The 143,460-nt window shown below is 46.8% G+C and overlaps 3 protein-coding genes across 6 annotated transcripts; all 3 read right to left on the reverse strand.

Annotated features, from left to right (window-relative positions):
• Positions 1-20,773: 20,773 nt before the first annotated feature.
• On the reverse strand, positions 20,774-37,514 carry MXD1 (MAX dimerization protein 1). 2 transcript variants are annotated; one of them, XM_065398034.1, is made up of 6 exons: positions 37,430-37,514; positions 36,152-36,251; positions 30,206-30,235; positions 23,460-23,574; positions 21,107-21,266; positions 20,774-21,010 (listed from the first exon to the last, which is right to left on the reverse strand). In XM_065398034.1, exons 1-6 carry the CDS (start codon positions 37,512-37,514, stop codon positions 20,823-20,825), a joined length of 678 nt encoding a protein of 225 aa, XP_065254106.1. In that variant the 3' UTR covers positions 20,774-20,822. The 2 variants fall into 2 exon arrangements, with proteins under 2 accessions (XP_065254106.1, XP_065254107.1); XM_065398035.1 differs by lacking the exon at positions 30,206-30,235.
• Positions 37,515-41,401: 3,887 nt separating this feature from the next.
• Positions 41,402-49,493, reverse strand: SNRNP27 (small nuclear ribonucleoprotein U4/U6.U5 subunit 27). The gene is made up of 6 exons (XM_065398944.1): positions 49,432-49,493; positions 48,279-48,399; positions 47,575-47,687; positions 45,922-46,001; positions 44,278-44,342; positions 41,402-43,014 (listed from the first exon to the last, which is right to left on the reverse strand). The coding sequence occupies exons 1-6, from the start codon at positions 49,466-49,468 to the stop codon at positions 42,960-42,962; spliced, it is 471 nt and encodes a 156-aa protein (XP_065255016.1). The 5' UTR covers positions 49,469-49,493; the 3' UTR covers positions 41,402-42,959.
• Positions 49,494-61,431: 11,938 nt separating this feature from the next.
• ADD2 (adducin 2) lies at positions 61,432-89,731 on the reverse strand. Of its 3 annotated transcripts, none has more exons than XM_065397792.1 (15): positions 89,534-89,731; positions 88,711-88,846; positions 87,049-87,200; positions 84,652-84,732; positions 83,645-83,794; positions 80,938-81,081; positions 80,158-80,256; positions 75,855-76,031; positions 74,498-74,755; positions 73,072-73,191; positions 72,236-72,325; positions 70,745-70,871; positions 62,369-62,397; positions 61,955-61,976; positions 61,432-61,676 (listed from the first exon to the last, which is right to left on the reverse strand). In XM_065397792.1, exons 1-15 carry the CDS (start codon positions 89,729-89,731, stop codon positions 61,432-61,434), a joined length of 2,028 nt encoding a protein of 675 aa, XP_065253864.1. The 3 variants fall into 3 exon arrangements, with proteins under 3 accessions (XP_065253864.1, XP_065253862.1, XP_065253863.1); XM_065397790.1 differs by lacking the exons at positions 61,955-61,976; positions 62,369-62,397 and adding exons at positions 67,484-67,486; positions 70,241-70,369 and having other exon boundaries at positions 61,432-61,748; positions 70,745-70,910; XM_065397791.1 differs by lacking the exons at positions 61,955-61,976; positions 62,369-62,397 and adding an exon at positions 70,241-70,369 and having other exon boundaries at positions 61,432-61,748; positions 70,745-70,910.
• Positions 89,732-143,460: the final 53,729 nt, after the last annotated feature.

The following is a 143,460-nucleotide window of genomic DNA, read 5'->3' on the forward strand; positions in this document are numbered from 1 at the left end:
CCCAGAAGGACCCATTTGGATCCTTTGTTCTGGCCTCCTGCACAATGCAGGCCAGAGCTTCACCCAGTGATTCCTGAATTAACCTTAATAACTTGCAGTTCCCTGTTCTAATCATACAGGAATGGCTTAAATCACAAAGCTCTGTGTGTTGAATGTTCCAATGCCCTCTCCCCATGCACACTTTCCTGTCAGAAGGAGCATGACATTTGAACAAATGAACATAAGAACGGACAAACTGCATCAGAACAATGGTCTATCTAGCCTAGTATCCTGTCTCTGACAGTGGCCAGTGCCAGAGCTTCTGGGGGAATGTCCAGAACAGGGCAGTTGGCGTGATTCACCCAGTCTTCCCCTCCTGGCTTCTGACAATCTGAGGTTTAGGGTGGCAGAGAGCATGGTGTTGCGTCCCTGACCATCTTGGCTAATAGCCATTGATGGAGCTATCCATGAATTGACCCAGTTCTTTTATGAACCTAGTTATACTTTTGGTCATCACAACATCCCCTGGCAGTGAGTTCCACAGGTTAATTGTGTGTAAAAGTACTTCCTCTTGTTTGTATTAAACCTGCTGCCTATTAATTTCATTGGGTGACCCTTGGTTTTTGTATTGCGAGAAAGGGTAAACAACATTTCTCTCTTCACATTTCCCACATCATTCATGATTTTGGAGACCTCTCTCATCTCCCCTGTTAGTCATCTCTTTGCTAGGCCTCCTCTTTTTAGCCTCTCCTTATCTGGAAGCTGTTCCATACCCTTGTTCATCTCTGTTGCCCTTCTCTGACCCTTCCCAGTTCCACTGTATCCTTTCTGAGATGGGGTGACCAGAACTGGACACTGCATTCAGGGGTAGGTGACGATACAAACACACCCCGGATTTATATAGTGGCATTATGCTATTTTCTGTCTTCTTTTCTATCCCTTTCCTAATAGTTCCTAACATTGTTAGCCTTTTTGACCACTGCTGTGCAATGAGCTGCAGTTTTTCAGAGAACTAGCCACAGTGACTCCAAGATCTCTGTCTTGTTTAGATCCCATCATTATACATACGGAGTTGGGATTGTTTTTTCCATTGTGCATTCCTTTGCACTGTGGATTTGTTAAATGCCATTGAAGTTTATTTATTTCTTAAAGAGGAGGGGAAGATAGCCCTGATGCTAAAGACAGAGCTGAATGAGAAGCCGCCATGTTGTCTTAACATCCAGCTATTTGTTCCTTTATTACTTATCATCGTTAGTTATTTGGATAGCACCCCGGAGCCCCAGGCACAGACCAGGACCCCTTTGTGCTAGGTGCTGTACAAACACAGAACAAAGACACAATCCCTCACACAATGCACATCTGCTCCCTAGCACCAGGCAGGGCCGTGCACGGAGGAACACGTTGGTTCTAGGACAGAGTGCCATTTTCCCACTGGAACAAGTTTTCGTCCAGTTTCTGGTGAGTTTGGGATTCCTGCTCTCCTTTCAGAGGCAAGAAAAGGAGGAGGAAAACACAGAGGGGAAAACTCAAAAGCCCGATGAGAATGCTGGATAAGAGCATTTTAAAACTCCCCAGGGTTTTCACAAAGAGCTTTTCACCATTGCTCAGGCAGCTCCATTTCACTTTACCATGCCCACCTGCAACCCAGCCCACCACCTAATAGACCTTGAGAGAACCCTGGAAAGATGTTATACTTTGCTGAGCAAGAGCAACACTGAACCTGACCTGCCTAGCTGCTGGCTTTTAAGGGACTCTTTATCCCTCAGGACTTTTAGGAGCTCTTGGGCTGGGGTGCTCCAGGTGCTATGACCACTAGTGGTGCAACAGTGATGTTGACTAGATTGGGGGGGGGGGGGGGAAACAGGTTCTCTCAACAGGCAGCAAGGAGCTCTTGAACCGCCAATCAAATTTGCTGACTAGGTGAGCTCATTCCTTGGTTTCATATAGTTCACCCAAGAGCCATCAGATGGCAACAGTTTTTTGGGAACTTCCAGTCACTGAAAGCACCAATGTAAGTCTGGAAAGAACTGGACTTTTACTGGGTAGGGGGAAGATCCATATGTCCCCCCAGCAATCAAGTTTAGGTGGAAGTTCCAACAATCCCACCAGCATTGTCTCTCCTGTACAAAGACCTTAGTGTCTGAACCCGTGCTTTTTGCGGGAGGGGGATGCAACGATACCCCAGAAGAGATCCCACATACTTTGTCTTGCCTTGCCCACTCTCCTGGTTCATCCTCATGCTCAGAGCAACCCAGTCCTAGAGTGCCACACATCCCCTTAAGAATCCCCTTCCCTCCCCTCCCACCACATCCTTTCCCCCCTGCGCTCCCAGACTCCGACAGCACTTCCCTCGTTAGTGGCATCTCCTCATGGAGATGTTATTCGATGTATCAACAGCTGGCTACATCAAAACTTGTGCCTGCTCCCCCGACTTCAAGGGAGGGGGACAGGCTCAGACTCTAAGCATAGTAAGGACAATGCAGGGCCGGCCTTATGGGTGGGTGATGTGGGTGACTGCCCAGGACGCAGTGCAAGAAGCGGGTTGTGCCTAGGGTGTGAGGCCATGGAAGAGAGCTCAGAGCAGTGGGTTGGTGGAGGCAGCAGGGGGATAGGTGGGAGGCTGGAGAAGGCAGCAGGGATGTTGGGAGGAACCCGGGGAAGACAGCAGAGCCTGGGGGCATGGGTGGGGAGGCCAGGGACGTAGCAGGGGATGGGGGGGGGGGGTGAGTGGGGAGGCAGTGGCCAGGGGTGCCAAAATACAAGTTCACCCAGGGTGCCATTTTCCTTAAGGCCAGCCTTGGGAGAGTGCCTACCCCAGAGAGCTTTCAATCTAAGTACACAAGACAACAACAGGTGAGAGGGGAAACTGAGGCACTGAGCGGGGAAAATTACTTGCCCCAAGCACGGCAGGTCAGTGGCAGAGCTGGGAATAGGCCCCAGGCCTGACTCCCAGTCCAGTGCCCATATCCACTAGCTCTCCCCATCACACGCTGCCTTCCTTAGGCATCAGCGTAGGTTCTCAAAGAAGGTTTTCCACACGCAGCGACCGGGTCACAGAGAACGAAGGGGACATGCCGCATGCTAAAGGCAGCAAGGCCGACCTCAGCCAGTCTGTGGCACTACGCAAGGGCATTAAACTGAAGAATAAAAAAACAGGCTCAACCATGAATGAAACAGCAATTCATAAAGTTGGACATGCCTTCGGTTACTTACAGTCAGCAGGAAGCAGCCACCGCTGTGGTCCTCAGTAGCGCAGCAAGGGAGAGATGATGACGGGATACCTCTTACTGCATCCACAGGGTCATAGACCCTGGGTTTGCCGCTCCTAGAGGAGGGGGACAGCAGTGGGGGGTCAGCGTCTTTGGAAAGCATGCATGGGGAGGAGAGGGGCATAGCCAGGAGGGACAGCCCAGTCAATGCCTTTGTTCGTCCAGAATGCCAGGAAAAGCTCTGGCCAAACCAAACCGGGATCCTCTAAATACCAAGACCAAGGCAGCTCATGTGGTGGGACACAGTTCTGGACACACACCCAGGCAGCTCCCATCCCAGAGCTGCCACCTCCACTACTGAGATTTCCCAGAAGCAACTTGTGTAGCTAAGTGGCCATGATAGGCTTACCTGGGTGACCCAGAGTATTATGGGCTGGAACTAGGCTCCCCTCCCTTACTTCCCTCCCCCTCATTCCAGCTGTTGTCATGCATTTAAACATAGCAGCAAGGGCCCAGCCTGCAGATGCTGTGAGTAGATTTATTTTTGTTGCCCAGAGCAGCCCCGATAGGAAAGCTAGGGACTTTGGGTGCCCTCTTTGAAACACTGCAAAGGGACCTTGTTTTCAGAGAGGCGGAAGCTCTGTGCGCCCTAAAAATCAGGCCTTTGTCAGGTGTCGCAAGATACCCAAAAATAAACCAACTCCCAGGGTTCTGAAAAAGAAAAAAAATCACTGGCCACTTTAATAGGCTTAGCCTGTGTGCACTAAATATCCAGAGACACCATCTTTGGAGAGTCAGGGCTGGAGGCAGCTGTCGCAAAGAAATGCATTTCCTCCTGTCCCAGCAATTTCTCTCTAGTTGCTCCTTCTTACTGGCTTGGCAGGCTGGGCAGGTTTTTCGCCCTGCCGAACTGCTGAGTCTGGGATCAGTGTGGGTATCCTGTGGCTCTTACAGAAGATGTTGGCAAAAGAACAATTAGTGGCCCTCCTGTTTAGGTGTCATGTTTACTAAGCAACGAAGTTGGAACTAAAAACATACGGCGGCGAGCTAATTGCGGAGCAGCTTCTGTGACGAAGTGGGAATGTTCTTAATGTTCTCTCTGAATACTGTGTAGGTGCCTCAGTTTCCCCTGTGCATTTCTTAAGTATCTAGGTGGTGGGATAAAAGGGTGTGATTGTTGCAGAGCCTTAGAGGGCCAGTATGATGCTGTCTGCACAGAGAATGGCCGACGCCCTCTCTCCTGGCAACTGATGGCCTGGGCCCCTCCCCTGCAAAGGTGCCAACTGAAGGTGTTGGAGAACAAAGAGATCAGGTGGCCTCCTGCTTCACGTCCTTGGAGCGCATTGCTAGTACGGGCAAAAGCCCTTTATTAGCAAGGCCCCACTGGGCCGGTGTGTGCACGCCCTCCCCCTGGAGATGTTGCCAGGCTCCATTAGGCCCATTTAAAGACAGAGATGCCGATCGCATGGTTCTGAGCCAGCCAGCTCAGTTGTTCCTTGGGGATGTTTTGGATCGAGCTCTCCCCTGAAGCAGTGACCTCAACCCAGGTCTTCCACCCCTAGGGGAGCACCCTAACCACCGGTTTATAGGGTCCTTCTCACCCTCTCTGGATCTTTAATGTTACAGAAAGTGGAACAGCTTCAGCAGGAGAGAGCCTGACCCAGAAGGTTGGCTGTTTTCTGCTCTAGGAATTGTTTTGGGGGCAGTTCTCTGGCCTGTGTTATACAGGGGGTCAAACTAGATGATCACAGTGGTTGCTTCTGGGCTTGGCACCTGTGAATATCCTATAGCCCCAGTAATTAGGTACTGCCTCCTAGGATGTGGGGAAAAGGGGTTCAAATCCCTTCTCTACATCAGGCAGCGGAGAGATCTGAACCCAGGTCTCTCACTACCTGGGTGAGGATGCTAACTATTGGGTGAAGACGGTGGCAGCAGCATATAAACCAGGTCAGTCCTAAGTCCAGGTCGGGGCTCACAGCTTCCCATCCCAGATTGCTCGAGGTGCCTAACTCCCTTTGAGGGGGGCAGTTTAGGCCTCACCCTTCTCCTTGGCATTTCCCATTGGCTATCAAGCTGCTCTCTGTTCAGCATGCCGGCTTTTTTGTGAATCCCATTCTTGGGTGCCTAACTCCCCCCATGCATTCAAGCCTGGGTGCTAACTCAGAGCAGGGGATCCCAGGAGGCAGCGGGGCACCTAGAAGGTAGGCGTTGCAACGCTGAGGCTAAGTCCCCTTAGAAAGCGGCCACCAGCACATCAAGAGACGTTCAGGCCTAGCCCAGGTTTTGACTACAGCTTTTGTGGCTCTCAGTCCATGGTGCCTCTGCTGAGGCTGCCATCACGCCCCTGGGGATTTGGCAGTGACGTGTGCCCTGCGGACACCTCTCGGTTGAGATACAAACTTGCTCCATCCAGGCAGCGATCCTGCAGTGATCACTGCACAGTAAGGCCCCTGCAGCCACACAACGCCCCAGTGGCTTCAGTGGGAGTCTGACCCCGCTCATGGGCCTCTCTAGTTGCTGTCACTACAAAGCGGGACTAGCTTCCTGCAGGTGACGTAGTCCCTTACCAATCTCAGTGCCCTCCAGCCCCTCGCCATTCTGGAGCGATACAGACCAAGGGAGAACAAGCCTGACACTCTGCTAGATAGTCCGTTAACACTTAGCAATGTCCTCCGAGTGTTTGCTAGGTATTTAGGGCCTGAGCCAAAGGCTACTGACCCTTGCCACCCACTTCAGTGGGCTTTGGAGCAGGCTGTTAATTCCAAACACACCTGGGGATTTCATATATACATCTTAGGGCTAAATGGTCCTTTAAGTTTCTAGGCTGGAAAAAAATTAATTTGCTGACACAGGTACTGGGGCAGAACGGCTTTTGAATGGTTTACGGTGACAGTCTCAAGGCGTCTTTAATGTTTTTATGTTAACTGCTTTCGCCCAGCCCCTTACGTGACCGTATTTTATAACACGATGTGTTTTTGTCCAGGTAACAGGGTGCTGCCCATCAGAGGCTGTTTGCCCAGCTGGAAAAGGAGTGGTTCCCGGCTTGGCAAAACACAGCTGGCAGGAAGCAGAAAACAGTGAGTCTTCTAGTAAAGGGAGAGCCTTATGCCAGCATGCCCTGGGAGCGCAGGGTTAGATTTGATCCTCAGTTCCCAGGGAAAAAAACAAAACAAAACAAAACAGTATGTTTCCTTCCAAGTGGCTCCATCTGTAAGAGGAAGCAGATTTCTAGGCAGATTTAGCAATGCTTAGTGCTATGGCTGTGACAGATAGGGCAATTTCCTGCACTAGCCATCGGAGAGCCTATTGCATTACGTTTAAATGTCTTTGAAGTCCATTGTTAAATGAATGGTTTATGTATTACTGTGGGCTGGGATGGTGTGTAACCGCTCAAGGAGGGAGATAGGATATGAACCCTGAGAAGTAATATGAACTTCAGAGGACTGTATTGAACAATGTGCCAGGCAAGAATGTACTTTTGCGACAAATAGTATCAAGTGTTTTGCCTGGGGACGCTCTAGGGGGGAGGTGGCTGCAGATTCCTCCCTTCGGCTATGGCAAACCCCAGCCTCTTGAAGCTATGCCCTGAAGAGAGGACTACTCTCTGCTGATTATGTTCCCGGAGTCTGAAGATCAAAGGGACAAGCTGTTATAAAGGAAAGACTGAACTGTTCCTGGGTGTTCTGGTTCTGAGCTAAGGCTGCTGTGAACTTGTAACCACAGAAAACCCCGTTGGTGGGGTTTGAAGGATTGACTCCAACATGCGCTGGAGTGAGGGGATCATAGAATCATAGAATATTAGGGCTGGAAGGGACCTCAGGAGGTCATCTAGTCCAACCCCCTGCTCAAAGCAGGACCAATTCCCAGCTAAATCATCCCAGCCAGGGCTTTGTCAAGCCTGACCTTAAAAACCTCTAAGGAAGGTGATTTTACCACCTCCCTAGGTAACCCATTCCAGTGCTTCACCACCCTCCTAGTGAAAAAGTTTTTCCTAATATCTAACCTAAACCTCCCCCACTGCAACTTGAGACCATTGCTTCTTGTTCTGTCATCTGCTACCACTGAGAACAGTCTAGATCCAGCCTCTTTGGAACCCCCCTTCAGGTAGTTGAAAGCAGCTATCAAATCCCCCCTCATTCTTCTCTTCTGCAAACTAAACAATCCCAGTCCCCTCAGCCTCTCCTCCTAAGTCATGTGCTCCAGCCCCCTAATCATTTTTGTTGCCCTCTGCTGGACTCTTTCCAATTTTTCCACATACTTCTTGTACTGTGGGGCCCAAAACTGGACACAGTACTCTAGATGAGGCCTCACCAATGTCGAATAGAGGGGAACGATCACGTCCCTCGATCTGCTGGCAATGCCCCTACTTATACAGCCCAAAATGCCGATAGCCTTCTTGGCAACAAGGGCACTCTGCTGACTCATATCCAGCTTCTCGTCCACTGTAATCCCTAGGTCCTTTTCTGCAGAACTGCTTCCTAGCCATTTGGTCCCTAGTCTGTAACAGTGAATGGGATTCTTCCGTCCTAAGTGCAGGACTCTGCACTTGTCCCTGTTGAACCTCATCAGATTTCTTTTGGCCCAATCCTCTAATTTGTCTAGGTCCCTCTGTATCCTATCCCTATCCTCCAGCGTATCTACCACTCCTCCCAGTTTAGTGTCATCTGCAAACTTGCTGAGAGTGCAGTCCACGCCATCCTCCAGATCATTAATGAAGATATTGAACAAAACCGGCCGCAGGACCGACCCTTGGGGCACTCCGCTTGAAACCGGCTGCCAACTAGACATGGAGCCATTGATCACTACCTGTTGAGCCTGACAATCTAGCCAGCTTTTTATCCACCTTATAGTCCATTCATCCAGCCCATACTTCTTTAACTTGCTGGCAAGAATACTGTGGGAGACCGTATCAAAAGCTTTGCTAAAGTCAAGGAATAACACATCCACTGCTTTCCCCTCATCCACAGACCCAGTTATCTCCTCATAGAAGGCAATTAGGTTAGTCAGGCATGACTTGCCCTTGGTGAATCCATGCTGACTGTTCCTGATCACTTTCCTCTCCTCTAAGTGCTTCAGAATTGATTCCTTGAGGACCTGCTCCATAATTTTTCCAGGGACTGAGGTGAGGCTGACTGGCCTGTAGTTCCCCGATCCTCCTTCTTCCCTTTTTTAAAGATGGGCACTACATTAGCCTTTTTCCAGTCATCCGGGACCTCCCCCGATCTCCATGAGTTTTCAAAGATAATGGCCAATGGCTCTGCAATCACATCCGCCAACTCCTTTTGCACCCTCGGATGCAGCGCATCTGGCCCCATGGACTTGTGCTCGTCCAGTTTTTCTAAATAGTCCCGAACCACTTCTTTCTCCACAGAGGGCTGGTCACCTCCTCTCCATACTGTGCTGCCCAGTGCAGCAGTCTGGGAGCTGACCTTGTTCGTGAAGACAGAGGCAAAAAAAGCATTGAGTACATTAGCTTTTTCCACATCCTCTGTCACTAGGTTGCCTCCCTCATTCAGTAAGGGGCCCACACTTTCCTTGACTTTCTTCTTGTTGCTGACATACCTGAAGAAACCCTTCTTGTTACTCTTAACATCTCTTGCTAGCTGCAACTCCAAGTGTGATTTGGCCTTCCTGATTTCACTCCTGCATACCTGAGCAATATTTTTATACTTCTCCCTGGTCATTTGTCCAGTCTTCCACTTCTTGTAAGCTTCTTTTTTGTGTTTAAGATCAGCAAGGATTTCACTGTTAAGCCAAGCTGGTCGCCTGCCATATTTGCTATTCTTTCTACACATCGGGATGGTTTGTTCCAGCAACCGCAATAAGGATTCTTTAAAATACAGCCAGCTCTCCTGGACTCCTTTCCCCCTCATGTTATTCTTCCAGGGGATCCTGCCCATCAGTTCCCTGAGGGAATCAAAGTCTGCTTTTCTGAAGTCCAGGGTCCGTATTCTGCTGCTCTCCTTTCTTCCTTGTGTCAGGATCCTGAACTCGACCATCTCATGGTCACTGCCTCCCAGGTTCCCATCCACTTTTGCTTCCCCTACTAATTCTTCCCGGTTTGTGAGCAGCAGGTCTAGAAGAGCTCTGCCCCTACTTGGTTCCTCCAGCGTTTGCACCAGGAAATTGTCCCCTACACTTTCCAAAAACTTCCTGGATTGTCTGTGCACTGCTGTATTGCTCTCCCAGCAGATATCAGGGTGATTAAAGTCTCCCATGAGAACCAGGGCCTGCGATCTAGTAACTTCTAGGATGATCTCTGGTGACCGTATAGGATCTTTTATTGGTTTTAGTATTTTTTTTTCCTGTAATGCTTTCACCTTAAGAATACATGTGCTTACTTAGAATGGGCCGTTTGGTAACTTATAACTGCAGGCGCTTACAGCTGTTCAGAGCCTTTGAAGAGAAAGTAAAGCACAGGGATATCACCGTGTAGGCAGGGAACTGTGCAGCTTGGAAAAACACCAATCAGGAGGGAGACGTGAGTCTCCGCCCAAGAGAGGTGATGGCTGAGGATCCGTGGGTGGGTGCCATCGAGGGACTACGGAGGGAGATTACAGGTGCAGTTTTCCTGGACTGCAACAGGGTCTTGGTGAGAGAGGGTGGGAAGTCCAATAGCTGGGAAGGTAGGTGGGTTTCCTGCCTACAGTATATAGTCAAGGTCCCATTTCTCAGCTAGCTAGCCCCTGAGTTGGGCTAAAGTTTTGCTAACCCACACAGCATCAGGGCCGGGTTCTTTGGGAGAGCTTGGCAGGGAAGCTATCACACTCACCCCACCCATGTTATCCCTGAGTCACCAACATTAGCAAGTTCTATCAGGGCAGACCCCGCTTCACTCCCAGACACCAAACGACGACATTTCCCAGCCGCTGAATGACTCATAGACCAAAACACAAGAACGGTCCTCAGCCTCACTAGATGCAAACTCAGCATTCCTGGTCCTTCCCCCTCTGGACTCCTCCGTGCATGTGCCTTGTGGTTTTCAGGCTGGAGCAGCCTCCCCCTCCTGCCTCGAGCCCCGATAAGACCGACCGTGATTTTGATCTCTTGCTGGAAGGGTGGCTCAGCCAGTTTTGGCTCTCCATACCCCTTCAAGCCAGGGTAACCAGGGACGGTGAGGCGTTGGTGCTATTCAGTACCATTCGGTCTTGCAGGGTCCCTGGAGGCAGAAAAGAGCCACGACCCAGTTGTAATGATGACTATGCAGATTCTTTAGTAAGGCCACTGGGACCCAGACAGCCACCGTATCTCTCTCCCTAGCTGACTGCTCTCAGGCATAGCTACAAGGCACCCAGATTTGGTCCTGTTAGAATTACTGCACACAAACAGGCGCTCCCAGGCCTGGAGGGTATTATTGTAGATTAAAGAAAACAACCAAGGATACAGAGCCTAGCACCAGGGCCGGCTCCAGGGTTTTGGCCGCCCCAAGCAGCCAAAAAAAAAAAAAAAAGCCGCGATCGCAATCGCGATCTGCGGCGGCAATTCGGCGGGAGGTCCTTCGCTCCAAGCGGGAGTGAGGGACCATCCGCCGAATTGCCGCCGAACAGCTGGACGTGCCGCCCCTCTCCGGAGTGGCCGCCCCAAGCACCTGCTTGGTAAGCTGGTGCCTGGAGCCGGCCCTGCCTAGCACAATGGGGCTGTGAGCTTGGCACTGCTGTAATAAACATGATTCACGCTACGTCTACGGCCTTGCTGCCCCTGGAGATTTCAGCCAGCCAGGCACAGCTGCAGTGGGTCAAAGCCCTAACGTAGGCGGGAACAGCTGCTGTGGTCTGCACTGGTGCCGTCACACTGGTGGACTGAGTGGACTGTCTGCTTTGGAAGCAGCCACCTGGCATCAATTCACAGCACTGCCCCGTGGCAGGGAGTCGCCCCCGCGCTGAACGGAGTGGTGTGCATGCCTGCATCTGTATAAAGAGGATGCTACCTCCCCCTGCCCTCCAGCTGATAGGGGTTACAGGCTATATTCACTAGGGCCTGACACACCCAGCTGTTATATAGCACTTTTCATCTGCAGCTCTCAAGGTGCCTTACAAAGACGGGCACTAGCATTATCCCCATTTTACACATGGGGAAACTGAGGCACGGGGCAGGGGAAGTGACTTGCCAAAGGTTACATAGGACATCAGTAGCCAAGCTGGGACTAGACCTCTGCTCTGCAGTATCCCCATCCACATGTCAAGGTCTTAATTCGGGCTCTTGGGCACCACTATACGTGATGAATAACAATGCAATGGGCTTATTGTAACCGTCTCCAGCCAAGCTGGCTCTGTCCCCACTGCTGTCTGACCCTTGGGGCTTTAATCCCCACCCCCAGCCCAGCTTGACTTCACGCTCCGCCTGTGCTGCTGGCATTGTGAGTGACATGTGCTCTAATTGTTTTCAATGGCAGGATGGATGTGCTCACAGCTCCTGACAGCACACAGCCCGTAGCAGTCACGGGACCCCAGTCTTTTGATGCGTCTGTCCATTAAAGTGCGACATCAAAGTGACAGAGGCTGGGCGACCAGCCACTCCAGAACAAAATGGCCCAGCAGCCTCTGTTAACAGAAAAACATCTTCTGACAGCAGTAATGGGACTGCAAAGCCAGTCTGGGATGAAGAGTGCTGTGATAGACAAAGCCAAGGCAATGGAACCTTCACTGCAAGCTGTTAGCTCAATTGGTCCTTACGGAATTGACGTTTTAAATGCATTAAAGACCCATTTAGAGGTTAAGACCAGATCCTCAAAAGGCATTTAGGGGCCTAACTCTGATTGATTTCAACTGGAGTTAGGTGCCTAAATATCTTTGAGGATCTGGCCCATAGGTCCTGATCCTGCAGTGAGGGAGACCATGCATCTCCGTTGACCTCTGACCACCAGCCTGCTGCTGCTAGCAATACTGGGATGCAGCTTTTTAAAGCTAGACAATGAACTGTAAGAACCAATCCCGTCATAGCAGAGATATGAACCCACTGACCTAATGAGTCTATTCCCATTCCAGCATCCAGAAGTCTACAGCCTTTAATTAGGAGGTGAAAGTATAATCAAGAGCAACCAACTTGCTTACATATGTCTAAGCAAACAAGTCATGAACAGGGACAAAGTTCAACGGTTGCCAATAAGCTTCCAGTTTGTGGGCTATGTACAATATCATAGGGGAATTCCAATCACTTTGCTACATCTTGCCCTCTGAAAACAGGCCAAGGTTGCAGGGAGAAGAAATGTTAAAGGAAAAAGTTGGGAATTTTAGGTACCAAACCAATACTGGGTGGATTACACACACATTTCATCAGAAAATAGAAATGTTCATGGATTTGATTCTATTAAACACCTTCAACCGGATTCTTAATTTCATTTTACATCAATGTAACTACATCTGTGGCACAGCAGTTTCTTCTGATTTGCACCATGGGGAAAGGAATCAGATCAAGCATTTCCACAAAAAACAACGGGTCAGATTTAAGAGATTTCTAGTGTAGATTGCAACCCAAATGCTACTTCTTTGTGGTAGTACCTGACAGTGAGAGAAGTGGTCTGTATTTATCCTTGGAGCCCACTGCGAATTATGGGGGTGGGGGAAGTAAAATCTAAACTACTGTGATCTGCCTTTATAACAGAAATCAGTTCTACTGGTCATATTGCCAGTGCTCTGGTTATTGTAAAATCAGTAGCCTTGCAGAGTTATTTGGGCACAGCACTGAAAAGCATTATTGAAATGCTTGGCAATTTGTGTTGATAAGGCCTAGAACTGGGACTCAGAAGACCTACAGTAGATCCTCAAAAAGTTACGAACACCTCAGGATTGGAGGTTGTTCATAATTCTGAAATGTTTGTAACTCTGAACAAAGAGTTAGGGTGGTTCTTTCAAAAGTTTACAACTGAACATTGACTTAATACAGTTTTGAAACTTTACTGGGCAGAAGAAAAATACTGCTTTTAGCCATCTTAATTTAAATGAAACAAGCACAGAAAGTTTCCTTATCTTGTCAAATCTTATTTTTTTTAAACTTCCCCCTTTTTTTTGTTTACATTTAACACAGTACTGTATTTATTCCCCCCCCCCCCCCCGTTGCTGCCTGATTGCATACTTCCAGTTCCAAATGAGTTGCATGGTTGACCAGTCAGTTCATAACTGGTGTTCATAACTCAGATTCTATTATAGGTTCATTTCTCACCTCTACCACAGGCTCCCTGTGTGCTGCCAGGCTGTTATAATAAATAATTGTGTAGTTCTCCAATACCAGGCAGATGGGGGCCATATAACTACATAGATCCCACTAAAGATGGCCCTGCCAAATCAGAAGGACCTTCAACTGCTTCGATAATGTGGTCTGCTGGTATATTGTTACATCCTAGAGGAAATAGATTCTTGAAAAGATGCTGTAGCATCAATAAAGCCTTGCCTTGCCTACTCACTTCACAATTCTTTGCTTTTATACTTAAAAAAAAATAAAAAAATAAAAAAAAAAAGTATTTTTTGCAATACTGAAACTCATGCAGCAGCTCTGCATTTCAGCAGACTTGGGAGTGATGCGTGCTGTGTAGTCCAGGCACAAATGCACAGCCCAGCATAGAGCCAGATGTCAAGCTGGGGACATCTTTGAAATTGACAGCAGCAGCTGGCTACTCTCAAGGACTTCCACATCCTAAAGAACTGCCGTAGGGTGTGTCTCATGTCAGTGCTATCGAGAACATTTCTGGGCTACCCCGTCTTTCTGACAGTCATAACCCTGGTTTGAAAAAGTCCAAGAGGCGGTGATAAATAAGGTCCCATTAAATTAAAATTAAATTAATGGAGATATCCCATCTCCTAGAACTGGAAGGGACCTTGAAAGGTCATCGAGTCCAGCCCCCTGCCTTCACTAGCAGGACCAAGTACTGATTTTGCCCCAGATCCCCAAGTGGCCCCCTCAAGGATTGAACTCACAACCCTGGGTTTAGTAGGCCAATGCTCAAACCACTGAGCTATCCCTCCCCCCATTCATAGATCCGAAACACTTGTACAAAGATCCACTGGAAAAGTTGTGCTTTACTTTTGTTTCACAATTATCTCCATCTTTTAAAGTTAATGCCAACCCTCTAACAATGAATCTGTGCTTTGACTGCACGAAGCTTTTGTACATCAGGGTCCCCACTGTCTGCCTGTCATTAGTGCCTGCATTATGCCAGGTTTGCCCACAAAACACCATCTCTGCCCTAGAGTTTGTAATCTGCGAACACAAGCAGATAAAGAGATGCATAAAACCATTCTGTTTTTAAAAGTAATTTGTATCACCCCTCCCCAGGCAATCCTCTACATAGCTTGAATTAATTGGCCAATTTCTTTTCAATACACACTTCAGCTCTGACAACAACAAGTTAGAATGCTGTGTCTGATCTAGTCTGTAATGCTGCTAACTGTTGTCTCGAGTCTAGACTGTGAGCTCTTTGAGGCCGGGATGTTGTCATACTCCCTGTTTCTGAAGCATCCTGCAGTTGGTGTGCTACACAAATAGGAATAGCTTCCCCATTAAAAGCCATTCTTAATCATGCATTAGTAACCCTTTCCTCTCAGCATGCTTTTTCGTGATTCATATTTCTCTGGAGTGTAGTCATTGCTAAAGGCCGACTACGGTCTGAATCTGCAAGCAAGGTTAACCTACTAGAGAAACAGGTGTGGTTTTAGGGTGGGAAGGGATTTCACAATTGGGTCTGAGATTGTACATTTGCTAGTGTGACATGCAGCACCCAAGACTAACAGGAGAAGAAAAAATAATTTTCAGTTCACTTTAGTCCAAGTGCTGGCAAATGCACAATTAGTTCCTCTTGGTTGTGTAGGTCCTGAATATAGAAATAGGGGAGAGAAAGAAGGGAGTGATTGTAAAACCACAAAAACTGCATGGAGACTTGAGGGAAGGAACAAAACCTGACACTACCTTTTAAAATATAAGCGTTATGATTAGGTTCCAAGTTGAGTCTCTAGACAAGTAAGGATCTGCATTGCTTCGAGATGACCAAAAAGAGTTTCCAGTCCAAGAACTGGATCTTATCAAAACTTGTCTAACTCACAATGCGGGTTCTAAGCAGCAAGGGCGGTATCTTCTCCTTTTGTAGTCAGACAAGGTGGGAAAAGTAACATCTTTTGTTGGATCAGCTTCTGTTGGTGCAAGAGAAAAGCTTTCGAGCTCCAGAGTGCTCTTTTGTAGAGTGCCAAGCCCACCAGCGTTGGACGCTACCTAGTTGGGACTTTCCAATGAAGTCACACTCCTGCACAACTATCCAATATGCACAGTTGCGACCCCATCGCAGAGATGAAGCCACGCCCCCTTCACACTGTATGGCTGGAAAACGTTAATGCATACAGCCACAGCGTGTGTAGGCCTGAACAGAAGGGGAGAAAGTTCTAAACAACCCCTCCCCTTCAGCAGTTGTTTGTGGCCCTCTCAAGCACTTAGCTCACTTCTTTCTGAGGAATCTCAAATGAGGATGCTCAGTATTCAAAATTGAGGTTTAGTACAAAAAACTGGAAGCAGCTCTTGGGGGACAAACTACTGCTGAAAGGGAAGCCGAAAGAGTTAGTCCAGGCAACATTTAAAGGTTATTCTTCCCCTTACTGTCATTAAAATGGGAAGGGAAGGGAATAACTTTAAGCCATTTCCACCTACTAATTTCTTGCCTCCTAGAAACTGTTTTCAAAAGTGAATAATGTGATTCCAGGTGACAATTTTTGGGTTCCCAAGAGGCCATAATGAGTTTCATCACTAGATTGCTAGTAACATTTTGACTGCCATTTACTGAAAGGTACCTGACAAATCAGTGAAATTGTTCACGCCACAAGGCATTTTCTAGTCAAACCAGAAGAACACTGGGAGGACATGGTTTCTCTTTAGTAATGAAATAATTTATTATCTAACAGTTGAACAATACAGAAGTATACATATACACAGCAAGGTCTTCTAAAACATGTAGTTTCTAAAAATGCATGTGCTAACTGTAATAAAAAGCACCATTATATGGTCTTGACACAGGATTCATAATGATGTGGTATTTACATTAGGAACTTAACATCTGGAAACAGAATTCATATTCTCCCATCTGCTTGCTCCCCTGTTTAGTCCGTTTACTATTTGGAAGACTGCCAAAAATAAAACTGATGGTTCAACAGCAGTGTTGCTAAGAGCACCAACTTGAGAAAGGGAGATAGGCAAGTTAGGTTCTTTTATCAATTTGGAAGGAAAAACAGCACAAATATAACTGGTCAAAACCCCAGGTCGCTTAAGGTTTGGGCACTTTAGAAGATATAGGTACTTGGAATTTTTTTTTTTTTTTTTTGCAGTCATACAACAGCTATTCAGCAAACAGCAACTGGGTAGAGCTGCCTCAGAGTTTATTCTTTCACCTGAACAACATGGTACAAAAAACTTTCTTCCAAATAAAAAAAAAAAAAAAAAAATGAGGGATCAAGTTTATTACACCCCAGATTTAAAGAAAACAAAAAACAAACTGGCTATAGCATAGAGACGTTTGAACGCTAGATGACTATTTGGGGCTGGAATTTTTTGGTGATTTCTTCCATACCCCAGAGATGTCTACTCAGCTAGCTATTCACACAGCTGTCGCATGTTTCAGTAATGCTTGGGACCGAGGTACCTGTTTCTACTACTAGACAGTATAAACAACTTGCAGACCAAGCAGCAATAAAAAAGCAACAGAATATACACTTTCAGGGGAGCAGATACATAGCCTGGCAAAAGCAGAATTCTTCCCAATACATTACAGTGTCAAAACCTGAAATTTGTTACAAAAGGGGCAAAAGAACTCAAAGCCCGAACGTATTGCTAGATAATATTTCAGATGCCTGTTTCATCTAGTTCACACACTTTGAATGAGCAAGGAAAAGCCACCATACATTATAACATAGGGCTCTCTCTTGGCTAGGTTGGTAGGCCTAATGCACAGATTTGTAGCTCTGGAGTGACATCAGATATAGGGCTCTCTTTTTGTTTTCAGAGCCGATATAGAGCTATAGTGGGTTTAGGATCGGGGGAGAGAAGTGCCTTATTAGAGAACAAAGTGCTAACGTGGCAACTGGCAAACCATGGCCTGTTAACGTCCAGAGCTCTGAAGTGTTTCAGATCATCTTATAAGATGTTGTGAAGTTAGTGGCACCTACAGGGCTGCTCAAAAAAGTGCTCTTTGATTTTTCATCATAAATTGGTATTAGCAAGGACCCTGGAAATTCACAAGATGTGACTATCAGCACCGTGAAGAGTTGAAAGCTCTGCTTTGTAGAAGAAATTAGATTCTGGGTGCTCAACACTCAGGAAAACAAGCTCAATAGGTACAAACAGTACTTTAAGATGTTTAAGACAGACCATCATTAACACATAAGTTACTGCAAATTTGTTTTCTCTGCTCTGATTATTAAGTGCAAGAGTTTCGGATTTCTCTTCCAATTGAGCGTGTGCTTGGTTTCACCATTTTCACTGAAACTTAGTTACTGATGGCAGTATTTTTTAATCTGCCCTTTTCACAAGAAAAAGTGTGTTTTATATTCACACACATCTGTGCAACTATCAATCATAAACTTGGAATATATGAGTAGTCCCTCACTCCCCTAACAATCTACAAAATTTTTTATTTTCTGCAGCTTTAGTAATAATGCTGGTGGATCAGTGAATTCGAGGAAAAGGCTGGCAAAACAGAGAAAAATGCTACCATTTCAGCAGCCTTGGAAGTAGACTTAGCTGCCTGAGGCTTGGGCTTGTTGACTAGCAAAGAGGACCAGAGAGATTTGAAGCTGCCAAGGATGGTCCTAGCCAATACAAAAGTGGCTTTAGAGCCCACAGTAGCAAAATTTACTGCACCTGCCTAGAGTTTTGGAAAAGACACCACGTATACCCTTGTGTCAGTTTTGACATTAGTGCATCATTTTCAAAGTTCAACATTTTCTATGCCATCAAAATTGAGAGGACCACATCCAAACAGTGCAAAGGTCAAATAATTACTGTTTTATATAGGGACAAAACACTCAATATTTCACCAAAGGAAAAAAAAAAAAATGTAGTTAACTCAAAAGGCACAACAATTAAAAACACAATACGCTGAAGCCTTAAGACTCAGTATTTCTAAATTAAAAAAAAAAAAAAAAAAGTACACAATTTAATATTTCAAATATACCCCTCCAACACTTTCCAAATATCTAAAGTTACTTTGCTAACTTTTTAAAGATAGCAATATCTGCAACTCTAGGTCTGGTTTTGTGAGGCAGTTTATGCAACACTTATTTGAAGGGGGGGAAAGCAAGAGGTTTCAAGGAAAAACCATATTGAGCAAAGGACCTCAAAGTGCAGATATTCAACATTTTTTTTTTTAGTTTACAGGTTTTGAGCTAGCTCTCTGAAGATTCTCTGTTTGTACTCAGGAAGCAGGCTTACAAATGCAAAAGGCATACAAGTTGTAGTTCAGTGCAAATCAGCTGGAATTTTCAGATGTCCAGCAATTTAAAAAATTTCCCTTTTTTTTTTTTTTTTTTTTTTTTTTTTAAGCATAGCACACACAAAAAGAATATACTTTGGAGATTTTTAGCAATCCACTAGCCCCATTTCCCATCTTTTCTTTTTTTAAAGAGTTCAAATTATCCAAAAATAGCTTGAGGATATTTTAAGAAAACAAATCTAAAAATTTTATATAGTTTGCTCATTTGCACTTTACCGAGTGTCTTAGTGGCTTTTGGCAGCTTGACTAGTTCAGTCTCATGAACTGCATTTTTAAAGACTGCAGGCAAGTGTGAAAGCCCACTTTTTGTTGACCATCACTAAATAAGCTACATAGCCCTTTTATATAGTGAAAATTGCTCAGTTGGATATTAGGGCTTCTCTGGTTACCTTGTACCAGCTGGTTGTATTACCAGAATCAAATATTGAATATTCATTGTGAGGAGTTTGCCAAGTGGGCTGAATATAAAGACCTTAAAATGTTTCAAGCAAAGAGGACTGAAGAAATCTGTCTCTCTCTCTCTCTCTATATATATATATATATTTCTCTATCTGTTAGCAGACCTCTACATACAAAGTTTCCAGAACATCTATAAAAGCACAAAGGCATAAGAATGTATCTCCATTACATTAATTTTATATAAAATGAATAAATACTATTTATAGATCATGTGTATTATGTACATTTACATGTGCTCTATTTAGCTTAAATGAAAATGTTGCAAGGTTGAAAACCACATTTTTTGGGGAAAACATTAAGGTTTAGGCTGGCAACAAAATCTTTTATGAGCCAGTTTTAGAGTGCCTTATAATTCAACCCGGTGAGGAAGAGCTTTAATGCGAATAGCACTTCACTGAATAATTGTAGTAAGGTAGTATTAGCAACATCCTGTAAAATGTGCCCAATCACTGACACCCAAAGTTAGCACAGCTAGCTTCATCACTCAGTTATTGCTAAAATTTGAAGTAAAACAGATTTGAGGAGGACCAAGCATTGCTTACAGAAACAAAATGAGGCATAATTATTTTTGTGCTAAAGGGATTGAGATAATCTTTGTTCATCTCTCTGAGGTAGAAAAGAATTGTCCCAGAGATGAGAAGCAAGAACAAACTTCTAGGAAAACTTGCCTAGAACAGTAATATGCAGCTGTAATGCAATGAGGTCACAATAAATTGCACTAGAGAAATAGTACCATTTGGGTTTAGGTATTAAAGAAACTGGGATGTGCAAGGCTGAAGACATCCTATCAAGGTATCTGCAAGAGGTGGAGCAGTATATCTGTGTTGCCAAGGTCTTGCAGCCCAATCCTGCGAGGTGCTGATTACCTACTATCTTCCAAGAGCTACTCAGAACGTCTCAAAATTGGTCCCACTGTCCTGCACTAGTCAAAATTCCCACTGTCATTTGCTGGCTGCTAATCTGAGATAGAGTTCAATGGGGTTACTCTTGAAAGTAAAGGCCGCAAATATACAGCCCTTTGAACTTTAAGTCAATGGGAGCTTTGAATGAGTTAGGTCAACAGGACTGGGTCAGGTGGTAATACAGCCACACTACTAAAAATGCAATACCCATAATATATAGGAGTAAATTTCCAAAGCAACAGTTGTGAGAATTGTGTAGCAAAATCTCAAAGTATCAGAGACAGGACAGCTAAAATGCTCCACACTCTACTTTTGAAAGTTTAGTCCACCCATTTCCAGATCTGTACTATGAGGAAGTTGGGTTCCCCTTTCAGATTGTTGATCAAACAGTTATGTTTAGCCATTAGTTCTGGATATTAGATATATTATGTTGCTAAGCAAAGACAAGGTAGGTCTAGAATACTAGACAATAACATCAAGGCAAAAAAAAAAAAAAAAGGGAGGATTTTTTAGCTCTCTATTGCTGCTAAAATATTCTTGGGTACTTCAAAATTTGGTTGGAATGTACAGTCTCACAGAGATGAGTTTACTGACAGAAAGAGAAGCTAGTGGATGCAATCAGATGTGTGCTCCAGAGAGTAGCTTATAACCCACAACCCTATGCACTGTTTCAGGACTTAGGCAAAGCTGATTTCGCTAATGTTGGTGATACATTAAATTTACGTGCAAGAGAATTGTGGGACGGTCCAATATACTACCTAATAAGATCCAACAGGGAAACTGCAATGGATGGAACAGCTACTGAGTTGCTTCTTATAGACTGAGACAAGGCTTGTGATTGTTCTGCAGCTTTAATCTCTTAATGCCAGAGCTGGAATAGCCCTCATCACTACAGACGCTCTGCATGCTTCCTCTTTCATCCGAATCACTAGGACTGCTGCTGCTCCAGTCTAGGTCTCCCATTAAATAGTCTGTGCTTTCGACATCCACATCAATTTCTTCTGTAAACAAAAGAGAGTAGTGTTGGAACAACCTGATAAAGCATTTTAAGGTTTCAGCTACAAGTATAGATATTCTTAGCCAATTGAGTGACTCACCTCTGTCAGAATCTGAACGCTCTGAAGAAACAGTAGATCCTATACTGTCCATTCTTATTCTTTCTATGCCCAGCTTCTCCAGTTGCCTTTCCAGATGCCGCTGTTCTCGCTGCAATTGATCTATTTGGTGTACTGCTTTTCTATCATAGTCTTCAAGCTTCTGTGGGTTAAAAGGCATTGTTAGTTCTTCTGGACATTATGGACTAAGGCCAACATTTACAAGCTCACACACTTCAGCAAGTGGCCTAATTTTCAGACATGGGTGCTCAGCACCTTTGAAAGACAGGTCACTTAGGCACCTAACTATGGCTTTAGGTGACTGATGACAGGTACTTGCATTTGAATCTAGGTCAGCATGTTCTACACATTTTAAGAGTATGTATTCGAGGTAGTTATGAGCCAAAGAAAATTTTAAAAGGAAAACAATTGAAGCACATAGCTCAAGTGGAAATATATCTGCTTTATTACACCCTTAATTGCACTGTCAGTGTTTCAGACTTGCTAAAGGTTTGAGGTTTGTGTTGCCATCTGTACACAAAGCATCATCCTGTGCTGTCATATGCGCTGTGAGCATCTCCACTCATCTCAACAAGACAAGACTTTGGTCACCAATAAAGGCGACTGCCAGTTAAAGCAGTTTTCAAAACCAGCACCAAAACTGAAGTTATTCCAAATGCCTCACATACCAAATGCACATTTGCTTATCCAGAGCAGGAACTCTTTGAACTCTCAAGACAACTCATCTCTCTCCTCCCCTTAACTCCACCCCATGCATCACAGTACACTGGAAGTAAACAGAGTTCATTAGAATTTACAGAAGCAGACTTTTCCCGTTTACTTGGCCAGTGGGAAAGAAACAAAGTTTGGGTGTTCTCATGGAGTGGCCACAACAGGGGAAGGTTTTTTTCTGCTGGGCTTTGGTGCAAGAGCCAGATCTCACAGAGCACGGTTAGGAATGAGCTATTGCTGCATTAGAATTATCTAATGGCCACATGGGGATGTGTATAAATAATGCTTCCCTCTCAAAATTGTTTTTATGCAATTATCTGGCAGTGTCTCAATCCTATTAATATACATTCCAAGTCTTTGATAGCTAGCTATTTGTAATCAGACGGACGCCAACCAAGTCCTTCAGTGCCACCCCCTTTATCTTCCACTTAACAATACTATGTACTCTAAAAATATTTGGTATTGCTAAGGAAAGATATCAAAACCATTCAACTGAAAGTTAAATATTTGCTTCTTAAAAAAAAAAAAAAAAAAAGCTACTGAACAGTACAAATATTGAAACAAACTCTTTGGGGCACAGATTTTATATTTGTACAATGTCCAACAGTCTGAAGGTCCCAACTCAGGCCTCTGGATGCTACAGTAATATACGCGAGACGTAACATTAAAATCACGTCCACAGATAATTGTGATGAGAAAAAATTTGTATACAAGGACAGAGTCTTGATTCACAATAGCCTGAATCCACAGCTGAGCCGGTCAGCCAGTTTAACCATGTTAGCATGTCCGAAAAATGTTAACCAACTAGCATCTATAAGTTACAGCATCACAATTAGCTTAGAAATCAAAGCCTTTTCTCCCTGTCAGGATGCTATTGTAAAGCTAGTATTGTTATATCTTAACTCTTGGCTAGAAGAGAGATATTTCTTCCTTTAAATAGTAAGGTCTTCAGGTATGCAATTCATATACATTCCATGGTTCAGTGTGTGTCAGTGTTTTCCTCGAGACAAATCATAACATCAGGAGACTGATGTTTCTCAACAAAAATATAAAAAAAACACAACTTGAAACACTTACCATTATAGGGTCAGAATAAAGGCTGATCTTAGTGTCTGAGTCAAGATCAAAGGGTTTCTACTGTCCATAGCGCTGAAGCTTTTTGAACCCACAAAGGTGACCCTCTTGGGAACTTTTTCTCTCATCTCTTCACTGGCAGGAGCACAGAGCTTCATCCTGCTACTTTAAGCACTGACCAGTCCAGCTACAGCTGGAGGTAAGAAGCAGTCCACCCACCTAAAACTTATTTTTAGACCCCCCAGGAGAGACTGAGAAATTAAGTTAAAAACTTTTAGACAGATCTGGTCTCCACTGATTGCGACTAAGAGCATCAGCAGGAAATTATTTTGGGGAACAATCATTGTCACTTTCATCCCTATGCCATTTCAGTCATATGTGTGAAGATTATTTCTCTTGTTTGCAGGAGACAGACTTCAGAAGTGGACATGACTAAGGAACTGGTTCTGAAACAGGATTTTATCCACAATTTGTTGTCAAGCAATAGTTTTTACAGCATTCAGTAATGCTTGGCATGCTCACTTACATGATTAAACTAGCTTGAACTCACCTTTATGTGCAATTTAGCTTTTGTTAGTAAACTCAGTGTAGTATGTCTGTTGGATTCAGGCCCAAGTGGTACCAGCCCTTTCAGCTTCTCCAGACACAACCGCAGATGAGCACGTCTGTAAAATCCAAAGTTCATACATCATGTAAATATTCATTCTGTGGTCAACAGCAACTAGGTAGGATTAGGCAACATTCAAGAGGACCTCACATCTGCAAGCAGCTATGGCAAATATAACAACAGTAAATAATACAATTGGTGACAACAGCAGTTGGTGTTAGAAGAATAAGGATATCCATTCCTTTCTATTTTTGGAAGATGAATAGTGCATCCTGACATAATTTCAGATGCATTTTCTCCCTTAGAGCTGTACTATGAAGCACTAGCATTCCAGAAACAGAGGTACAATGGCTTGGAAGAAAGCAAGTTTCAATTACACTGAAAATGTTAAGCGGCAGGGGGACAAGCTAGAGAAAAATTTCAACATACACTCGTTATACCCATGACCATCTTCATGCATATTAAAATTCAAGAACTACATCAGTCATTAAGGTGGTATAATTAAAAATGAAAACAGGAAGAGCAACATCACATTGCACATCATGTAAAGCCCAATACATGCCAATAATGTTTTTCCCAATCAGCGCTCAAGCAGTATATAGTTTCCCTACCCTACTGTAGAGTAACTACTGTGACCACCTACTGCAGGTGCTACCATGTGAACTAGAGCAGGTACACATCACCTTATTCAACACAATCTCTTCCTTGAGCATTTCTAGCCACATCCACTGCTGGTTACGAACACCTTGTCTACAAGAGAAAGGATTTGCCAGTATAGTTATACTGGCAAATCGTCCTAGATTTGACACAGCTTATACCGGTAAAAGCGGGCTTTTCCTTCTATAGCTTATCCTAGTTCCCTGAATAAGATTAGTTATTGACAAAAGGACTTTTGCCAATATAAGCTGCATCTACACTAGTGTTTTTGCTGGCATAGGTATGTCAATTAGAGGTATGATTCCCCTCTCCTCCCCCCCCCCTCCCCCATGTAGCTATGCTGGCAAAACTTCTAAGTTTAGACCTGATCAAACATTTCTCATGACAATCTATAATTCTGCTTTTGTAGACTTTTCCCTTTCTGCACCATTTACTACAACAGGTTGTTTATGTCCCCAGGTTTTATGTCAGGGAACAGATTAATTCCACAAACAATAATAATGATCCTACAGGATAAGACAGGTTTTAATGTTAAGGGGAATAGTCTTTTTATCAGAAATGGCTACTCTCAGCTACAAGACATGTCTTCACAGTATCCACTTGCTGTACCCAGTATGCAGTACTTTGAAATAAGTTTTAAGAAAAGCAACAGTTTTGAAAGACTGGTTTGAGGTATTTGTTGAGCTAATAGTCGATTAAGATAGTTATGCTTTCCCATCTTATTAGAAAAGCCTTTCAATTCTGAAATGTTCAACAGTGCAAAAAGAGTCCACCAGACTGACAGAGCCCCATTTTTAGTTACTGTATAGGGAATACTAATACATAAGAACGTTCATGCTGGGTCAGACCAAAGGTCCATCTAGCCCAATATCCTGTCTTCCAACAGTGGCCAATGCCAGATGCAACAGAAGGAACGAATAGAACAGTTAATCATCAAGTAAGATACTCTGTCACCCATTCCCAGCTTCGGGCAAACAAAGGCTAGGGACACCATCCCTGCCCATCCTGGCTAATAGCCATTGATGGATCTATTCTCCATGAATTTATCTAGTTCTTTTTTGAACCCTGTTATAGTCTTGGCCCTCAACATCCTCTGGCAAAGAGTTTCACAGGTTGACTGTGCGTTGCGTGAAGAAATACTTCTTTTTGTTTGTTTTAAACCTGCTGCCTATTAATTTCATTTGGTAACCCCTAGTTCTTGTGTTATGAGAAGGAGTAAATAAAACTTCCTTATTTACTTTCTCCACACCCATCATGATTTTATAGACCTCTATCACATTCCCCCCTAGTCGTCTCTTTTCCAAGCTGAAAAGTCCCAGTCTTATTAATCTCTCCTCATATGGAAGCTGTTCCATACCCCTAATCATTTTTGTTGCCCTTTTCTGAACTTTTCCCAATATATCTTTTTTGAGTTGGGGCAACCACATCTGCATGCAGTATTCAAGATGTGGGCATACCATGGATTTATATAGAAGCAATATGATATTTTCTGTCTTATTATCTATGCCATTCTTAATGATTCCAAACATTGTTAGCTTTTTTGACTGCCACTGCACCTTGAGTGGCTGTTTTCAGAGCACTATCCACAATGACTCCAAGATCTCTTTCTTGAGTGGTAACAGCTAATTTAGACCCCATCGTTTTATATGTAGAGTTGGGATTATGTTGTCCAAAAATGCATTACTTGAAATTCAATGTTGATAAATGCAATCTGCCCTTTTATTGCCCAGTCACCCAATTTTGTGAGATCCCTTTGTAACTCTTCGCAGTCTGCTTTGGAGTTAACTATCTTGAGTAGTTTTGGATCATCTGCAAATTTTGCCACCTCATTGTTTACCCCTTTTTCCAGATCATTTATGAATATGATGACTAGTACTGGTCCGAGTACAGATCCCCTGGGGGCACCACTATTTACATCTCTTCATTCTGTAAAGTGTTTTACATTGGCTCTCTGGTGGTACTATGTAGATCAGCCTTTTACTGTGTTGTGCAGGAGGCAGTGTAAGTATATTCTTAAAACCAAAGGTGTCTTAAAAATAATCTGTGAATAGCCAGGAGAAAGAGACTGAACAAGAAACAGCACTATGAGGTGTGGTCTTCTGAATTACAATCTACGGTTTGTAAGTCAACAAAGTATTAAGAGCACTTCAAATACAGACCTGACCATTAAGTATTAACCTTACATTTAAGGTAAAAAGCATTGACTGATGAGTGTTTTGGTCACAATGCTTTAGAGAAACAAGACATTTCACACAACATTCATTTTGTTGGAATGTTGTCCTGGCTCCAGTCTTTTCCTCTAATCAGTAGACATCTAAGTTCTAGTCACAGTGCAGCTCTGCCACGCATGCATAGGACCTTGAGCCAGTGACTTAGGCCTGGTTTTCAGCAGTGTTAAGCACCCACAGCTCCCACTGTTTTTCATAGGAGTTATGGGTACTCAGCATCTCGGGGGGGGGGGGGGGGGAAGAGGGAGAGCCAAGCCCTTTATTGTCTCGCCACACCTCCAAGGCAGAGTTACCAAAGCGGAGAGCTTTTGAAAATGTCTACACTGCAATAAGACACCTGCAGCGAGCCCTAGTCAGCTGACTAGGTCTCAAAGGGCCAGGCTGCAGGGCTGTAAAATTGCAGTGAGGACATTAGAACTTGGGCTCCAGCCTCATCCCTGGGACACTCCCCCTTTGTGGGGTCCCAGAGCCCAGTCTCCAGCCCACAGAGGTTAAATGATGCCTTATGCATTTGGTCAGAAGGAGATTTGAAACTAGTGTTTTCAAGGGTGACATCAGCTGCAATTGAAGGCTTACCTGACACTGCTTCCTGGGTGCACCAACTATTTTCAAACAACTTCACCCCATCATGTTAATTCCATTGACAACTGTAGCTCCTCTAATGTAGCATGTCAATATTACACAGCTGTAAACTCTGAATGCACCTTTACAAATGTTTTCTCTGCCTACCTTTGTTTATTTCCCATTAGCCAGTTTCAGATCAATTGCTCTGGTGTATGCATCTCCATTCATAAACAATCCATTTAGTTAAGTTGCATCCTCATCAAGGCTATGCTACAGTATTCAACTTCCACTATAGGAGTTCTCTAGCACTTTGACAGTGGCTGGAAGTCCATATATACAGGGTACACTGTTTAGTCTGATCCTTGCACATAGGCAAATGCCCAGTTGCTTTCATACAGCAGGCATGTGGATGACAATATGCAGAGCTAGCTTTTTAGATACTCACGGAAACGGCTTCATTAGGATATTGGGAGTGAGGATAGTTCCAAGACAGGTGAGTTTCAATACTATTCAAATGCTCTTGTTGATCCTGACATGTAGGTCATATTATTTGGCAGTGGTTGCAACATAACCTGTCTTTGAAATGTCTAATTGTCATAAGAAGTTCAAATTGAGATGTTGCAATTATCTGCATATCTTGCTCTAAGCACACTACAAGTTAAACAATCATTTGCACTGTAGTTCTGAAAGCATTTTATGTAAGCAAACAGAGTGGATAATCTTTACTCCTAGGGTAAATCCAATGATGGGGCCCAGTGATGAATCCCTGCTTAACACTGTTTGCAACCCCAAAATAAGGTCTCCTACCTTCAGAACAGACTTATCCAACCTGCCTTAATGGAGTTACACAAGAACTGTCTGTAGTACCTACAGAGGTATTACAACTATGGTCCACAATACTTAAGTGAGAGACTGTAGTGGGCATCAGGTTAATTTCAAAGTCACTTGTTAGATGTCAAACCCTTAACATTACAGAGTTTGTACAACAGCAAGTGAGATTCCTAGAAATCTAGCATGTCACTCTGCATGACCCTTGATTTTCCAGCTCCAACTTCTACTTTACATAAGCAGATTTATGCTTAAAACTTCTTTTAAAGCATATTTCAGCCTAATTTTTACTGAGTGACAATACAACCACAGTTTTTAGATTAGACAAAATTCTCCCATTGGCAAAGCCAAATTCCTCAATTAATAAAGTTTGCTGTCAGAGACAATTGACCTTTCAAGTCCATTGTAATGAAAGTAATCAGATTCCTTACATTAAGGATAATGCTTAACAACGAGCTTAATTTTCATCTTAGATGCGATGTGGTATGTATCGAACCAGAATTTGGCCTCAACTATCAAGTTAAACTGGTTCCCACACTATTCAAGTTCCAAACAGATAACCAATGTTGACTGCAAAATTAGTACACCTCTACCCCCAATATAACACGACCCGATATAACACGAATTCGGATACAACACAGTAAAGCAATGCTCCGGGGACGGGGGGGGGGGGGGGGGGGGGGGGGGGGGGGGGGGGGAAGCGCGGGGCTACACACCCTGGTGGATCAAAGCAAGTTCGATATAACGTGGTTTCACTTATAACGCAGTAAGATTTTTTGGGTCCCGAAGACAGCGTTATATCGAGGTAGAGGTGTACTTTTGAACAACTGCAAAGTCCTAACAGCTTGATATTAACTCTTTGTGTACAGAAACATTGAGGAGCCACTTTAAAGTCTCCATAAGGCATTTAAGTCGTTAACTTTTGAGCCTAGCGGCAGTTCAAGTCTTAGATATCAAAATATTTTGTTTCACTCCTACATGTACAACAATGGGAGAACAACAATTTTATTTAGAAAGAGAATACATTCCAGAGAAATACACTGGCTGTTTTCCTAATCACCTTTTTGATAAGAGCTTAAAATAAATGACACTTGCTGTACTTCATTGTTTGGACAATAATTTAAACAGGATTTCAATACAGCTATGGTGTAGTTGCTACTGCAGAGTAAGTAGGAGAGATGCAATGCATTCAATAGTTTTTAAAAGCATTTTTTCTTTCGTTTCTCAGGTTATCAAGTGAGAATTTTGTGACTCTGGAAAGTAACTACCCAAAAGCTTACACGGAACTCTGACAGAGCTAGCTAATGAGAAATTTGCAATTTACATCTTGTAATAGATCATAAAAGACCCATACAATTATTATGGTAGCCTGGGGTTTCACACTAAGGGGAGTGTCAGCTTGTTATTTTCTTTTCTCAAACTACCAAGTTACTTATCGAAGCACCACAAACACAAGGATACCTCACTTCACAAGTATTCATACATAATAGCTCTTCTCCCAGCCCCCTTCCTCCCTGCAAGAAGTATGCTGACTGAGCCAAAAGAGCTGAAAACAAAGTTTAAGCCCTCTTATGAAGTTCTCCAATTTTAAAGTGTTATAGTCTTAAAAACCATGTTCCTGTGTCTTGACTGCAAAGTACATTTACCAAGATACAGGGTAAAAGGGCAGATTTAATGATGCCACAACCTTGTCAAAACAGCCAACAAAAAACAGTTTAAATTCTGTATAGTGCTAAGGACACAAACAGTGCGATAGCTGATCAGATGAGTGGTCTATCTAGACCTATGTACCCTGACAGAAGGTGACCAGAACCAGTAGCTTCAAGAAAAGGTCCAAGAAATACTGCTGAAGGCAGTTATGGAATAACTGCACATGGGTGTTATGAGGAAATGTTCCCGATCAGCGCTTAGACTCTGAAGGATGAAAAACATATTCCAGGTAAGAGGCCCAGAAGATCTGGGATTGATGAAAACATAATTCCTAGAATCAGTAGTCTCTAGTTGCTGTAATGCACACACCTGAGCTCACACAGAACTGTCCATTCTCCCCCACATTGCAGTTTATGCTTGCTTACTGCAGATAGATGTTGTGGTCAGAAAGCAGGATATATTTCCACACCAATTTTCAGTTTAAAGTGACATTTTAGCTTACCCCTGTCTATATGGGTAAGCTAAAAGGGTACTCAAGGGTACCACCCCCTCCCCCAAAAACAAAACAAAAAACAACTTCAATAAAACTGAACTCTTAGATTTAGAGACTGCTCAGAGAATCAGTCCTGCCTGAAGATGTACCTTGCACGTCCCCCTGGTATTACTGCTCCATTGAAAGGTGGACCTGGACAATCCCAGTGGGGGATGCAGGGGAATGGAATAAAAGTTAGTGCAAATACTTAATGAATCCTACAAACTCACCTGTTCTTTTCCATTTCATTGTGCGTTGACCTGAAAGATAAACAAGGAATTAGTTATTTAATGGTTGTCAGTTGCAGATAACTACATGCACGGTGATTAAGAATATCAATGCAACAGTTTTTGTAACCATTCACTGCAAGAGCTGCAAGCCACTAACGCACTTCAGAGAAAGCTGCTAGCTACCCTGGGGACAGCAAAAAGGTTGGAAGCAACCAAAGTGAAGAAGTGTGGAGCAACACAGTATGGGTTTTCTGCCAGCAAAATGGCAATATAAGCCCAGAAACAGCTGCAAAGCCAAGTGCATGATGGTGGTGCAAAACAAAAAATGTGGTTATCTTAGCATAGGAAGAGAAAGGCAAATTGTCCCACCTTAACACTATTTGACATCTAATCAATTAAGAGTCAAGTGTAGTTTCAGACATGCCCCGAGTGCATTGCCAACTGGTGGTTTGGGGAGGATTTTTAAGTATTTCTCTCCCTATTGCTGTGCAAAAGATTCACATCACGAGAGAAGCCAACTTTGCATTTTATAGGAGTTTACATATAAAGTAAAAAAAAAAAAACCTGAAGAGATTGAGGAAAGTTGCCTGAATTTTGTTACAAATACCACCTAAGAATAACTCTTGCCTGAAAACACTGTTATATGATTTGTGTCTTTAAGAGTTATATTGCAGAATAAAATATGGTTTTAAATAGGACCTTTAACATCAGATATCCCAAAATAATGAGGTAAGTACCATAACACAACAATAATTAAACACTAGCAGACAAGTGCTTAGACAGTCTGGACACCACAACCTAATGTCGAGTAGCCTTAACTTTTATTCAGATGCATCTGAAGAAGTGGGGTGTTTTACCCACAAAAGCTTATGCCCAAATAAATCTGTAAGTCTTTAAGGTGCCACCGGACTCCTCATTAACTTTTATTGAATTCTTAACTTCTGCTTCCAGCTTTTTATAAAGGGTGGCACCTTAAACAGTGCAGCAATGAGCATGACACAGAGATTTGATCCCATGGCCTATGGATACCAATGAGCGATACCAATTGAACCATGTGACTTGTACACTGTATTCAATCACTAAGTCACCAGCTTTGCAGAGAAATAATACCCAATCTTCAGGGTATGTGAACACAGGAGATCTGTAGAAAACTTTTCCAGAAGCGAATGACAGACTATAATGCTTTTCATTTTTACATGGAAGAATGACATATTAAATGTAAGGTTGTAGTCTAGATTGGTATTATATTGGTTTGCAAATAATTCAGAAGTTCTTCCATCTCCCCCTGCAAGGTTTTAGGGAAACGGTAAGAAAACAAAAGAACTATTGCAGGGTTCTCTTATAAAGAAGAGGATCCAGAATAACTAAAGAGATTTAAATAGTTTTCAAGTTACTGTTGACTTAATGTTGAAATGAGGCCTCCTAATATATGCACACATGCTCATAACAGAAATCGGCCACAACTACTCTTTAAAGCTTTAAATGAAGCCTGTTATCGTTCAGGGATAGCATTACTGTGTGACAGAAAACCTGACGGAAAAACCACAACCATGATAAAGGAATGTATATATCTGAAGCCTTCCATCTGACTTATCCTGTGCCTGAGCCAGAGAGTGCCAGTTTTCCCACTGTGTTTTCTAGAGGTTTCAATAAATTAAGCAGATTTTATTGTTAAATAAGCAACACTAGGAACTTATACTTTGAGGTCACTGCAAATTATATTTTTGGTATTTTTACTCGCTTGCAATCCCTCATAGAAACTTCATTCATAATATTTCAAAATAGCTTTATCTTTGTTTGGTAAGTTATTCCCCCCTCCCTCCGGTTTTTTAATGACATTAATTTTAACATGGCTCCATTTGTTTACTTTGATTGCGTTATTTAAAGTGATCTGTTCTGAAATGCAAACATTTAGCTTCGAAACATTTAAAAATCACAAGATATTTTGATTTCCATTGAGAATGAAAGGTCCATATTTCTTAGTAGATCATTTAAATGGAGGCACATTAGTCTGACATGTAATGGAGACACAAGTTCCCCTGCTAGGGCATCTGTAAATGGCTGAAAAGAGGACAGACGTATTTTTGGTTCCACCGGTTTCCCCCACTGACTCTTCTGGATAAAAACCAGAGAAACAAAGAAGTTTGAGCCCTTCCTCACCTCCGAATTATGACTGCCCGAGTCCAAGACATTACAATTAACTTGTAGTTTACTAGTGGTCTGTTGTGTCTTAAATAGGACATATCAATTCAATACTGGTTCCAAAAGTTACAGATGTCTGTTACAAACTAGTTTGTTAATGGAATACATCCTCTCTGGACTCAACCGTGTCCAGGAACACTTTACTAATGGTAAGTTTTGTATCCAAAAATATAGTTCTATTAGCTGGTGAATTCTATTTTTACAACATAAACCCTAAGGTGGATAGTTTGCACATTACCATGTAGACAAGATTCTCAGCTCTTAGTGATAAACATTAGTTTCCTTTACTTGGAACGTATTCAAATAATTTTTATCTGAAGTGGAAAGACTGAGCATAATAACTTCAAGAGATGTTAGTGTTTTGTTTGTCAGTTTCAAAGCAACATTGATAGCAATCAATTTCTGTGTTCAGAACTCCAAACAAACAGAGACCATTTCCAGGAAGTTAATACAGAGAAGGGCATAGTAACCATATCTACACTAGCTAAACGGCTGTCCAGTGTACATAGTACCCATCTTCTTCCCTTTCCAAAAGGGAAAGAGACAGTCTCTCTAATTAGCTACAGAAGCCACTGCCACATTTTTGTGAATAGCAGTGTTGCAGAATTTCCATTCCAAAGACGCAGGCTTAACCACGCTTATGGCACAGTGACAGGTCTGCAGACCTAGCATAAAATGCCAACCTTAAACTCAATATAAAAAAATACCCTCACCTCTGACAAACAGACAGACCATTTTATTGTCCAATATCAGCTAACAATCATACTGGTCACACAGACCTATTTATTACTATACTATAGTTAATATCGATCACATTCTAGAATTTAAATGCAGAATTTGGGCATGCAACTAGGATAACTTCTGAACTTTGACCTTTTAATGAACACCTGTTCCATTACAGATACAGGAAAATGGCTGCACCATTTTCCATATGAACTCAGTATTAACTCATTCCATTGTTATGTAGGCCAGAAATAAATTATTCTTGCTACGCTAAGACACCTCCACAATTGGTGTTAAAGGGAAACTGTCAGCTTGTAATCTAACCATTTTTAAAAAAGAGAATTAGAAGTAGCTTCGGGTATTATACATGCCCTTGGGGCCACTTGCCAAGCTGTGTTTTACAATCAGATGTTCCTATTTAACACATGCCTTTTTCCCCATTTCAGTGAAAGTTTCACACAAACAGGAGATAGAAGACCTAATCTGCCCTCCACTGAAGTCAGGGGGAGTCAGGTAGGCCTAAAAAGGCTACACAGACTGAAATTGACTATATACAGAGCTGTCCAACAGAGTAATTGCCTATCTCTATGCCCCTGCCCAATAATATTTCAGCTATTGTAATATTAGGTATTACTTTAACAAAAGATAGATTTTGTCTTAATTAAAAAGTTTAAAGGGACACTAAAGAATCAAACGGTTTAAAACAAGGAGTCATTTCACATTTCCTAATGAAACAGGAAATATTTAGTCCCTAGACAGAACAGCTAAAAACAGGCCAGGCTCACCCACACGATATTTAGAGATGAATTTGCTCACACTGCTTTCTCTCTATCGTACTATTTCTCCATTAATTATGATTTGATCTTTAGGGCACTTAATGTATACACAAGAAAGAGCTCACTCTCCAATGCCAACATTGCACACCTTTAAATACACTATTCCTGCAGGTCAGTTACAAAGTTGAGCTTTACAATTCATTTTAATAGTTAAGATTGTAATTACAGAATTCTGTGAGACAGGCTGAAAAAGAAAATGCTGATTAAATTTTCACTAGATACATTAAGAAGTAAATCAGCTCTTGTACTGTCAACCTCCATTTCTAAAGGATTTCTAGGGTACTCAGCTGCAAAAATCTCTCCGTCTCACAAAAAGTGACATACAAAATCTTGGCCCAGAAGGTTTAAAAATAAGAGGGGGGGGGGAGGGAAAGCATTTGTAAAATCCTTCAGACATCTTTCTGTACTTCAATAAATCAAACCCCTAAAATTTCTTGAAATTTGAGAGGCCTTCCATCTGCATTGTGAAATATGTCCTTCTTAGTATAGAGATACAAAGAAGTCAGGGGGAGTATTAGACTTTTCTCTACCACTGGTCAATATTCGTTCTGTATTAGACATGCACTGAAATGACAGTCTACAGCCCAAGTAAGATTCTAAACACCGAGGTTGGGACACAAACCCAAGTTCAAAGTTCACACTGAAATTCCATCCTTCTTTTGCTATGTTGTACCAAAATATTGCAGCACATATGGTGCACATCACGTACTGAGCTTAGGCCACTAACCATAGTAAAAACAGGGTGAGTTAAGGACAGAGCTTTAACTGAGAACTTCCTGGCTTTTATTAGTCTCCGTCACAGTACAAGCATTACCTAAAAGTAGCAGTTTGCATTTATACATACTACTACTAAATGGAGAGAGTTGCAAGACAGGAATTTCAGTTTTAACCTGCAAGTCTTTAGGACCCAAAAAACTTCACTAAAAAAGGCTTGCAGAAGTTGCCTATCCAATTTAAAGTTCAACAGCTTGGACTGAAATGAATTTGGATGGATTAAATTCCAGCAAAACATCTCCAGTACTGGGTGATTTAGCATTTTTAGCTGCCCCAAGAACAAGATGTATATTAAATCAAAGATGAATAATCTGTAGCAAATTTCTAGATGGATTTCAAGATGAACAATAAATAAATCAGGCTGTCAAACAAAAGTGGCACTGGAAGCAAGATTTAATCAAAGTGTCAAACTAGAACCATGTCACTTTCTGCAGTCAGTCATATAATTTAGCTTTAGTTAAGAATTCCTGCACACTTAAAGTGAAATAGAAAATGTTAGAAAATTTGAATTTAACATTGCACATAAATCTTGAATGAAAGATAAGACTCCTTCAATTTTCACATTATCTTTAGAAAAAACATATTTCTATCGTCGCATGGCAAAATTCCACATTTTCTGAGAAAAAAAAATCAAATACAGCAAAAAATGAGAGTTTCTGTTCTTTAGAGGTTTCCCTAGAAAGTAACTAGGGTCAAAACGTTTGACTATGTTCATGTATTACTGCAGTTAAACATGCACACAATAGTCTAAATGTATGCACACCTATCTCAGTAAGAAATATTATAAATGTTACCTTTGAGTATCCATGCTCTAGTTGAAATGTTTTATTTCACTGACATAAAAAGATATCTGAATGGGTGTGTTAAAAATACTTCTGTTTTCTTGAAGTGCCAAAACCAAAGTTTGGGCCGAATTTGACTGAGGCATTATATAATTACAATATATTCCCTTTATTATAACCACATCATGCTCATTTTATTTTTTAAATGGTTTGCATTGAAACTAAATAGGGACATACCCCATCAGTATTTGCAATACAAACATTAAACCATTGTGTTAATACAGAAAAGCCTAAACATACAGTTGACTGAAAGCAAAAGTGAAACTGATTAGTACCTTCATTTCCCATGTTAAAGATAGAAGTAAAAAGCCTAAATAAGTTACTAAATGGAATGTTTTAAAAATCTGAGTTGTTAACAAAGACTTTGTCAAGTGAGAAAACACAGAATGAAAAAACAACTCTTTAATTAAAAATACCACTGTATGGTGAGTTATAAGTCGGAAGACACATAGCCAACATTGTCACAGAGCTATAGTCATAGTAGAAATGGCAGAATTTTGCACCACAAGCTTCTGCATAAATCAGATCACACACACACACAGATGCAAGTACCATATATTTGCCATTACCTGCTACTACTGCTGTTTTTCTTGGACTTGCTTCTCCGTTTTAAGGCATCTCTGTCCTTGTTATTGTAGGGTAACATAGAGGCATAGCCATGTTCAGCTTCTAAAAAAAGCCAGGATTTCACTCGATCATTAAGTTAGCCCAAAACATACAGACATCCAGGAGTATTTGGGGGTGGGAGGAGAACATATTTGGAAGTCCAAAGGTGGAAATCAATAAGATTACTTAGTTATCTGCTAATGAATAACACACAGAGCCTTATACAAAACCCTCCAGGTCCAGGCAATCCATTGTTTCCAGCACGGGGATGACAAGCCCACGCCATACATGGGGGGAAACCATGTAGACGGCAAGCAATAGGGATTTTGAAGTGGGGATCTGGAAGATGGGTCCCTTTCTCCCCATTCCATACATGGGAATCTCCAGAACACTTGTTTCTTGGAGGGGACACCCCTCCATGGAAGGATCTACACAAAAAGCCAGGGCGTTTGTGCGTGGTGGGATTATACCCCAGGAGTTGCAATGTGTGCCTGGGGGTAAGGATCTTTCCACACCCCAAGATGGACGATTGGGGGAGCAGAGCAGATGGGGGATGGGGATTAGGGTGGGCCCCGAGGGGCAGGGGTAACAGCAGCCGGGCTAAGGAAGGGGGAGCCGGTGCAGGGCGTTCTCGGGGTGGGCGCGGGAGCCAGCGCCGATGGTCACCGCTCGGGAGAGGGGGCTCCGCGCTCGGGATGGGATCCCGGCTCCTTTCGGTTCCGCTTTTTGCCGAGACGGGTGGGGGAAGCGGCTGCGCAGGCCGCTGGCTCCTTGGGGGGGGGGGGGGGGGGAGAAGCGGTCTTCGGTCAGCACCCCCCGCCGGGGATAGCTCGGCCTCAGGGGAGGCCCTTCTCCCGGGGGCGGGTCCCTGGACCCTCCCCCCGGGCTGGGGGGTGTCGAAACCCCGGTCTCTTCTGTGGGGGGCGAAACCAGGCCCCGGTCTCTCCTGGGGGCAGGGGGGAGAGAAAAGTATCCCGGTCTCTCCTATGGGGGGCGGGCTAGGTGGGGGTCAGGGGAGCACCCCGGTCTCTCCTACGGGGGGCAGGCCCGGCGGGGGGAGGGAGGGGGAGCACCCCGGTCTCTTCTACGGGGGGGCTCTAGGACCTATGAGGGGGGTCGGTACCCCGGTCTCTCCCGCGGCGGGAGGCCCCCCCGCTATCCCCGAGGACGAGGCGGGATCCCGAGCCAGGCCCCAGAGAAGGGGGGCGGGCAGGCTGGCTGCCGTCTCCGGGGGCCGGTACCTCGCTCTCTCCGCTCCAGGTACTCAGCCGCCTCCAGCAGCATCTGGATGTTCACACAGACCCGGGTCGCCGCCGCCGCCGCCATCTTACACCGCTGCCGGGGCCCTGCGCTCGCCCTGCCGCGGAGCCTCACGGAGCAGCAGCTGCAACAGCCGGTCTCCACAGCCCGAATGTTTATCCCCCTCCCTCCTGCTTCGCTCTGACAGACCCCGGGCAACCAACGCCCCCGCAACCCAACCCACTGCCCCCTGCCAGCGCGGTGCTCATTGGATACCCAGAGACAAGCCCCGGCTTCTAATTGGTCGGCTCATATAAAGACCCGCCTCTTTCTATTTTCCTCGCCTGATTGGTCTTTTTGTCCATATTCCCGCCTCCTGGTTATAGGCCCGCCTCTTTTCTTTGATTGGGCCCAGTAGCCTTAGGTCCCGGCCCCATCCCTTAGCTACCTTCTAATTGGCCAATTCTTAGGAAGCACCGCCCTTTGCGTGGTCCAAAAGGACAACTGCTCTAACGGCCCCACCCCTCTCTCGCCTTCGGAAGTTACGATTGGCTAGAACTTTCATGGTTCCGCCCCACCTATTCTTCTCCAATAAGCTTAGCCAACAATGCCCCACCCCTTCCTCCGTTTCTTACCTCTGATTGGTCACGCCTTCCCAAAGGCCCTCCCTCTATTGTGTAAGGCTCCCCCCTTCGCAACTTCAACCGTCCGTCCAGCCGCCCACTGGCTCCTTCCAACGGAACAAACCAATCAGTGAGCAGCAAGGCCAAAGAGGCGGGGACAAGTCCCCTGGGGCCAGGTGTCAGGCTTTGGAGCCTAACAATGCAGGGAGGGTGCAAGGACCAGGAAATTCCAAGGGGCAAGAAGGGGTGCAAGGGTGGGAGAAAAAAGGGGGAATGCAGGGAGGGGGTACAAAGGGCTGGATTCGAGGGGGCAGAGAGGGATGCAAGGTGGAGACAGTATAAGATATAGGGAGTATAGAAGGAAGATGGACGGCCCAGGTGGCTGGATGCAGTGGGGGATGTAGCTGCAGACATGTGCAGTGGAACACTGATGATTAGACAAAACAAAAGGCCACCCAGAAAGAAAAAGGAGCTATCCCCACCCTTTTACAACAGAGCATCACAGGACTCCCGTGGGAGGGCTTTGGCATGATGTTTTGCAAGGCTTTAGTGCATCCCTCCCTTTCTATTATTCTCTAGGTATAGATCAAGAACTCCCATCGGCTTGTGCATCGCTAGCACTAGCCCTTCAGGTTTTTTAGAACTGGTTGTCTAGGCGGCTTCTCCTGGCCCTGTGCTTATATGCCAGTACTACCTGCTTCACGCTCATGGGCACAAAGTCAGACCCGCTCTGGGGAAAGGCTGCTTCAAACACTTCTGCCACCATTGGTGAGAATGCAAAGCTGAACTATGCTGGTAAAGGTGCATACAGTAGAACAGGGCATGATAGGCATGGAGAAGGCTCCAACTTGGTAAATTCATTCAAACAATTAGCACACACTGATATTGTCAGACCAGCCTCCCAAGAAATCACCTGTTACTGGGGGTTTGCAACTTGGCCCTATGGCATGAACCCTGACATATAAATCTAAACAGTAGTTCAACCATTTAACTGACAACATAATAATAAAACATAGATTGCTGTACATGCGTTGTTTCTGTTCTTGTAAATCAAACCATGTCCTATCATATCATGACTTCATGTACAAAGGAAATACACAAACAACTTTTACATGATCAGAAGTGACTGGCAGGTGTTCTCTTGCCTACAGCATTCAGACAAGAAGGCTAACATTTGCCTCACTGACCCTAACCTCCACATGTAAATGAGGGACAACTACATTTCAGATCCATTTTTAAAGCAGCAATCAGTAAATGGAGCCATAAAAAGCAACCACAGAAAATAGCATTCAGTTAAAGCAGCAGAGAAAGGCAGGTTACCTCTGCTCTTTTCAAAGAGTAGGGGGAACCTTCCACAGCCAAAGATTGTCAATTTCCTTCTTCCAAACACCAGGGAAGAGCATGTTTGAGGTTGCTGCAAACAGCTGAACTACCATTAAGTCACAGTTAAACTGTTTAAAGCAAACATGTCTGCACAAAAACTTACTGTGCCTGCCTTTTCTCCTTCTTTCCTGCTTGCTAGCCTCCACTTTTCCTCCTATTTAAGCTTAGTGTCTTGGTCTTTTTCAGTGTCTGTATTGCCTCCAGACTCATTTTGCTATTTTTCATCTATTTCAAATATTTGCTTTCCCCTGAGACTCTTGCTAACCCCACAGAATGGTCATTTCTAATTGTGCCTCTCTCCCCTCACCTATTCTTAGTTTTTTTCCCCCTTTTCCCCTGTGTATCCCAGCCTGTTACCACCTTCTCTTCATTTCTGCTTCTCCAGAGCACTGTCTACCCAACCTCTAAGCAAATGTCAGAATTTGTATGTTTTCTTCCAGCTGATAATGCTACTACACTTTCACTAACTCAGTAGTCTCCAGGATACCTAGTTAGGCAACATCACAGTAGAGGCTCAATATTACTCTGATAGATAGTAGGAATATACATTAGTAAAGGTCCCTAGGAATCTATTAACCATGTTTCTTGAATTGGGGATTTCCTGCTGTGACAGAGGGCATAGCAAGCCATCTTCTCTTATTTTGAAAATAATACCATGGCTTCCAGTCCTTCAGTTTTTCCAAGGACAATGTCAGGATAAGCTACATCTCTAACCATGTGGCTAGCAGTGTTGGGGGAGAAGTACAATGTTAATTGCAGGTGAATTCCTGAAACACCTGGAATTAAGCTATTTTAGATTGTTATGGAAGGACTGCTGGAGTTGCTTTTGTCCTAGCCCACACCCCAGTGAGACATGCAGGACAATGATCTCCCAGAGAAGCGTCACGTGATTCTAATGCACAGAGAAGATAAGTTAGTGCTTGACTAGGAGCATTTGTTTCTGCACTGGTATGGAGGCCCTCAGGCAGCAGTCACCTCCCAGGTTTAGATGAACGGGTGAAGAATTCATCTTAAAACCAGGACATGTTGTTCTAGGACAACCAGACACTTGCTAATGACTGGTTTTTAATCAATCAATCAGTTAAGGATTTAAGGTAGTAATACTCTATTTCACATCCTGCTAACTTGACATGGCTCAGGCAACCAGAGGGAATTTATCGGAGGTCAGCAAAAAAGAAGCCTCTGCCTGGCCTTCCGCTATATTTTGCTAATCAAGACTTATGGTAGGATAAAGCCTTGGAATAAAGACACTGCCCTCACCTCTAGGCTGCTTTAATCTCTGATTGTCATAGGCCCAGTAGAAAACTGGAATCCTGACTGAGATTAAGAATTAGGCATGAGCTTTAACAGAACATCTTCATCTCTACTGCGGTTGTGTTTTGGAGTGGGGGAATATCATCATCCTCATGTAAAACAGAATCTTCCAAATGGAAAAAGATTTCAAAAGCCAGCACAAATTATGTTAGAGATTTATATTTTCTACAGGCTTTAGGCACCTGAAACTTATTTGTGCCTTTGAAAATCTTCTTCCTCCTCATCTAATGACTGGCAGTTCTACACTGCAGGCTGTCAACTTCCCCAGTCTTCTGTCATATGCAGTACGATCTTTACTCACTGTTTTAAACAGGCTCTGGCCTACCTTTATTTATCGGTTTTGCCTGCCCAATTTCAGATGGCAACAGTGTCCATTGCCAGGGTTCAGATTGTGCTTGGCCCGAGTGTTTTCTGCCTGCGTGGCATGTTAGCATCCTGCTAGTGTTGGGTCCCTACATTTATTTGTGTGAGCTGAACAAATCCTAATGCCATTCTAGGTCATTGCAGGGTTGCACATGTGACTTTAATCTGGATTGTTCCCTCTGTCAGATTAGTTGGGGGAAAGGAAAATATAAAATCATGTTTTGCTTGTCAATGGTCATGGAGGCTACAGGAAAAGCTGTGATAAAATGTGAAGGCTGGAGTAGCGGAGCAGCTTTAGGAAAGGATCTCAATTGCCAAGGCATGAATACTGAGCTTGATTAAAAAAGAAAAACAGGTCATCTAAGGCAAAGGCTATTTGCTATCCACGTCTCGGAGGTTAAAAGGTACATGTATGCAAGAGATTTTAACTATTTGCATCACGTGAGAGTTATCAAACTTCTGATCAGACATTCCCAAAACCTCAGTCCACAGGTGCTTTAGGATCAGATGCTGGTGGTTCAGAGACAGCAGACTGGTCCCACAGACAAATTGGAGAGAGGAGATGAAGAATAACAGAGAACATGATTAATATTTTTCAAAGAAGGACAAACACTGCTTATTGAACGAGGAAGAGCTAATATACACACAGCACTTTTCAAATGTTCCTTTGCCATGTAAGTAATGGCGGTATTTGCCACAGGGACGTTATGCAATCATGAATGGGAGAGGTGTACATGATTGTGAATGGGAGCAGAGATGTTCATTAGGCACTTTATGTCAAATGGGCATGGGGTCTACCACTATGAATAAGTTTTAACCCACCTCTTGAAATCAGCCACTGCATGTGCTGCCACCTGCTGGTATGTGTGTGAAATGGAACAGCAAATAAACCATGGCATTTGGAAAAGGTTGTTTATAAAAATAATCTAGATGCATAGTAAGCAAGGAAAGTGGAAGGCGTTAAATGTTTCACCTCTGGGTCTTTAATATAACCCAGATTTACCTCCAAACTTTGCTCAGAGAAGAATCAGCCTCAAGAAGAATTTTAAGTAAGAAATCTGTAAACAAATATGAAAACTAAAGACTATTCCAACACGGTATGTTTTTCCAAGCCAAACAGTAAGTAAACTCACTGCAACCCTTTGCCACTATGCTATACTATCCTATTCGGTAGTTCTGGACAACTTTGATTATTAACTAGTAAGGAAAGGGATAAGTGAAAAGTAAGGAGGGGAGGAGGGAGAGATCTTAAATTAGGAAAACAATTCTCTTTCAACATTAGAGACAGCTTGGCTCCCTGAGATTCTCCCATGAGCACACTTTCAAAATAATCCTGTTTCTGTTTTAAATCCTAAACCAGATTTATCTTCTGAGTGATCAATCCCTCTGTTTGACAGGCAAAAAATTGCCCAGACATATCTCCAACAGCCTCCTCTCTGGTGCTTTATTCCTGAGCAACACCATCATATTTTAATTACGGGGTGGGAGTAAATATATACTGGTTTTTATTGTAACTGACAATATTTAGTTATTTAAAAAAAAAAAAAAAAAAAAAAAACCTCATAGAAGAAATGAAAAATAATACATCTAACAGGAAAGTCCTGACAGGGAACAAAACAGGCCTGAACATATTCAAACCCAACGTTTCTAGAAAGCATCATTTTTACCCTCTCTTCCTAGGAGGCAAAGCAAGTGTTTCTGGACTCTCATAAATAAGCTGATTTCGTTTTACGGTGAGAAGCTGAGTTCCTGTCTCTGAGATCCCAGCACACACAAGTCATAGCGAGACAATAAAATGTTAACCATTCATGCTCCAGAGGTCATTCTTCACAGGTAACAAGACTAGACATCAGGCAATAAAATCCAACGGTCTGTTGAATCCGCCTTTTCTGTTCATGTACTGCCTGTGATGAGGGGAAAGAAATCAGCATAGTTAGAACTTAATTGTCTGTACTTGTGATGAGCTTTAGGGGCTCCAACCTACTCATATGGCATTGGTGTTTTTTTAAAGTGCTGGTGGAAATCCAGCACAGGTTGGCTGGGACAGAACGCTGCTGCCACTCTACGACAGCTTGTCCGTTCCTTGTGTGACATGAGCTGGGTGTTCTCGAGACATACCAAAGAGGATTGGCACTAACTGGCATGTCTGATGGGAGTCTCAGCAAAGAAGTCATGATTGAATGAGCCATGGATAACTCACCCAACCACTGGAGCTAATCACTACGGTCAGGTCTACACCAGCAAACCCTCCAAGTCTAGATTGAGCTTATATTGGCCAAAAAACAAAAACAAAACAAAAACAAAAACAGAGGGAGGGTGGGGGGTGCTTTGCCAGTATAGCTTTTCCTGAAGTAGTGAGCAAAATAAGTTATACCGACAAAGGCACTTTTATGCCAGTATAACTGGATCTGCAGTAGGGCTTTTGCCAGTTTAGAAATATTGACAAAACAGACAGCACACTCCTGTTACATTGGCAAAAGAATCTAGTGCAAACCTGGCTTATGTCAGGCTGAGGCACATTGGTTTGGAAGCTTGCCATGCCGTTGCCAGGCTGTTCGTGTTCAATGGCTAAAGGACTTCAGTCCCCAGGGCCATCAATACAGTACGTTTCACAGGTGCTTAGGTTTAACTTAGAGATGCAGGGTGTACAAAAGAGAAGGTAGGCTACATTTTTAAAGTAGTTACAAGAAGCAGAGGGAGAAGATTCCCAGGGCTGCAGTGACATTCTGTACCACTCGAGCCAAGTATTTACAGTGCGTTTATTGCCGCAGCATCTGAGCGCTGTACAAAGTTACATATATTGAAACAGGGAGCGAGTGCACCTTTGTTCTTTGGTTCACTCCTCTCTCCATTAGCAATGGAGCTTTAGAGAAACTAGAGGCAAGAAACATAACTGTTTTGAGTAGTGTATAGAACCATATCTGTTTTGAGTAGTGTATAACAACTGCTTAGATGTAAAATCAACAAGCACTCCTCAATGCAAATGAGAATGACCTCTCAGTCAATAAACCTAGAGACTGCCACACTTCTCACCAGGACTACAAAGCCTTCTCTGAATCAGATTGTCCTGGAAAAGAAATTACGTCTCCTCCAACATACCCATGCAGACATCAGATATTACAGCCTCCAAATCAAAGCAAGTCTGTCCAAGTGGTAGAAACACAAACCTGTACTTTCTCTTCTGTGACACGTTTATAGCGTAGGCATTTACAGAGCCATCCACTTTCTTCCCCTGAAAGATACAATGGGAAAGAGAGCTCCAAAACTCGGTGTGTTTTACAGAGAACTGTTCAGGAAGAGGCACAGACAAGGGCACAGGTTGTGGAGCTGGGATCAGCACATCTAACCCAGTGTACGTCATTCTTAAGAAAGCCAACTTGAAACCAGAGACAAGGTGGGTGCGGTATTGTCTCTTATTGGACCAACTTCTGTTGGCGAGCGAGACGCGCTTTCAAGCTTACACAGACCTGAAGCCTACAAGAACACTGCATGTAAGTTGAAACCAGTTAGTAGCAACTTTCTAGGTCTTTGCCAGGTTAGTCTTACAATGCAGATGCATGGAACTAAAAGCAAACCCCCTTTTCAGAAGCAATAACTACAGACCTAATCACTTGCCTAGGGTCACATCATATCACAAAGCTCAGTGTTAACTCCCATCTGCTTCCATAAAGAACAGTGGCAGGATACAGCTTTGTCTAACCAAGGCTGTAGCATGGATAGGAGACACTGTTGGAACATGTTTTTATACATTGTAACCAGGCCTTCCCAGGGCTCTGAGTAAAAGGCACCTTAGAATCCATCAGGAATAGGAAGGATGGTTTAGTGGATAGGGCACTTGTCTGTGACTCAGGAGACCCGGGCTCAATTTCTGGTTCAGCTGCAGGCTTCCTGTGTGACCCTGGGCAAGTCACTTAACCTCTGTGTGCCACAGTGCCTCATCTGTAAGATAGGGATGATACCACCCTCCCTCCCAGGGGAGTTCTGAGGGGCAAATAATGATTACAAGGTGCTCAGACTCTATAATGTGAGTGGTGTATAGACAGATACTACAGTTATGATTCAATTAGCGCCAATAGGGTAGTAAATACTATGATCAGTATTAAGTGTTTGCAGGATCACACCCTTAGGGAGAAGTACAGAGTCATGCTAAAGGACTGATCCAAGCTCTGCAACTAATAGCCAGAAGCTAGCTGATTAAAAGCAGCAGAGGCAAGCAACAAGAAAATAAAATCAAGACATACACATTTTTCCACAATAGAAGCCAATATAGGAAGCCCTGCTCCCTAGGAAACCCAAAGGGTTTAACATGTCACCTGAAAGCCAGTACCATTAGAAGCACAGCACCACACTGGGGTATCTGTTCAAGTTCCAGGGCAACACTCCCTCTGTCCCAGCACAGCACTGACTTGGCCCCACCTTACTTGTCTTGTGAGGGCCCAGGGGCTCACAGCCCAAGGGGCAGAGCTGCCAATCATGACCAGTATGTTGACTTCCCATGCTAATTCTGTATTATAAGATGAATACTGGCTCTCTTCTGTAGTTCCTATCGACAATACTCTTCCGACGCAACATTTCAACACACTGATGAGTTATTTCTTGCTACTTACTGACAAATTCAAAAGCTGAGACACAGCCCTGTAGCATCGAGAGATTTAATGTTCCAGCAAAACAGCTAACCTTCCTCCATCCTCTTGTAAAGGATCTTCCTAAACTTACCAAGATAGCTTGGCTATACCCAAGAATGAATTGTAAATATAATCAAGAAAAAGGCCATGACTTTTTACTCAAGTTCTATGGAACAGTCCACTCACTTTTGTTGTGTCAAAGGATGCAAATCCCATTGTTTTCATCATCTCAATTTCCTCCTCTGTTTTGCCTTCCATATCTTCTTCTGAAAAGACAGAAAGATACAAGAGGGATATGAAATACAATACTAGGAAAAATTACCAGGCACTCGATGGAAACTTATTGAACGTGCTGATTAGGAAGGTAAGGAATAAAGATTTGTGCATGTGACAAAAGCATTATGTGTATTGCAAAACTGGCTCTCTGGTCTGCCCAAACACAGCTCTGGAACAGAAAACTGGTCCAGGGGGTAGAGGAACAACACAAGGTCAAATATGGCCCAAAAATGGAGGTTTCGCAGATGTTTGTTTTTTACAGTATATGATAAAAATATTCCCAATTTCATTTGCTTTTAAATGCCAAAGAAAAAAACAAACAAACATTCCCCTACAGTGTTTGAGACCCTTGAGCTAGCGGAGAACTGAGCAAAGAGAACAGCAAGAAGAGCACAAGGAAATTTAGATTTATTTTTAAACTCAGTCTTACTAATGTATTAGTTACCACACATGTGCATGGTGTTTTACAGATGAATAGGCATGCACGATCCCAGCCCTCAGGAGCTGGCAATCTAGCCAGACAGAGATATATAACTAGAAGCATACAATGACGGATGATTAAGGTGGAATATGGGAGGCAACAGAAAATAGAAGGGAAACCTCTAGGGGAGACACTGTGGTTTCAATTTCTTTTTTGGTTTTTACACATACACTTGAGATACTTTATTTTAAAGCAAAACTTAGCAAGTATCTCAGATGACAGAGGAAAGTGAACTGCTTTGTTAGGAATGCAGACAAGAGTCATCGTCGTCGTCGTCCCCCCACCCACAATATGGCACTTTGGATGGGCTGCACAATACCAGGCAAACCACAACTACTACCTCATCCTGTGTGTGTGCTGCCTAATTCATTAACCTTTGTAAAGTGCTTAGAGATCCTCTTAGATTAAAGACACTGTCAGGCCTTAGATCTTGGGATCAGATCTGTAAGGTCTGACTCTTAGGTCTGCATGGAGTCCCTTTGCAGTTAATGGGCCTCCATGAAGCTGCAAATGCCTGCCCCTGAAGAACCAATTGCAGAAATACTGGAGTTGCCAGATTCAATCAGACCCAAGGTGTATCTAGTTCTGTATCCTGTCTTTGACAGTGGCCAGCACCAGATGCTTCAGAGGAAAATACCAGAAATCCTACAGTAGGCATCATGAGATGATCTGCCGCACAAGAAGGTCACAGCCTAACTCCTACTAGTTAGTGACTGAATTGTGCCCTAAAGCATGAGGTTTCATATCTCTTCTAGAACGTTTTTTGTGCATTAACTATGACTAAGCACATGGAGTGGGGCCTAAGAGGGCAAAGTATTATTAAAAAGGGTTGCACGGGTCCAGCACTGGGGTGCACTCACAGATGGGAAAGGAAAATCGAGGTAAAATTTGACTAGCACCTGCCTTTAGTAATCCTGGCTTATGCAGTTGCAGAGGCCCTCATTTTCACGGGCATCTACTCCATTTACCAATTTTATTTAGGTCTACTAGATTTTAACTGGTTCTCCACACATCAAGGTAAGATAAACACAAAGCCCCAATAGCCAGCTTTGCTTCCCAAGATTAGGACTCTGCTCTGTTACCGGTGATCTGATGCTCTTTGCTTTTGGCGTCTTTGTTTTCTTTCTTTTCATCGTCTCGCCTTTCCTTCTGCCGGGACGGGGAAGAAGAGCTGGATCTGTGCCGTCTCGGGGACCTAGAATTTCCACACAAGTACAGATTTCAATCCAACAACACCACTCAACTACAATCCCACCTACAGCTTTTCGTGTGACACCCAGGAAGTAGAATAATGGTTATGTGGTGTTACAATGGCTGGCATTGTCTTAGATACAGGCAGAGGGGGCGCACAAGGAAACACTATCTGTTGACTCATCTTATCCTTAGACTGTAAACTCTTTGGGGCAGGGACCATCTTTTTGTTCTGCGTTTGTACAGCACCTAGCACAACGGAGCCCTGACCCATGACAAGAGACCACAGGTGCTAACGCACTCCAAAACAAACAAACAATCAATACAAGGCAGCAAAATTTCATCACATTTGCCCTAGTTAAGTAAAGGACAACACAGGCTGAATATTAGTAAAGAGCCCCCTAATAGTAAGATCTGTCTGACTCTAGAATGGTTTTTTCTTCCCTTCAGCCTGCCCCATTTCCCACACCAAGGGAAGCTAGTACCCTGTTGATATCACAGTAAGAATGACACCAATAGGAACAGTGGGGGAATGGGGCTGTCAGCTAGAAGCTCTGCTTATTGCCTTCAGAGAATTCAGATATTTTCTCCTCACCTGGATCGCCTCCTGTGCGGGGAACGGGAACGACTCCTCCTCCTGTCCCTCTCCCGGGACCTCGAACGCTCCCGTCGCCTCCTCTCCCTCTCCCGGGATGCAGAACGAGAGCGCCTACGTTCTGAAAGAAGCCATGATTGGGGAAAGAAGTGGGGGTGCCGATTAGTGGTGGCTAGCTGGAACTGTCACCATCCTTGTTATAGTTTCAGTAAACCCCTATGTTTAGCTACGACTAAACTAAAAAAAGGGGGAAGGGATTTCTTCCATCCCCTAAACCTCAAGACTTGCTCAGGGGTAAAGAGGATTGTCCTAAGAGCAACGAGAGCAGAGAAGGAAAGACGACGGACACATGACAGTACTCGTTGCAAAATTCTGAGTTGAACTTTTCAGAGGCAAAGAGAGGAAAAACGGTTACGGCTCTATTACTAAAATAAAAATAGGGACCATCCCTCCTAACAGACAAGATCTTGGTCAGCGATCCACTGCCACAGGTGGATTGGATTCTAGGTCCGGCTTATTTCCATTCCTTTAACAGCGTGCTCCCTTCCTTTGCTTTGTGGTGCATCTCCCCTCCACCCTTGTATCAGGGTAGGGATCAGAGATCCCCTCTACTGGAGGGAGGCAAAGCTCCCCGGTTACCCCCCATATGCAAGTAGGTTTCCCCTTTGCCCCGTTATCTGGCTTCACGGGGTCCCTTCCCTTGCTGCGGAGGGATCTCTGACTCCCCCCACACCCATATCAGGCAGAGATCAGAGGAGTCCTGCCTTTCTTGGTGGGGGTAATACCCCCCCCCCGAACAGAGATCCACTCTCTGGATGATGCGGGTAATATCTCCCATTTACACATACCCTGGGCAAGGATTTGTACACCTGCCCTTCTCTCGGGGAGGGGGGGGGGAGGAGGTTCCATTGACACCCCCCCCCACCGGGATCTGAGTCCCCCGTTTCTCTCTGGGGGGGGGGAAGCTTCCATTGACCCCCAAGGCAAAGATCAAGGGCTCCTTCCCCTACTCCAGAGACGTGTTTACCTCCCATCCCCCCCGCCGTAGACCGCGGACCAGCGGGTCCCTCCCCAGGGCGGACGGTGCATCTGAGACACCCCCCCTATTGCAGGGGGTGCCCCGGTATCTCCGCCCCCCTCCCCAGGCACTCACCCCTCCGCGGGGGGGACCTGGAGCGGCTCCGGACCATCCCGCCGAGCCCGAACCCTGGCGACTCCCTCGGCCTCAGCCGGCAGGCACATCCAGCAGAAGAACCCTCCGCCGGGCACTTCCGGTGGATAGTCCGCTCCCGCTCCGGCTGGGAACTCGCGCCGCCGCACTTTGGTTCCGGGCCGATGGGGTTCCCCTGAGCACCTCTTTGGTTGGGTTTGGGTTTGGGTTTGGGTTTGGTCGGGGGGGGGCCCTCAGGGCACAGCCTTGCCCGTATCCCCCACCTCACATCAACCGGCTGGCAGATCCCAACCACTAGGGTTTGTCTCGAGTTGCACACGTGGGCCCAGCACACGTGGGCTCAGGGCCTGGCCGTGTTGGAGTTAGCCCCCAGCAAACCCCTAGTGTGGGGTTAGCCCCCAGCTTGCCTCGGGGATCGTCTGGACTGCATTGGTGGCCACAGATCCCAGGACAGACAGGATAAGATCCCAGTGTCTCCTCCCCTCCGCGCTGAAGCCCCAGGGCAGCCCCCGCCACCCACGACGTGTTAACACACAAGCATTTGTCTCCATTTTGGGTTCCCTCACAGTGCCAGCTTGCTCCGCCAGCTCAAACCCAGCTCGTGCTCCGTGGCACATGTGTCTTCTCTGTCGCGGCGTGCAAGCTGTTTTCACAACCACAAGTGCTTGTACACAACATTTGACCTGTCTGCGCGCCGGGGGGCTGACTGGTACCCCAGGATATTGCTGATTAGTACAGATCATGCACATGCGTGTGAGTCACAAGTCACACAACTCTGTCTTTCAGACACCGCCACTCATATTTTCATTACTCTCTTGCCCACACCAAACATTGTGACTCGTGTTGTGTGCTCACCGCTACTTCCCTGGCTCAAAGATGGCTTGGGTGATCAAGCCTTGACCCAGTTCGGTGTCAGCCTAGCCATGCAGCCTTTCCATCTAGCAAGGTTCTATGGAATTGATTCATTGGGTGTGTGTTTCTGAGATGAGACTTTAAGAACTGATAATACTTAGTCTTGCCTTGAGTGCAGGGGACTGGACTAGATGACCTCTCAAGGTCCCTTCCAGTTCTATGATTCTCTGAACTGTGGCCTGTTTCCTCTGCCTAGACAGTCATCTCAGGGAACTTTTCATAAGGGACAGGAATTTCATAAGTGTCTTTGGACACAATTCCCTTTCTCCCTGCTGTTTGCAGCATGTTGTGCACCAACTGTTGTCCTCCAGTTGTGAGGTAGTTGCATTTCAGGGGTGTTACATATGGAAGCACTCTGGGATCCTTCAGGCTAAGTGTAATCTTGAAGCATGACAGGTCACAGGCCATGAAATGCTCCATCTGTATATTACAACAAATTAGCTTACTCCCAATGCTCCTTTCTCTTAAATGTGTTGGAGTCTCACTTAATTTTCTACTCAGCTTTGTTTTTTGTGATGCTGCTGATTCCTCTCCTCCCCCACCATAATTGCTTGCAGCCATTCCAACTTATATTTTGATCAGCACATCAGATCTTGTAAGCAATCTAAGTAGCTTTGGGCTGGATCACTGCATTGGTGGGAGACATCCAAGGAGTATCTAAGATGCTGGTGATTCAGTAGGTGGTACTTTTCCCTATGAAAGAGTGGTGAGACAATAATCCAGCATAGCATCAGGAGGTGCCATCTTTCAGCGGAGATATAAAACCCAAGGCTTGAGTAACTGTGGGCATTAAAGAACCCCCATGGCAGGGCCGGCTCCAGGCACCAGCGAAGGAAGCAGGTGCCTGGGGCGGCCAATAGAAAGGGGCGGCAGTCCATCCGTTGTTGGGGTGGCACGTCCGGGTCTGTGGCGGCAATTCGGCAGCGGGTCCTTCAGTGCCTCGCTTCCTCTTCGGCGGCACTTCAGTGGCAGCTCAATTGCTCCGCTTCAATTGGGTCTTTTCTTCTTTTTTTTCTTCGCCGCTTGGGGCGGCAAAAAAGCTGGAGCCAGTCCTGCCTCATGGTCCTTTATACAATCAATTCATGCTACTTTGGGAGTGGTATCATATTCTAGCTGTGTGTTACATGGATTCTCTGAGCTGCTAATTTGGCAGCCTGGCAGAGAAAGACCCATATGAATGCCCACCCTCCTAAAGAAGGACAAACAGGACTACAGGCACTAGAAACTGGGATCTTATGGACTGGTCAGATTGGGCTGGCTTATCTCAGCTCATCAGGCTGGTATTTTCTCCAGGGCTTCTGGCATGTGCTTTAGAATCTCCAGCCCTTAAAATTCCAAAGAGAACTTTCAAATTGTGAACCAGATGTAAATCAGTGCCGTGTTGTCTGCCTGAAATATAGACAGCCTGAAAGAACGGTGTAAACTACCCTTAGTGAACCGCAATGGAGGTGCACTTCAATGATAATAAGGTATGTCAACATTGCTGACTACTTCACTGCTAGGCAAAGCTTTCAAGAAAAAAGAGACACAATTATAAATTGCTGAACAACTTAATCAGAGCAGTGTCTCATTTTGGTGTCGTAAGTGGAGTTTGGGAGAATAATGCCACGTTGAGTGCTGGTACACAGGGCCCATGGAAAAGCTTGTAGCCTGTCTTTGAGGAAATGTTCTAAAGCAGATGGATAGTTCAGAGAACGAGCTAGGTGCACCGGACGTTTGCCTCTATATTGCTGCTTCAGCCCAGCTCACAGCGGTAATGATTAAAAATTATCTAATAACTGTGTGAAATCCGTTTGGGAGGTTTCAGTCATTGAGTAGGAAAGTCGCCAGTAGCATTTTTAATGAGCAGTTTCAGCATAGTAGTGAAAGACAGGAAGACTGAACACCCTTCTTCTGCCTGAAGCTGATCCCTCCAGCCCAGGCCAGCATCATGGAAGTGGCTTCATGGGAGGATTTCACTTACCAAAGCAAAATTCACATGAAAAGAAAATGTGTTGTAAGTGTTATGGTGAACGTTTATTTCATTTGCTGCTGTTCCAGAGCTATCAAAGGGGAATAGCATTTTAACAGCGAGCCTCTGGTCCTTACATCACTCAGGCTGGACCTGCACAGGCCTAAAGAGAGAACCATACCCACACTGAGTGTAGTTGCTTTAATACAGTAATATCCATTCAGAAAAGAAGAGCGTATACAATCATCTGTATGCAGGGACATGCAGTTTTAACAGAACTCTAACCCAATGCAGATAAAGGGCTTGCAAATCACACCACAAAATTCTCTTTAAAACAGCAGGATGACTTGGGCATTGCAAGATTAAAAACCAAAACAGAATATAAAATTGCAAAGGAAACCCCCCCAGGAAACAAACTGCAAATCTGAATGTCCCGCTCACTGGAAAAGTGTATGTCGACATACAGAAAAAAATATAGCTTTCAAGTAATTATGCACAGATACAGGATACCAGGGTCTAAGTAGCAATCAAGTTATTTATACCAGAACCCTAATGTAAAACTTCACAATATTAGCAAAAGGCCAAACACTGGGGCTTATTTACAGACAAGGACATTTCAAGCAACGATTGTCAGACACAGACATTTCACTTTAACAGCCCAACTGATATACAGAACATTGTACCTTACTTAGTTTGGTTATTGTTAATATACCGATCAGGCTACCCTGGGTTACTACACATTTTAGAGTACTGTTACCCTCAGCCAATTTGCTGTGACAGGCAAAGCATAAAGAGCTGGTTTGAAGGATGGAAAACACCTGCTTGTGGATTTGAGGCAGGCTCACCTGTCAATCAGCAAGGGAAATCTGATGTTATTTGGAATTTCCGTTGGTTTGATGTCACCTGTTAGCCATTTCTATTGCTTTAGCAGCCCTGCTACGGCCATATTCTTATTCCCCTCACCACCTAGCACGGAGGGTCTCTCTGCAAAGTTCATCTTCACTAAGATTCATGTTGGTAGGGGGCTGAATTATTGTGATGTCTATTTCTGAAGCATGAGGAGTGCCTAGCCCTTTGCCTTCCCTTCCCTGCAACTGTGGTTCAAATCAGGCCAGCTACTGGTGGTGAACTCAATGCTGGAAAGGAAAGATACACAGGGACTACAGTTCTAGATGAATGTTTCTTTGAAAGACAAGTGTCTTCCACCCTCCCAATCTGTTTGGTGTTTGACAGTTGTCAGGCTAACGCCCAAACACTCCGTTCAGACCAGTGCATATGCACTGGCCTTGGATAGAAAACCCTGATGGAAATAATTGCTCAAGGCACCAGCCCACCTCAGTGGCTTAGCAGAGATGGGACCAAAGGTCTTGTGAGTGACTGCAGTGTTGTGAGGTCAACAGGCCTTATGCTGTTCTCATTGAGGGCCTGATCCAACACTTACAGAAGACAATGGAGTCTTTCCATTGACTTCAATGGGATTAAGACCTTCCTCTGTGTTTACACCTTCATTGGCTTCAATAGCATCACTCCTACTTTACACAAGTATCAGTGAGAGGAGAATCCGGTTCAATGTTCTCAGATACCATGGTGATGGGCACAGTCTATGAACCTAAACAGAAGAGAATGAGGATTTGTTCCTGCTTAATCCAGAGCTGAATTTGGCCCAGGGTCTTTCTTTAAAAAAAGAAAAGAAAAAAAATCTAGCAAACAAATTTGAACTGGAAGCTTTGGGGCTATTTTAAAATACTTGCTTAAGACAAAGACAGTCCCTGTGTGTTATGGTCCACAGTGCAGGCCTTGTTGTATGAAGTTGAAAGTAAGAATGAAGCTCTTCTACTCAGACACAGGATAATGGACAGTCACAACCTCCCTCTAACTCGTATTTCAAGCAGCCTGTTTCTCTGGGTAGGTGCTCAAACCCCAGTGTGTGTGAGACTGCAAGAAAAGGGCGACAGGCTGAGTGTGTATTTGTAAAAAGCCCTCTCCCTCCTCTCCTCCCAATCTCCAAACTGTACAGCTATAACCTTGATCAAGCATCTCCAGGATCAGTCATCAGCCCAGCTGCATATAAGTGTAAGCCTGTGTATTCACCTGGATTGGGTACCTGCAGCCCCAGCCCCTGTACAGCGGGGAAAGCGAAGGCCACACCCCCTCTGATGCAGGTGGGCAGGGAGGGGTGGGCACTGGCTCCTCCCCTAACATGCCAGCCAACGTAACTGAGCCAGCTGGAGGGGGAAGTGAGGTGTGCCAGTAAAAGGGCTGGGGAAGATTATTTCCCCTGTGGAAAAAAGAGGAAGCAGGGATCCAGTTGTGATTCTCACCGTCACGATGGAGACTGCGCGCTTTCCCTGGGGCACTGCAGTTCCAGGCTGCCCCTTAATGAGGCTGGACTGCCAGGGGCCAGTCCAGCCCTCTGTGAACCACAAAACACTTCTGCGTGAAGCCCCTTCTCCAAGAATCCAGCCAAGCACTGGGAGTATTCAGGGAGGGTGGAGAAGACAGAATTAGATCCCGTACATTTCAGCCACTGCTTCACACTGAGCTTTTCCTCTTCTCCCCCCCCCCCTTAGGAACAAATAACCATAAATCAGATCCATAATGGCGGGGATAATTAGGGGGTAATTTCAGAATAATTACACGGTTATTTATGTCTTGCCGATTACATGGCACAAGTGTTACTGTGAACAGATGTAAACTTATAAATGAATAACCAGTAAGTAAATATCATGTAATTACAGAGCTAGTCTATGGTCATTGTTCCTTATTAACTCAAGTGCTTCTCTTCAGAACAGCTCAACAAAAAAAACCCAACAGAAGCCCCGAGATTCCTAAATTATGTGGATCTGGTTATTCTGAGGGAATTGATGCATTAGGCTTTTGCAGTTCTGTGCCTTATGTGTGAAAGCCTCTCCTTGCCTCTCCATGGGCCTGATTCTGAGCACCCCTGATGTCCACAGGCCTGATTTGGCTCTCCTTTACACTGATGAAAAGGCCTGCTCCAAAGCCCCTTCACGTCAATGGAAACACTTCCATAGATTTGAGTGGGCTCTGGATCAGGCCTCAAATCACGACTGACTCCACTAAAGTCAATGGTGCTATGCTGGCGTGAAACCACAGGAAGCGAAATTAGAATCAGGATTTCAGTGGGTATTAACGGAAGCTCAGAATCTCATCCTGAATGGCACCAGCACAACTATTCAATGAACCACTTGTTAGGAATGGGTGTACATATTCAGTAAAGTGAGTAATATTTACCAATATGGTTTCCGTTCCAAGTTAGGGTCAAATCCAAGGGCTATTATAGAGGAGACGGACTTATGCTGCAAGAACTGGATTCAGATCCAAGCTTCACCACAGTTCAGGATTTTGGTTCAGGTCCCTTTCAGGCTATTTTATCTGACGCTTCTAAATCATGTCTGGGGCTTGGGCGGACTCCCAGTCACTTAGGCCAGGCCTTTTTTGGAAGCAGCATGTATGCAGCTCAGGTTCTGGCATTCAGGGCTTGTTTTCCTTTTACATGCAAACTCATATGTAACCACTGTTAGACATTCAGTCTTAAACATAGGAAATCCCTGCATTTCATAGGAATGTGTCCATAACAGATCAATGATCTATCTAGTCCAAGAGTCTGTCTCTCACAGTGGACAGTGCTTCAGAAGAAGGGATCAATACCTTGTAATTATATCTAATAATGCAATACTTCCCCATACAAGGGCAGTTGCACTTTCTTTCTGATCCCAGTTGGTGAATGGCTTTTCCCTTTCTAATTCCTATACTTTAAAAATAATGCTTATAACTTACACTGTTTTAAAGACAGTCTATTAGACCCCAGCCCTGCATGCTTCACACAAGAGAGATTCCCCCTAATTTCAATGGGAGTCCAGATGTGTAAGAGCTGGGAAGAGAGACATTAGAGTCAATATTGAGTGTGACATTTCACCAAAGAACAAAAAGGCAGAAGTAGGAGGAGTGGAGATTTATCTTGATTTCGTGCTGCTTCTCATGGCTCAGAATCTCATCATACTTGATCTTGTATGTTGGGTTTTGGCCTTTGCTGCCTCGTGTGATAAAAGCCATGCAGCCTGCAATTTAGTAGACTGGTAAGATTAAAGATGATCCCCAGTCCCAGACTGCAAAATGTGGGGGTATTTGGGTCAGGGGGTTTGGAATGGTTTCATCTCTGCTAGAGACAGGTCCAGCAAGAACACGGGATCTAAACATCCCTTAACTTTGGTGGTACTGGTGTCTATACCCAAAATACAGCTCTGAATTAGGCGTGTGTCAAGCTGACACCAACCTTACAGCAGAAGGAGTGGGAAGGATGTGGCAATCGGCCCTGGTGCTATCTACAAACGTATCCAAGATGGCAGATAGAAAACAAAAGTGGAGGGAAGCAGGGGAGAACAGAAGGGGTGAGAGGAGACGCAAAAGGGTCAGATTGGAAAGAGGAAAAAGAAGAAAAGTAAAAAGTCTTAGGACCAAGTTGCGAACCTCTTACTCATCTGGGGGAATGGTGGCTTGAGACGTTCCAAGAACTTAGCTTTCAGCCTTTCTTTATTTTCTTCTAAATAAAATGTGAGGAGCCATATTACTTTTGCCTCTGCTCATGATTTTTTCAGACACCTCCTCTTTTTCCTGGTGTTAATCCCATCATATGGGGTCCGCTCTAGGTGTCCTCTCTCTCCAAAGCACTTTGCTCAATGCCTTAGCTTCTATCACACCACAAACTAACATCTTCCCTTATCAGGGGTAGCCATGTTAGTCTGTATTCACAAAAACAACAAGGAGTGCGGTGGCACCTTAAAGACTAACAGATTTATTTGGGCATAAGCTTTTGTGGGTATCTGAAGAAGTAGGTTTTTTACCCACAAAAGCTTATGCCCAAATAAATCTGTTAGTTTTTAAGGTGCCACCGGATTCCTAGTTGTTTTTGTATCTTCCCTTATGACATCCCACCATTTCTTCTTGGGTCAGCCTCGCTGTCTTTTCCCTTCAGTCTTGATCTCTTGGACTCTCTTACCCACATAGTTGTCTAGACTGCGCTTTACATCACCAAACTATCTGAGCCTGCACTCCCTCGTAATTTTGTTTATGGCTGTTTCTTTGAGTAAGTCTCTAACCTACATGTTCCTCACATGGCCCTTCTTGGCTTACCCGGTCACCCATCTCAACATTTGCCTTTGCACGGAGCAGACCGTTGGCTCATGTTTTTCTTCTTTGGTGCCCAACACCCAGCGCCAGACCATAAAACTGGACACACCACAGGGCAAAAATCAGAGCTGGTGTAAACGGATGTAACTCCAGTACAAGTAACAAATAAGGAAGTCAATGGAGCTGATTAGCTATATGAAGTCTGAATTTTGCCCCATGTATTAATTGTACTAAGGGTGGAATTCACCTCAGCATAAGACTCAGGCACCACTCTAGTCCCCAGTCCTGCAGTCTGATTCACATGGTGTGTGCGCATTCATGTGAATATAATAATAATAATAAATAATAATTAATGGAGATATCCCATCTCCTAGAACTGGAAGCGACCTTGAAAGGTCATCAAGTCCAGCCCCCTGCCTTCACTAGCAGGACTAAGTACTGATTTTGCCCCAGATCCCCAAGTGGCCCCCTCAAGGATTGAACTCACAACCCTGGGTTTAGCAGGCCAATGCTCAAACCACTGAGCTATCCCTCCCCCCTGTGAAACCCCACTGGAATTTGTGAGACCCCACATGATCTGACTGCAGGACTGAGGTCTTAGGCCCAGTACTGTGACTGACACCACATAGACGGACCCCTTCACATGGGTCTGTGGCATCTGTTGCAGAAGCAGGACCCAAGATTTCAAGCTCTTTGGAGGCAGGGACCACACTTTCATCTATGTTTATACAGTACTTAGTCCAATGGGGCCCCAATCCGGATCATGGGCCTCTGGGCAGGGTTGTAATTCAGATATTAAATAACAGTAAGACATCATGGTCAATAATAACCATTGACTCCGCGGGATCACTCAGGGGTGAAATTCTCTGGCTTGTGTTATTCAGGAATTCAGACTAGATGGTCATAATGAGCCTATCTGGCCTTAAAATCTAATGTTAATAAGCACAACATCCAACAGTAAATATTTATAGGTTTGGGCCTTTAATTTGTCAAAATCTGCCCATCGTGCATACAATGGATTTAGGCAACAGAAACTTAAGCACAGCTAACCTTAAGGACCTGGATTTAATTTATCTAGCATACATGAACACCAAGAGCACATATCTAAAAGGTCCGGAGTTTTTGCTGTTGAGGTTTTTTTTGTTGATTTTTTTTCCGTGTTCCACATTTGCCAAGCACACCTAGTAACTTGCTCTTTAAAATAAAAATAACTTGTGTTTTCAAAATATCTTCCCCTCCATCCTACCCCCCCCCCCAAAAAAGGTGGCAAAGCAAGATTTTGGTGCTTATTAAAAATTGCGAATCACCCCAAAGTTCTGTATTAAGGCAAATCGTGATGCAAGATTGGGGAGCTGATTCCCTACCCTATGAAGAAAATGCATCAGCTACTTTCTCAGTATGGATCTTGCTGGAATGCACGTTCTTGGATTCCCCACCACAACAGCCTTATTAAAAAAAGATTATTTCAAGGACATTTTGCCTGAACAGATTCTGTTATTGTGAAGGGGAATAATAAATAACCATACCTAGTGTTCACATATAGCACTTTTCAACAGCAGAGCTCAAAGCACATAGGGGAAACTGAGGTGCAGAGACTAACCCAAGGTCAACCACCAGGCCAGAGCTGAGAATAGAACCCTGGTCTCCTAAGATGCAGTCATGTGCTTTAACCACTAGACCCCACAGCCTCATTCCAGCACAAATGAGACTCTGAAAACCACAGGGTTGGAACATAAAAAAAAAAAAAAAAAACCCACAATGAAAGTTGTTGCTTTTTTATCAGAATTTTTCCAACCAGTTTGCTTCATACAGGCAGAGATGGATCCGGCTCACAAATTATGGATCCAGAATCACATCCAAATCCAAACTTCATTGGCGTTCAGCGTCACGGTTTCAAGTCCAGGCCACTACAGAAAGAGGCCTCGCTTCCTGATCTTATAGAACTACTGGTAGACGTTAGCGATGAGCCTGACCCAGAACACTGCGTCAGTATACAGACTACAATATCCTTCTACGTCAGTTGTTCTCAAGCCTTCCATTTCTGTGGACCTGATGACAGAGAAAGATTTCTCCATGGACCACCTCTTTCCCAGTTTCTCAACACCCCCACCCCCCACCCCACTCCCTTACATGGTTCTCCAAGTGCCATTCTGCGGACTAACAATAGCCCATTGTTTGAGAACAGCGACCTTAAGCCTTCGGGGTCTGATCCAGCTCCCATTTAAGTCAATGGAAATCCTGTTTCAATGGGGCAAGATCAAGATCTCATTTGGTTAGCACCTTTAATGCCAGAGTCCTCAAACTGACAGAGGAACATTGGCCTGTTTATCTCCTTTAACTGTGGCATGATAGGTTAGATGTTAGCTCAACCTTTCTAACTATCCGGATGGTTAAGCACTGGAACAGGTTACGGAGGGAGGTTGTGGAATCTACATCATTGGAGGATTCTAAGAACAGGTTGGACAAATACCTGTCAGGGATGGTCTAGGTTTACTTAATCTTACCTTAGCATGGGGGGATGAATCAGATGGTCTCTCAATGACCCTTCTAACCCTATATTTCTATGATTCTCTGATTGTAAATTGTAATAATCCTCATCTGTTGGTAACTTTGTCTTATTTTGAAGAGGGGGTGAAGGTTAGAGATGGGGGGGGGTAGGTTAAGCCAGTTGGCAATAACATGTCACAGGTGTGAACTCGTGTTTCATTTTCACTCTGGAGTCGGGGTTGGTGGGAGGGTGCGGGTGGGGAAGAGGGAATGCACTCACAACCCCTCTTCGCTGCCAGTCCAGAATGGCATGTGCTGAGCCAGCGGAAGCTGAACGCAATGAAAAGTGCTAACAGGTCTCATATCTGCATCACAGCCTCATCTAAGTGTAATTAATTAGTAGCGCAGCAAGTGGGGGTGAAGTCGCATTTTCTATAGGCTTTTCATTCTGGAGTGATTATTACAGGAGTGATATCGTCAGCGTGCATTTATTCCAAACTAACAAAATAGCACTTAGTGACTGAAATTTTCTTGCTTCTTAAACTTAACATAGAGAGTTCCCGGAGGCTTTTTTCCTTCCCCGCTCTTACCACTATATTTATAGTGGGACACGTTATCTTGTGTGTTATTGTGAGGGAGGGATTTGTGTACTTCCCCACCGACTGAGACACAATAGTCATTTCCAAGAGGCTTCACTACTGCAGCAAATGGATCGTTAGATAACTTGGTGTCACCATTCTGGCTAGAAAGGAACTTGAAAATGGCTTGTTGGCCTAGGTGTAAGGTAGTCACCCAGGAAGCAAAAGGTCATGGGTCCACAGCCTGACCCTTCCTTCTAGGAGAGCAATCCTTCACCTTTGGGTTTTGATAAAATTGGATCGTCTCCATTTGAGATTATACAGCGAATTGCAACACTGTAATTAGCCAGGATTCCACTGCAGAACTGGAAAAAGGGAATCAATCATTGTCAATGTCCCCTCCTGTTTCACGAGGGTCTTTTCTTGCACCAAATTATTTCTAAAAGGTGGCCACATGGGCTGTAAAGGAGCAGCATGTGGAAAAACCTCAGCCCACAGGAGATAAATGGTTTGGAGCATTAGTGCTGTGACAAGGAGGAACTGGTACAGAGAACCAGTTTTACAGCTTGTGAAATTAGTGACTAGCTCCCTTGAGCAGAAAATAAGGACCACAATCATTCCTAAGCTCGCTTACTTCTTCAAAAACCGGTTTAACAGGGAATGATACATCTCGCGCCATGAGTACCCAGAAAATTTGCCTCATTTCCCCCAAAGTCTAGATGTTGTCTCAGCCACACGTATTACACAGGAGTCATTCCAGGACCCTCAACCTCTGGTTCTATCTCAGCACAAACCATTCTAGGAGAGGCAGCTATTGGCTATCAGCTTCCTCTACTGCTCTGGTGACCTTGGTGGGTGGGGGAGAAGGAAGGAAGCAGCAGGAGGAGAAGGCCTGGAGAGGAATCAAGATTCAGCCTTCTCCTTCTTTTTGCCCTTTTTCAGGAAGGATGGGGTCCGGAATTTCTTCTTCTTCTTGGAGGGAGATTTGGATGGCGAGCCTTCTGGGGACACAGGCCCACTAGTAATTGACTCGGTTTTGTCCTTAGGGGCATCTGGGTCAGCATCTGTGGTTGTGGTCATCTGGCTCATTCCTTTGCTTAGGGTGTCTTCTGCAGTTTGGTCGTCATCTTTCCCGTTCACGACCACCGCTGCCGGCTGCGCCTCCTCTCCAGCAGCAGTGGGATCGGCAAGGACTTGGCTGGTGTCCGTCTTCTTAGCACCTTCACAAAAGAAAGACACAAGGCATGAGGATTTATGGAGGCAGGGTCCCCAATCTCACTAGAAGGGCTGCTACTTTGTGTGGCTACAGGGCCGGATCACCTGGCTTTGCGAAGTGGTTTTGACTGGGAGATTGCAGGCTAATAAGGAGTGGGCATTTTCCAGCTTGCCTAGAGCTAGCCCTGTGGTCTTACTATAATCATTCCACCAGTGACTTCAATGAGGAAACTCTAGCTTGACACTAGTTTAAATAGAAGCAGAATTTGGCCCAAGGGGCAAGGACATTGTCGTGGTCTGATTCCCTTCTCTCTGACACCATTGTAAGTCCATTGGGTCTGGCTCTCCTGTGCCGTGCACCTTGAGGATCTATACATCTCTGCAAAGTGGGCCTGATCTGAAGTTGGTGGTGTGTTTCATCCACTTTGCACAGGTGCAGGGCAGTGGGGAATCAGGCCTATGGTATTTACACGGACTAGACCTTATCATGCTCCCACTGAATGGGAATTTGGCCCTTGATTTCAACAAAAGCCAGAGCAGTCTTGCTGTGATGGGGAGAAAATGGGACACTGATGGGTTGAGACAATATGGCCGGGAAGGATCCTCTGACCCACATCTCCTGGACCCGGGGAAAGAGCTTGTGCTTCACGTTGCCTCCTCGGTTTCATTTTTCCTCATTGAATGCAGGCAGAGCTAGAAGTCGGAACTAAAGGTATGTCTACATGGTAACCGCTGCAGTGGCAGAGCGATGCTGCTGAAGCTATGCCACTGTAGCACCGTAGTGTAGACACTTCCAACAGCAGTGGAAGAGGTTCTCTTTCTGAGAGGCTGACGGAAGAATCCTTCCATCAACCTAGCCATGTTTACACCAGGGTGAGGTCAATCTAATTACAGTGTTCCAGGTGCAAAATTGTTCAGAGCCCCTGAGCAAGGTAACTAGGTCAGTCTATGGGTATGTCTACACTACCCACCGGATCGGCGGGTAGTGATCGATCTATCGGGGATCGATGTATCGCATCTCGTCTAGACGCGATACATTGATCCCTGAACGCGCTCCCGTCGACTCCGGAACTCCACCAGGGCGAGAGCAGAAGCAGAGTTGATGGGGGAGCGGCAGCCGTCGATCCCGCGCCGCGAGGACGCGAAGTAAGTTGATCTAAGATACGTCGCCTTCAGCTACGCTATTCTCGTAGCTGAAGTTGCGTATCTTAGATCGATTCCCGCCCCCCAGTATAGACCAGGCTTACGCGTAAATCTGGCCTAGGTTTAAAACCAGAAGTCTCTCAACTTCGTCCCTGGGAAAAAGAGGTTGCAAATTCCGTCTATGGAACTCCAGAGAAGAAGGGGTTATTGCTAAGCAAACATGGTGCCCAACAGGAGCAGATTGGCCAAGGATGGTCAGAACTCCTGGAAGCCTGTCTGCTAAGTGACCGGTACATTTAAACAGTGCTAAGGGTACCTAGGCACTTGGATTTTCCATTTGCTCACTCACGCTGTTTTTCCCTCTGAGCCCACAAACACAGACAGGAGTGTGGTGTTTTGCAAAGGGCTTCTTTTGCAACTAGTGTTAATGAATGATCCTCTTTGACAATGAACACAGGAAGCTGTGTTTTGGGAAGAAGCAATTAAACAATTGCATGCATGCCTCTTTTCCTCTTCCTTCTCCTCTCCCTCTCTCTTTTTTTCCCTTGTCCCGTAGATTTCTTTATTGGATTTACTAAGTTAATTATAACTAACACACCAGACTTCCATAGCACCTTTCAACTAAGGATCCCAAAGGGCTTTACAAAGAGGTGCTGAGTCACCCAACACCCTTGTGAGGCATGCGGTATGATCTCCATTTTACAGATGGGGAAACTGAATCATGGATCATTTAGGCAACTTGCCCAAGGTCACGCAGTAAGTAAGAAGCAGAGTGAGGAATAGAACCCATGGATCCCCTGCTCTAATTGCTAGACCGCACTCTTGGCTGATACTGTCACAGCTTGTGTAAAGCCCACGCAATATACGTAGTGGAGCAGCTGTTCCCTTTGTACATATTCATCATGAATATATTGCTCCCTGGCTGTTTTGCCCACAAATTACCTTTCACCCCTTCCCCGTAGGCCAGTGGTTCCCAAACTGGGGTTCGCAAACCCCTGGGGGTTCGCACAACGTTACAGGGGGTTCGCCAGAAAAATTTCCTTAATGGCGGCCAGAGGACCCTGGGCATGGGAGGAAGCAGGTGTGACCCAGTTGCAGAGCAGACTGTGGAGCCCTGTGGAGCGCTGAGTGGGCAGCCGAGCCCCAGTCAGCGTGGGGCCAGCATCCCGAGTCCCGCGGGGCCAGCAGCCTGAGCCCCGGTCAGCGGAGGCACCGGCAGCCCGAGCCCCATGCAGCGCGGGGCCGGGCAGCTGGGGCCGTCAGCCCGAGCCCCAGCAGTCAGCGAGGGCCAGCAGCCCAAGCCCCACGGAGTGCAGAGCCGGCAGCCCAGACCCCGGCCAGCAGGGGCCAGCAGCCTGAGCCCCATCGTGGGCAGGGCGGCAGCTGGGACCCCAGGCACGCAGGTGGCAGCTTGGACCCGTCTTTGGCAGATGGGAAGTTGGGTGGCATGAGGGGCAGAGTGAGCAGGGGCCACGCTGTACGTGGGGGGTGGTCCAGGCTAATTTGTCCCTCGCGGGGCACCCTGCTTGGGATGGCCCTAGTGGTGGAAGAAAAAGTGTTTGCGCGCCAAACCAGCTGGAACCAGGTAGTAGTCACTGTAGCAGCGTTCAGGTGCCTCAGTAATTCGATACTAAGTCATTTTCTCTGGAGTGCTGTTTTGCTTCAGTGAGAGGTGAGTGAACGTTAGCATCACACTGAGGAGATTTAAACTTAAATCCCTGGAAATATTCATTTTTAGGAGGGGGTTCACGAGATTTCACATTTTAGTGAAAGGGGTTCACGGGTTGTTAAAGTTTGGGAACCACTGCCGTAGGCAAATATGGGCCACGTTTAAAAAGGTGATACGACTGCTTTGGTGTTTGCCGAGCTGCTGGTTTTAGAGCTAGCACTGGGATAGAGCTAGCATCAAAATATGGATAATATGTGGTATGGTGAAAGCTGGATCTCCCCCCTCCAACCCTCTCAGAGGCTGGCTGTAAGGACACATTAACCTTGTTAATTCAGACAGTGAATACATTTTGTGCAGGCATCCCCGCCATGATTCCATAAGGATTTGGGATAGAAAGGAAATGGCACGGAGGAGGAAGCTTTCTTTTCAGAGCCTGCAGTGCAGAGAACATTTGGAATCAGGCAGTCAACCCCCAATCTTGGCTGCCCTGATTTGTAAGGCCTGGCTCTTTGCTTGACTCCTAGCCTGCCTGCACCTCCACCCAGTGCTCCTTGACTTAGAGCCCGATTCTGGTGAGCACAGAGCGGTACTTACTCAATGCGTAGCGCCCGTCTCTGCTGGGGTTGTTCCTGTGACTAAGTGCAACTCAGTGAGAATGATGGTGACCCTCAAGACGCAATACAGTTTAAAAACATTAGTGCTTCTCTACGCAGAGACCCAGGGTACATCTACCCTTCAAGCTGGGGTGTGGATCCTCAAAGAGACATACCCGTGCTATCTCTGAGCAAGCCCGTGCGCTAAAAATAGACTGCAGCTGCAACGAGGCACCCCGAGTACGTATCTGTCTGTGAGGATCCTGGGATCATGAACCTGTGGGCTCTCAGCCACTGCCGCATCCATACCACCACCTGCCAACTCTAGCCGGGACTGAGGAATTGGGAGCCCAAAGAGGTAACACTCCACTAAGTGCACCAGCCAGAGGGACCTGACTGGAGATGCTCTGGAGTCCCTGATTGGACTGGGTACGCTATTAAAGCCAGAAAGAGACACAGGAAGCGGTCTGTACAAGAAGGTGGATCCTGGCTTGCTGCTGCTACAGACCCTGCTGTCCGCTACTTGGCTCCTGGCCTCGTCCTCGGTTCCTGACTTTGATCCTGCTCTGTTCCCGGCTCCTGCGCTTGGTCTCATTCCAGTCCCTGAACCCGGTTGCTCTGGTTTCTGACTGCTCTGGCTCCAACCCTAGGCGCTGATCCGTGGTTTTACCTCCCGTTTCCTGTCTGACTTTTGGCTCTGACACCGGGCTCCTGACTTTGGACTTGTCCATTGATCTCTGGTTCCTGAACATTGTGCTGCCTACCAGGCCAGACTGCCCACGTCCCAGTCACTAGTACGGTCTTCCACAGCCCCCAACGCCGTCCAAGACACCAGGACGCTCCTCCACTCATGCCGCTGTGTTAGCTTGATGAGAGGTGAGGTGAGTATGTCTCCTCAAACTCCCAGGTTAAGGTGTAGACATATCCTTAGTACACGGCAAGCCAGGGTCACCTGAATGTACAGTGCACTAGCCTGCTGTGGACTAAGTCACCACGCGGACCCAACTACCGTGCATGCCAAGTTCCGGAGTGCACTTTGATGTTCCGCAAAGCGCACCACCGAACTTTTAGTGCGCGGTAGTCAAGTCCACGTCATGACTTAGTGTGCCACAGGCTAACGCACTCTACATTCATACCTGCTGTGACAAAGTTCCTCCTCTATCTTGGTGGGTCCTGCGCTTATTGGCGGATTTTCTTGCCTCAGAGATTCACCATGTGGGTTGGGGAACAGCCCAGAGACCTTCCCCTCTGGAAGAACCCACAGTCCAGGTCAATTGGGAGGTTTGGGGGGAACCCGGGCCCGCCCTCTACTCCGGGTTCCAGCCCAGGGCCCTGTGGACTGCAGCTGTCTATAGTGCCTCCTGTAACAGCTGCATGACAGCTACAACTCCCTGGGCTACTTCCCCATGGCCTCCTCCAAACACCTTCCTTATTCTCACCACAAGACCTTCCTCCTGGTGTCTGATAAAGCTTGTGCTCCTCAGTCCTCCAGCAGTACACCCTCTCCCTCTCAGCTCCTTGCGCCTCTTGCTCCCAGCTCCTCACACTCGCACCACAAACTGAAGTGAGCTCCTTTTAAAACCCAGGTGCCCTGATTAGCCTGCCTTAATTGATTCTAGCAGCTTCTTCTTAATTGGCTCCAGGTGTCCTAATTAGCCTGCCTGCCTTAACTGGTTCTAGCAGGTTCCTGATTACTCTAGTGCAGCCCCTGCTCTGGTCACTCAGGGAACAGAAAACTACTCATCCAGTGACCAGTATATTTGCCCTCTACCAGACTCCTGTACCCCACTGGTCTGGGTCTGTCACACTGCGTAGACAAGCCCTTACTTCCGTCCCTCTCATCACGGGAGATTGGTCAGCGCCGAGAAAGATCCAAAATCTGAAGCAGACCAGAGTCCATCTGTAATTTTGACTACACCAAGCCATTAGATTTTTGCCTACTTAAAACAGTAACACCCGTCACTACGCAAAGGTATGTCAGTCAGTGGCTGGCGTGAGAAGTACTTTGGCGAGAGAAGCACAGTGCCGAGTCCTGAGAAAGTACTAGAGTAAGAATTCAGCCACACATTTTCAAATAAAGAAATAATGCAAAGGCGTAATAAGCCGGCTAGGATTGAAGAAAGAAAGTAGCTTCAGCTCTCAGACGGGCTGTGTATTCAATAGAGCTGGGTGAAATTTTTCAGCTCCAGCTTTCTGCCCCCTTCCCCCCCCCCAGCAAAATGCAGATTTGGCAACACCGAGACGTTTCACGAGATGTCAGTTTCGTCAAATTGTTTTGGTAGGGGGAAAAAAGAGTAAAAAAAAATTCTGAAAAAAATCTTTGCCTCTGTAAGACGCTCTCACATTAGGTGGCATGAGGGATGCAACACTGCATCACCCCCAGACCCTGCGCTCTGTAATATCCTTAAATGTACATGGCATAGGGGCTTGAAACCTGCCCAGACTTTGGTCTCCTGCGTGGCAGAGAGGGAGCTGCTAGGTGAAACGATTCCTACAAGTATCTATAACATTGATTTTTTTTTTCATTTTACCGCCCCGAGCCCAGTAATGACTTACCATCAGAAACCTCATCAAATTTTAGAGCTTTCCTTTTCCCATGCTGTCTTTTAGGACACTAAAGGCACAAATTGTGTATGCAACAGCAGAAAGTGATGTGCACAATGGGAAGCAATGGGGAAAAGACACAAGAACTGCAAGAAAAGCTGTTTATAGCAAGCGTAAATAGCTTTGCTGGCCAGTTTTGATGCTGGCCATTTGAACTCACATCGTTGGTGTTTTGAAATCAGTAAGCTAGGACAAAGCTCTGGTCTCAGATCTGCCCGGCAGATCTTGAATCCTATATTCCATTCCTCCCCCATACACAGATCCCCCACTGATAGGGTGACCAGATGTCCCGATTTTATAGGGACAGTCCTGATATTTGAGGCTTTGTCTTACATAGGCGCCTATTACCCCTCACCCCCATCCTGATTTTTCACACTTGCTGTCTGGTCACGCTACCCACTGAGCTCAGCGGAAGTTCTGTGAACAGGGTGAGAAGAAAACTGTCAAGCCCTCCTGGGCAGAATTTTGTCCATTAAGCAGATTTTGTGATCTTGGTGTGGTGCTTTTGAGGGTGGGAGATTCCTTCTACAAAGACCTGAGCCTACAGCTGGCTTCTTTTTACAACGTTCAGGACTATCTTTGGGCGGAAGAGAGACAGGAGATAAAAATGGGGCATAAAAACAAATCCTTCTCAAAATCTTGAGCAAGGAAAAAGTCAGAGCAACTCTTCTGAAACAGCCTATAAGAAAGGAGCCTTTCTTAAAAATCCCTCCAAAGTGAGAGGCATCGGCATCTTAATAGAGGTCTAAATTACACAGTTGGATGGTCAAATCAGCACACAGGCAGGTAAAGTGGGAACTTTCAAGTATCAGTGCTTACATACAATGGTGAGGGTTTCTAGAGATATGACAGATAGAATTTATGATGATAATAATAATAATGCTTTGCTCTCATGTAATACTTTCCCACAGTAGATCTCAAAGTGCTTTTCAAAGCAGGTCAGTAGCATTATCCCCATTTTACAAAGGGGGAAACTGAGGCATAGAGTGGGGAAGTGACTTGCCCTAGGTCACCCAACAGGCTAGGGGCTGAGCCAGGAATAGAACCCACATCTTCTAAGTGCCAGGCTGGTGCTCCGTCCAATAGGCCACCCTGCCTCTGAGCCTAAGTGCTGATCGGAACAGCCAAATGCAGAACGTGCAGGTTCTATTAAGGTGCCCAACATTTGAAAACTGGTGCCTATTGGTCTCCCATATAACGAAAAACTGATACTTGGCGAACTGAAAGCTAGCACATTTGGAAGCTTTTCCATGGAGCTGCATCCCTGCTGTGAACATATTGGAAGGTTTCCCCACCCACCCTCTATCTCCCCTGTGAGAAGCATCCCACCTCCCGCAAGGTGATGGTATGCGAGCTTAGAAAACAGCCTCTCTATACTTACTACAGTGACAAGTATTCAGAATCAGAGGTAAGTCCTTTGGAGAAAGCAACACATGGAAAGAGAAAGGAAGAAATTGTGGGGACAGACATACACCAACACAATGAGACACAATGTGACACAATGAGAACAATAAAAGAGTAACGCCATCACATTGACCTTCATGGACCAGTTCACGTCTTTGCCTAGGGCAGCCAGATACCTTCATTGTCTCCAGTGAGCTATGCATCTGATCTGAGGAGCATGCTAATAACTCACACCATTTCTCCCCCCGCATTATGCCCAGCTACTGATTAACACAACGCTGACATGTTTTCATTTTAGCTATCTGATACCCTCTGATGGTATTATATCGCCTCTTACATTGAAATCCAAGGCAGGAGATAGATAGATATAAATCTCTCTCTCTCTCTCTCTCGATATAGATATAGATAGATAGATCTATATCTATCTCCTGCCTTGGATTTCAATGTAAGAGCAGAGGCGACATAATACCATATATATATATATATAATGTTCTGGAACCCTTGGGACTAACTCACACACATTTGACTGACCCAAAGCCCACTGAAATTAGTAGAAAGACTCCCATTGATTTCAATGGGGTTTGGATCAGGTCCATAGCCAGCAGTTTCTTACTACATGTATTGTTATGCTCACTGGTTGCGCCTCGTTTCAAGTTACATTGCCAACTCTTTGGGGCGGGGGCTGTGTCTTTCCATGGGTTTGTACAGCGCCTAACACAATGGAGAGCTTATTCCGGGGGAGGGCTTTGGGCACTCCTGCGGTGCAAATAATAAAGAAATAGACATCTTCGTTCCAAAGGCCTCCTGTGTGATTTGTTGGGACAAAGATGGCGCAGAACTTATGGCCATAATAACCCACCCTCCTTTTAACAAAGAAAAGGAGAACTGGATTATCTTTCCACTGGTGGAAGATGCCCCTCCAAGCCTACAGTATGCCCATGCCTTGCTGCCCATGTGACAGGGCTCAGGTTTATCTCAGGATGCGACTGCAGGAACACTGCTGCATCCACCCTAGGCAGTACCCCAAATGCTCCAATTCCCGCCATGCAGCATAACCACTGCCTGGCACGCAGGCTCAGCTTACCGTCTGAGGACTTCGCGGGGGACACGGGTGGGCTCTTTGGTGGAGACTTTGTGGGGCTTCGCTGTGGGGAAGCGCAGGGAGACTTCACAGGAGAAGCCTGAGATTCCTCCACGCTCGCGTCTCTTTCACCTAGGAGCAGAGAAGACATCCAAGTGCTATGTAAAAGATGGGGGGCGGGATCCCAAAAGACACACTCCCCGCCTGTCTTCTGGGTACAGCTAATTGGAACGTATTTCCTCCAAGCTCAAATGTTTTGAAGACGTATCGGTTCCCATAGGGAGGGTTTTCTGGGAGCGCTGTACATGCACAGGGATGTGGGAGAGCCAGATGAAGTCCCTGCTCTGCTCGATTCACAGTGATCTGGGAGGAAAGACTCTGCTCTGAACCGGGCAGAGCAAGGACAAGAACCTGGATTCCCTGGCCAGGGCCCTAGTTAACCCCCCGCAACACACACACACTTCACGTGACCGAACAAAGCCATGGCTGCTCCCTCCGGTTATTTACCGTCTAATCCCAGTTTCTTTCTTTCCACCTCTTTCTTGTACTCCTCCAGCTCTTGGTCGGTTAGCTGGCTGAACGGGTTGGGGGGCTCTGGCTCAGTCGGTATCTCCTCCTGGGATTCTTCTTTTGTCTCCGTGTCTGCTTTGGAAGCCAGGTTACTCTCCGCGGACTGAAACCAACCGCAGACATGACATTGCGCCATCAGCACGAGGGCTGGGGATAAGGTTTAGTGGGTTTTGTGGGCTAGCGATCCTCTTATGTCATGGACCCGAGGCTCAGTATTCTAGGAGCCCAGCCCATGGTTTAAGTGTTTGTTCTCACCAATGCCGATCTTGATCTGCAGGGAGCAAAGCCCCGTGTGCAGCAGAACTGGTGCGATTCCACCATGCACAAGGGGAGCGGGTTATGGGGAAGGCACACAAGCCCTGTGTGGCATGAACTCAGCTCCAGGGTGGGAGAAATATCTTAGGGGGCTGCTATGGGGAGTGGGGCTAGTGGATCCATTACTCTGTGTCTCCATTTGATACTGCCATCCATGGAGTTGGGGCACAGTGTAGTTTTAACGGGGTGGGGGCAGCTCCACTCCAACTCTGAGCAGGGAGAGAGGCCCCCCACTTCAACACCAACACATCACCATCAGGATTCCCCTGATCTGAGCTCCACAGCTAGAGCCTGCGTGCTTATTCTGCAGAGAAGGACCTGGGGATTACAGTGGACGAGAAGCTGGATCTGAGTCAGCAGTGTGCCCTCATTGCCAAGAAGGCCAACGGCATATTGGGCTGTATTAGTAGGAGCACTGCCAGCAGATCGAGGGAAGTGATTATTCCCCTCTATTCGGCACTGGTGAGGCCACACCTGGAGTATTGTGTCCAGTTTTGGTCCCCCCACTACAGAAAGGATGTGGACAAATTGGAGAGAGTCCAGCAGAGGGCAACAAAAATGATTAGGGGGGTGGGGCACATGACTTACGAGGAGAGGCTGAGGGAACTGGGATTATTTAGTCTGCAGAAGAGAAGAGTGAGGGGAGATTTGATAGCTGCTTTCAACTACTTGAAAGAGGGTTCCAAAGAGGATGGAGTTAGGCTGTTCTCAGTGGTGGCAGATGACAGAACAAGGAGCAATGGTCTCAAGTTGCAATGGGAGAGGTCTAGGTTGGATATTAGGAAACACTATTTCACTAGGAGGGTGGTGAAGCACTGGCATGGGTTCCCTAGGGAGGTGGTGGAATCTCCTTCCTTAGAGGTTTTTAAGGCCAGGCTTGACAAAGCCCTGGCTGGGATGATTTAGTGGGTGTTGGTCCTGCTTTGAGCAGGGGGTTGGACTAGATGACCTCCTGAGGTCCCTTCCAACCCTAATCTTCTGTGATTCTATGATTCTATTCACCCTTAACCCACCCACGGCTGCTGCCTCGATTGGCAGAGCTGCAGGAGAGCAGGGATGTTTACTGCACTATAACATTCCCTGTGAAGCTAGCCCCTTCGTTAATTAGAGTACCGGACTCCTGCTCTTCTCTGCTATCACGCTGGCTAAGAGCTGGGACTGGGGTCCTGCCGATTTCACATCCTGACGGTTTTGCTCCCGAATCTGTGGGTGAAAAATCAGCCAATAAATAAAAAGAGCTGAAAAAAAAGTCTAGCCTAGCTGGCTTAGGGGCACAGTAATAGAGCGGGCCTTGAATTGCCACTGATTTGCACCTCGGAGAGACTTTTACACGTGGACTAAGGGAGCGTAAAAAGCTCTTTGCACCAGTATCAACGACGACACAAGGAGCAAGGAAGTAGAGAGTCAAGCCCAGAATCTCTCTCTCCTTGGCTGCCCATCTGAATCCAGTTTAGCTCAGTAGCGACTGAATGCCATCCAATGCCCGGTCCTTGGCCTGCGTGAAACAAGCCAGCACGTCTCAGCCCTGTTCCTACAGGACAGGGAGGTTTAGCATGACACTGGCACTATTTGGAACTTCCGTCTCAGCCAGGAGGCCAGGCACCGAATGGGTCCCTCTAACCTAGAGGTGGTTCATTCTGATCAGGGCTGAATCGTGTTTACAAGGCAGCGCTGGGGAAAGGGTATATGGTGAACTACCCTGGTACCTGCTCTGGTGGTGATCAGAGGACTTCAAAGTGGTGAGTCTGGACCTCGCCACCAGCACTAAACTTGCTGAAGTAAAATGAAGAGAAAATGTAAAAAGGAAGTGGCTCATCTGCTCCCCCACCAGCTGCAGGAAAGTCAGGTCACTGGAGTCTCAAAGGAATCTACTGATTCTCAGCCACCTGGAAACTAAGACCTGCCATAGAGCGTGGGGTGACAAGAGAAACATCTGAGAGCTGCCACACCTTGTTCCTCATTTCCAGCACTTCCTGTGGGTCTGTGTAGAGAGGCACAAATTGGTTGGGGTTTTCGATTCGGATCGGGGTCCCGCTGCTGGCTTTTTCCACCTCGTCGGCCTTCATCCACTGGCCCGTACCAAGGATAGGGTAGGGAAAGAGCAAAGAAAATACATCAAGCCCGGAATTGCAGTATCATTAAGACCCAGGAGACACATAGGCCCAGCCTATGAGTTTCTGACCCATCACAGAATTTTGGATGTTCCAAACTTCGTAGACATTCAGAGCTGGGTAAAGTCCCTTATAGAGAGAGGGGCCAGCTGCAAAATTCAGGAATCTGAATTTGGATTCAGATCTAACCCACCCCCTTCCCTGACATTCAAGGTTTTGGTTCAGCCCATTCGGGTTCAATTCCATCGATCTGGATTCTGGTGTGCGCAGCTTTAGGGTTTTGCCTTGACTTGTGTCTAGTAAGCAATTGTTAAATCCCTATCCAAATGTCTATCTAGCTTAGGAACTTGTAGGGCCCCCAGCACCATAGCATCTCACCACCTTTAACGTATTTCTCCTCCACGCTCCTGTGAGGCAGGGCAGGGCTATTATCCCATTGTACAGATGGAGAACTGAGGCTAAGTGACTCGCCCAACGTCACACAGGAAGTCAGTGGCAAAGTAAGGGACTGACCGCGTGTCTCCAGAGCCCCAAGCTAGCACCCTCACCACTGGCCCACTCTTTCTGTCTATGCCCCAGGTGACTCCACTCTGGTAGAAGCCCCAGCTGGTTAGTGCATCTCCCAGTAGAAGAGGAAGGCGAACATTTTTATACAGACCAGTCGCCAATTTTGCGAGGGCTCCCCATGAACATAAGAACATAAGAATGGCCGTACTGGGTCAGACCAAAGGTCCATCTAGCCCAGTATTCTGTCTACCGACAGTGGCCAATGCCAGGTGCCCCAGAGGGAGTGAACCTAACAGGTAATGATCAAATGATCTCTCTCCTGCCATCCATCTCCACCCTCTGACAGAGTCTAGGGACACCATTCCTTACCCTCGTGGCTAATAGCCTGTTGGTACCTGTTGCTGCTGGAAAGCAGCTTTGCTGCCTGGAACCCGAGGGGTTGTTTTCAGGGATGGGTGAACTGGTTTGAATGCAAAACTGCCCCTTCCCCCCAAAACCTTCCCCCAAAACCTGAAGGTAACGATTTACAGGCTGTCCTACTCTGGTTCTGGCCTGAGCCACAGTTACTCTGGGAGAGGCCGGGTTTGGGGTCTACCGAGTCCAACCAGAAACATCATGAGAATGTCTAGATCGGCTCCAAGCATCTATTGGGCCTTTTAACTCCTTACCCGCTGCGCTCCGCTGTTGTGGAGGAAGTTGGCCAGGTTCTTTTATGACAGTGCCTCGTACCCAGAACACAGAGCTCATTCCCCCTTACCGTGGTCTTAGTCCGCTGGCTGCCTGCGCTTCTCTGATTCTCCTCAGCTACGTTCACCCGTAGGTAGGTGTTGGGCGTGTTTAGCCAGCGGGTCTTCTCCTTCTGCTGCTTCTGGGCATGCTGTCGGAGGGTGGCGATGGGAGCAACCTCCTCCTCAAAGACGAATGCTGTGACGGTGGCAGGGATCAGCACATCGCTTTTATGCTTGATTTTCTCCTGGACAAAAGGGTGCCGGTACGTGTAGCCTGTTCGGTAACCCTGGAAGGACACAAACAGAATGCTTCTTTACTTGGAAAACTCTAACTCAGAGGTCCCCAAACTGTGGGGCGCGCCCCCTTAGGTGGGTGCGAAGGAACGTTCAGGGGGGCGTGGCTGGGGCCCAGCAGGGAGTGCCACCCAGCTCCATTCCTGGCCCCAACCCTGACTCCCGGCCCCGCACCCAGCTCCAGCTGCCAGCCCCGTGCCTGGGGTCCCGCCTGCCGGCTGCATGCCCAGGGTCCCGGCTGCTGGCCCCAGATGTGGCCCCGGCCCCCTTCCCCATGTCCGGGTCCCCTCCCCGAGCCACATCCCCGACTCCAGGAGGGGGAGTGCGGACAGGGGCCGGGAGGGACGTGAGGTAAAACGTTTGGCTATTAGGACTGGGCAAAAAATGGCGGGAAAAGGTTAGAGAAAAATGCCATGGGGTTCAAAACAGATCTAGCGTTTGATCTGATTCTTCTTTTTCCCCTTTTTGCAAAACCACAGAAATTTTTATTAACATTTTTTGTCTACCCAAATCCTGGTTTTTAGGAACGGTTTCAGTGAATGAAAGTTTTGATGATGATTGCAACAACATTTCTGGTAAGAGAGCATTTTAAAAGCGTTGCAACAAACAAACAACCCCCAGTATAAAATTTAAGATTGTCGCATTTAATGGTTTTGAAAAAAGGCCATTTTGTTTTGAAACAGTTCTTCATTCAAGCATTTTTGGCCAGCTCTGCTATCTGCCCATCTCCCTGTGGTCAAATGAGGGCTATCTACATCTCAGATCTTTTCCTCTTCCCTCCCAAGATAAGCAGCATGTACTGCTGAAAACTGGCTCCCCCAGAGGCAGGAAGAGCACATTAACGATGCCCCGAAATGGATTTGTAGTCTGTTCAGCTGGCATGCCTGATGTTTCAAGGCAGATTCCTTAGCAGGAAAGCAAACTGCTTGTTTGGCCTGGGACACATCCTGTGAGATACTGAAGCTACGTCTACACCGCAACTGGAGATGTGAGTTGCAGCTTGTGTAGACGTATCTGCGCTGTCTCCAGGCAGGCGGAAGGGGAGTGTGGAGAATGAGGAATGGGCCACAGCTAAATCGGCTGGAGACTTACCAGGTTGTCCAGCATTCGCATGAGGGCCTCAAACTCATGCTCTCCCAGGCGGCTCTTCTGCATGGGTCCGAACGTGCTCCCGGCCCATCGGACTGACCCAACGTCGTGGGGCCTGTACTTCTCCCGCTCCAGCACAATCAGATTCTCAGCTCCCCCAGCGCTAGACAAGGCAGAGACCTAGAGCAAAGCACAGAGACTACAGCAACACAGGCGCAGCTGGAGAAGCCGCTGAGGAAGGGCCAGATTCTTGGTTATGCTCCACCCCCGTTTGCTCTGCAGAAAGGGGAAGGATTCTGGCTAGCAGAGAATTCCCTTGGTGGATGGGAGCTCCTGAATGGAATAAAGCTGCTAGAGTTGGCTCCTGCAGCAGCTACCCGCCAGCCCAGCCTTGGGAGCATGCCAGAGTTACCCTACACTAGTGATCCCCAAACTTTTTACCTCGTGCCCCCCTTACCCCTGTCCATGCCCCCCTCCCACCCTCTGGAGCCAGGGCTGCAGCTCCGGGATGGGGGGACACAGACGGGGTAAGGGGGATGAGGCTGGGGCCACAGCTGGGGGCAGGCACGGGGCCGGGAGCAGAGTCCCGGGTGCGGGGCCTCACCAGGAGTGGAGCCGTGAGCATGGGGCTGGCAGCCAGGACCAGGAGCGGAGCTGGGTGGCACTCCCTCCCCACCCCCCATGGGGGCTGGCCCGGCCCCAGGCGCACCCCCTCTCCCCCCGAATGGAAACAATGTTCCCTGCCCTGAAGTGCTTGCCATGTGAGACCCTAATCCTGCAAACGTGCATGTTACTCAGGCACCCGGATGGTTTGCAGCATCGGTCCCAATTCATTTATTTACTGACGACCTTTTCCTCTCCTCAGCTGACGGCACTGAAATAGCTGCGTGGCGCTTGTTGCCGTATTTCAGAAGGTCGAGATGCATCTGTAACAGCCCCAGACCCCGGCGCGCTTCCCGCCTGCCAGCCACAGAGGCAGAGCGCAGGCCGGTTTGGAAACAAAGCCAAGCAGCCTTGGGAGTCACTGCGCATTCAAATGCCGCTATTGCGCTGGGGAGTTAATGACTAGGGAGTAAAGAGCGGGGGCGGAGAGGAGAGACAGGAAACAGGCAGCAGGGCCCATGAGTAGCAGCGTCAACAAGGCTGCATGTGGGAAGGAGGCAGTCTGCAGAGCGCATGTATTCCCAGCCCTTCACCTGCAGATGGCTCAGAGGCCAGGCCTCAGCAGGCGCTGCTGACCTCGTTTTCCCAGCTAAAGAAGTAGGTCGATGTGCAGAGGGGAGGACAGCAGCATTTATAATAAATGACACTGATTGCAAGCTAGCTGCCTAACCAGCGCAACCAAACCCCCCGCTTCAGTACAGCCGCACCCGCACCGCGCGGGAAGAGCGGAGCAGAAGAAAGTCAGCATCCTCGTGCTGCATTTTCAGGCTTTGCTGACAAGCCACTGTTTAAAAAAATAAAAATAATAAAAAACCAACCCACAAAGGAAATCTACCACAGCTGTAGGTGGGGCTGCAGGAGAATTGGCTGTAGGCACGGAGCCAGGACAGAGATTGGAGCACTGATGCTTTCAGCGATTCCAATGCTGATAACAGCGCCAAGCTCTGAGGATTGTGGCATTATCACAGACATGTCCATATCACCCCTTCCATGCATGGAAAACCTGAGCGGCTGGACGACTGTCCTTTCTTAATGCAAACTCTTCCTACAAACCGGTTTACTCCACGTGGCCAACAAGAAGCTATTAACAGTGCAACCCCTGTTTATTCCCTTTTCTGTTCTTCTCAGTGCATCCTGCTGACTCTGTCTGGGTTGCTCAGATTGAGACCAATGCTGTATTTTGTGTGTGTGCTATGTTTATGGGGATTTGGGAAGCAGGACAGAGCAGGGCAATTTGAGTTGGTGACAGAGCTGAGGGCATTTGTCTGTTAACATTCTGGGTGGCTAACGTTGATTACCCGAGGGAGGATAGCTTTCTAGATGTGCTGATTGATACCATTATTATACAGAATCACGTTTATGACACTCATGTCCTAAGGACCAACCAAGAGATGGGCCCCATTGTAGTATTCCCCATTCCCTGCCCTGAAGCGCTTACAAGCGAAACACCCAAGACAAACACAGGGTGGGGGAAAGGCCATAACAGGCAAGCAGAGTGAACAATGTGGTGGCAGCCAATGTCATGTTCCATTTTTAGTTAGGAGGGGATCAGCTAAATGGAAAGAAAAGAGAAGGGAGCGGGGGCATTGCAAGGAAGGAGAGTGAGGGGGACAGGGCAGGAGGGAAGAGGGTAAGAGAGGCTGCTGTGGAGTAAAGCACTGGTACCCTCGGGTGTTTTCAACATCTGTCAAAAGCCTCCGGCGTGCGAGCAAAGCACTCTGCTCTGATCTACACCTAGAAATGAATCCGTGGAATTGATGATGCTTGATAATAAGGACTAATCATTTTAACTACAATAACTGCAGCTCCAATGTAGTGAGGGGTTTGAAGCCAAAGACTTTTTCTGGACATGGCTCAGGTTGAAACTTGCACCACCATTGTCTCAAAGCGTTTGTACAGGTGCGCCTAGACGGTGTACTGAAGGCGAATGCCCCCCCAAGCTAGCCCAGCGAACACGCACTACGCCTGAAATACCATCCCTTGCCATGTTACACCCTCACTCCGACTGTGAGCTCTTCGGGACTGATTCGGGACTGATTCACATCACGCTTTGGTTTTTACATGGGTGTAACGCCATTGACTTTGGTGGAGTTATTCCTGATTTACACTGGTGTATGCAACAGCCAAATCAGGGCCACTGTCTTTTATTCACCATGAAAGCACCACACACGTTTATGGCACCATATAAATAATGAATAACAGCCGCAAGCGATGCAGAACATCACTCATTTTGTGTCCCCATTTGAGCTCTTGCTGAGCTCTGAAGGCTTAGAGGGCGAGGTTTCCAAATCAGCATTTGCTAATCTCTGCTCTCATTGAAGTCAGTGGTAAAGCTCCCAGAGACTTCAGTGGGAACTCATCTAGGCCAATGCCGAATACTTCTGAAAATCCCACCCCAAAACAACAGGCAATAGCGGAGGAGAAGGCAAAGGCCCAATTCAAATAACAGGGCAGCAGCTGAAACTCAAGATTAAGCTGGGAGTGACTGGAAGCCACGACAGTAAATAAAGCTGTTTAAAAAAAAAAAAAAAAAAAAAGGAAGTTGGTTTCCATCCTGAAGTCTGTTCCAGGGACTGCCCAGTAGAGGGAGATAAATGATCAGTGCAATCCAGCCAGATTGAATTGGTATATTCTCTGCAAAAAGAATGAGGAGTACTTGTGGCACCTTAGAGACAAACACATTTATTTGAGCATAAGCTTTCGTGGGCTACAGCCCACTTCATCAGATGCATAGAATGGAACATATAGTAAGAAGATATATATACATACAGAGAATATGAAAAGGTGGAAGTTGCCATACCAACTCTGAGGCTAATTAATTATGAGCTATGATCAGCAGGAGAAAAAAAACTTTTGTAGTGATAATCAAGATGGCCCATTCCAGACAGTTGACAAGAAGGTGTCAACTTCTTACTATATATATGTCTTCTTACTATATGGTCCATTCTATGCATCTGATGAAGTGGGCTGTAGCCCTCGAAAGCTTATGCTCAAATAAATTTGTTAGTCTCTAAGGTGCCACAAGTACTCCTGTTCTTTTTGCGGATACAGACTAACACGGCTGCTACTCTGAAACCTGTATTCTCTGCAGCACTCTCCTACAGTGCAAACCTTAATCTGCTCCTTGGGGGACATCTCCCCAGGGTCAAAACAAGATGTTGCCATCCTGCAGCCCACCATCTGCACCAAGCACTAGAGTATTCCACAGTTGCGGCTGGAAATTTGGGATGGATGCTTTAGAACGCTGCAGTTTATACCACAGTGATACCTTGCAAACACAGGACTCATTGTGTCTGGTACAGGGGGTTTGTAATGATCCTGGGTCTCTCCCCATATTAGGCATACCAGACACAATGCAGTCCTGTCTTAGCAAGTTATCACCCTGAGTCTGTCAGTCTATACTGGTGGTAGGGAAGGGAAAAAGAGCAAATAGTTTTGTCTTTAACTTATGGGAGACACTCCAACTTTACAGTGACAAGAGTCATAAGTACCTGGGTGGCTGGTTAGATGGAGTATTCATCTAGACTACCTAGTGCAGTGCCCTGAGCAGAGTAACAAAGCATTGTAATGAGAAGCGAGCTTGGAAACACATTGACAAGGGCTGATGCTCATTCCAACGTGCTGCCCTGGTGGAGTTGCTCACCTGGATCTCACAAGCAGCCTGCAAGTGAAAGGTTTTATAAAAAGCTTCCTCCACTGTATCTCCCAGAGTGATCACGCCGTGATTTCGCAGCACCAGGATCTGCGGGGAAAATGAAATACTAGCTAACACTGTGAATTCATTTCTTTCTAAAGAGGCTCAGAGACACAGTCCAATGACAAGTCTGGGTTTTTGCCCAGCACCGGAAGGTCCCTGGAATGACTTGCCGGCTATTTCAGCTCACATTCGGAATGGCAGGTTCTGTAAAAAGTGACAGCAATTTAACACCTTTGTAACTTCCCAGATGTTGAGTAGTTCTGATACTTCGCCTGGGTTATTGGCCATTTCCTTGTAATCTAATCTGTGTGGCACTCCTCTTGCTGTGTCAGGATCTAATCTATGTGGCACTCCTCCAGGTATGTCAGGACACAGATGGGTAAACTGAGGCACAAAGCAATTGGGAGGCCCAAACTCAAACAGCAGGGCAATAGCCCAGCCAGCCGTAGAACCCAGATCTCTCAGTCTGGTGCTTTAGCCATATGACGGGCCAAAATCTTACGACATGTCAGAATGTGAAGCCCTGACAGGACCGCAAACCAGAACCCAAACCCCAGCCCAGGCCTGGTTTGGACCCAGATCTGAACGCCACCTCTTCAGCCCATCTCCAATGAAAATATTACTGGGCCAAACCCATTCCTAGAGCAACTCCGCTGAGCTGTATTAGCCCGACAGCTGATCAGACATAACATCTTTCAGTCCGAGGAGCGTGACTTTTCTCCTAACCTTGCAGGTTGGTCCAAGGCACTTCTGTAGCTCAATCCTGTCTGCCTCTTCCTCCATCTCTCCATTGAAATCGAAGTACACCATGTTGCCCAGCAGCAATGCATCGTGGGATACAGGCAGGATGCCACATTTCATGGCAGACACCTGGCGAACAGAGAGAACGCAGGAAACAAAGGGGAAGATCAGAATAGAATCATAGAATATCAGGGTTGGAAGAGACCTCAGGAGGTCATCTAGTCCAACCCCCTGCTCAAAGCAGGACCAACCCCAACTAAATCATCCCAGCCAGGGCTTTGTCAAGCCTGACCTTAAAAACCTCTAAGGAAGGAGATTCCACCACCTCCCTAGGTAACCCATTCCAGTGCTTTACCACCCTCCTAGTGAAAAAGTTTTTCCTAATATCCAACCTAAACCTCCCCCACTGGAACTTGAGACCATTACTCCTTGTTCTGTCATCTGCTATCACTGAGAACAGTCTAGATCCATCCTCTTTGGAACCCCCTTTCAGGTAGTTGAAAGCAGCTATCAAATCCCCCCTCATTCTTCTCTTCTGCAGACTAAACAATCCCAGTTCCCTCAGCCTCTCCTCATAAGTCATGTGCTCCAGCCCCCTAATCATTTTTGTTGCCCTCCGCTGGACTCTTTCCAATTTTTCCACATTCTCCTTGTAGTGTGGGGCCCAAAACTGGACACAGTACTCCAGATGAGGCCTCATCAATGTCGAATAGAGGGGAATGATCACGTCCCTCGATCTGCTGGCAATGCCCCTACTAATACAGCCCAAAATGCCGTTAGCCTTCTTGGCAACAAGGGCACACTGCTGACTCATATCCAGCTTCTCGTCCACTGTAACCCCTAGGTCCTTTTCTGCAGAACTGCTTCCTAGCCATTTGGTCCCTAGTCTGTAACAGTGAATGGGATTCTTCCGTCCTAAGTGCAGGACTCTGCACTTGTCCCTGTTGAACCTCATCAGATTTCTTTTGGTCCAATCCTCTAATTTGTCTAGGTCCCTCTGTATCCTATCCCTACCCTCCAGCGTATCTACCACTCCTCCCAGTTTAGTGTCATTTTGGTTCCCTGCTCATGTTTAAACTAACGCACCTGTCAAGTCTGTGCTCAGCTTTCAAACCTGCAAGCTGTGGCCAAACCTGCAGCCTGTGGCCTGTTGTTGCACTTTTACGGCCCTGATCTTGCAGTATCCTGAGCATCCTTCTTCCTCTGTCTTAGTGAAATCAATGGGAGCTGAGGTTGCCCAGCATCTCCCAGGACTGGCCCCTCAGACCAACGGTTGCATCAGCTGATCAGTTCGCGGGCATATGAAGCAATGAAGGTTCAGTGTGAAAAATTAGCCTCTGCTATCAGTGCCAATAAAAGGAACGCAGGAGAACTGCAGTTTTGTAGCAGTCACATATTTTGGCCTTTCTTCTCCCAGGGGCTGTGCGTCTTTTGCTTACTTTTACGCATCCCACCCACAGTTTCTGCAGCCCTTCATCACATTAGAAGCATAAAGCAACTGACCGAAGGTGAGTCAAATGAAGTTTGGAGATAAAAAAATGTTTATTTCTTAAATAACGGAACCTGAACATATCAGAGAAGTGCTCAAGTGAGGTGCAAATAGAGCCCCCTTCTCTGGGGCCAGGCAGCATTCCAGCGTGGCAGAAACAGCACAGTTCCACTGTGCAAAGAGGACTGGATGAGCACAGACCTTGCCCAGCTCTGGGTAATCCCCCTGAGCAGTAGCATGCCAGGGGCAAGAGAGGGCAGGTAGTCTCACAACATCCCTGTAAGTCAAGTATTATCCCCACAGAACAGGTGGGGAAACTGAGGCACAGAGCCATTCAGCGACTTGCCCAAGGTCACACTGTCGGTGACCGAGGTGGCAACAGAATTCTGAACTCCTGAGTTCTAGCCCCTCAAAGGGTTTAAATGGCGTTCAAAGTGGTACACGGATGCAAGTCCGTTGCACTGGGGTGAATTTCATCCATCTCATCTTTGCATGAGCGAAGTCCATTTGCATGCTCAGGGGGTTGGGGAGGTGTTATAAAGTCCCAGGTACAGTTTTAAAGACCAGATTGAATCCCACTGGAAAATATGCCTCAGTAAGGACTGGTCTCTCATAACCCATTACGAATGAAGCTACTTAGCAGAGATGGGCTTGTGCTAGACATTCGGTCTAACGAAGCCACTGCCTTTGAGTTTTGTCCCAGGATCAACAAATGCTGTGGCTGTCCGGAAACAAGAGGCCATTCTCCTGAGCAGATGTTCTGCTGTTATTAGCTCCTAAAGTAACAGCCTTATTTGATGCAAATATCTATCCTATTTAAGTATTAGAGGGGTAGCTGTGTTAGTCTGGATCTGTAAAAACATCATACGGTTTCTAAAGGGAAATGAAACTTAATACCACTGTGTCAGAGGCCCCGTTAATTCCACTGATTTTAACAGGACGTGGATCAGCCTCTGAGGGAGTGATGTGTTTGAGAGACTCGTGGAGTGGGGAGGCCACACACGGATCTCAAAATCACAGAGGTGAGCAGGGTGCTATCAGCAATGAGCCTGAATGAAGCCCTGGATTCCCCACCCTCAGGATGTTCAGAGCCGGAGCTGAACTCTGCAGCTCTCTCTAGCTGCAGTGCAAACCACGGCAAACGGTACAGCAGCTGACCCTGGCATACCGTGGCCCGTCAGCATGACTGATGGGGCTCCTTACCGCCGCAGTGGCAGGCGTGTGCAAGTGGATAATACATCTGATGTCGGGTCTGGCTGCGTAAATGGCTGAGTGCAGGCTGAATCCTCTAGCGTCCACGGAAAAACTGGTGCCGCCCTGCTCCACCACTTCACCCAGGATGTTCACTTTAATCTGCAGCAGGAAAGAAATGAGGCAGCAGATTTACCGGGGAGGGGAGGGGAGGAATTCACACTCCCCATGGCTCACCCCAGATCTGCAGAACACCACTGTGTTCTCTCATCAACCCGTTGGATCCACCTTCCAGGTGGCTCTGCATTCAACGAATGTGCTCCCTTCTAAAAGATCTGCTCTAGGAAGTATTTTGGGGAAGTTCTCTGGCCTGCGCTCTACAGGAGGTCAGACTAGATTATCACAATGGTCCATTCTGGCCATGGAATCTATGAATTAAGCCTGCGAGGTAGGTATGGGATACAGAATCAGGTCCTACAATTTTACAGCAACTCAGCCCGTTCCTGTATGGCTTGTGACATCTGTTGGGATCACAACCTACTGTGTGCCATGCATGTTTGAAGAGAACATCCATCAGGTGGTTCTTGAATGTTCACTGTCCATCAGGAATCTGATTTGGCTCAATGAACAGATGAGGCCTCCTTATAGATAGGAGCTGGACAAAAAATGTTGAGTTTCAAAATGGTGATGAAAAAATGTAAAACTTTGAATTTTGACCCAAAAAGGGTGAAAAAAATGGTGAGATTGCCACATGTATTTCTCTCCCACTCACACCGCAGTTTTCAAACCACTCTGGAGCATTTCAAATTTTTGAGAAAAACGGGGGGAGGGAGGTGAAATTTGTAAAAAAAAAAAAAAAAAAAAAATCATAATTTTTGTGTTTTTTTTAAACCATGTGTCATACAGAATTCTTTGCTGTCAGCTTCTTCCAAAGCGGTCCCAGATTTACCAGCCTGGATTTACTTTACCATCTCGAGAGAGAGAAAGTGGAGGGAGAGGATGTTATTTAGCACACTCACCAGACTAGAAGCGGTGACTTCATTACACGAAAGACCTTTAGGGCAGATCAAGAAGTGATCCTGTTCTTTGCTGACACGCATCTACCAAAAGAAATGCACGGGGGGGGGGGGGGGGGGAGAGGGGAGAAGAGGCGAGTTAGGGTTAACTGGACAATTTTCAGTAGCATGTGCATTCTTACTTTCCTGGTGGCACATTCTGAGTTCTTCATATTACTAAGGGTCTCTGTCTTTTCTATAGCCATTTCCATTCCAAACTATGTCATTTAGTCAAGGGTCCATTCCATGACCGCATACTCCTGGCCAGGACTAGGGATAGATCTACACTGCAATTAAAAACCTGCAGCTGGCCTGTGACAGCTAGCTTGGGCTTGGGCTAAGGGGCTGTTAAATGGCAGTGTAGACGTTCAGGTGCGGGCTGGGATGGAATCCGGGAGGGTGCTAGATCCTTCCAAGCCCACCTATAATGCTAAGAAACCAAACATAATTCCTTTCATCTGCATTTCCCTCTCAAGCCTCCAATCTCTGAGATTCCACCGCGTTTCATTTTGGTTTCAGATCTCCGGGAAAGTCAAACGTGACTGACCAAGCTTGGTCTCAAATACTGTACCACTGGGGTCACAATGGGCAAGAACTTTAAACGCTGGAAATTGGGGCTGAACTGAAAAGGAAGTCAGTGACAGAGAAAAATTCAGAGTCTAGTGCTCAATGTTCCATGATCACATGCCATGCGGCTGTACTGGGGCTGCTAGATTTCCTAGCCTTTGATCACAAAGATAAAGGGATGTGGCATTTCTCAGTAGTGTCTATGCCACTCACTACGTTTTTTTTTTTTTTTTTTTTTTTTTGCTGTGTTTACTAGTTGTCTCTGGTCCAGATGCTCAGCATAGCTCCACTGAGGATCTGGCCCACTTTGTGTAGTGAGCAACTGAATGGCCTGAAAGGGAATTCTTATCTAACCAGCTGAGGAGCAGTTCCCAAGTTAGGACTGTAAAGTCAGCCTGTGGAAGTCACAGCTGGATGCTTTCTGACCATGCACATGTGCATGTAAGATCGGGGTAATCTGATGCAGGGCACAGCTGAGCAGACGTCATGAGATCATTCACTTTGAACCCCCAACTCCCACCTATAGTATTAAACCGCTGACTGGGTGCTTAAGCACTGTAGGTTGGAGAGGTTTTCCTTTCCCCTTCCTCTCAAGGACCATGCATTGGCTTCTGCAAGATACCAGCACAGACGGCGTGTGCCAAATGTGACATTCCTGCAGTGGCTACATGGTGTAGTGTTTGCTGAGGGATGCCAGAGTTTAATAGAAAAGATGAGATCAGTCTCCCAATCGGAACTCCCTCTCTTTTTTAAATTAAATTAAATTAAATTAAATTAAATTAAATTAATGGAGATATCCTATCTCCTAGAACTGGAAGGGACCTTGAAAGGTCATCGAGTCCAGCCCCCTGCCTTCACTAGCAGGACCAAGTACTGATTTTGCCCCAGATCCCTAAGTGGCCCCCTCAAGGGTTGAACTCACAACCCTGGGTTTAGCAGGCCAATGCTCAAACCACTGAGCTATCCCTCCCCCCCTACAAATTCCACCTACAAATTTGGTCCACTCTGATAACTGGAGGACCAAGAACTCTACGCTTCCATCTCAGCTCCACACAAGGATGTGGAGGGCAAAGGCAGGACGGCGGCAGCGTGTGGTCATCTGTAGGGCCCTACCAAATTCATGGCTGCGAAAAACGCGTCACAGAGTGTGAAATCTGGTCTCCCCCCGCAAAATCTGGTCTTTTGTGTGCTTTTACGCTATGCTATACTGATTTCACGGGGGAGACCAGCGTTTCTCAAACTGGGAGTCCCGACCCAAAAAGAAGGCACAGGGGAGTCGCTAGGTTATTGTAGGGGGGTTGTAGTATTGCCACCCTTACTTTTGTGCTGTCTTCTGAGCTGAGTGGCCAGAGAGTGGCGGCTGTTGGCCGGGCGCCCAGCTCTGAAGGCAGCACCCTGCCAGTAGCAGCGCAGAAGTAAGGGTGGCAATACCATACCAGGCCATCCTTACTTCTGCGCTGCTGCTGGCGGCAGCTCTGCCTTCAGAGCTGGACTCCCAGCCAGCAGCTGCTGCTCTCCAGCTGCCAGCTCTGAAGGTAGTGCCACCCCCAGCAGTAAGAGTGGCAATACCGCAACCCCCCTCCAGAACCCCCTTTTGGGTTAGGACCCCTAGAGTTACAACACTGTGAAATTTCAGATTTAAATATCTGAAATCATGAAATTTACGATTTTTAAAACCCTACAACTGTGAAATTGACCAAAATGGACTGTGAATTTGGTAGGGCCCTAGTCCTGTTCCATCCTCACTACAGAGATGGCCCCGTGTCCATGTTACCACTGGGACTCCTCCCTCACCGTGACGTAGGTGTTGCTGAGCTGCGCCCAGCCATATAGGTCCAGCAGTCGGTAGATGCTGCCAACCTTGCAACGCATGAGCCGCTCCCCTTTCGCTAGGGACAGCGACTCGGTGCCATGGAGGTCGTTGATGGGCGTCACCATGGAGAGACCTGAGGAGAAGCAGAGCTCGGTTAGCTGGTTTGAGGGGCTCCTAGCTAGAAGGTGCTTTGGGAAGCAAGGAGGCTTCGAGGCCATTGGCACTGGCCCATCCAATCTCTATCTTCCCCTAGATGAGAGGCAGGACACTACCCCGAGCTCTTCAGTCCGTATCTGTTGTCTGCCATGGTGGTTTCACTTCCCTGAGCCTTCACACCTTACCTCTCAGCCCACAAGGGCAGTGGAAGCATCTGTGGGACTCCCGAACCCATCACTGCCAGTCTTAGACTGGGATTAGGGAGTGCTGGATAAAAACACAAGGGGAGCACCCTCCCTAGCTCCATTTTTAAATGCAATTGGTTAGGGTTGATCTTATTTTTAGGATCCCACCCCCATCCTTTTTTTGCCCCTTTCCTCTAACTCTTCTTTTTTTTTTTTTTACACTTTGCCATTAAAAAAATTGGGGGAGGGGAGGAAAAATTGGGAAGGAAAGAGGAACATTTTGCTTGATCAGAAACCTGAAAAATTTAAAAAAAAAAAAAAAACACAATTTTTTGAAAAACATTCCAATTTAAAAAACCCAGGTGTTTTTCATCAAAAAGCGGTTGAACAAAAAATTTCAGACAACTCTAATGTTTACCTTTTTTATGCAATAATGTTCAGGGTATTTTAAAATACCTCTTTTATTATCACTTATTCAACTCAAGTGCACAAAAGACACTTGGGAGGAAGCTTCTCTTTGTTAAAGAGACAGCCACTCATTTCTTTAGTTAAGGGCTAGAAAAGCTCCCGCTGCAGTTCTCTGGTCTTCCAAGGAGACCTCTAGGAAAAGCAGGGAATGATTTGATATTCCTGGAATTTTTAAGGTGAAAAATAAAGAGGGGAAACCCTTCAAAATAGAGTCAGCAAAGCACAGTCTTCAAGGCCTGCTTTGTGCATTATAAAGAAGCAAATAGGAGCACAAACCCAGTGTTATTTATCCTTATGCTGTAAAAAGCAACAGAGAGTCCTGTGGCACCTTTAAGACTAACAGATGTATTAGAGCATAAGCTTTCGTGGGTGAATACCCACTTCGTCAGACGCACGTATTCACCCACGAAAGCTTATGCTCCAATACATCTGTTAGTCTTAAAGGTGCCACAGGACTCTCTGTTGCTTTTTACAGATCCAGACTAACACGGCTACCCCTCTGATACTTATCCTTATGCTGGTTGCCATTGAAGCTGACCACTGTATGGGTGTATGTGAAATCAGTGGAACTAGAGAATATTTCACTGGAAACCATGAGAGCTTCGAACAACCCCACTCAGAGATGGGAGAGATATAGCTGAGACTTTCTTGTTAGCCTAGGGGAATTAGGCACCTCCATCCAACTGAAATTCACTAGGAGATGGGCACCATAGGTGCCTTTGATTGTCTTTCCGAATACTGCAATCCCTGTTCCACCCCGGTTTGGTAACTTGGCGACAAGGCAGGCCTCCCCGCCCCCCTCCAGCCCCTGAGAAGGGTTATCCACCAACATACTGATGGGAGAGGTGGGGAAGACGGAGGGAGCAGTGCTGGACATGAAATCCGCGATCTGTCGCAGGGCCCAGATGTTGGAGTTGTTCCCTTTCTTCATTTGGTCTTGGATAAGGCTCTCCAGCTCCTCTCTGAAAGACTGAAAGAAGCATGGCAGGCAGTGAATCGTCAGCGATTTCACAGATCGGCACCCACGCTGCCCTACAGCCACGCCGTGAACGTGACAGGGCCAGCATCTCCCTGACAAAGCCGGCGGCGCTCCTCGCCAAGGCAAGGTGCTTAATGGGAAGCAGGTTCCCCGGCCTCGCACATTAAACACAGTTAGCACTCACAGCCCTGCTGGTACAGGGGAACAAGCAACACCTAAAGAAGGACACTGGGCATCAGTTGCTCTCTCTATGCTCCGTCCCTTAAGCACAGAGCATGCCCCGGTGACCACTCCAAGAGGAGAAAGCTTCATGCTTGCAGAAGGGGCTTTTAATAATGGGGCAGGGGGAGTCTCCATTTTTGGATGTCCAACTTTAGACGCCTAAGGCCAGATTTTAGAAGGGCTCAACGCCCAACGTGCTGGGAGATTTGAAGAATCTGGCCACTCATTTTGGTGGCTCAGTGGGTCTGATCTGCAGAGGTGCTGAGCACCTGCAGCTCCTATTGACTTCAGCTGGTGTCTAGAGCTGGGCATTCCAAACAAATAAATAGAGGCACCGGTATTAGAGAGCCCGCTAGCGGAGAAGCTAGGTCTTAGGATACAGAGACAGAACAGGGGATAACAATCCCTGACTCCCACTCCCTAGCTTTGGCCAGTTGCCAGGCATTCTCTACGCACTGGGCTCTGTAGGATCATGGTGACTCGCTTCTTCTGCTCCATCATGTTGAAGTCCTGCCGGAGATCGGCCGCCATGTTCCGGATGCGCAGATATTCTGGGTCATCTTCGGAGAACCGATCGAAGTAACGCTGTCCTTGGGGGGGCGGGGAGGAGACCGGGGGGGAAGAGACCGCCTCTGGGGTGGTTTCGTTGCTCATCTTCACGGCTGTCTAGAGTTTACTTCTTGGTACCTGTGCAGAGAGATGAAAGGGTCAAGAGCGGCCTGCAGGACTGAATGTGTGTTTATTGCACCTCTGACAGCAATATAAAAAAAAACATTCTGAATGTTGCCCAGGGGGATAGTGGATGATGTACAACTCAGTTAACAATAATGGGACGCGGGGGGTGGGGGTGGGTGCATGGCATGCAGATTCCCTTATGTTGATAACATAGGGTAGCCAACTTTGTAATATTTAGAAAACAGACACTCCAGCAGGAATGCCAGAACCTCCCCTTCCCTGCCCCTTTCCCCGAGGACCCGCCCCTTCCCCACCCCTTTCCCCCAAGGACCCGCCCCTGCCCCTCCTCTTCCCCCGAGGCCCCGCTCCTGCCCTGTCCCTTTCCTCTTAGGCCCCGCCCCCCGTTCGCTCCTCTTTCCCCCTCCCTCCATCGCTCACTGCTTTTCCCCTCTCCCGCCCTCCCTGTGTGGATCAGGAGGCACTTGTCTGCAGAGCTGGGGCTGGGAGCTGCAGCCGCCCGACGCAGGTAGGAGGTGCCCCTGGCTGAGTAGGGGCTGGCGTGGGTGATGACTGGACTTTGCGTGTCCAGTCAGTAGATCTGACCGGACACTATCAGGTCCCCTTTTCGACCCGACTTTGTGATCGAAAACCGGACACCTGGCCACCCTATGATAACAGACCCTATGGTTTTTCTAATTTGAATACTAGAGGTTCATATTATCTGAGTTATTCAAACCAGCCACAAAGAGGAAGGATGGTCCGGTGGCTGGGAGACCTGGGCTCTGCTCTACTTGGGCAAGTCACTAGCCTGCCTGTGACTCAGTGGCACCTCAGTCCTGTCCTGCAGCGCCCCCTGCAGTCCCATTCCTGCTCCCCAGTGCACCTCAATCCTGTCCTGCAGCGCCCCCTGCAGTCCCATTCCTGCTCCCCAATGCACCTCAGTCCTGACCTGCGGCACACCCGGCTGCTCTGCTCCTGAGCCTTTCAAACAGAAATGGGCTCCCCTGTCCTTCCGCGCAGCGGTTTTGTGATTAAGACAGAGGTGGAGGAAGATGAGATGCCACCAAACTCAATTTCTTTGTGATCTAAACCAGCAGTTAAACCCACTCCTCCAGAAGCAAAAGCTTAATGCGCTCATGTGCTGAACCGTCTTTATGCCCTCAAATTGGTAGCGTTTCCCTGCATCCTCCAGGTGTGCCTGGGAATCAGCTAGTAAGGCCCAATTACAAACACCGGAGCAGCAGGCTTAATTAAGGCTGGGATTTTAGAGTTCGTGCTCAGAGTTCAGAGTCCCCTCTCTGCTTCCTGATCATTATCAGGCCTGTGCATTTAATAAGTGGCACAACACAGCCTGCACGGAGAGTCCCCTCCTCGGCCTGGCTCCAAGGAGATGACTTTCTGCAGCATCCTGTGCGTCGGTGCTCGGAACAGAGCCAAGCTGGGGTCACAGCAATAAGATTCTCTGTGGGCATATCATGCAGGGAACAGGGCAGTGTCTTCACAGACAGCAGTGGCTCTGCCGCAGAGCGACCCTGGATTCCATTTCTGCAGCACGTACGTGCTTTGCTCTTGGCGCTGGGGTTAATCCGGTTTCCGCAGCGCCTGCGGAGGGTGTTATGCAGGCGTTTCTGAGGGCGATAAACCTGATGGGGGGGGGGGCGCTGGTCTCATCAGGGGCTGGATGCATATGTAAGGGGACTGTTGCCCCCTTACTAACATTCAGTGGGGGTGTTTTGGTTGGCTAGCTCCCAGCACTAAAAGGGGAAGGGTCGATGGCAAATCAGGAGCCTGAGACTGACAGTCCCCAGGAACAATGGGGAGAGGCCAATGCTCTAGATCAGCCTGATTGACAGGGCGGGCAGGCTAATCAGGGAGTCAGGAGGCCAGGGGGGGTCCCGTCCTCTGTGTGAGCTGGAATTGCCTGAGTCAGACAGAGTGGGGCCGAGCTAAGGAGAGAGCAGGGGCCCAAGCTAAGCTGCTGGAAGCAGAGCTACAGCCACCAGAACCAGAGGGGCCAGACAAGCAGCCAGGAAGCAGGTCAGAGCTGGGAGCAGAGTCACAGAAGCAGCCTGCAGAGCAGACCTGTCCTGGGGGCAGAGCTGTAGCAACCAGAGCCAGAGAGGCCAGAGAAGCAGCCGTGCTGAGGCAGAGTGGAGCTGGAGCTGGGGCTGGAGCCGTCCGGAGCTGGGTGCGGTGAGCAGCTGGGGAGAGTGAGGGAGACCCTGGGCAGCAGGCCCAGCGCAGGGAGACACCTCAGCCAAGAGGCTCTGCAGGCCAGACTTGGAGGGGGATCGTAACCCTGACGGGGCGGGGGCGACACTGGGAAGAAGGGTCCTGCCACCTAGAGCCTGAGAGCTTGTGGCCACCACCAGAGCAAGTGTCCAACCCGCAGCGTCTCTGCAGCACAGCCAGGGTCTGAGGAGGAGGCCTGGGACCTACAAGGAACAGACTGTGAACTGCCCTGACGTTCCAGAGACACTGCTTGTGATGTTCCCTGCCACAGAGCAGGGTGATGGGTTTCCTTTAACCTTTCCCATTTTTCCTTATTTTTTTTTTAATTAATTGTTAATTAAACAACTTGTATTTGCTTTAAATTGTATGAAATGATCAGTGGGTCAGGGAGGTGCCCAGTGCAGAGAGAGTACCCCAGAGTGGGGACACCCTAGCTCCTGTCCTGGGTGACCACAGCAGGGTTGGGGGTCGAGCCCCCCAGGAATCCTGGGCCCAGCCTTGTTGGGGTTACGAGGACTCTGCCAGACAGGAGAGTGGAAGGGGAGTCCTCCAGGGCAGGGAGGCCTCTGGGTAAAGGGAGTGGGAGCGAGGACTCAGATCCTTTCGCTAGCCCACTTCACCGGGGTAGTGCAGAAGCCAGGAAAGTTCCCCACAATAGCAGGACCATTCCCCCGCTTACACATAGAACATCTCTCAGCTACAATCCAGAGGGAGAGAAAGGGAGACATGCATCAGCAAGTTAACAATTTGGAGCCTGGGGGCTGGGAGACTTGGACGCTTCCTTCCAAAAACCAGTCTTTTAAGGGTTAATCTTTCCTCTTCTCAGCTAGGGAAGCAGCTCACATTGCTGAGTACAGAGGGCTGAGTCTGTCCAGCACCTATACTCCTTGGGTGCAGACCTTTGAGATGGCAATGGTGATTAGCCCCTAGAAAGCACACAGAAAGCTCGCGCCTAGCACCAAAGCCATGGCCGAGCCACTGCCAGAAGCATTCAGCCAGGGCGAGATCTGCTCTTTGCAAGCCACCAGCAAGCTGGAATCATGCAGTCTGCACACAGCAAGGCAGTCTTTATAGCATGGAGAGGGCAGGAGACAGCCCCAGAGACTTAAATCTGCACCTGCCCTATCGGGAGGGCCTCTCACAGGAGCTCAGTGACCCTGAATAGCGGGGGGGGGGGGGGGGGGGCAGGTCCCAGCCTTAGCTCGGTGCTAATGGGTGTTTAACTACAAGGGGACTGGTTCATTGCAGCAATAGTGGAGCCTGCAGGCTTCTAGCCAGTGCAACGTGAACAGAGACTGTAGAGAACGGTGGGAACAGGGAATGCCCCAGTGAAGTCAGGGGTCGCATTCTGCTCCCAAACTACATTCTAGAGCTAGGGGTATGCATGGCCCATGCTAGAGTGAAATGATACTGCTGGATGGCCTCAGACTTTGCTGAGACACAAACTACAGGGATGAGCATAGCAGGAAAAAACGGGTCACGGGGTTTAGATTCAGATCCAAATTTCTCCAAAGTTCTGCTTCGGTCTTGTTAATTCCAAAGCTTTTGGCGCCACTTGGAAGAGCAAAGCCTCGTTTCGGCCCATAAACGAATCCCCGAGATGTTGACTTCTCCCGAGGGGGCTGGAGATTTTCTCGGAGAAAATCCAACTTAATGAAGTGTTTTGCTGCCACCCGGCTCTGCTCTCCTGGTGCTGATTGCTGAGCTTGTCCGGCTGCCTGCCCGCCCCCTCAGCCGAGCGCAGACTTTGCAATTAGAAAGAGAATTAGAAACGGACAGCAATAGAAAAGGGGCACGTTGCGGAAGACCCATCCTCACCCCATGACTCCTCCCTCACTAGCAAATCTGCAAGGACAACACGTGCCTGACTGTCCTGAACTAAGCAGGAAGCCCAGCCCTTCAGGTGAGCTGTCAGAGACGGATCCACGGCCACTGAAACATGTGCTGCTTTGGATACAGGTCGCCCTGCATTAACAGGCTAGACTAAAGCCAGACTGCACAGGCCAGACAGGCACACAGCACCCTCACGGCTCCGGGCAACGCACGGCTGATGGAAAATGTGATGCTGGCAAACCCATTCGGAGCTCTCATGGCATTTTGCCACTGCCCGGACAGGACAAGGGGAAGGTGCAGAGCTGAGCGAGGGTGGCGCAAACTTCCTCCCTTCTCCGAGGAGGGAGCAGTCTGAGCATCCTTTCTGATTTCCCCTGGCCCTTGCAGAATGCATCAGGGAAAGATCTGTGCACCCATGCAATCTGCTTCGTGTGCTAGTACCAGCAGCAGAGGTAGCACTCAGCTTGGAGCAGACATGGGGGTGGGGGAGAATGCTGGAGCTAGAATGGCTTGCTGGAGCCACGCCGGAAAGCCCACGTGTGCTGGCAGCTAGCCTGCGTGGGCGAGAAGCGAGGCTCTTCCCTGCCAGTAGCATTTCTGCCACACCCCAGCTCTCTCGGCTGCTGACATTTCTGCATCTGCCAGTGCCTGGCTTTGCTGCGTGCACACTGGTTTCCTCCAAGCGGATGCTGCTGAAGCAACGGTAGCAGCCGTTCACATTTACAGAGCTCTAAAGACTATATAGGGTCCTTTCATTCCCCATGCAAATGCAGCCACTTCTGGGGTGGAGTGAGGTAGTGCATAGCCATGCTACACAACAGTTTAGGGCACGAGGTGAAGAAAACTATCATAAGCAACTGCATCTTTGTAAGGTGATCAGATTGGCAGGAAGTCATGACCTGGCTCCTATTATTATTATTTAAGATTTGAATGGCTGTAGCGCCCAGAGGCCAGGATCCCCTTGTGCCAGGCGCTGTACAAACACAGCCCAAATAGACAGTCCCTGCCCCACAGAGATGACAAGCTCAGGATAAGACAAGCAAGAACAGAGGGATACAGACAGATGGGGAAGTGCCAGGAAACAAGGCTCCGAAGCAGCTGCACAATACAAATAACTACAGAACACTGAGGCGGACCTTCCTGCTCTTACGATGAATGCCAGGGGATGTTTAATGCCCCCCAGAGATCATGATGTCCAGCAACGCAGGTCCGCTTCCCAACATCCCTTTATGGGGGAGCCGAAGGACAACTGATTCCAGACAGACGAGGGTAAGGAGTTCAGGTGTGTCGTTAATTAACAGGACAGTGCAGGCTGGGGCTGAGAATATCCCTACGTTGTGAAGTTCTCTATGGACTCTCCCCGGAATAAAGCCCTTTACCATACCCAGTGCGACTGCCATGCCTGTTTGGGGGACGTGGTCACCCTGCACCCTCAGTGAGGCGCTCAGATACCAAGGTGATGGGCACAGTACAAGAACCTGAATAGAACAGAACGCTGACTCCGTGGGAGAAGAGCCACCTACCCTGCTCTCCCCGAGGAATGCTGGCCTTCTCCATGGTGTGGTCCCCTCCACGGGCTAACCCAGCTGCACCCTGCTTCGCCGACACACACACACAAAGCAGTAGAGTTGTGGGCCTCCACTGCTGGTGCTGCTGCTACATTAGAGGCTGGTGTAAATCAGTATCGCTCCAGGGAAGTCAGTGAGGCTATGGCAGTTCACACCAGCTATGGAGCCAGGCCAAGGATTTAAGATATTGACACGATGCATTATTTTTATACAAGCAATAAAATGCCCATTCTGCTTTCAATAAACGGATCTCCTCCTTTTTATCACCCCGTGATCACCTGCGCAAGGAAACGTCTCTTCTTTCCAGCACGTTTTGGTGGCTGTTTTGTTTCGATCTGTTTCTCCGTGCGCGTCCCCCCCCCCCTTGCAGATGCTTGCAATCTGTGCACCTTCCCTGTCTTTTGAAGCTCTCTCCAGCAGCAACAGGGAATGCTGGGGATTACCAGGCTACGAAGGATTTGAACTCTGATAATTTCTTCCCCAATGCTTCTCTGCTTCTTGCCTTCTTTGGTGAAAGTAAAAAAGCTCTCTGGTTTCCATGGTGAAGGCCGCTCCAGAAATATACGTTGCAGGGATCAACCCTTCATTTAGAGGACTAAAACGGCTTGAGAAGCCTTAGCCACGTCTAGTTGCTATGATGAGATTTCTGCCTACAAAGAAGTAGCCAAAAAAAGCCGGGGGGAAAAAATCAACCTTTGCAAGAAATTTTTTTTGTTTGTTTTTTCCCCCCTTCCCTGCCAAATTGTTCATGATGTCCTCTGGGGAAAGCTCTCACCCTGTATAATAAAACATGCTGCATATCTTTCCGCACATTGCAGTCACAACCCAGGGTCTGTCTTTGCCAGCTGGGCTTGAGTTCCGGGCTGTAGATCAAAGTGCCCCCCCCCGAGGAATGTTTCCCCACCTTTTTGCTTCAGTTGCTGCGCACACGAGCCACTGATTCTCCCCAGCTCTTTTCAGCTTTGGTTACATTTTTTTCCTCTCCCCCATCGGCTGTGAAAGAGCAAACCATATGCCCGTATTTTCAGAAGCCCCGGCCTCGAGTGGCTCAAGTCACTGGTCAGCATTTGCATGCACAGAGGTGACTCCTGACCCCCTCTGCTACTGCATCGCCTTCCACAAAAGCATCGGAAGTGGTATGGTCCTGATGTACAACAAGAGTGGGTAGGAACTCACGGAGCCTTTCAGAGGCTCCATGAAGCCCAACTCACAGCTCTTCATTCCGCACCAGGCTTGAGGGAGGAGTTGGGATAGGAGAGGTTGACCAACCGCTATGTGGATCCTCCAGCTACTGACACAACATAAGCCGCTCCCCAAAGGGCACGGGCAGAATGACTGGGGGCTACTACAGCACCCTTGAGCTGGTGGGTAGGGTTATTCCTCTCCCCCTCTCCAGAGAGCCCCACCCTGTGGTGCGCCTGGCTACTGCAGCGTGGCAGAGAGCCTGGGCACAGGACCTGGCCCGTGTGTATGTTACATTAGGAGCACACTGGTTTGTTACAGCAGAATTAGGGGACGTTCAGAGAAGGACAAGGACGATATGGGGCATGGAAACCATTATAAAGAGAGATTGAAAACAATGGGATTGTTTCCCTTAGAAAGGAGACTAATGAAAGGGGACGTGATAGAAATACATAAACTAACGAGTAGTTTAGAGAAGGGAGAGGGGAAACTACTGTTACCCCGTCTCCTAACACAAGAGCAAAAGCCTATTCAATAAGAACATAACGTAAGAACGGCCCTACTGGGTCAGACCAAGGGTCCATCTAGCCCAGTATCCTGTCGTCCCACAGTGGCCAATGCCAGGTGCCCCAGAGGGAATGAACAGAACAGGTCATCATCAATGGGTTTAAAGAGGTGGGGAGGGGCAAATGTACCAGGGCTCCAAGGTCAGCCCCTCCACCCCCCCCCCAAAAAAACCATCTGTATAAACAAAGTGATACGAGCGGGTGTGGGGCCCCAACCCCCAAATTTCTCTTGACGGGCCTGGAGGTAGCAAATTCAAAACGGAGAAAAAGGAAACTTTTTCCCGCACAACCTGTAACTGCGGAACTCACTGCCACAGGCTGTCATGGAGACCAAGAGTTCAGCAAGACTGAGGAAGGGAGTACACATTTATATGGATAACAAGACTATCCAGAGTTCTAATAGTCCAAGGCTGGCTTACCTCCGGAAGCACAAGGTTTACTAACCCGCCAAAAACTTGTCAGCGTTAATGGTCAGAGAACGATGAGATCCAATGTATGTGGGTGGGCAGATTATCCCACATCTGCTACTGCGGGGTTCTGACACCTTCCTCTAAAGCGCCAGCATATTGCACTGGATGGACCACGGATTTGATCCAGCCTGAAGCTGCATCTTATCCTTCCTAGAAACAACCTGTGGTTGGATCATTTCATGACCAGTAATAATATTTCCCGCACTGGATTAGGGTAAAGAAACCTCATGCATCAGGGTGTCAGCGGATCACAACAGGGGTCAGGAAGGCTCCATGGCGGAGCCTGATGGCCTTTCCCTAATTCTTAGGGTGTTGCCCGAGGAGTGCTACACTCTGACACCCTATCGCTGCAGCATGAGGACACAGGTGGTAGGATATGGAGGAGCGCGGGGAGCAGCGGCAGCGTCTCCTTTTATTTTGCACCCCAGCAAGCAGTTTCTATTCGCCGAGCAAGGGAAATGCAAGGCTGGGCTAGTATTGGGTACATCCTACAGACTCCTAACCACCTATGTGCCCACGACCCTCCTCTCCAAAAGCCACAGGCTCCAAGGTCCCTATTTTGGGGAGGTCAGTCTCCTCCTTTCTCTAAATCTTTCCCCCAGCATCTGCAGAACGGAGTCATTTCCCTTCACCTCCGCTCCAGTGAAAGGAGAATCAGACCTGTTGCCTAGTTACCCAGGGTCTTAAGGTACCGCAGCACCACGGCGCAACCGCCTGCTGCCTAAATACAGACGTCCGGGGTGATAAAGCCAGCTGGATGCTGCTGTACTCTTTAGGCCTCGTCAACCAAGAGCCAGCCGGGGTGGGTGGTTGTGCACAGACTGATTGGGAAGATGAGGCTAATCAGGAAAGCAGGCTGGGGTGGGGCCATTGCTTAGAGCACAAAGCAAGCACACTGAGTGGCTTTGCAGCACCAAGCTAACTCACTGCTGTCAAATCTCATGCTTCAGGGCTTAAACAATGCTCATGGTAGTGGTCAGGAATGAACTTGCTCTTCTCCTTCTATCCCCATGTACAGAACTGCACCGCGGCGATTGCTGAAGGTTTTCTCCGCCTACTGAGAAACGTGAGGCAGTGGCATTCTGCCCTTAGCAGTGATCCAGATAGATTGGCTGGTGGTGCAATCTGGCATGGCATAGGTAATGGTCCTGCTTGAAAAATCCCTCCCACCTCATCACACAATAAGACACTCCGATGCTACAGAGAGATATACATAGACAGACCGACAAACTGAGCGCTCGAGGAGAAGGGAGTTATGTGCAAAAATTCATTTTCTACCTTGACAAACAAGCAGCTTAAAAGCATGAAATTCACAAAGTTTCCACTGTCCATTAGCAATTCATACCCATATGAACCAGGTGCATTTGCTTTCACTCAATTGATCTATGCAACCTGCGCCAGCAGCAAAAGGATTGCAGCATTAGAGAAGAAGGGGATGTGGATGCACAGACAGAGCCCTGGCTGGGATGATTTAGTTGGGGATTGGTCCTGCTTTGAGCAGGGGGTTGGACTAGATGACCTCCTGAGGTCCCTTCCAACCCTGATCTTCTATGATTCTATGACTTCTTCCACCACACAACCTTGATCCCTGCTTCAAAGGAATCTTCCTCAAATACCACAGGATTCGGCCACATGCAGAGAAGGCCCCTAAGCTACCATGAAAGGGCCCATCTACACTGCAATGTAAACCCAGGGTTGTAGAACACAAGTTAGCAGACCCTGGGTTTGTTAACCTAAGGCTTCAGAGTCTACACTAAATTGTAATCCCAAGTTAAGAATTGTTGAACCCTGGGTTCCAGCCTAGGGCTCCAGTATCTACACTGCATTATGCAGGCCTGGGTCCAGCCATCCACATCCCAGACTTCGTAGCCCCCTCCCCAAATGTGGCTGCTCTCACCATTTGTTCATGGAGCAGTGAACACTCCAGGACCGTCCACCAAACTTGACTGTCCAGAGGACAAAGAAAATCGGCCTGTGGGATTGTGGAATACTTTTGGTGGACTCCCAGAGCATAAATCCAGTGGGGCTGCGTCTACACTGCAAAGCAAAAGGGCTTGGACCCTGAGTCCTGGCTTGAACCCCTCAACCCCCATGGGGTCCTGGGACCGTGGGTCCAAGGCCTGGGTTAGCATGGTTTATATGTGGACGGAAAGGGGGTTAAGCTTGAGCCTGAGTTCGAGCCCTGGGTTTACACTGCAGTGTAGACGTACCCTGTATGACAAAACAAATACAGACCAAATTCTCCACCTGGAAACAGAGGAGCAAAGGCACTGAAGTCAATTGGCTTTTTCTAGTGTAAGTAAGCAGAGAACGCAGCCCACGTATTTTAGCAAGAGCCACGTTCCAGTACTGTGCAGTACGGGTTTGTACTATAGCCGAGGGCCTGGCAGTGTTTCTCGTGCACCTGCATGGGACACAGATTCGCTGCCTGGGAGTGCAAATGCCAACCCCCTTGGTCTGTGCAGGGTAGTGAACTGGGCCCGTCAGATATAACACTGGCCAAAGGCCCATGCAGAAGACGAGCACACGCACGAATAACACCCACCTGCAAAGCTGCACCACCGCATGCAGAAAACAACCAATCGCCCACACGCGCCTGCAGCTGAGACCTTTTGTGGTGCCACGGGTGATGCGTCTCCCAGTGCCACGCAAGGAGAGGGTGGGTCCTCATCACCCGCGAGTAGTTGCCCTTTAACTCAAGTGGGAGAGCCTCAGGGAGGCAGCCCATACAGGACCATGGCATCTTGTGTCACACTCATTGCTTGGCATCTTTGATCATTTCGAAGCTAGTGTCTTTGCGTAGGTCCCCTGGCATCCACCAGCGTATGCCCTCCCCGACCTGCAGGCCAGCTTGGCCTCTGGCAAGCTCCTTTCCCATCCCGGCATTTCCCAGACATGAGCTGTGTGAAGCTGCCCTTTGGGGTTAGCAGCTCACTCTGGAGTTCTCCTTGTTGTGTGTCCTGGAGCGCGTGGGCTCAAGATGAAAAGCAGCCACCTGATGTGCTTTCAAAAACAGAAACAAAGGGAATATTTTTTGAAGCAGGGTCAATTTTACCCACACTTTGTATTTTCCGGCACAGGCACTGCCAATGCACTAGACTATCAGCCCTCTCACATGCAGGGTTTGCAACACGTGCGGTCACATTAAGACAAACTTCAGTTTCCTGGAGACAATGGTGAGGCAAATCTCAACCCCTTGAGAAAGCCAGGGCTGTGAGGCTGGGGGTATATTTCCTGTTGTCAGTGCACAGAGCAATTGTTTCCATACGCTGGTCATTGCCTTCCAATGGACCTGCTAGTTCAAGACAGGTAGGATCTACACCAGCACAGAGATGTACTATACCTGATCCAGTCGAAGGAGGTGGTGTAAGGAGCCCCTTATATCAGACGTGCTCATTACAGCCTGCAAATCAAGCTCTGTGTGTCAGGCAGCAGGGAGCTACGTTGGGGGAACCACTGTTCTGATTAGATAAATAGCAGGCTGATCTCCACCCATCTTTGGGAATGTACCTTGGGAGAGATCACCTGGAGTCTTCTGAGGCAAAACCCTAAGTCTTAGGAATTCAACACCTGCCACACATGGGCAGCTAGCACCTAAGCTGAAGAGGTGATAAGTGCATCCCAAGGGTGCTGAGCACCCTCAACTGAATGGCACCTTTCCGGACCGGCTCAGCAGCTCACAGGATCAGGTACCTGGGTGGCACATAGCAGTATGGCAATCTCACTCATCTGCTGCCTATTTAAAATATGCTTTGCGTTCATGTTTGTCTGTAGTATTCACATACGCACCAAAAGCTAACCACCAGGCTCCAAAGCTAGGACACTGCTGGCTACCAGAGGCCACAAAAAACACCACAGTGGCTAATGCAACTGTTAATATAAAGGTATTTTCATTATATTCTGGATAAAATGCTCTGAAACGGGGGGACAGGGGCAGGCAGCTCACCAGCAAGTGTTAATCACGTGGAAGAATCCCAAGTAATATTTTTTTGCTGAGCCTTGACAGATAGGGCTGCGTTATCATAGAAATCATAGAATAGAATATCAGGGTTGGAAGGGACCTCAGGAGGTCATCTAGTCCAACCCCCTGCTCAAAGCAGGACTAATCCCCAGACAGATTTTTGCCCCAGATCCCTAAATTGTCCCCTCAAGGATTGAACTCACAATCCTGGGTTTAGCAGGCCAATGCTTATCCATTGACCTTCATACGGACTGAGCAGATGAACTGTGCTGAAGACACTTGGAAGAGTCATGGATAGTGGGGGATTCTAAGGACTTATTCTCACCCCTTGACATCTGTGTGAAGTTAGGGCAAAACATTCCCCAATCAGCATCGTAACGTGGAGAGAAGTGACAGAGGTGCCGGGCAGAGGAAAACTAGGTCCAACCTTTCTAAGCCATCTGGTTCTGAAGCAGGGGGCTCTTTACTTGTTCTGATCCAAACCCATAAACTTTGTGATGCTCCATCCTAACCTCAAGCAGGACAGGTGGGACAAAGGGGGATTCAAAGGTTCAAAACTCAGATGTTTGCTGAAACGGGTGTTCAAAACCACAGGGTGGAGTGGTTTTTTTTTATTTAGGGGGGAGTGGAATAGAAGGGGCAGCACTCAGCTGCCCCGCTGCCCAAGACAACTGGTTCTAAACTTTCATTAGTGAAACAGTAGTATGCAAGCACTGAGTTCATTTAATTGTATTAATTCTTATCTGCAGTGTGGGAAGGAAGCCACTGAGTAATTAGCTGCACATTGAGCTATTTCCAATGTCTCAATTAGAGATGACCCCTGGATCTTAAACCTTCCCCCCACCTCTTCTCCCCCCCCCCCAAAAAAGCTGGAAGGAATCAGATGTGATCCAGATAGGCCTGAATCAGAACCCCGACTCTGAACAGATTCTGAGCTGATTTTGGATCTGAATTTCCAGGCTCAAAGCTCCTTCGTGGCAGATCCAGTTCTACAAAGTGCTGGGCACACTCAACCTCCTCTAATTTCAATGGGAGCTGGGGGTCACTCAGCCCCTGCAAGGCTCAATATCTCGCACGATCAAATCCAAGAAGAACCCATTGGCTGTAGGAATGTTTCCCCACACAGCAGAGGGTTAAACTTGGTTCTATCATAAGACTTCTGAAAGATCCCTATTAAGGCTGAAAGAGACTGAACCCAGAACGCGAGACTCCAGTTGAGTTTAAGCAGATTACAGATATACTGACTGCACGCAGACCTGTGAAATAAGGACAGTCCTTTCATTTTAGAGGGTCTCAGAATTCTTTGGAAACACTAACTAAGCTCCCAACAAGAGGTCGTTATCACTATCCTGGCTGTGAAGTAGATCTAATCATTGGTTTTCTTTTCAGCCAGTAGAAAATGCTGTGATTGTGTTTTAAGACTTGGATTCTTTGCCCTTTGTCAGCAAAACAACATCCCAGCAGCATTGGGTTAACAGTCCCATCAGTAAAGCATGTTATAGTGACATAGCGCATTTTTAAAATGGAAGGTAAACAGCAGTGGCATACATTAGAATCATAGAAGATTAGGGTGGGAAGAGACCTCAGGAGGTCATCTAGTCCAACCCCCTGCTCAAGGCAGGACCAACCCCAACTAAATCATCCCAGCCAGGGCTTTGTCAAGCCGGGCCTTAAAACCCTCTAAGGATGGAAATTCCACCATCTCCCTAGGTAACCCATTCCAGTGCTTATCCGCCAGCCTCCCCCTGTTCTTAAGACACCGGAGCATAATGTTCTGGCCATGCCAGCGCTTCCAGTGCTTCTGTCCCTTAGAAGGCACTTGGTTAAGATCCACCCAGGAACTGTCACACACTACAGAGCAAACCACACTGCCTGCCAATCAGACACAAGCATTTTTCAGCATTCACAGCCAAGTCTCACGCTAACCCCCCACCCCCAGACTGTCATTAACCAAGAACAGTGACCCAGCAAGTCACTCAGCTGTTAGAAGTTTGCAATAAACACAATCTGTTTGTCCTACATACCGTAGCCTCCCAGTGTGTGCTGTGGGCCATCAATACACAAAAGGATAGAGGAACGCATTAATTGATCTACACCAGGATTGTCCAAATGGGAGTTACAGGTGCTTTTCACTAGGACTGTCGATTAATCACAGTTAACTCACGCCATTAACTCAAAAAAATTAATCGCACTGTTAAACAAAAGAATACCAATTGAGATTTATTAAATATGTTGGATGTTTTTCTACATTTATATATATATTGTATTCTGTGTTGTAATTGAAATCAAAAGTGTATATTATTCTTGATTACAAATATTTGCACTGTGAAAGATAAACAAAAGAAATAGTATTTTTCAATTCACCTCATACAAGTACCGTAGTGCAATCTCTGTGTGGTGAAAGTGCAACTTACAAATGTAGACTTTTTTTGTTACATAACTGCACTCAAAACCAAAACAATGTAAAACTTCACAGCCTACAAGTCCACTCACTCCTACTTCTTGTTCAGCCAATCGCTAAGACAAACAAGTCTGTTTACATTAACAGGAGATAATGGTGCCTCCTTCTTAGGGCTGGTCTACACTGCGGGGGGGGGGGTGTCGATGTAAGATATGCAACTTCAGCTACGGGAATAGCGTAGCTGAAGTCGACGTATCTTATTTTGACTTACCTCGGGTCCTCACGGCGCGGGATCGACGGCCACGGCTCCCCCGTCGACTCCGCTACCGCCGCTCGCCCTGGTGGAGTTCCGGAATCGATGGGAGTGCGTTCGGGGATCGATATATCGTGTCTAGATGAGACGCGATATATCGATCCCCGATAGATCGATTAATACCTGCCGATTCGGCGGGTAGTCTGGACGTACCCTTATTTACAATGTCACCAGAAAGTGAGAACAGGCATTTGCAGGGCACATTTGTAGCCGGCATTGCAAGGTATTTACGTGTCAGATATGCCAAACATTCATATGCCCCTTCATGCTTCAGCCACCATTCCAGAGGACATGTTTCCATGCTGATGACACTCGTTAAAAAAATAATGCGTTAATTAAATTTGTGACTGAACTCCTTGGGGGAGAATTGTATGTCCCCTGCTCTGTTTTACCCGCATTCTGCCGTATATTTCATGTTATAGCAGTCTCGGATGATGACCCAGCACATGCTGTTCATGTTAAGAACACTTTCACTGCAGATTGGACAAAACACAAAGAAGGTATCAATGTGAGATTTCGAAAGATAGCTACAGCACTCGATCCAAGGTTTAAGAATCTGAAGTGCCTTCCAAAATCTGAGAGGGACGAGGTGTGGAGCATGCCTTCAAAAGTCTTAAAAGCGCAACACTCCGATGAGGAAACTACAGAACCTGAACCACCAAAAAAGAAAATCAACCTTCTGCTGGTGGCATCTGACTCAGATGATGAAAATGAACATGCATCGGTCTGCACTGCTTTGGATTGTTATCAATCAGAACCTGTCATAAGCATGGACGTATGTCCGCTGGAATGGTGATTGAAGCATGAAGGGACATATGACTCTTTAGCGCATCTGGCATGTAAATAACTTGTGACACCAGATACAACAGTGCCATGATAATGCCCGTTCTCACTTTCAGGTGACATATAAACAAGAAGCGGGCAGTGTTATTTCTTGCAAATGTAAACAAACTTGTTCGTCTGAGTAATTGGCTGAACAAGAAGTAGGACTGGGTGGACTTGCAGGCTCTAAAGTTTTACAGTGTTTTATTTTTGAATGCAGTTATTTTCTGTACATAATTCTACATTTGTAAGTTCAACTTTCATGATAAAGAGATTGCACGACAGTACTTGTATTAATTAGGTGAACTGAAAAATACTTTTTTTTTTTACAGTACAAATATTTGTAATCAAAAATAAATATAAAGTGAGCACTGTACACTTTGTATTCTGTGTTGTAATTGAAATCAGTATATTTGAAAATGTAGAAAACATCCAAATATTTAAATAAATGGTATGTTATTACTGTTTAACAGTGCGATTAATCACGATAAATTTTTTTAATCATTTGACAGCCCTACTTTTCACATTAATTTGGGGGTCTGCCATATTCTTTAATTGCTCTACTTTATATACCAACAGGGGCAGGCTCAGACAGTTCTTCCTTTTATTATTTTTTATTTGTATTACAGTAGCACCAAAAGGTCCCATCAGGGCCACATTGTTCTAGGTACTGTATAGATCCGGGTGGGCAAACTTTTTGGCCCGAGGGCCACATCTGGGTATGGAAATTGTATGGTGGGCCATCAATGCTCACGAAATTGGAGATTAGGGTGCAGGAGGGGGTGAGGGCTCCGGCTGGGGGTGCGGGCTCTGGGGTGGGACTGGGCATGAGGGGTTGGGGATGCAGGAGGGTGCTCCGGGCTGGGACCGAGGGGTTCAGAGAGCAGAAGGGTGATCAGGACTGGGGCAGGGGGTTGGGGCGTAAGGGGGGGGTTAAGGGTGCAGGCTGCGGGCAGCGCTTACCTCAAGCAGCTCCCAGACGCAGCGGCATGTCGCCCCATCTGCAGGTATCGCCCCTGCAACTCCCATTGGCCATGGTTCCTGGCCAATGAGAGCTGCGGGGGCAGTGCTTGGGGCAGGGGCAGCGTGTGGAGCCCCCTGGCTGCCCCTATGTGTAGGAGCTGGTTGCGGGAGCTGCGCAGAGCAGGGCAAGCCCTCGACACTGCTCCCTGGCTGGAGCAGGGCAAGCCCCGGACTCTGATCCCTGGCGGGAGCTTGAGGGCCAGATTAAAACGTCTGAAGGGCAAGATGTGGCCCTCGGACCGTAGTTTGCCCACCCCTGGTCTAGAGATAGTGAGAGACAATCCCTTCCCCAAATAGCACATTACACACTGCATTACTGCCAGGAACATAAATAAGAGGCGCCCAATTGTCATGGCACACTTACCCACCACCTATACACACCTGCCAACCTCTGGGTCCCATCCTGAACACCCCTCTGTGGCTCCCGTTGTGTGTCTTCTCCATGGGTTTTGAGAAGAGCCACATTCAGGACAAGAACTTCTACCCCCCTGCTTAAGAGTTCCCTGGCACATGCTGTTGCATAGCCAGGGCCGGCTCCAGGCACCAGCCGACCAAGCACGTGCTTGGGGCGGCACCTTGGGGTGGGGCGGCGCTCGGGTTTTTTTTTTGGTTCGGCGGGGCAGTGCTGGAGGGTTTTTTGTTTGTTTGTTTTTGTTTCCGCCGGGCGGCGCTCGGAGGGGGGGCTTGGGCGGCGTGGCGTTCCGGGGGGCGGGGCTTTGGGCGGCGCGGCGCTCACATGGGCGGGGGCTTCAGGCAGTACGGCACTCGGGGAGGGCGGAGGCTTGGGCGGCGCGGCACTCGGGGGGTGCGGGGGCTTCGGGCGGCGCGGCACTCGGGAGGGCGGGGGCTTGCGCGGCGCTCGGGGGCTTCGGGCGGCGCGGCGCTCGAGGGCTTCGGGCGGCGCGGCGCTTGGGGGTGCGGGGGCTTCGGGCAGCGTGGCGCTCGGGGGCTTCGGGCGGCGCGGCGCTCGGGGGCTTCGGGCGGCGCGGCGCTTGGGGGGGCGGGGGCTTGTGCGGCGCAGCACTCGGGGGGGCAGGGCTTCGGGCAGGGCGGCGCTTGCGGGGGAGGTGTGTTACGGCGGGGCGGTGCTTTTTTTTTTTTTGCTTGGGGCGGCAAAAAAGTTAGAGCCGGTCCTGTGCATAGCAGGCAGACATAGCAGGGTTTGCAGTGCCTGCAACTTTGCCTCTTACCCACTTCATCCCATAGGTCCTGGCCTCTTCTGTGGATAAAGTAATTGCTGCCTATTTGTCTCAGCCAATATCTTTAATTATTTGGATCAATTATTCATGCCATGGCATGGATGTTAAAAAAAACACCCAAAGTTACCTCTTAAAAGGAGGCCGAATACAGCCGTGTCTAGACCTAAAACTACGCAGCTGCCTAATACTGTTCAGCTGCGTCTCATCGGCCAGTCAGACACTTTGTGGGCAAGCCTGAGGAGCCGCCTTACATATTAAGTACCCTGGAGCATGAAGTCAGTGGTGCAAATTCAGCCGTGGAGTAAAATCCACTCAAGCCACTGCAGCTGCACCTGCTAACAGCCAGCTCTGAGTTTAACCCAGTGCGTGAAATGCAAGCGGCATAAAGAATTTGGCCCTGGAGGGGAGTGGCTGACAGGCATTGCCATCAAGTTCCTATTTTGGTGGCTTGTTGGAGGTGATCTGGGTTCATTTCAGGGCGGTTGCCAGTGGATAAGTGGCCCCATCCCCAAGATTGTAATTGCTCCCCTAGTAGGCAGTCTGAGTGGAAGGTTGAGCCATGCAGAATGGACTGCCCCCTTGCAGGGGTTAGAAGTTGGGAATATTGGCAGGGTAGCATGGGAGAAGCTTGCAGTGCCACGGGGCTCAAGCCATGCATATTCTGTGGATAACCATAGTGGGGGACTTCAGCGGCCTCCAGCATAGCAGTCAATCTGATATTGTATCCTCAGTCCATCCAATACGTGGCTGAGGAATATTTGCTCACTGGTGGCTGGATGGTTGGTATTAAATAGGGACAAGCTTTCCACAGCAGGAAAACAAATGGGTTGGATCTTTCTGGATCCTAGATGGCTCTGGCAGAACCAGGAGCTTTCAGAGGCTGCTACTGCAGGGAACATGTTTTTAACACAAGGCACCCATGTTTGTAACACTATTGCAGTTATTGGTGAGGAATGAAAGGATAAGAACATAAGAACAGCCATACTGGGTCAGACCAAAGGTCCATCCAGCCCAGTATCCTGTCTATCGACAGTGACCAGATACCCCAGAGGGAGTGAACCTAACAGGTAATGATCAAGTGATCTCTCTCCTGCCATCCATCTCCACCCTCTGACAAACAGAGGCTAGGTTGTAATCCCCGGGAGGGCTTGAGATGCTTGAGGGGCTCATTCATGTTACCAGATCACCTGCACGGAGTCACGGTGGTCTCATGCCAGCCCCAAATTTTGCTCCTAGGAAAATGCACCTTGAAAATTGCATCCTTTCCATTTTTGCATGCAAACCAAGATCACCTGGCATTTTGCTAGTGCAATTTTGCAGGCAGAACATGTGAGGCAATAGCCGATTAGTTGTTGTCCTTTATGCATAGTTTTAAGAGGCTTCCACTGTTTCCTGACAAGGTTACGCAGACGGTGCAATGGGGTTGCGAGAAGGAAAGCTGTTTCATCTAGAAATAATTGAAAAGGAGTGATAGAAAACTGTTTGCCAGTTGAGTTTGGATTAGAGACTGGCTCAAACTAGATCAGTGCATCCCCAACGTGCAGGAGTCTTTGGATCAAGGATATTAGTTTGGAGAGACATGTTTTCTTATGTACCTACATGTTTTCTTATTTCTCCAATTTTCCTCTACTGGTTGCTTTGCATGCACCAGCCCTAGCGGAGGCTATTTGGGGTTCTTATGAATACACTTGTCATAACTATAAAGGGAAGGGTGACAGCTCTCCTGTGTACAGTGCTATGGAATCCCTCCTAGCCAGAGACTCCAAATCCTTTTACCTGTAAAGGGTTAAGAAGCTCGGGTAACCTGGCTGACACCTGACCCCAAGGACCAATAAGGGGACAAGATACTTTCAAATCTTGGGGGGGGAAAGGCTTTTGTGTGTGTCCTTTGTTTAAGGGGTTGTTCGCTCTTGGGACTGAGAGGGACCAGACATCAATCCAGGTTCTCCCCATCTTTCTAAACAAGTCTCTCTTATTTCAAAATTGTAAGTAAAAGCCAGGCAAGGCGTCTTAGATTTACTTTGTTTTCTCAACTTGTAAATGTACCTTTTACCAGAGTGCTTATCTTGTTTTGCTATACTTTGAACCTAAGACAGAGGGGATTCCTCTGAGCTCTTTAAGTTTGATTACCCTGTAAAGTTATTTTCCATACTGATTTTGCAGAGATGATTTTTACCTTTTTCTTTAATTAAAAGCCTTCTTTTTAAGAACCTGATTGATTTCTCCTTGTTTTAAGATCCAAAGGGGGTTTGGATCTGTATTCACCAGGAGTTGGTGAAAGGAAGGAGGGGGGAAGGGTCAATTTCTCCTTGTTTAAGATCCAAGAAGTTTGGATCTGCATTCACCAGGGAATTGGTGAAAGGTTTCTCAAGGCTTCCCAGGGAGGGAATCCATCGAGAATGGTGGCAGCGGGACCAGAGCTAAGCTGGTAGATAAGCTTAGCAGTTTTCATGCAGGCCCCTACATTTGTACCCTAAAGTTCAAAGTAGGGATACAGCCTTGACATGGTGGCACAGCGGTGGGATCGTTTTACACCCAAAAGCCAGTAAGAGATTTTTTTTTCCTTCTAGCTGCTTGGAGAGCAGAGCTGAAGGTAGATGCATATCTTATCTCTCCTTGCCTGAAGGCAGAGGTGTTAAGTTTTTTTAACGAGGTCCTTTGTTAAGAGAACGGTTCAATAAGTGAGCAAACTTTGATCTGGTAAAGGTAATTTACAATCTGAATTGTGTTTTTTTTCTTTTTACATCCTCGGGAGTAGCTTGTTAGAAAGTCTCTGTTAACTCAGCAACACTCAGCAGGAGCCTGAGCTAAGTACATCCCAGTTTCAGTCAACTGCAGAGGGGTGTGACCCAGCACAAGAAAACCAGGAAAATGACTACCAAAGAAGAAAAAGCTAAAGAGGAGGCCCACAAGAGAGCTATGGAGCTGAAAGAAAAGGAGATAGAGCTGAGAGACAAAGAAGAGAAAGCCAAAGAGGGGGCCCACAAGAGAGAGATGGAGCTGAGAGACAGAGAAGAGAAAGCCCAAGAGGAGGCCCATAAAAGAGAGATGGAGCTGAGAGAAAGAGAAGAAAAAGCCAAACAGGAGGCCCATAAAAGAGAGATGGAGCTGAAAGAAAAAGAGATGGAACTGGAAGCAGCAAGGACTAGGCAGGGTGCATCAGACCATCCTAACAACTCCTCTCCAGGTACCACTTCCCATCCCAGGAAATTCCCCACCTACAAGGCAGGCGATGATACTGAGGCCTTCTTAGAAAATTTTGAAAGGGCCTGCCTTGGATACAACATCCCTTCAACCCAGTACATGGTAGAGCTGAGGCCGCAGCTCAGTGGACCCTTAGCAGAGGTGGCGGCTGAAATGCCTAAGGAACACATGAACAGTTATGAACTTTTTAAAAACAAGGCCAGAATCAGAATGGGGCTAACACCTGAGCATGCCCGTCGGCGGTTCAGAGCCCTAAGGTGGAAACCTGATGTGTCATTTACCCGACATGCCTACCACATTGGGAAAAATTGGGATGCCTGGATATCAGGAGCAAATGTTAAATCTACGGAAGAGTTGCCCTTCCTATTGCAAATGGAGCAGTTTTTAGAGGGTGTTCCTGAGGAAATAGAAAGGTACATCCTAGATGGGAAGCCCAAAACTGTAACCGAGGCGGGGGAGATTGGAGCCAAATGGGTGGAGGTGACAGAAAAGAAAAAAGCTAGTAGCAGTTGGAGCGAATATCAGAAGGGGCAAGCCGAAACAAAACCTTATCACCGGGGACAACCCAAGGCCCCACCCACATCCCAAGGGAAACCCCAGACGCCTTCTCACCCCACCACACCAGTCTCCATCAACCAACATTGCCCCGGTGATACCTTAGCAGGGCGATGTTTTAAATGTAATGAACTGGGGCATATAAAGGCTCACTGCCCCAAGAACCCCAACCGATTACAGTTCATTACACCCCAATCACACCAAAGAACCCCAGACCCAGATGCCTCTCTCATACCCTCGGAGCGAAGGGAAACCTTGAGAGTGGGCGGAAAGAAGGTTATCGCTTGGAGGGACACTGGGGCACAAGTGTCAACTATCCACCAATCCCTAGTGGACCCCAAACTCATCAACCCTGAGGCTACAGTGACAATTCAACCCTTCGTGTCACAGTCTGTAACCTTGCCTACAGCCCAGTTGCATGTCCAGTACAAGGGCTGGTCAGGAATGTGGACTTTTGCAGTCTATGACAATTATCCCATTCCCATGCTGCTGGGGGAAGACTTGGCCAACCATGTGAAGCTAGCCAAGAGGGTGGGAATAGTCACCCGCAGCCAGGCTAAGCAAGCTTTCACCCCCATCCCTGTTCCTGAGCCGTTCACCAGGGCCCCGTCTGTGTTACCGGAGACCCAAAACCAGGTGGTGGAACCGGATCCCCTGCCAACGACTGCAACAGCCGTAGTGGATCCAATCCCAGAGACCCAGCCAAAGCCAGTCCCAGAACCGGAACTGGCAACGCAACCAGCACCAGAACCATTGCCAGCACTGAGTCCAGCGCTTGCAACCCCGTCTACAACTCCAATGCCAGAGGACACCAGCGAGCCTAAACTGGCGGAAGCAGCAGATAACCCTACCCAAGAGGCTCAGCCAGAGCCTGAAATACCACATAGTGCACCAGCGGACAGCGGTTCACAGTCAATGGAAAAAGCCCCAGCACCTGCATCGCTTCCAGAGGGACCAAGCCCCAGTCCACAGTCCAAGGAGGAACTGATGTCTCCAGCATCAAGGGAACAGTTCCAGGCCGAGCAGGAAGCAGATGACAGCCTTCAAAAAGCTTGGGCAGCGGCACGGAGCACCCCACCGCCTCTCAGCTCTTCTAACCGATCCCGGTTTGTTGTAGAAAAAGGACTTTTATACAAGGAGACTCTTTCTGGTGGGCACCAAGAAGACTGGCATCCTCAAAGACAGCTGGTAGTTCCCACTAAGTATCGGGTAAAACTCTTGAGCTTAGCCCATGATCATCCCAGTGGCCATTCTGGGGTGAACAGAACCAAAGACCGGTTGGGGAAGTCCTTCCACTGGGAGGGAATGGGCAAGGACGTTGCTAATTATGTCCGGTCTTGTGAGGTGTGCCAACGAGTGGGAAAGCCCCAAGACCAGGTTAAAGCCCCTCTCCAGCCACTACCCATAATTGAGGTCCCATTTCAGCGAGTAGCTGTGGATATTCTGGGTCCTTTCCCAAAGAAGACACCCAGAGGAAAGCAGTACGTACTGACTTTCATGGATTTTGCTACCCGATGGCCGGAAGCTGTACCCTTAAGCAACACCAAGACTAAAAGTGTGTGCCAGGCATTAGCAAACATTTTTGCCAGGGTAGGGTGGCCCTCCGACATACTTACAGATTCGGGAACTAATTTCCTGGCAGGGAACATGAAAAACCTGTGGAAAGCTCATGGGGTGAATCACTTGGTTGCCACCCCTCATCACCATCAAACCAATGGTCTGGTGGAGAGGTTTAATGGAACTTTGGGGGCCATGATACGTAAATTCGTAAATGAACACTCCAATGATTGGGACCTAGTGTTGCAGCAGTTGCTTTTTGCCTACAGGGCTGTACCACATCCCAGTTTAGGGTTTTCACCATTTGAACTTGTGTATGGCCGCGAGGTTAAGGGGCCATTACAGTTGGTGAAGCAGCAATGGGAGGGGTTTACGCCTTCTCCAGGAACTAACATTCTAGACTTTGTAAGCAACCTACAAAACACCCTCCGACACTCTTTAGCCCTTGCTAAAGAAAACCTAAAGGATGCTCAGGAAGAGCAAAAGGCCTGGTATGATAAACATTCCAGAGAACGGTCCTTCAAAGTAGGAGACCAAGTCATGGTCTTAAAGGCGCTCCAGGCCCATAAAATGGAAGCGTCGTGGGAAGGACCATTCACGGTCCAGGAGCGCCTAGGAGCTGTTAACTATCTCATAGCCTCCCCCACCTCCAACATAAAGCCTAAGGTATACCATGTTAATTCTCTTAAGCCCTTTTATTCTAGAGAATTAAACGTTTGCCAGTTTACAGCCCAGGAAACTGATGACGCGAAGTGGCCTGCAGGTGTCTACTATGAAGGAAAAAGGAATGGTGGCGTGGAAGAGGTGAACCTCTCCACGACCCTGGGACGTCTGCAGCAACAGCAGATAAAGGAGCTGTGCACAAGCTTTGCACCGATTTTCTCAGCCACTCCAGGACGGACCGAACGGGCATACCACTCCATTGACACAGGTAATGCTCACCCAATTAAAACCCCACCCTACCGGGAGTCACCTCATGCCCAAGCGGCTATACAAAGGGAGATCCAGGACATGCTACAGATGGGTATAATCCGCCCCTCTACCAGTGCATGGGCATCTCCAGTGGTTCTAGTTCCCAAACCAGATGGGGAAATACGCTTTTGCGTGGACTACCGTAAGCTAAATGCTGTAACTCGTCCTGACAACTATCCAATGCCACGCACAGATGAGCTATTGGAAAAATTGGGACATGCCCAATTCATCTCTACTTTAGACTTAACCAAGGGGTACTGGCAAGTACCCTTAGATAAACCCGCTAAGGAAAGGTCCGCCTTCGTCACCCAGGCAGGGGTGTATGAATTCAATGTACTCCCTTTCGGGTTGCGAAATGCACCCGCCACCTTCCAAAGACTTGTAGATGGTCTCTTAGCGGGATTGGGAGAATCTGCCGTTGCCTATCTCGATGATGTGGCCATTTTTTCTGATTCATGGACAGAACACCTGGAGCACCTGAAAAAAGTCTTCGAGCGCATCCGGCAGGCAGGACTAACTGTTAAGGCTAAAAAGTGTCAAATAGGCCAAAACAGAGTGACGTACCTGGGGCACCAGGTGGGTCAAGGAACTATAAATCCCCTACAGGCCAAAGTGGATGCTATCCAAAAGTGGCCGGTTCCAAAGTCAAAGAAACAGGTCCAATCCTTCTTAGGCTTGGCCGGATATTATAGGCGATTTGTACCACACTACAGCCAAATCGCCGCCCCGCTGACAGACCTAACCAGAAAGAAACAGCCAAATGCAGTTCAGTGGACTAATAAGTGTCAAAAGGCCTTTAACCAGCTTAAGGCAACACTCATGTCTAACCCTGTGCTAAGGGCCCCAGACTTTGACGAACCGTTCCTAGTAACCACAAATGCGTCCGAGCGAGGCGTGGGAGCAGTTTTAATGCAGGAAGGACCGGATCAAGAATTCCATCCTGTCGTGTTTCTCAGCAAGAAACTGTCTGAGAGGGAAAGCCACTGGTCAATCAGCGAAAAGGAATGCTACGCCATTGTGTACGCGCTGAAAAAGCTACGCCCATATGTTTGGGGACGGCGGTTCCAACTACAAACAGACCATGCTGCGCTACAGTGGCTTCATACCGCCAAGGGAAATAACAAAAAACTTCTTCGGTGGAGTTTAGCTCTCCAAGATTTTGATTTTGAAATACAACACATTTCGGGAGCTTCTAACAAAGTGGCTGATGCACTCTCCCGGGAAAGTTTCCCAGAGTTAACTGGTTAACAATTGTTTTTGAAATGAAACATATTGTTAGTTTTTATATAATCAGTAGTATGTCTAAAGGTACGTGTGTCTTATTAACTCTGTTTTCTCCTAAAGCTCCAGGAAGAAATCACAGCCAGTGTGGAACCGGACGTCCAACACTATCTGTGATTTGGGGGGCGTGTCATAACTATAAAGGGAAGGGTGACAGCTCTCCTGTGTACAGTGCTATGGAATCCCTCCTAGCCAGAGACTCCAAATCCTTTTACCTGTAAAGGGTTAAGAAGCTCGGGTAACCTGGCTGACACCTGACCCCAAGGACCAATAAGGGGACAAGATACTTTCAAATCTTGGGGGGGGGAAGGCTTTTGTGTGTGTCCTTTGTTTAAGGGGTTGTTCGCTCTTGGGACTGAGAGGGACCAGACATCAATCCAGGTTCTCCCCATCTTTCTAAACAAGTCTCTCTTATTTCAAAATTGTAAGTAAAAGCCAGGCAAGGCGTCTTAGATTTACTTTGTTTTCTCAACTTGTAAATGTACCTTTTACCAGAGTGCTTATCTTGTTTTGCTATACTTTGAACCTAAGACAGAGGGGATTCCTCTAAGCTCTTTAAGTTTGATTACCCTGTAAAGTTATTTTCCATACTGATTTTGCAGAGATGATTTTTACCTTTTTCTTTAATTAAAAGCCTTCTTTTTAAAAACCTGATTGATTTCTCCTTGTTTTAAGATCCAAAGGGGGTTTGGATCTGTATTCACCAGGAGTTGGTGAAAGGAAGGAGGGGGGAAGGGTCAATTTCTCCTTGTTTAAGATCCAAGAAGTTTGGATCTGCATTCACCAGGGAATTGGTGAAAGGTTTCTCAAGGCTTCCCAGGGAGGGAATCCATCGAGAATGGTGGCAGCGGGACCAGAGCTAAGCTGGTAGATAAGCTTAGCAGTTTTCATGCAGGCCCCTACATTTGTACCCTAAAGTTCAAAGTAGGGATACAGCCTTGACAACACTGTTGCACATGCAGCTGCTACAAGGTTATTCCAAAAATGGATTGCAGCGTACGTCGGAATTCCAGATACAAGAGGCCCCCATGCAATGCCCTGATTCCAGAAACGGGGACATATACTTTGGCTCAAAGAAGACAGAGTGGCTGGCGGTGTTTCCGGTTTCATTACAAGGAAGGCAGCTCACTTCACAGCCGCCATCTTGGGCTGTTCTAGCTGAACCCGAATAACTGAAGAGGAAGCTTGACATCGCCCTGAGCAACATTTTGCTCCACTCTTTGGCCATCGCAGACCGTGAAGGCTACAGTTAAACTGATGAGCGGAGGAAAGGGAAGGCTTCATTCTGTGTGCTAATAGTGGCATAACTGGGGCGCTGTCGAGGCAGATCCCATGGTGCCCGTCTCTCCCATGCAGCATCAGCTGGCCTGCACCAGAGGCAATGCATCGCAATGGAGATTTCACTCCCCTCTCCTGCAGCCTGGGTGGCTCAGCCGTCTACTGAAGCAACCTTAGCCGTGGTGGCCGAAATTGTACTTCCAATGATTGCACACATCCGAATTTGTGCAAGCAGAACAGAGTGTTGTGCCCAGGCACAACCGATATCGGGGTGCAGAACTGTGTGTTCCATATACACTGCTGATGTTACAGCCCATTGGGACCAAAAAGCACTTGGCTTATTTTAGAGAAGCCTGAAGGCTGCTCTAATTTACACCTGTGGAGTGGAGCAGGGAGTGGCCACCCCAGGATTGGGGAAGCACAGTCATACACCCTTCCTGAGCCGGGCTTTGCACTCCACAGCCAAGGATCTGAACCTGTACGTTTATTCCATTAAATCTTCCCCGGCACATGGGCTCAGCTAATATTTTCCACAAGTAGATAGATTCCAACCGAGAGCACAATCCAGCAATTATTTTCCAATCCAATTTTAACGTGGAAAAGCCACGGGTGCAGAATTACACTTATCCACATAGCCTTCTCCTGCGTACTTGATAAATATTGGATTTAATAAGACAAAGTGTGTATCATAAGGTATGGGTCGCTGCACACACCCGCCTTGTGGTATGCTCCCGTCATGCTAACCCTGCTGTTTGTCATTGAAATGGGTGCCCTTTGCAATCAATAGCACGGGAATCTTTCTGGGGAGGACCCAGCCAAGGACTATTTGACAGAAGGGGTATTTAATCCCATAGTGCATGAACCATGCAGGGTAGCATTTGCATGTCTGTGATGCGTGTGTCTCAGGGCTGGTCAAAAATGGTATTTTCCATAAAATATTTCAAAAGAATGTTTTTAATACATTTTCCCCCAAATTTGCATGGATTTCCCTCCACTTCATTTTGATGAAAAATAAAATTCACGGGTTTTTGGTTTGTCTTTCCCCAGCGTCTTTATCTCAATTTTTCGGCTTCCTTCACATCAGAAAAGGGAAGGACCTCCCCCCCCCCCCCCCAAAAAAAACCACGTTATTTTTTGGGTTTTGATGGGAAAACAAGGCATTTTGAATGACAAAAAAGGTTTCAAATCATTCAAAAAGCCATTTGGGGGTCAAAGAATTCCAGTCCCTGGGTACCAGCTGCGTCAGTACTGTAGCTGCTGCACTGGCAGTGGAGAAGAGAACCTTCTGCTAAAAGCACGCAGACGCAGCTTGAGCAAGAATGCTCTCCCCTTTAGCTGTGGTCGCAACATGATCTCTCTCACACACACCCCGCCATGTAATTTACGGCAGCAAAAGTCTTGGGGGAATCCTGGGGTGTTTTATCTGCCTTGTCCACAAACAAGGATAAGGATCTACTACTGCTACCATCTAATGGAATTGTTCCTTTAACTCAGCTCTGAGATCTTCCACAACTAAAGCACAAGGCCCTACCATCTGACAGGGGGGCTGGAACAATTTGTATATTGGGGGTGCTGAGAGCCATTGAACCAAACTGTAAACCCTGTATGTGATGGAAACCGCTTCAAGCCAGGGGGTGCTGCAGCACCCCTAATTCCAGCACCTATGCCTTTGAACAGAAAGAGCAGCTCTTAGCTCTGTATTAGTAGCAGGCTGCTAGAGTCACAGGGAACCTCTAGAGGGAGACAATCACACACCAATCAGTACGACATGTACAAGTGTGGGATTTGAGTGGTCTCGCGCTGGCACAAGCAAAAATGTCACAAATGGCATTTCGAACATCTCTTTGAAAATGTCTCTCTGTGCAAGGTCAGAGCCACAGGGCTGCTTGCAGGTTAGGATTATGGTGCTATCAAGGCTTATTCCCCACTCTGGCACTTCGAGTGCAGAAGGTGGGGGCCCGCAAGGATTCTAAAAATTAATACTGGCCACTCCAGGCTTGTATTAAACTCCCAAGGTTACAGCTTCTCTCTGACCTTGGATGGGTAGATGTTGCTACTACCCAAGTGCAAAAATCCCCTTTTTGGAACCCAGGAAGGCGAACTTGTGGGGGACCCTCAAGCCCTTCCCTCCCCCTCCAGGGAAGAGCTGAGAAAGAAAACAAAGGAAATCAGCTGTTGCCACCAGCTAATGAAACAACATGTGCACAAACCTCTTAGGACACAAAAACCCAATCCTGTTCTTAAAAACAGGTATATTTTATTAAGAACAAAAAGAAAGAAAATACATCCTGAATGCAGGCTATTCCTAGATTTAAAAAGAGCCAATATAATAATTAAGCATGAAGAATGATTTTCTTGAAGTCCAGCTTAATGGTTACAAGCAAAACAAAAGCATTTGGAGTTAGCACAGAGGAGTCCACAAGCCAATAAGAAATAAGCAGCGATAAACCTAATCGCGTCTTTCTAGACATTTGCTGGTCTACTTACATATTTGGGGTTTCAAATGAGTAGCTTTAAGTATGATCTGATGATTTCCATACCTGACAAAAAGCTTTTTACAGCAGAGTCCCAGCCCTGTCTCTGCTCTGTCCCCTCTCTCCGGAGAACAGACAGACAGACAGACAAAGGGAAGTTTTTTTCCCCAATTTTAAAAAGTTCTAGCCTTTCCATTGGCTCTTTTGGTCAGGTGCCCACTCCCTTCCTTTCACCTATGCAGGGAGACTGTTTAACCCTTTACAGGTAAAGCAAGTAGAGAACCACAACCAAGAGGGATTCTATAGCCAATTGGCTGGCTGAGTCCACAAAAGGGAGATACCCACCCTCTCATTTATCACAGGTGCCTTGCTAGACGTCTGCTGGGCAGTTTGAATAGGAGTCTGTGCAGTCCAGCTACCTATAGAGCACCCATCACAGTGGTATCTGAACACCGTAAGCTCTTTTCAAGCTGCAGCTAAGTTGTCCTCCCCAAATTTCTTGCTTTCACAAGCACTCAGCGTCTACCACATTCGCCCCCCAAAATTAGCAAGAGCAGCAGCAGTTTTGCAGCTGGGAAACACGTGCACATTGCAGTGAGAAAACAGAATGCACAAAGAGGCCATCGTCACAGTCTGTTCAGGGTCAAGTCATGCAAATCAATAGGCTGCCATGCATGCTCAATTAAAATGAATATACAGGAGGCGGGGCAAATCATCAGTCAGACAATGAAATCATTTGATGCTGCTGCATGGAAGTCTATGGGCAGTGCATTAAAAACTGCCCATTGGGAGCAGTCTGCTTTTGCAAGGATGCCTTTGTGCATGAAACTGCTCTGGCATATGGTCCTTTGGAAAATAATAATGCTGGCAGGCAGACATCATACTGAGTGTCTGATTCGAGAGAGCAGAGCTGCCCGATGGGGAAGGGTCACGTTTTTTACAGACACACAGAGAAGAAGAGCAATCTAAGGATGGGGGCGGGTGGAATACAGACAGTGATGGACTAAAGAGCTACTCCTCCCATGAGAAAAGGGGAGCTCTCTTAAAGGGGCAGCATTGCTCACTCCGGATATGTCTATACAGCAAAAACAAACCCACAATCGCGAGTCTCAGAGCCCAGCTCAACTCACTGGGACTTGCGTTGCAGGGGTCAAAATAGCAGTGTAATGTTCAGGCTTGGGCTGTAGCCCGGACTCTGAGACGCTCCCCCCTCACTGGCTTTCAAAGCCTGGGCTCCAGCCCAAACCCAAATGACTCCACCTTAATTAAACAGCCCCTTAGCCCAAGCCCGGGCCAGAGTCAGCTGAGCCACGGCCAGCCGACGGTTTTTAATTACACTGTAGACATACCTGCATCCCAGGAAAAATGCACTTTGCAGAATTTACAGAGAAGCTCTTTGGTTTCAGCACAGGGCAATGAAGGGAGAAGACTGGGAACCAACTGTCTAAGCAGCAGTTCTGCAGAAAAGGACCTGGGGATTACAGTGGACGAGAAGCTGGATATGAGTCAGCAGTGTGCCCTTGTTGCCAAGAAGACCAACGGTATATTGGGCTGTATTAGTAGGAGCATTGCCAGCAGATCGAGGGGAGTGATTATTCCCCTCTATTCGGCACTGGTGAGGCCACACCTGGAGTATTGTGTCCAGTTTTGGTCCCCCCACTACAGAAGGGATGTGGACAAATTGGAGAGAGTCCAGCGGAGGGCAACAAAAATGATTAGGGGGCTGGGGCACATGACTTACGAGGAGAGGCTGAGGGAAGTGGGCTTATTTAGTCTGCAGGAGAGAAGAGTGAGGGGGGATTTGATAGCAGCCTTCAACTACCTAAAGGGGTGTTCCAAAGAGGATGGAGCTCAGCTGTTCTCAGTGGTGGCAGATGACAGAACAAGGAGCAATGGTCTCAAGTTGCAGTGGGGGAGGTCTAGGTTGGATATTAGGAAACACTATTTCACTAGGAGGGTGGTTCCCTAGGGAGGTGGTGGAATCTCCATCCTTAGAGATTTTTAAGGCCCAGCTTGACAAAGCCCTGGCTGGGATGATTTAGTTGGGATTGGTCCTGCTTTGAGCAGGGGGTTCAACTAGATGACCTCCTGAGGTCTCTTCCAACCCTAACAGTCTATGATTCTAAGACCCTGCACAATATGCCACACCCCTTATTATAAAGCACTGCAATATTCTACAGCAGCAGCAAACTCACAGTTTGCTGGAGTTTTGACTCTGGGCTCCTCAGTGCCCTCTGCAGGGAAAGTCGTGTATGTCACATTAAAGAAAATTCACTAACTCCTGCCAACTTGTGTTACTTACCTCCCTTTGTAAAGCGCTTTGAGATCTACTGATGGAAAGTACCATATAAGAACTAAGTGTTCTTATTAAAAACAGCACCATTTTAAATCCTTGACAATCCTAGACTTTGTCCTCGGCACTTGTCTGATGAGTGAAGATCAGTTTTGCCAAGAATGAATTAAGTGGCTGTATCCCTTTGCTGGGTCTCTCTCTCTCTCTCTCTCTCTCACACACACACACACACACACACACCACACACCAACCACAGTGTTAAAAGAACATTGATTTTGCAACCATCAGTACTCAAAAGTTAGCAAATGGCTCCTTGTGTGTATGCATTATGATTCAGTTTTTAATGATATGATCACATCCTTTTTCCCCACGGGATCCCTACCTCATTCAGTGCACAGGAGAGATCTGCTCTGGGGATGAATCAGGCTGTCTAGTGAAAGATGCTTTTGCCTGTAAGATCCCTGCCTCAAATACTGCAGAAGTTGGAAGGCTTGTGGTGAATGATGCAGAAAACCCCAGGAAGAGACAGGAGGGTCTCCTGGGTAAAGCAGTTGAATGCTATCTTAGAGAATTGAATTCCATCCTTGATTTGACAGTTTCCCAAGCACTGCTGTTATTAATCATATTTCTAGAGCCACTAGGTACGCATGGTTCTTTGAGACCAGTAAACAGTGCCACCTGCAGAGACTGTATCATGTAGGACACAGGTCAGGGAAGGGTAGGGGAAGAGTGTGAATATGGGATAGATGCCACATGATATCCTCTACTGCTGGAGAAGCTCATGAAGGCTGTTCCCACAAAAGGCTGGAAGCATGAGTCACACGGCTGTCACCGCTAAACCAGGCTGCTTCGCAGTGACGACAATTGCTCCCTCTAAACAGCATGTCAGACAGCGTGAGTAGGTTTTGTCATGCAGAACTGATCCGTGCCATATTTCATTGGATTGGGATGGATTCGTGGATGGTAACCTTCTGGGATGTGGGGCTTACCTGTGTCAAATCCTCACTGAATGCAGAGGCAGATTCAGAAACACGCACATGCACCTCCCAAATGCATATTCAACACTGTTTTTACAGCAGTGATTTTGAAACATAACATGGGGGGGGGGGGGAACAAATCAGGAGGCACTGCATGGCTCAGTGGACTGAAAAAGGGTGGCGTGACATTTTGTAAACACCCATCGCCAGATGCCGCCTTTGTTAGACTCCTACAGACGCCTTTGAAGTTGCTGTAACCGGGGCAGAGAATTTGGCCCACACTATTAGATCTGTGTCCCATGCTGTATTGGGTCAGCAGCTGACTCCATAATTCAGTCTATACTCCTTTCTCTATCACCTTAACAATATCCTGGGCCTCAGCCCTCTGCTTGACCTCCCTAGGGAAATTGCTCTTCTGGCATGAACCATCAGGCGATTCTGAAGCTGCTGCTGCTAGCACAGCCAGGTTTCAAAGTGGATTAACCGCATGCCCAAATCGGAGAGGGGAACCAATAAATACAATTCAGCAGAACATCAATCACACTGCATTCTCAATGTCCCTTTGCTCTGAGCAGGCCGGCCTGCATCCAAACTGCTCTTGTTTCACTTGTCTCATTTTTTCAACCTAGCTATGGAAACCTTCGTGCAGTTACATGGGAAAGTGGCAGAAGTCCTGGGCAGGACGCTATCTCTGTCCACCCGCTCAGTTAAATAGCTCCCAACAATCCTTGGGCAGAAGTCAGCCTTTACCTATTTGCTTTTTCATTGGACTTTAACTTGAAAGTTCTCAGGCCGTGGCCTGCTCTGAAGTTGTGCCAACGTAACCGAATGCATTTCCAAGTTGATCTATTTACGCCGGAGCAAACTAGCCGTCTGCTCAGGCTGAATTTTAAAGGCCGACCCAAACCCAAGCGGAGCACAGCCAATCCGACCCGAGAGCGTTGAGTTGTTTTCAGAACAATTATTGCCTGACCTTCCAATAATTTATCGCAACTGTGAAAACTTAAATGAAAAAAAAAATGCTTCAAATTAAATTTCGATATTATCTGCCAAACTTACAAAAAATAAAAAACTGAATTCTGCCAGGCTTAAGCATAAACTAACAATTGCTAGTTCTAGTGTCGCCTACTCTCACAACAGATTTCTTAAAGCCCCAGCTCCTGGAAGCAAGAGATCACACGAGAATCTCAAGTTTTCATTTTAAAAATAAGTTTCTAGGGCTCCTGGTTGCAGAGAAAGGCTTGAAAATTTTAAGCGAGTGCAACCGAAAGGCTCTGAAACCAGAAAGCAAACAAAAAAAGCCCAGGTTTACTGCTTTAAATAAATCATGCTTTTATAAGACTGATTTCTTGAATGCTTGAGGCTGACTATACTGTAATTCAGAGATGCAAAGTGTGTCCCAGCCCCTGTTGATACCGAATGGAAAGCTCAAGAAATCTAATGCTGTGCAATTATCTTCCCTGCGTTCCAGGCCAGCTCATTGGAACAACAAAGAAACGGCCCTCACTGTATCCAACTCCAGGATTTTCAGAAGATCTAGTGCATGCTGGAGCCTAAGATAGATCATTTTGGGAGCTTTGTTAGTGAACTCTTAGCCGTGCTAGTTGTATCCAATGAACCTGTTTGTTAATACTGAATCTTAAGTTATTAATTAAAGGCTCTCAATGAAGGATATGAATTCCCAAGCAGCCTGGCAGACCACCCCATCCATCAACAAAAATGATTAGGGGTATGGAATGGCTTCTGTATGAGGAGAGATTACTAAGACTGTGACTTTTCATCTTGGAAAAGAGACAACTAAGGGGGGATATGACTGAAGTCTATAAAATCATGACTGGTGTGGAGAAAGTAAATAAGGACGTGTTATTTACTCCTTCTCATAGCACAAGAACTAGGGGTCACCAAATGAAATTAATAGGCAGCAGATTTAAAACAAACAAAAGGAAGTATTTCTTCACACAACACACAGTCAGCCTGTAGAACTCCTTGCCAGAGGATGCTGTGAAGTCCAAGACTATAACAGGGTTCAAAAAAGAGCTAGATAAATTCATGGAGGACAGGTCCATCAATGGCTATTAGCCAGGATGGGCAGGGATGGTGTCCCTAGCCTCTGTTTGCCAGAAGCTGGGACTGGGCGACAGGGAATGGACCACTTGATGATTACCTGTTCTGTTCATTCCCTCTGGGGCCCCTGGCATTGGCCACTGTCAGAAGACAGGACACTGGGCTAGATGGACCTTTGGTTTGACCCAGGATGGCCGTTCTTATGTTCTTTCAAGCAAGATGCAAAACTCAGGCCCTGACTCAGCCCAGGAACATTTTTTTTGCCAGAGGGGATGATCCTAGAACAAGTGCCCTGGCCAAATTCCAACTTAGCTGCGTGATCAGTGGAGCCTGCCCCATTTCTAAATGGATTAAATCAACCTTCTCCCACCCCCTCAATTCCATACATCCCCAAGCACCATGGGATTTAAAATCTGCATGAAAATTCTGCAGCTTGCCATGTCCAGTAATTACATTTGACCTGCATACGTTGACCAGATTGTTTCAACTGTACGAGGCATTCTGCATCACTGCGTGTCCAGAACAGTTTGCCTTTTAACAATTAGGCTTCCTTATGGCAGGAGCCATGTTATCCTCTCTTTTGAAAGCACCTAGCACATTTTGGGCGTGGCCACAACAAAAATAAAGTATAAATAACAATAATAAATGACATTGCTATGTGCTGTTAAATACTGTCATGTCCCACCCTAGAGGCGCCTGCATTTTTTCAGAGGTGGGCGCAGTGATTCTTAGTTGTTTCACCTGTAATTCTGTCAAGCACTTGGCGCATCTCTGGTTTGCTAAGTACCAACAATGTTTGCTAAACACAGACAATCCAGATAGTCCCTGCCCTGGAGAGCGTGATGTTGCATAGATCAATAAACAAGAGTAAACCAGAAAGCCACGTGAGTGGTTGTCTCTGATTTATATTGTCAGTGTTGTGGTGCAGCAAAAAGAGACAGAGCAAAATAGCTCAGACATGGTAAATGTCTTAAAGCGTAAACATTTAAGCAGCAAAACTGTGCTCCTGTCTAGCGACTCTACGAAAAGGCCTGATTCTCCAGCTTTACCCTGTATAACTTCACTGACGTCAGCAGAGTGGCACCTAATTTACAGCAAAGCGGAAGCAGATTCAGACCATTAGCTCACGTAACAAGGCCATTATTTTGTACATAACAGGGAAGGCTGAGCTAAGGAATTGCATTTTATTTTCCATTTTAGTGGGCCATTAGCTAGCATGAGTGGTCACAGCATTTAGACAGCGTTCCTGCACTCTGGAGCCATATTATATGGCTAAAGTCAGAAGATTTCCATGACATCTCTTTCCTCTGCTGTATATTCAAATACAATAGGCCTGATTCTCCACTGTCTTGCACCTTGTGTAAATACTTACACCTGTGCAGAGTGGCAGTAAAACTTGTCTCCCTCCCGTAAAGCACAAACTCTTCCAAAGAGAGCTGAGTGAAAAGATTGGGGGGGGGAGGGATTAGTGATTTTTCACCGAAATTTCCAGTTAAAAAAATCCAACCAGCTTCAGAGTGTGTGTGTGTGCGCACGCGTGAGAGAAAAATCAAGATAATTTCCTCTAATACCCCCATCTACTCCCCCACACTGAAATTCAAAACATTTCTACCCACCCCACCCTTCCTCCTCATCCACGGGAAATGCAGAGATTTGTCTGTTTAAGATTTCTGGGGGTCCACAAAGTTTCCTAAAACCAACACAACACATAACACAACTCACAGCACACTGCTCCCTAAGACTTCGGCTCTCACTGAACTTCAAACGCAACTTAAGAATCTAACCGGAGCTGGCATTGCATTGACACTGCAGTGTTTAATAAGCTATCATCAAAACCAGGCTGCCAGAAGCCATTCCAGGATTTGGGGAGAAACGTATTTAATTCTCCTTCCTCGCTTTTCTTCTTAGATAGCTGATGTCTTAATGAAGTTGCTTTCACTGAAGCTGCATGGAGGGGACAAAAAACCTTATTTTGCTCATGAAAAGTTAAAAGGATGACAAGTCCCATAGCAGAACATTTCATTGAGAACAGAAAGACGGCTTGTGGGGATGAGAAGCAGATATGCCAGGAAGGAATGAAGACCGAAGCATGTAAAAGGTTGTAGTTAAGCAAGAGCTAACATGACTCATGAAAATTAAAATAATGTAAGGAGCAGAAGACTCCTGAGAATTTAGTACCACTCACAGTTCAATTGCAGTAATAATGGACCAGCTGAAAAAGTGGCTCAGTATATGTTTGGATTATGCCAACAGCACACGGGATTGATTTTCAGGACCATAATGCAGGAAATATAAATTATATAGAACCAGTTGGAAAACAGAATTTTTGTTCCACAGAAAATTCCAACCGTTTCTCCCCCCCCGCCACCCCGAATTGAAACAAAAAGCCAAACTATCAAAATTTCCCATGGACTAAAAGTTCCAAAAAAAAATTCAGTTTGGGACTCTCAAATAGTTTCACTTCGATAATGTTGAAACGGTCCATTTCAATAACACAAACACACTTCATTGAGATAACGTTGAAACATCATGATATAAAATAGATATTGGAATTAATAATGTAAAAACCAAAATGAATCTAAATGTTTCACCACTATCAAAACTAGAGTGTCAAAATGAGTTGTTTTGACTTTTTCCCCACCAAATTTTGTCAAAGTGGACACATGCCCACAGAACATTTTGATTTTGACGCAACTGAATTTTCCGATGGAAAACTGTTGTGTTGAGGTAAGTATCGCCCGGAGCCTTGCCCCCCTGACTCCCTCCCACGCTGCCAACCCCCTGCCCCAGCCCTCCGAACCCCTCAATCCCAGCCCAGAGCACTCTCCTGAACTCCCAACCCTTCATCCCCAGCCCCACCCTAGAGCCCTCCCAGCCAGAGCCCACCTGCCTTCCCACACCCCAACCCCCAATTTTGCGAGCATTCATGGCCCCACAATTCAATTTCTATACCCATATGTGGCCCTTGAGCCAAAAAGTTTGCCCACCCCTGTGCTAGCCCATGCTGACAAGTTAGGCTGCAGCCAGCGCTAATGGAAGATGTATGCTGCTCTTGTTTGGAACAGCTTCAGTTCTCCCGCATTGCCCTGCTGGAGCAAATTGTGGCAGCAGCCAGCAGGATTCCTGCAGCAGATGTCAGCTGAACAAGATTTCAGATTAGCTTTCACTGTACCAGGAGTTGGCACGTAGTCTGTGAAGTGTCTTAGGCTCCCTTGCGATGAACGATGTCCTAGAACTCTAAGCATGTATAAACATAAACACGTCCTGTTTTGAAGGGGCCACGCTGATCTAGTGGACAGAGCACTGGCCTAGGCTTCAGGAGAGCTGGGTTATATTTCTAGCTCAGTGACTGATCTCCTGTTTGACTACGGGCAAGTCACTGCTCCATTTCCCCTCCAGTCTTTTTAGCTTGTCAGCTCCATCGGGGGAGGGACAAATTTCTTATCATGTGCCCCTCCAGCACCTAGAACAGGGGTAGGCAACCTATGGCATGCGTGCCAAAGGTGGCACACGAGCTGATTTTCAGTGGCACTCACACTGCCCGGGTCCTGGCCACCGGTCCAGGGGGCTCTGCATTTTAATTTAATTTTAAATCATAGAATATCAGGGTTGGAAGGGACCTCAGGAGGTCATCTAGTCCAACCCCCTGCTCAAAGCAGGACCAATCCCCAGCTAAATCATCCCAGCCGGGGCTTTGTCAAGCCAGGCCTTAAAAACCTATAAGGAAGGAGATTCCACCACCTCCCTAGGTAACCCATTCCAGTGCTTCACCACCCTCCTAGTGAAAAAGTTTTCCCTAACATCCAACCTAAACCTCCCGCACTGCAACTTGAGACCATTGCTCCTTGTTCTGTCATCTGCCACCACTGAGAACAGTCTAGATCCATCCTCTTTGGAACCCCCTTTCAGGTAGTTGAAAGCAGCTATCAAATCCCCCCTCATTCTTCTCTTCTGCAGACTAAACAATCCTAGTTCCCTCAGCCTCTCCTCATAAGTCATGTGCTCCAGCCCCCAATCATTTCCGTTGCCCTCCACTGGACTCTTTCCAATTTTTCCACATCCTTCTTATAGTGTGAGGCCCAAAACTGGACACAGTACTCCAGATGAGGCCTCACCAATGTCGAATAGAGGGGAATGATCACGTCCCTCGATCTGCTGGCAATGCCCCTACTTAAATGTAGCTTCTTAAACATTTTAAAAACCTTGTTTATTTTATATACAACAATAGTTTAGTTATATATTATAGACTTATAGAAAGAGACCTTCTAAAAACGTTAAAATGTATTACTGGCACACGAAACCTTAAATTAGAGTGAATAAATGAAGACTCGGCACAACACTTTTCACTTCTGAAAGGTTGCCAACCCCTGACCTAGAACAACAGTGTTTTATTTTGGCTGGGGCTTCGGAGATCGACTGTGTAAGATATGAATAGTAAATGGCCAAAGATATTGCCCGCCTGATATATTATGAAAGCATGAGGTTAATTTGCCCCTGCCCCTCTCCCAAATGCACTGCTCTGGGAACTTGCCTTCCTCCTGGACATATGGAGGAGCTGTCTCTTATCCCATGCCAAGGGCACAAGATGGATTAGAGGGCAGAATTAGCTAACTGAGAGCCACATGTGTGAAGGCCTTTTTAATTGGCTCACCTTCCTTGGGTAGTTTGCAGCAGCCATCCTCAGAGGAAGCATAAAAAATTGGGTTGCCTGTGGGTAGCCCTAGGCAACAGATTTAAATTTTAAATAAGGGTACACCTGGGGGTCGGGGGGGGGGGGGAGGTCAGAAACTCTAAATAAATTCTCTCTATTTATAAGATGTCCTGCATGCAATATATTTCCCTTCTAACACATTGTGCCTGGCATGTCATCCGACACAAAGAGGATCAATATGTAATACACAGGTTTTCCTCTCATTTCCCCTCATACTTAATGGGATAAGGTCAGAATTCCATTGATTTGTCCAGGGGGAGGCTGGGACCCACTTACAAGCCCCTCTGGATATAACACCCTTTAATTTAATTGTATTAAGCCTGACAGAAGAGATCGCTTTAGGAAGGCCAACATACACATGAACAAAGAGTGTCTGATTTCATCTTCATGTGGCATGGATAGAAAAAGGTACCCTGTTGGGACAAAGCCTGGAGACTAGATGAAACGAAGCTGATTTATGCTCAGAAACCACTAAAGACTTGAGCCAACACTTTCAAACATGGGTGCATAAAGATGGGTATAAATATGGAGCCTTTCAGTAGAAAGAGCATGATTTCCAAAGGCACTGAGCATCTGTAGTTCCCATTGACTTCAACGGGCATACATAGGGATAATGGCATTTTCTGAAAAATCCTTCTATTGCTGGGCTTAGATACAGATTTAGGAGCCTAACTTTAGGTTTAAAAAAGTTGGCCTCAAATGTTAGGTAGATGGGTCCATTCACGTTAGCGGCAGATCTTAGTATTCTGTGTTGTCCTCCGTTCAGTGAACACTAGCGCTGTGCTAAATGAAATGAACTGGAGATGATCTGATCTCTTAATCCAAGGGCCTTTTCCTCTAATGGAAACTGCAGCCAAATACAAGTTTTATTACATTTCACAGTGAACTCATCACTTCCACACAACTGGGTTCTCCATCTCAAGGCAGGCGTCGGTGAAAACTGTCTCTCTTCCCTGGCCCATTCCACTTTACCTTCTCACTCCCTCTGCTCTTACATAACTCCGGGCCCGGGATCAGACTGGTTTAATGGAGTTCTGTCAGGGGGTAGAGTTAGCCGAGGTGAGATCAGAGTCAGGCCTGCAGTTTGTATGAAAGCTGCTGTGCAAAATAAAGACCCAATCCTACCCCTGTGTAAGAAAATAAATGGCAAAACTCACTAATTCCAAATGAAGCTGCCCTCATTTACATCAGTTCCGAATTGGGCCCTCACAGTCAGGGTCGACGAGACGGGGGGGGGGGGGGGGGAGGGAGCCGGTACAAATTACCAGGGCCCGGCAGTCCAGAAGGGGGCCCAGGGCCCGGCTTTCCCCCCTCTCGTCGCCTTACCGGAGCCCGGAGGTCCGGAAGGGGGCCCGGGCCCCGGCTTCCCCCCCCCTCTCGTCAGCCCTGTTTAGCCGATCTGCCCTTGCTGGGGGGCCCGAAAAAATTTTTTCACCAGGGCCCGAACCCACTCTCGGCAGCCCTGCTCATAGTGTAGTGTTAACTCCCAGTGCTGCTCTGGTTGACGTCGGTGCAGCCGTGCCCATAGGCGCCAGCAGAAAACGTGGCTATATATTTCCAAAGCTTTTCTACGGAGCTAAACGGAAAAGTTCCTCTTCTTCTGCACCTGATAGCTTCTACCAGCCATCACCGGTTACTCTGGCGTGGCTCATCCCACAGATGACAGCTCAGCGGCAATGCACTCAGGGATTATTTTTCAGATGCTAGAATAAAAGGTCTCCAAAGGGAGATTTCTGTTCAAGTCATTAACGCATGAGCAGGGGAAAAAAACATACTGAGCAGCTTCAGATTTCTTTCCAGAGAGCCCCCCCCCCCCACGATTGTTATTTCTCTTCACTTTCACTCTTAATCCTTTTAACTCCTTCAGTCACCTTCTGCTCACAGTTTACTTCATCAGTGCCTCAATTCTGCCACCACTTTCTAATGAGCATTGTACTTGCTACCATGAATACACACGTTACCGGTTACACAGCATCATGTAATTCTACAGTGCTAAACAAGCAATCAACAATGAAGATAGAGAAGGGGACCTGTTTGCCGATCTCTCACCATATAACATGGTGGGCCATGTTCTGCATTGACCTGCCATCTTCCCCAAGCAATCCTGCTGACTTCACTGGAGTTGCATGAGATGCAAGCCAGCGTGTGTCATGGTCTTGCAGTTAAGGCACTGGACTGGGACTCAGGAGATTTGGTTTCAGGTCTTGGCTCTGCCATAGACTCCCTGTATAATGCTGGGCAAGTCACTGTCCCTCTGTGCCTCAGTTTCCCCATCTTGTATAATGGGGATATTGGTTCCTTTCTCCCACCTTTGGTATCTGCACAGACTGTAAATTCTTTGGGGGCAAGGACTGTCTCTTACTATGTATATTTACTGCACATAGCACCATGGAGCTATGATCTTACCTGGGAATCTCTAGGCACTACTGTAATACAGATAATTAATAACAGCAACAAAGTTGATGGCATGTGTTTTATTCATGGATTCTAAGGCCACATGGGACCACTGTGATCATCCAGTCTGACCTCCTGTATAACACAGGCCAGAGACCTTCCCCAAAATAATCCCTAGAGCAGATCTCTTAGAACAACATCCCATCTTGATTTAAATATTGTCAGCGATGGAGAATCCACCACGACCCTTGATAACTTGTTCCGATGGTTAATTACCGTCCCTGTTAAAAATTTACGCCTGTTTCAACTCTGAATTTGTCTAGCTTCATCTTCCAGCCATTGGCTCATGTTAGACTTTTCTCTGCTAGACTGAAGAGCTCGTTAATAAATACTTGTTCTCCATAGAGGTGCTTATAGACTGTAATCAAGTCATTCCTTTACCTTCTCTTTGTTAAGATAAATAGACTGATCTCCTTGAGTCTATTTCTATAAGGCAGTTTTAATCAATCTCTTGGCTATTCGCTGAACCATCTCCAATTTAATCCACATCCTTCTTGAATTGTGGGCACCAGAACTGGACACAGTATCCCAGCGGCGGTCGCACCAGTGCCAAATACAGAGGGAAAAATAACCTCTCTGTTCCTATGTGAGATTCCCCTGTTTATGCATCCCAGGGTCACATTAGCATTTTTGGCCACAGCATTGCATGTTCAGCTGATTATCCACACACAACCCCAAATATTTTTTCAGAGTCACAGATTCCCAGGACAGAATCCCCCATCCTGTAAGTATGGCCTGCATTCTTTGTTTCCAAAAGTATATGTTTACATTTAGCTTTATTAAAATGCATATGTTTGCTAGTGCCCACTTTACGAAATGACCTAGATTGCCTTGAATCTGTAACCTGTCCTCTTATTTAGCACTTTTTTACCACTTATTTACCAATTTTTGTGTCATTTAGAAACTGAATCAGTTATGATTTTATGTTTTCTTCCAGGTCTTTGATAAAGATGTTACATAGAGTGGGGCCATGAACCAAACCACTGGAAACACCCACTCAATGACGATTCCCGTTTACGGTTATATTTGGAGACCTATCAGTTAGCCAGTTTTTAATTCATTTAATGTGTGCCATGTTAATTTTATATCATTCTAGTTTTTTAATCAAAATATTGTGTGGTACCAAGTCAAATGTCTTACAGAAGTCTATTACAACAGCACTATTAGCTTTATCAACCAAATTTGTAATCTCATAAAAAAGGATATAAAGTTAGTTTGATGGGATATATTTTCCATAAACCCAGATTTGATAGTTTATACCTTGTATTCTGAGATGCAATCTGAAACATAGATTGGAATATTTACTGCTCTGGTAAAAGATGTATTTGGAGTGTATTTTAAACAAAGCATGTCGGATGGGGACAATTTTTGGGGACACTGTGTGTTCTAAAGAGTCCAATTCTCGGCTCTCTTGCACCCTGTCCTATATCACTGTATCTCCCTTGAAATTAACGGAGTTACTTTGGCAATAAAATTTGTGAAACTGAGGCGAATCAGGCCCAAAGCATCTCTGAGTATTGCACAGCTTTACAGAGAAGTCACTGGTAAAAGCCACTAAAGAGAAACCCCTCACTGATTTTCTTTGAGAAAATTAAATACTGAAAAAGCCTCAGCGGCCTCACTGTTTGAAAGTTAAAGCAAATGGGCTCTTGACTCTGTAAAACTGGGTTAAAGTCTGTTTAAATATGGCATGTACTTTCAGTGCATAAAGCTTCCACTCATTTCACAGCAGCTATTTCTGTAGAGTTGTGTTGCGAGGTATCATTTTAACCAGCTCCCAACAGCTATCAGAAAAATATTCACAGGAGAGAGTAAATTTGTGGCACCACAAATACAGATCGCGTTTAAGGTGCTCAGTTATTGTTTCTTATGGATGTGACGTGAACCCACAAACCAGGATGGGTTCCCTGCCCTATAGCTTATGCTCTAAAGCCCCAATCCTAAAACTGGATCCACACAAGCAGCGCTTTATGCCTCATGCAGATTTCCATTAAAGTCACCGTGGGTGCAATCACAGAATTAGAGTCCAAGGGCCTGGTCTTGCAAAAGGATCCACAGGCGCAGATAGTTTTCAACAAGGGGATTCCTTGGGAGAAGATGAGTTCACACTTGTGGCTGTCCTGGCAAACTCAGGGCCTGAATACAAACAAGGACAAACATCAGGAGACAGGGTAGGAAACCAGAAGGGTGAGGGAGAATGTGACATGATGGGAAGCCTTGCAGAGGAAGATTTAAAAAAAAAAAAATTCAAAGTGTTTAAGATGTTTAAGATGCAGTTTATAAGCCTCCTTGAAGAAGTTTCGAAAAAGGAATTTGAATGAGGTGTGAAGGCAGATGGGATCAGGAAAAAAAGCAGTATGGGACACACAAGATGAGCGGCTAGACTGGATACGTACAGGCATGCAGCCAAGTTCTCAGTTTTCAATGCCCAACTGGAGACACTTAGAGCCTGATTTCCACAAGTGACAAACACCCGGGGCTCCCGTTAGAGTGACCAGATGTCCTGATAGTATTGGGACCGTGCTGATATTAGTGGCTTTGTCTTATATACACAACTAGATGCCCCTGCTCAAAAAAAGTGTCCTGATTTTTCACACTTGCTCTCGTCACCCCAGCTCCCATTGACTTTGTATGGAGATGTAAGTGCTCAGAACTTCTGAAAAATCAGGCACAAGGTATTTCAAGCTGGACACCTAAGAATTGAAGTACCCCACACCGGTGGAAAATCTTCGACATCAGGCTATGATGACAGGGTCCAAAGCCAAACATGTTCAGCTATCAAAGAAATGCAGGTCGCTCAAAGGGCTTGATGCTTACTGTGAGCCTGGCCTGCATTTCAGATTTGTAAGAGAACAACAACAACAAAAAATCCAGCTCCCCGACGTTGCTTGAAACACAAATCCAAAACACTAGACTCTGTGCAGACCCCTAATGCAAATGGGCCAGGTGACAAATTTGGCAGAAGAATGGATTTGTATAAAAGAGCAATTTGCTGAGATGTGAAAGTGGCAGATAAAGTTTTTCAAGTCCGTAAGAGACTTAGGAACCTAACTTCTGGCTTGGATATAAGCATTTAGGTGCCATGACTGGACTTAAGCTCCTAAGAACCTAAGTTACCTTTAAAAATAGAACTTAGGGTTCTGTAAGCACTTTTGAAAATTTTACCCATGAGCTCAGAAATGAACAAAAACAAAAAAAGAAAGGAAAAATCACATCTTGCTGTCATCATTTTGACTGCACCAGATTCAGGTATAAATGTCACCAAACTGATTAGAAAGAATCTACATTGCATTGCATTTTGCTAATCTCTATGTGGAACTGCACCCCCACCATTTGTGTTTTTGAAAAACAGAAATTTTGAGAGATTATGCAGCTTATTATTCACTCTTCTAGCTCTAGGATGAGGGAAATGTCACATACTCTGATCTCTCAGTATTTCCACCCCAGATAAGGTATAGCTAAGCATTGCAAATGAACAAAACAAAGACATTATGTGGGTCACACAATCAGAGCTACCTATGCCACTGAAACTGAGATTTCTAGTGCAAAATAATTGTAGTAAATGGGACCTCAGTCTGATCTGATCACTTTGGTAAATCCTCTAAGAAATTCAGAATAACTCTCCCCAGTCTAGCAGGGGGAAATGGAAATTGTGTAAAATGCTGGTTTAGAAAGAATGCCTCTTTATAACAGTGTCCACATGTGTTACAGAAAAATTATGCTGAACAGGTTCTTGGGAACAGCATCATGAAGCTTGCAGAACTAGGAAACAAGGTCACTGACAGATAAGCTCTCTGATACAGTGGGTCACCGCCCTCCATCTGTCCTTCAGTAAGTACAACACAGCTGGAAAAAGCCAACTAGCTACCCAGAGATAGCATTTCTAACTGCCATATTAAATTATTCCTCAGCCTCTGTGTGTCTTTTAGACAAATCCTTTTAGCAATTTGGGCAAAACATGTCAGAGAATCCATACATTGCTTTTCCATGCCATCTTTACATCCAGTAACATTTCTCCCAAGCACATTACCAGATCCATAGGTAGGTGGCGTTTCATCGTAAGGGAGTGAACAGCATGGCCTCCTGGGTAGAGCAAAGAACTGGGAGTAAGGACTCCTGGGTGGAGCTGGGGGAATAATGATTTTTCAGTTCAGCAGCTGAACCAAAAAAGAGAAAAAGTTTCACTTCGGTTTGAAGAAATTGTTTCAATTGACATGAAATGAACTGTATTGGGGGGGGGGGAAGAGGTATTTTTAAAAAAAAAAGAATATGGCAGTGAAATTCCAAAGGAGATGGCATTTCAAATAAAAAGAATTGAAACCCTTTGTTTAGAAAAGGCCAATACACAAAAACACAGATTTTTTTTTTTTTACGGCCAAAATAATTTGACCCAAATCCACAAAATGTTTCAGTCGACCTGAACCTCCTTTTTTTGTGTGCGTGTGAAAATACTTTAATCTGACAAATTTTGCCCAGCTCCACTCCCGAGTTTCTATTCTTAGTTCTGTCACTGACGAGTTGTGTGATGGTGGGAAAGACAACTGCCTCTGCTCCACTTGTCCCTGTCTGCAAAACGGGAATGCGGCTGTTACATCACACGGGGTGTTATAAAACTTAAACAACTCCAGCACAAAACCTGCATTCACACCCCACTCCACCGGCAGGCCACTTCTGTCACTGCTCTAACCCATAAACCGGAACAGTGACTAGTGCAAACGTGTGGCTCCTCCATGGCCCACAGGGTACAGTGACAGATATCACCACCCCGCAGTATCTTTGGGGATCCTATTGTATTAAATCTAAGAAAGGTTTATGTATGATTGTCTTCTACTCCATGGGGGAGGGCTACCATAGCTCCCTCAACAACTAAAAGTACTGGGCGGTGATTAGGTGAATTACTGAGATTAAACAACTCTAGAGAGGTACCATCCCCAGAGTGGTTTCCATATTCTGCTTCGGGCTGGGTTTTGCCGAGACAAAGAAAGGGTTTTTGGTACAAAAGGATGATTTTGAACTGACTCAGACATGGACCTTCCGTCCAAGGGTCCCAACCCCTGTAGAAGCATTGGAAACACTTTGGTTTACTAGGTCCCCTAAGACTGGTAGGTGACCCCTGGTGAGCTTTTAACATGCATAGAAGAACTTTCATTGTTTGAAACATGTTTTCTCTGTGGTGATTTTATCTTGAGAATAAAGGTGCTTGCTGAGAAAGAGCTGGGTGGTGACTTGTAACTGCTGGCAATACAAGATTCATAGCCCTCAGCGAAAGCAAAGCACAGGTGCTGGCCTTTACGTAGTCTGGCTTACTGTGGATATCACAGGATAAGGCCTTAAATCTCCCAGTCAGAAGACAGTGGGACAGGGTCCCTGCCCTGCCTTCCAGGTGATGGCTGGAGACCTGAGACCTGTCTGGGCACTCAGGAGTGAACCATGGAGGAGGGAGTACAGGTGCAGTTACCCTGAAACTGCGATAGGCACATCTACATTTGAGCCAACTCATGTAGACATGCCCACACTAGCTCCGCTTGAGCTAGCACTAAAAAATAGCAGTATATCTGTGGTATGGGCAGCTACTTGGAGGGGTCAGGTGGGATTGTACTCAGGGTGGCTTCCCTGAGCGGTCACCCATGTTGCTGCAGACACAGTGCTATTTTTAGGTGCTAGCCTGAGCAGAGCTTGCACAGGTATGTCTGCATGCGCTGGGAATCATCGCTCCCAGCTCAAATGTAGCTGTACCCACAGTCTAAATAGGTTGAATTCTTTTGGTGATTTCTTAGGCTGTGTGAAAATTAGCTTTATAATACACACACACACACACACACACACACACACATAGTAACTTTGGTCTGTTGTGCCAGCAATCCTGATCGCTGGCACTGTAACCACAAAATCTTTAACTCAAGACAACACAGTGGTTAAAATACCAGTGGTGTCCTGTGTTCGTTCCTCCCTAAGACTCTCTGGTGAAGCAGCATCCATGGTAGAATGGTGGCTGGATAAAAAAAAAAATCCCCAAGTACTTGGTTTGTAAACTCTCTGGGGACAGGGGTCCCTCTTTTTGTTCTGTGTTCGTACAGCACCGAGCACCATGGGGTGGGGGTCCATAACTGGGGCTCCTGGGCACAGCTGCAATACAAATAAATAATAGACAAGGCCTGCAACAACATCTGAGTGGTTTGTCTTCCACTGGAGGCTGAATGCTGCTGACCCGAAACCTGTCTGCAACATGCTGCTCATCAGTGCTAGGGACAGTTGTCATTAGATGAGGTTACCTTGGCAGCGAGTTTCCAGCATCCCCAGATCATTTCCCTTCATCACATTCTTTGTCTCCTGGGGAACTCCTGACTGTCGGGCCGGCTGATGCAAGCCATGAGGCTGGAGCACAGAGTCTGTCACTGACATAAGCTACTAGTCTGTAGCAATGCTCAGTGTCAGTCTTCAACACAAGAAATAAGGGGGAAATCGTAATGGAGCAGACTCGTGGCTACAGGCACCTACTCCTGTCAAGTTCCACATTCTATTGCTCATCAGCCAATCTTGTAATGAACAGGGAGTCGAATGAGAGGGGACAAGAGGCTTTAGGATGATGCAAGGAATTATGGGAAGGTTTTAGAGGAGCAACTGGTAAGTGAGACTCAGAGAGGTGGCAACCAGCTGTGGACAGTGACACAGAGCTGCCAGTTTCACACAAGTGAAGAGACCAAAGTATTCCAGAGGCAGAGAAAGTGCTTTTAAAGCTCCCTCTGAAAGGGCATGAATTTCCCCTGCACAGTAGTAGCTGGGAGCAGAGTGTTTCTTTCTAGTGTGCAAAACAACTGGGAAATTAAGAACTGATGTGTGATTTTCAATCAGCTAGAAGTCTGCTCTTCCTCCGAGCCCAGAGCAGAAAGTAAGAGAAAGAGCAACCAACAACAAGAATGAAAGGTAAAAGCAATTTCTCTTCTCTTCTCTTAGTCTACATGCAGCTGATGGGTCCCTCGTTGCCAGTTGTTGATATGGCAAGTATTGCAAAATACTCCCAGCTGCCTGTCCCACTCGCAAGCACCTACTGAACTCAGATCTATGGGTCAAGACTCGTGTCCAATGGGAGGGTTGTGATGTTGGGCTACCTGGGGTATTTGCTGAAAAAGAGTGGGTGGCTCTGCATGCACACAAGTACATAGAATCGTAGAAGATTAGGGTTGGAAGAGACCTCAGAAGGTCATCTAGTCCAACCCCCTGCTCAAAGCAGGACCAATCCCCAACTAAATCATGCACACGCACTGCAGAACCAGCATGCTGTCCTCTAGGGAAGAGAACTCCGTCTAACTCATTGCACATGGGACATCAACCAGCGGTTCGGTAACGTAATTGCACATTGCAACTTTCATCATTGAGAGAGCATTTCAGGGACCACCTCTCAAAGGGGTTAATTCAACAGGCCAACCATGGATCACGGCTGATCCACGGTCTACGAGTTTAAGAACCGCTGACCTAAGACGCCTCTGATCTCAGGTCTGTGGAGGTGTCAGGTTAGCATGCATTGATCCCTTGCGCAAGTAAGCCAGTTCCCCCTGGCAAGCCCTGACCCCATGAAAATGAGAGGCTCAAACACAGTAAATTCTGAGCTCTTTCTTTAAGTTGCCATGTGGCAAAGATGTCATGCACATCCAGCCTGGTGCAACTTCTTGAGAGATGTGTGCATAAGGAAACTGGTGTCATCTCTTTACCAAAGCAGGGCCATTCCTGCAGTACAGCAGCTGGGGCACTTTCTACGTGGGTCGTGAAGAAAGATATGCCTTAATCGCTTCTGAACAGCACAAGCACCGGCACCAGTACGGAGGGCGAGATTAATAGGAAAGATAATCATAGGGCTGAGGTATACCAAAGCACAAAGGAGACTCCTTGGTTCTGCTTCTCCGGAGACACGATTATCTCCGATTACAGCCTGCTCTAATTGCCTTCCCTGTGCCGTTTGGAGCTGAATATTTAACAGCGCTATTTGGATCAGTGAAAGCCAGCAAGTGCCCTCAGCACGGCACACAAACCAAGGAGGACGAGAGCCAAGCATCAGATTTATTATTCCCTTAAGAATACTGCCGTGAGGACCAGAAATTGTCGCCCTCTGTACTTCCATGTGCCAGATCCTCAGTTCCATCGGCGTCAACAGAGTCACGCCTGTTTAGAGCAGGCGAGGAACTCACCCCCAGCGTTCAGTTCAGACAACTAGGGTTTAATTTCTATTCCTTCATGCTGGCTCAATGCCAAAGTAATTCCACCGGATTTACTCCAGTTTAATAGGCTCTGCCTGTTCCTCCTCCTTTGCTGTTTGTTTTTCAAGAGGGAGGAATAACTGAAATATGTTTCAGCTAAACATGATTATTGCCTCTGCCCCTTTGCACCTTCCCAAATTCTGGCCCTCAGTCATCCGTTTAGCCCAATCCCTTGACAATTTCATGCCAGGAGTCTGTCTACACTGCAATCACTAGTGTGATCGCAGCATGTGTAGACAGACTTCAACTAGCTTTGATCTAGACAGCACCAATAACAGCAGCAGTGAAGTCACGGCAGCATGGGCTGTACATGCAAGCAGCTAGTCCGTGCTGTCGTGGCTTCACTGCCAGGAGCGCCGCCAACTTGTCTGCCGCTCTAGGTGGCGGAAGGTCCCACCCCGAAATGCCGCCCCCCACAGAGGCGGCGGAAGGTCCCACCCCCGAAATACCACCGCGGTCGCCGCCCCCCAAATTGTAGCGCCCTAGGCGACCGCCTAGATCACCTAATGGGTTGCGCCGGCCCTGTTCACTGCTATTATTTAAGCTAGCTAGATCAAAGGTAGCTCAGGTATGCCTACATGGAACGCAGTCACATCTCTGATTGCAGGGCAGACGTACCCTAGGGTGCAAATGCAATCACGCCCCTTTGGCATCTGCAAACTGGTAGTGGCGCAAAGAAATACACCAGAAAATCCATTATTTTATGGAAATCATAGAGGTGCACCTGATTGTTTCCCAACCACCACACCGAGCAGCTAAAGGGGAAAATCCAGATGCAGTAAAAAACTAACTAACCACGGCCCTAACCCAGCAAAGTATTTAAGCGTCTGGTTGATTTTGAGCACACACGCGGTCCCACTGTATTCAATGTTAAAGTGTCTGGATTGGATCCAATACTTGTAAGTTGAAACATCCAAACATGGGCCATATTTAAGAAAAACGAATGGAAAAAAAACCTGACACCAACTGATGGGAACAATTTGCAGAAATACAAAAATGAGAAACTCACGGCACTGCGAGAGCCAGAAAAAGGATTTGGGGCAGAGTAGATGCATAGAAAGGGAACTCCATGTATAGTGGAGTAGTGTGAAAGCCTTTGATTGTTTCAACGCTTTGCAATGTGCAGGTTGCAACTCAGGTTATAGTAAAACCTCTGCTTTAAGAGTGAATTGATTGGCATAAATTAAGCTCTGGTGTAAACTGGGGAACTCCTCTGACTTTAGTGGGGTTCCACATGCTTTTGCCATGGGTAAATTTGCGTCATTCTGTGGCAAACAACTAAGATGCTTCCACTATATCTCTGTAATACACATACATACAACTAAAGAATTTCAAATGCTCTAACAGCCAATGAGCCACGTCTGTGATCTTGTAACTTGTTTAGTTACTGGAAATAAACTTGTTATTGAAATAATCAAATCTCAGCTGTTCTCATTACAAGAAGTGAACCAACCATACCAAAGTGTCAGTGCCATGAAGACCTGGTAAATCGATGGCAGAGCACTCTTTGGTCGACCCTGGTACTACACCTAGAACGACAAGAGTAAGGGCTTGTCTACACTACCCGCCAAATCGACGGGCAGTGATCGATTTAGCGGGGGTGGATTTATCGTGTCTAGAATAGACGCGATAAATCGATCGCTGAGCGCTCTCCCATCAACTCTGGTACTCCACCAGAACGAGGAGCGCAAGCGGAGTCGACGGGAGAGCGTCAGCTGTCAACTTACCGCAGTGAAGACGCCGGGGTAAGTAGCTCTAAGAACGTCAATTTCAGCTATGCTTTTCACGTAACTGAAGTTGCGTACCTTAGATCGACCCCGCGCAGTAGTGTAGACAAGCTCTAAGGTACGTCGACAGGAGAGCGTCTCCCATTGACCCAGCACAGTGTAGACACCACAGTAAGTCGACCTAAGCTACGTCGACTCCAGCTATGTCATTCAGTTGCGTAACTTAGGTTGGGTTACCACAGTGGTGCAGACGTAGCCAAAAAACGGCATAACAAGATACAAGAGCCAGAAGTTGAAGCTAGACAGAATCAAACTGGAAATAAGGGGCAATCTCTTTAACAGCGAAGGAGTTAACTATTGGAACAGCTACCAGAGTGGTAGGCTGTATCTCCCAAAACCTTTAAATCAGAACCTGATGTCTTTCTAAAAGATACGCTCTAGTTCCACCGCATTTACTCCGTTGGGCGTCAGAACGAAGGATGAAGTTCTATGGCCTGCGTTAAGCAGGGGTCAGACTGAACAGACACAATAGGCCCCTGGCCGGAAAATCCAAGTATCTCCATTAAAAAAAAAATAGGGATAAATTCTGCTTTGGCCCATGCAACAGTTTATTTTTGTGTAGCATGGGAAAGACATTTCTTGTATCTGGTATTTCTACTTGCCTCTCATGAGCCTGCCTTCTCTTCCATTATCACCACGGCTCTACTGTGTCTGGTCCTGCCTTCTTTGCACAATCCTGGCTTTTATAGGAGTCAGTGATGGTTTGGGTGGGCAAGCAATGCAGGATCGGGCTGCACTATTAGCATGCTGTTCATCGATCGCTTCCATTGAGACTAACCAGTCATTTATTCATTCCTTTGAGTGTATGAAAAGGTCTGCATGATGCTCCAGGATAGGCCATTAATCATACATACAATTTCTAAACTAAACAGGCCAAAATGGTCATAAAAGCACCTCCCATATAGTCAGGATAATTTCTGCAGCAATGGTAGGTGATAAATGCATAGTGTCTGAATTATACACTGAGCAGCCATTTAACACCATGTCCCTTAATACTATTCTCTATTAATAGAAAGATTATTCCCATATTTCCAGGCAGGTTTGAAGTTCTATTTTCCTTGGGTTGGGTGACGTTCCCTTGCACAGAGCGGGCCAGTGCAAAGACGAGGTGACATTTAAGTCCTACTCTGAGGAACTAAAGAAGAAGTCTCATGTTTTGTGACACCTCTTGTCTTATCCATAGATTGTGAGCTCTCTGGGGCAGAGACCATGTTTTTGGATTCTGTTCCTGGGGGGTGCTCGACCCCCGTTCCTCTGTTCCTGGGGGGTGCTCGACCCCCGTTCCGCCCCAGGCCCTGCCCCCACTCCACCTCTTCCCCCAAGTCCCCACCCAGCTTCTTCCCACCCCTGCTCCACCTCTTCCTGTCCCCACCCCTCCCCCAAGTCCCCACCTGGCCTCTTCCCACCCCACCTCTTCCTGCTCCCACCCCACCCCGCCCCTTCCCATCCTGTTCGGCCCCTGCCTCTTCCTGCCCCCGCTCCTCCCCCACAGCACCTCCTGCATACCGCTCAACAGCTGATCATGGCAGGCAGGAGGCACTGGGAGGGAGGAGGAGGCCCTGATCTGCTGCCAGTGGGTGCTGAGCACCCACTGATTTTTCCCCCATGGGTGCTCCAGCTTCAAAGCACCCACAGAGTCAGCAGTGGGGTCGTGGTCTGTGGCTGGGATTCCTAAGTGCTATGGCAATGACTAGTGCATCAGGCGTGTGCAGACCCCTGTGCACAGGAGTAAATTTCACCCTAGCTGCACGCGTTCTCACTATTATTTCTTAAGTGAGGTCCAGTTGTACAAACTTCTGTGCACCCGCATCTCCCCTGGGGTCTCCGGAGGTTCTCAGCACACCTGACAGGATCAGGCCCAAAAATACATGTGCCGCTTTAAAAGTCTCACCTAAAAGAGATCTGGACACCTAGTTCCCAGGAAAATGTCATGGGAATCAGGAACTGGCCAGTCAAGTCTCCTAACCTTCTGGGAAGCTGATCATACTGAACAAAACTGATTCTGATTTCCTCTTGCCCGGATACAAATCAAGAGCTGCTCCACCGAAGTTGACCACGCTGGTGTAAACCTCGTTTCAGTGAGCGCCAAGACTAAAGGAGGACCAGGGCAGCTGCAATCTGCTCCATTTCATGCAAATCAAGAGAGTCTCGCAGGCCCCTGGCACGTTGCCAACGAAGCCCGCAACTGGGCAGAGCTGGGGTATGAACCAGATGCAACAACAGTGCCCTGCAGCATGCATCATTTATGTTCCTTTTTTTGTGTGTTCCATTTCTTGCCG

This window comes from Emys orbicularis, chromosome 2 (assembly GCF_028017835.1).
Source record: "Emys orbicularis isolate rEmyOrb1 chromosome 2, rEmyOrb1.hap1, whole genome shotgun sequence".
NCBI lineage: Eukaryota > Metazoa > Chordata > Testudines > Emydidae > Emys > Emys orbicularis.

What these genes read in the sequence shown, in the direction of transcription:
- MXD1 (XM_065398034.1), bottom strand. Translation starts at nt 37,514, where the DNA reads ATGGCGGCGGCGGCGGCGACCCGGGTCTGTGTGAACATCCAGATGCTG. An exon ending in CCTGGAGCGGAGAGAGCGAG is followed by an intron (nt 36,252 to 37,429) that starts GTACCGGCCCCC and finishes GGCTTTTTTTAG; the next exon opens with AAGCTGAACATGGCTATGCC. An exon ending in GCGTTCAGATTCTGACAGAG is followed by an intron (nt 21,011 to 21,106) that starts GTGAGTCACTCA and finishes TTTTGTTTACAG; the next exon opens with AAGAAATTGATGTGGATGTC.
- SNRNP27 (XM_065398944.1), bottom strand. Translation starts at nt 49,468, where the DNA reads ATGGTCCGGAGCCGCTCCAGGTCCCCCCCGCGGAGGG. An exon ending in CCGCACAGGAGGCGATCCAG is followed by an intron (nt 47,688 to 48,278) that starts GTGAGGAGAAAA and finishes TGGAAATTCTAG; the next exon opens with GTCCCCGAGACGGCACAGAT. An exon ending in CAAAGAGCATCAGATCACCG is followed by an intron (nt 46,002 to 47,574) that starts GTAACAGAGCAG and finishes CTGTCTTTTCAG; the next exon opens with AAGAAGATATGGAAGGCAAA.
- ADD2 (XM_065397790.1), bottom strand. Translation starts at nt 89,731, where the DNA reads ATGAGCAACGAAACCACCCCAGAGGCGGTCTCTTCCCCCCCGGTCTCC. An exon ending in AGGCTGCTTGTGAGATCCAG is followed by an intron (nt 76,032 to 80,157) that starts GTGAGCAACTCC and finishes GCTTTGCTCTAG; the next exon opens with GTCTCTGCCTTGTCTAGCGC. An exon ending in TGCTGGAAATGAGGAACAAG is followed by an intron (nt 72,326 to 73,071) that starts GTGTGGCAGCTC and finishes TTTCACCCACAG; the next exon opens with ATTCGGGAGCAAAACCGTCA.